At 48.2% G+C, this 142,826-nt stretch overlaps 3 protein-coding genes and 1 long non-coding RNA gene across 6 annotated transcripts; 3 read left to right on the top strand and 1 right to left on the bottom strand.

Moving 5' to 3' along the window:
• Window positions 1-73,265: 73,265 nt before the first annotated feature.
• Window positions 73,266-99,375, bottom strand: LOC105871735 (uncharacterized). The gene is made up of 2 exons (XR_012914284.1): window positions 99,277-99,375; window positions 73,266-74,628 (listed from the first exon to the last, which is right to left on the bottom strand). It is a non-coding gene; the product is annotated as an uncharacterized LOC105871735 (long non-coding RNA).
• CSF3R (colony stimulating factor 3 receptor) lies at window positions 83,218-97,579 on the top strand. 3 transcript variants are annotated; one of them, XM_012765191.3, is made up of 18 exons: window positions 83,218-83,360; window positions 84,539-84,593; window positions 86,003-86,097; window positions 86,885-86,968; window positions 89,392-89,688; window positions 90,650-90,773; window positions 90,928-91,106; window positions 92,028-92,197; window positions 92,318-92,471; window positions 92,571-92,650; window positions 93,021-93,234; window positions 94,228-94,416; window positions 94,790-94,891; window positions 95,486-95,632; window positions 95,722-95,862; window positions 95,992-96,085; window positions 96,313-96,394; window positions 96,808-97,579. In XM_012765191.3, the coding sequence occupies exons 4-18, from the start codon at window positions 86,905-86,907 to the stop codon at window positions 97,276-97,278; spliced, it is 2,508 nt and encodes an 835-aa protein (XP_012620645.2). In that variant the 5' UTR covers window positions 83,218-83,360; window positions 84,539-84,593; window positions 86,003-86,097; window positions 86,885-86,904; the 3' UTR covers window positions 97,279-97,579. The 3 variants fall into 3 exon arrangements, with proteins under 3 accessions (XP_012620645.2, XP_012620650.2, XP_012620644.2); XM_012765196.3 differs by lacking the exon at window positions 86,003-86,097 and having other exon boundaries at window positions 96,316-96,394; XM_012765190.3 differs by lacking the exon at window positions 86,003-86,097.
• Window positions 99,376-99,381: 6 nt separating the features above from the next.
• Window positions 99,382-106,976, top strand: MRPS15 (mitochondrial ribosomal protein S15). Its single transcript, XM_012765203.3, has 8 exons — window positions 99,382-99,632; window positions 99,927-99,968; window positions 101,048-101,123; window positions 101,871-101,919; window positions 102,410-102,494; window positions 104,222-104,280; window positions 105,961-106,152; window positions 106,391-106,976. Exons 1-8 carry the CDS (start codon window positions 99,503-99,505, stop codon window positions 106,523-106,525), a joined length of 768 nt encoding a protein of 255 aa, XP_012620657.2. The 5' UTR covers window positions 99,382-99,502; the 3' UTR covers window positions 106,526-106,976.
• Window positions 106,977-109,801: 2,825 nt separating this feature from the next.
• On the top strand, window positions 109,802-142,587 carry OSCP1 (organic solute carrier partner 1). The gene is made up of 10 exons (XM_012765200.3): window positions 109,802-110,022; window positions 120,530-120,684; window positions 123,790-123,957; window positions 124,478-124,558; window positions 134,008-134,111; window positions 134,526-134,654; window positions 138,085-138,154; window positions 140,357-140,496; window positions 142,086-142,149; window positions 142,374-142,587. Exons 1-10 carry the CDS (start codon window positions 109,911-109,913, stop codon window positions 142,488-142,490), a joined length of 1,140 nt encoding a protein of 379 aa, XP_012620654.2. The 5' UTR covers window positions 109,802-109,910; the 3' UTR covers window positions 142,491-142,587.
• The last annotated feature ends 239 nt before the right edge of the window (window positions 142,588-142,826 follow it).

Raw genomic sequence — 142,826 nt, 5'->3', positions numbered from 1 at the left:
TGAACAGAAGTAGAAGGTGGGCCCAAGAGAGGAGGCGGGGAAGGGGGAGAGGTAGGGGCAGAGACAGAGCTGGAGAGGCTGGGACTGCGTGGAAGAGGGGAGAGGAAGGGCTGCCCGGCTGGCCCTCTTGAGGGCCCCTGCCAGGGACACAGTGGGCTCCCGGGCCCCGTGGTCACGTGGTCACGTGCAGTTGGCAGAGGCTGGACATGACTGGTGCTGGGCACTGTTTCCAATTCTTCCCCCTCCCTGGCAGGTGGCGGGATTCACTCCCCATGCTTGGAAACGAGGCACGTAGCTAGTCTGGCCGATGACTGGGAACAGAAGTGGCGTGGACACTCCTGGGCCAGGGCGTTTACGTGCCAGTGCACCCTCCTGAGCCCTCTTTCCCTCTGCCCAGAGACTGGCAGCATCCATGACACTGGCTGCTGCCTCTGCCGGGGTCTGAGTGACTAAAACGAACAGAGCTTCTGCTGGACATGCTGCAGAGACAAGACACAAATCTTTGTTGTTTTAAGCCACTGAGACTTGGAGATGTTTGTTATGGCCACGCACAATCTGGCCCCTACTGGCTGACCACAAAATATGAGCTCTGGATAACCAGATGATGCAGGTTTAACTCCCAGAAACTTCCCTGACCCTCCGATGGCCTTGGGCAAGTTCTTTTCCCTCCCTTTCTCTGTCCCCCTTTGATAAAATGAAGGACCCAAGTGTGAGATTCCTTCCAGCTGCCAGAGTCCCAGGACTCTCCAGCCTTGCTTAAGATCTCCCCAGCCCTGGCCAGGGTCACACGGGGTCTTGAGGGTGCCAGGGGGACGCACATCTCTGGGGATCCCCAGAGAGAGGTCGTTCTATGGAAGTAGAATGTTCTCATTGGAGGTTCCCAAGGCCGGCTACTCATCAGAGTGCCTGGGGAGTTTAAAAATGCAGATTCCTTAGCCTGACTCACAGCCGTTCAGAGGCAGCAGGTCTGAGCGAGCGCCAGGATCTGATGCAGGTCCGGAAGCCCCAGATCAGAGAACCTCAGATGGTCTTCGCAGGCCTAGCAGGGGAGAGAAGCTGGGCCCAAAAGGCCAAGCCCAGCCCTGGGTCCCCACAGATCCCGTGGCCCTTCTTTTTTTCAGAAGACTCTGCCCCCACCTCCCTCCTGGCGCTCCCGAAGGGCCACCTTCTCAGGCAGACCCGGCTTCGCTTCAGATAAAAGTGGAACAGGACACTCAATAATGCAGCCGGAGAACGCAGCTCACCTGCGCCAGCCGGGCGCCAGCCAGACCAATCCAGTCCCGAGGCCTGACTCCTCCCACCGCCCCCTCGCCATCCTCCCTCCTCCTCCGTCCTCCCAATCCCCCAGTGAGCCAAGGGAGGAAAAACACCGAAGGGTGAATTTCTGATTAAAAACCAGCCTCTGCTTATTGCCTTGGCTGCTCTTGCAGGAGGAAAGGAGTTCGGCTTGCGTATGCGCGTATGCGTGTGCTCAGGCGTGTGCGAGTGACTGGCGGCAGTGCGTGCCTCTGAACAGCTGTGTGTGAGCCCGAGGACGTGAGCGTGCATGTGCCTGCGAGTCTGTGTTCAAGTACACGGTTTGGGGGAGTGTATGCCTCTGCGTGTCTATGTGCGTGTGCAGGGCAGCGTGTGTGCAGGGGTGGGTATATGAGAGTGCGTGCACACAGATATGCTTAGGAGAGCGTGTGACTGTGTGTGTACAGACATGGCCCTCAATACAGAAAACACCTTCTGGTTAAACTAATACCACCAGTCTGGGTGGTTGGTTAATCCAAAAAATTGGTTCTGGGGGAAATCATAAAAAACAATATACACCTTCACAACATCAATAATCTCTTTCAACTTAAAGCATGTGAGGTTCTTGCCTTTTTAATTTTCTTTAATGCAGGGCCCAAGTCTTTCCTTCGCCTATCGGTCACTGGTTGGAGCTGTGTCATCCTTCTTGGGTAAACTAAAGCCACATCATCCTCGATTTCCAATTTCAATTTCTCTAAAGTGGAGCAAGAACATAAAAGACTCTTTCAAAGTGATATGAGAGCCACATCTTCTAGATTTTTACAATTTTCTTCCCAGTCTCATCTTACAGTTGCTTATCCACACCTAATTCGACAGCACGTTTTATTTTTAGCAATTCACCTTTATAGAGTCTTTCTAAAAACTTCAATTTCATGTTATAGAGACAACAACTTTTTTTGTGCTCACAATATTTTGATTTACTTATTATTTAATTAAATGACAGAATTTCAATAACAAGTGCCAGTGGCACTTGTTATTGAATTTGGAAACAAATACAACTGACTCTTCGTGAGCCCATGACTCAGCCTGTGGGAGAAGAAGCTCATGGAATAATCCGTCAGGGAGCAGCCTCGTGGGTGGGTGAGGGCTGCGTGGGGTGCATGTGGGCGGTAAGTTTTACAGAGAAAGGGTGAACCTCAGGCAGGTGACCGGTCCAGGGGAGACGAATTAGAGGAGTCTCCTATCCGTGTGGGTGTGTACATACTTGTGTGTGTGCCGAGGGTGTGGGCATCTGTGCCCACGTATTTATGGGAGCACATATGACCGTCCCCATCACGTACCCCAGCAGGCAAATCTTAGCCCAGACCACGGGGAACCTTGGATTATCCTTCCAGTCATCTGCCCACAGCAGATGAAGGGGATGTCAGTGGCAGAGTCCCCTTCCTGAGTGAGATGGGCCTGGCCATTGTGACATGATCTGAGTCTCTGGCCACGAGATTAAGCTAGGGGTAGGGCAGGCGAAGCCAGCATTGCCTGAGTGTCCACTCTCTCCATTTCTTCATGCTGTCACAATGACCTATGACATGTAGACCCTTTTGTCCCCCGCCACCGATGAGGGGACTTCTCAAGCAAGACAGTGGTGGCACTGGACTGCAAACACAGGCCCACCACTGACCAGAGTACCCACCGCAGGAGGTGCAAGTGACCCCAATTGCCTGTGAGCATAGTTGAGGACCCTTCGTGGACACCAGCCTGCTCCTATGGGCCTCTGTGGAGCTGGGCATGGGGGTGGGCAGGGAGGCTCACTGGTGGGTGCCAGGAGATGGGGAAAGGGCTGGGCTGGCACCCACTGCTAACCAGACTGGGGCTCATCTTGGCATAGCTCTCTGGGTTCTTCATATGCGCCCACACCCAACTGGGCATTGCAGACTTCGCATGATCCCTTAGGTGGGAACAGGAGGGAGTCCTTCTTCCCCATTTCACAGATGAGGAAACTGAGCCTGAAGAGCCACCCTTAACTGTGAGTGCCAAAGCTTGGGCAAGACTCACAGGCATCTCTGCTCTCTTCCACCCAGCCCTCACCTCCTGACCTCCAGCACAGTACCTGGGAATTAGTAAGTGCACAGTAAAATGCATTCTCCTGATCAGGGTTGCCAAATAAAAACAAATAACTTTTTAGTATAGGTGTATCCTAAATATTGCATGGAACATAATTAAACATTTATTTGTCATTCAATATTCAAATTTCACTAGGCGTTCTAGATTTTTATTGGCTAAATCTGGAACCCTAGGATAGCTTCACTCCCACGCACCTGCTCCTGGGGAGGCATTAGGAAAGGAGTGTCAGCCCCCTGCCCCCACATGCCCAGAGAAAGAGCTGACAACCCCATGGAAAGGGCCAGGGAGGACCTAGGCCTTGACTTCAGACAGCACTGAGTCTGAGTTCTTGCTCCACTGTGCGTGACCTTGGCCAAGTTGCTCACCTCCTTTAGTCTTCATTTCTCCATGGGGGTCATGAGCATTAAGTAAGATAATCCACATGGTGCTATGTCCTATGTAAGTGTTCCACGGAAGGGAGCTGCTGCTGTTGTTGTTACTATTATTATTATTTACCAGATGGTGACATTAAGGCTGAGAGATAGTGACTTGCTGAAGGTCACCTGGAGTCAGTGGCAGAACGGACACCACACCGAGGCTTCCTATGTCCTAGCCCTGGGCAGCGCCACCGCCCAGCAGCTTTACTGCTTTGTAGCCAGGTGCTGCAGGCTGGCTGGGCAGTCAGGGCTCAGTGACGATCCTGAACATTCTCCTTCCATAAGCAGCTGCTCCCTCAGCACCCAGGGGGATGGCAGGTGGGGCAGAACCCCACAGTCTGGATTCACCCACTGCTTCCTCCCCAGAGCACCTGCAGACCAAGGATGGTCCTTAGTCCCCTCATCCCTGTGATCAGGGGTTGCCTTCATCCCACGCCCTGTGTCAAATCTACCCCTAGCCTCCTAGCCCCCAACCCTGGGAACTGCAGAGGCACACTGGGATGACAGGGGTGAGGCAGGGCACTGCCATCCAGCTAGCCCCAGGAGGCCAGGCCTGGCAAAGGACAAAGGATGCCTGCAGGCTGCTCAGCACCCCCACCTCCATCCCCTCCCCTCCAGATTACTGCCAGGTGAGAACCTACCCTGGAGAACCTGGGATTTCCTGAGCCTCTCCCTGGGGTTGGGGAGTGACCCAGAGCAGGGACTACAGTGCCCTCCCACAACAGCCCTGCAGCCCTTGCTGGGCCCTGCCTGGGGCTGCGCAGGGGCCTGGCCAAGAACTCTGCCCCCTCCAGCTCTCCTCCCCCCTCCTCCGCCCCCAGCTCCCATCTGTAACCCTAACGAGCTGCTGACAGTTCCCATCTGCTGCTCCTCAGCTTCCTGGGGAAAGGGAGCCAGAGGAGGGGATGCCGAGGGAGGCAGGGGAGAGGGAGGAGGGTGGACGCCACCGCTCAGCTCACGGCACCTCCGGCCTGCATGGCTGCCTCTCACCCTGCACCAGAGAGCCCTCCCACCCACACCCCTGGAGGCGCCACTTCTAAGGGTGTGAGGGTCTTTGAGAGAAGAAGTTGCAGCCACAGTGTCCTGGCCAGACCCCCAGCCCCAGCAGCCGGAAATCTTTAGCTCCCAGAGGAACTGTCTCAGGAAGAGAAGGGACAAGACTTCCTCCCCCATCCAGGAATTCTCAAGGTGCCTTCTGCCCACCGCCCACTCACATTCTGCTCTCAGGCCATGGGGCAAGGCAGGGGCTTGGGGACACAGGCTGATGGCTGCAGTCCTAGCCCACCTGGCCCAGCCCAGCCCCCTCCTGCCGGCTCCCACTTGGCTCCTGCTCGCCAATGCTGCCATCTAGAGGTGAGCTGGGGCACTGCAGCATGCAGGTCCAGGAGCCTCAGGGTCCCCACTGCCAGGCCCACTGTGGAAGGAGGGACCCAGGCCCGGTGCCCAGACACCTTGCCCTGGAGGTGCTGGGAGACATCATCTCATCCATCCCCCTACGTCCAGGCAGCTGTGCGGCTGTCAGCTTTTTCCTGGTCCCTGCTCCCTGGGTGACCCCCGTCAGGAAGCTCAGGGCCTATGAGGACAGAAAATTATGTGCTGGGCACTTCTTTGATGTCACCTCGTCTCAGACTCACAGCAGTTGCCATGTGGATACATTGCCCCATTTTAGAGACAAGGACACAGGCACAGGCAGGCAGAGCAATTAAAACCCCCACCCTGATGTGGGCAGTTCTCTTGGCTGTGTTTTTTAGAGGGGTTCACTTGAGTACCTCAAGGTTCACTGATGTGCGTGCCAGTCCTACGCCAGAGGAGGACCTACTGTGTGCCGGGCTCTGTGTAGAAAAGGCATAAAGGCCTGGGTAAAGGGACTGTGAGAAAGGTGGGTATCTGACAGTCCTGCAAACAGGACTTGGGATATGATTGTTATCAGCTGGCTGCACACAGCAGGCTTTGGAACGTATGGAAGCGTGACTGGTGTTGGGTTCCTGCCCTTTGCTTTATGGCCTTAAAGAACAACAAGGACATAACAAGATAATTATAAGTTTAATGTATATTACTAAATAGACTTGTTTGGAACAATATGCTTACTATTGACACCAAAGATTTTATCTATATGTTCTTTACTATAAACACATATACGTTTCCCTATAATGAATATGGAGATTTGGAGAGGTTCAAGGGCTCTTTGAAATGAAAAGAGTCTCTCCTGTTTCAGTCTGAGATTGTGGTCTGCAGCATTCTTTGTTGCATCATGACACTAGTAGTGACACTGGACAATCTCTACAGTCTGGGCAGGACATATCAGACCCAAGGGGTGCCAGGTGTGGGCAGGACTCTTGGTCACACCAGGAAGTCCCCTAACAGGCAAACTATAAAGTCCTTATGAGAAGTCACCAGCTTTGACAGCAATGACAAAGAGCCACCCACAGCAGGGCAGACCCTTTGGCACGTCATGCTTCTTAGAGGGCTCTGTCCTGGGTGTGGCTTCAGAGGCTGCCCTGTGAGGCACTAGGGTAGGCCTCCACCCACCCACCCCACAGCCCTGCTCAGCCCCCTCCTCCAGAGGAGCCAGCATCTCCCAGAGGCAACAGTGGTCACCGCCAGCCTCCCAGCCGAGCTGGAGGACCCACAGGGCCTGACACACAGTAGTTGCACGGGCTGTTTGAAGAATGAATGCATGGGCCAATGCAGGGGCTGGCCACATGGAAGCTCCCAGCGGTATAAGGTCAGGTCTAGCTCCCCCTCCACCCCTTGCTGACCTCACCCAAATGGCCAGTGAAGTCCCCGGAGTAGAGGAAACCCAGGACACCAGCATGCTAGTCTCAGTTCTGTTTCTCACTGGCTGTGTGACCCAGGGCAAGCCTCCACATGCTGGGCCTCAATTTCCCATGTGTATAAAGAGGAGTTGGACTAGACAGGTGGCCTCAAAGGCCCTGGTATAGGGGAGGGAGTCCTAAACCTACCCAGCCACCCTAACTCTCTTATCCCTGCTATACCTCTTCACTTAGGGTCAAAGGTGAGGCCACAAGCTGATACCACATGGAGACCTAGAGGGATTGCTGCCTAGCACGTTTGTGTGGCCCCCAACATACACAAAGCACAACATGTGGGCACACAAACATGCACACACGTGCATGAACCACATGCATGCACACCACAGGCACCATGTCCACACCTGTGTCTGCACGCCACACACTCAAGCACATGCCCTTTGCTCAGGGCTGCAGAGCCTCAGGAACAAGTTTAGGGACACACTGAAGTTATGAAATTGATTTCTCTGGGAACAGTTGGAATTAGTTTTAATTATCTTTATCTTTCTTCCAATTGTACTCTCAGCCTTCCCCTCAATGTTTAATCCATTGCTATTGACTTCCCCGCAGGCCTCAGGGAGGGGGGAGTCTGGGTGGGGTGGGCAATGTGTTCATTTTCGGTAAAAATAAACAACAGCAGCAACAATCAGCTCCCACCCACCTCTTCCTCTGCACCAGGGAAACCACCCTCTCCCAGGGAGCCGGCAGAGCTTCCTGTTCATACAAACACACTCACAACGTCCAAACCTCATTCTTCAAGGAAGCCCCTTCCAGGCCACCCTCCCTAACCAGCACAAAAAGGGCTGAGATGTGCTGTGTTCAGATGTCCACATCTCACAGATCTGGTTCTTAGAATGGTCCTCAGAGGAGGCTGAGCTTCATTTAAGAGGCTCTAACCCCTTACTGAAAAGCCCTTTCCATCTCATCCCCCAAGATCCCCCCTTGCCCCAAGTCCACCCCCATGCACTGGGCCCCCATGCCCCAAGTCCACCCCCATGCAGCTGTCCCCTGCTCAGCACCTACTTACCTACAGTAAGTAAGGCAGCACCTGGGTCTGATTCATCTTTGAGACCAGGCACAACAGTGGGTGGCCAATAAATATTTGTGCACTGGACAAATGAATGAATAAGTGAAAAAATCCACTTTGAAGCCTGGCTTCAGAGTCTAGCACATCCACTCATTCATTCATTCAACCAACACTGAGCGCCAGTGCTGTTCCAGGCACCGTGCCAGGCCCTGAAGGTACAGCAGTGGACACAAGCTGGTCCATTCCTTGCGGAGCACCCACCTAGGAGATCTGACAGGTGGGTAGGAGTCCTTGAGCTGAGCTGGGGTGAAGACTGTATCTGGGAGAGGGAAACAAAGGCAAAAGCTTTGATTTTCAAAACTCATGATGAAGGCAGATCATTTTCTTTCTTTTCTTTTTTAAATTTTTCTTTTTTTATTTATTTGAGACCGGGTCTCGCTCTATTGTCCAGGCGAGAGTGCAGTGCACAATCATAGCTTCCTGCAACCTCAAGGGCTCAAGGGATCCTCCCATCTCAGCTTCCCAAGTATTAATAGCTAGGACCACAGGCGTGGGCCACCATGCCTAGCTAATTTTTTTATTTTTAGTAGAGACAGGGTCTCACTATGTCACTCAATCTGGTCTCGAACTCCTGGCCTCAAGCAATCCTCTCAGTTCAGCCTCCCAAAGTGCTGGGACAACAGACACGAGCCACCATGCCCAGCCTGAAGGCAGATCATTTTCTGAGGATGAGTTGGTTTCCTCCCTCCTGCTCTGCCTCTAGAACTCAGGGGACTCATTGGTAGGGTGGCCTGTCCTCCAGGGCCTCCCACGGGTGTGCCCAGGCTTGGGCCAGTTCCACAGCAGGCACCTGGCAGGCGCTGAAGTCCTGGGCATGCGTGGAGGGGGAGATGAGCTTCTGCTCCGTGGGCGCTTCCCTTGGAGCCGCGTAGGGGAGGAGGCCATCTCTCACCAGCGAGGTGCGAGTGCTAAGTGCCCTGCGGCGCTAATATTTTATGATTAAAAACCATTAAGGTTTAGACCGTGAAAATCCGAGGGACACAAAATCAATGGCCCAATATTGCTTCCCCTGGTAAGTTGTGTAAATATTGTGTCTTTTATTGTTTGGCCGATGGCAAGAGCAGAGATACAGGTGCAGATTATACTAACGAATCCCCTCCCGTTCCAGCCCCATCACATCCGACAGAATTAGCGTCCTGGCTCGCAGAGGCCTGGAGAGGCCTGTAACTGGGCACCGGGAGGTCCTGGCTGGCTGTGGTGGCAAATCATCCCGTCCCCTCCTCCCCACTCCTCTTTGGGGCAGCCCATCGCCCGGCCCCTCCCCCTCCCGGTGCAGTGTCCCGCGCTAATCACACAGCCACACACACATCACATGGTGACGTGCTCTCCTGACAGCCCGTCCATCACTGTGCTCCGCCATCTGCTCGAATTTGCATATTTAATCAGGATCTGTCTTTTCTCCTCTGGGGGTTCAGATTAGGGTGGGGAAGATGATTCCAGGAGTTGCTCCAGTCTCTGTCGGGGAGGGGAAGATGAGGACCTGTCTCTGCTATCTGCAGTTGGGTGACTGTGGAATGCCTGGGCTCCCTCCTGCCTCTCTGGGCATGGAGGGGATGCCAGGTGCTCACCCTGGCTCCGGGAGGGGTAGGGGATGATGTCGGGGTCCCACAGAGTTGTCGGAATTTCTTCTCTCTTCTTCCATCTTGGTGCTTTCTCCCCCAGCCCTGTCCCTCACAGGGAAGAGCAGGGAGTGACTGGGGATTAGACAGCGCAAGCCTGGCCCCTGCCCCCATGCTGAGGGACGTTGGAGCGATGCTACAGGCTGCCCTGGGGAACCCCGATACAGCCCTTCCACTCCCCGAGAAGGTGCCTGGACAAAAGAATGAGTGCACTGATGTAAGGAGAGATGCACGCGTGGATAGGGAGACAGCGTGGCGGACACGACAGAAGAAAAGCTGCACAGATGTGGAGGGAGCCACAGGGCTGACCGGGGAGGATGAGCCAGGCTGGTGTTGAGGGACAACAGCTGAGCAGAGGGGTGGCGGATGCTGGGCTGATGGGAGCGGAGCCACTGGTCTAATAAGGGAGACAGCTGGCTGACACAGACATACCGCAGCTGACGTGGGGACAGGTGGGCGGAGGTGAGAGAGGGCTAAGCTCACGCTGGGAACAGCTGGGCTGGTGTGGGGAGGCCATTGTGACTGATGTTGGGGAACAGCGAGGCTTATGCTGAGAGAGTACTGGCTGAGGTGAGGGCACAGCTGGGCTGCGATGAGGGGACAGCTCGGCTGAGGGAGGACAGCTAGGCTGAGGGGAGGGGACTGCTGGGCTGAGGTGGGGACAGCTGGGCTGAGGTGGGGACAGCTCAGCTGAGGTGGGGACAGCTGGGCTGAGGTGAGAACAGTTAGGCTGAGGGAGGACAGCTGGGCTGAGGTGAGAACAGCTGGGCTGAGGTGAGAACAGTTAGGCTGAGGGGGGACAGCTGGGCTGAGGGGGGACAGCTGGGCTGAGGAAGGACAGTTGGGCTGAGGGAGGACAGCTGGGCTGAGGTGAGGACAGCTGGACTGAGGGGGAACAGCTGGGCTGAGGGGGGGACAACTGAGCTGAGGGGGGGACAGCTGGGCTGAGGGAGAACAGCTGTGCTGAGGGAGGACAGCTGTGCTGAGGTGAGGGCATAGCTGGCTGAGGTGGGGACAGCTGGACTGAGGGGCAACAGCTGGGCTGAGGGAGGACAGCTGTGCTGAGGTGAGGACAGCTGGACTGAGGGGCAACAGCTGGGCTGAGGGGGGACAGCTGGGCTGAGGGGGGACAGCTGGGCTGAGGGGGGACAGCTGGGCTGAGGTGAGGGCATAGCTGGCTGAGGTGGGGACAGCTGGGCTGAGGTGGGAACAGCTGGGCTTGGGGAGACAGCTGGGCTAAAGGGGGAGGAGGGCACCTTGGCAAATGGCAGAGAGCAGAGCCACGGGGCACTTTCAGTGAGTCCCCAAGTCTTTTGTTCTGGCCCTTATCCTACCTTCCAGAAATGCCTGGGAAGGCCTGGGCAGACTGTGACCCTGAAGCATCCAGGCCACAGGCAAGGGAGGGTCACGGGTGGGAACATTCTGGCCCCACAACCCCCACCACCAAAAAACCACAGGAAATGGGGCAGTGGGCAAGCAGCCAGGGCATTTGGGTCTCACCTTCCCCCACTCCCATCAGAAACTCGCCCAGGGGCTGTGAATGACCCCAAATACCAGGGTCACATAATGGTGTCAAAAAGGAGCAGGTCCCTGGACAGCGTCCTAGCCAGGCCCCCATTTTCCAAGTGGGAAACAAGACACAGATGTGTCTGAGCTGCAGAGCTGGCCCGCGCAGAGCTGGGCCTCAGCAGCTGCCTCAGACTCCTCCAAGCAGCCCTCCTTCTCTGTCTCAGCTCAAGCTGCCACAGTGAAACATCACTGACTGGGTGGCTTAAATGACAAACATTGATTTTCTCACAGTTCTGGAGGCTGGGAGTCTGAGATGGAGGTGCTGGCGTGGTGGGGTTCTGGTGAGGCCTCCCTTCCTGGCTGGTGAGCAGCTGCCGTCTCGCTCTGCGTTCATACAACCCCTTTGGAAGAGGGAGAACAAGCTGCCCAGTGTCTCCTCATAAGGGCCCTGACCCCACCGTGGGGGCCTCGCGCCCAGGACCTCATCCAACCCCAACCACCTCCCGCAGGCCCATCCCAATACCGTCCCATTGGGCTTAGGGCTTCAACATGCGAATTCTGGGGGTACACAATTGGGGCCATAGCAATCCCCCAGCCTGCCTGACCCCAGACCCTGACCACTGGGGTACCCCTTGATCTGAAACTCCTCCCCAGGAGAGCTGAGCCCTTCTCCAGATTTCCAATTTTATTTTTATTTAATTTTATTTAATCTTCCCAATAATTCTTTATTTTATTTAATTTTATTTAATCCTCCCAATAATTCTTTATTTTATTTAATTTTATTTAATCCTCCCAATAATCCTATGTGTGAGATGGCCTTGTTAGCACCATTTTTCATGTGGGCAGACTGAGGATTAGAGAGGTTAGATAGCCCGCCCACAGTCAGACAGAGGCCGCCAGGGGCTGAACAGCTGAACACGGTCAGTCCAGGCCCAGGCTCTTCGTCACCAAGCTTCAGCCTCCCCGTGCGTCTTCCCAGAATCTGTCCCGAGAAGCAAGGCCTCGTGGCACAGCTCACTGCTGTCTCGATTCCCACCTCACCTTCCCCCGTTCCCTGTTTGAGAAAATCGGTTTGTGGGCAGCGTCCCTGCTGCCTGAGAGATCCTAGCTACATACAGCGGCCATTCCTGGGGAGTGCAAAGGAGGCTTGGGGCACAGGCAGAGGAAGAGTCGAGGGGCAGGAGAACTACCCTGCTCAGTGGGACACCTGCTGACCCAGGCTGGCCCCCCAACTCCCCAGAAAGCACCCCCACCCCTGCTGCCCAGAACTCGCCTCCCAGGGCCTCTTCCAGCTTGAGCTGCCACTCCCCTCTGGGGCGCGCCACAGTGGAGTCCCCCAGACACCTCCCTCCCAGGAAGGGGACCGGGTGCCAGCAGGGGTGGATTCCTCTGGGTGGGTCGTTCCACATGGGCCATGCTGGCACTGTGGCCATGTCTGTGTGTGCAGGCAGGTCTAGGTCTGTGACAGTGGTGGCATGTGGAGTTTTTCAGCCAGACGCAGATGTGATGGAACAGTATTCATAGAGGTTACACATACAGACTCTGGAGCCTGATGGCCTGGGTTCAATGGCCTGGGTTCAGCTCTACCACTTCAGAGCTGTGTGACCTTGGGCAAGTCACTTTGCCTCTCTGTGCCCAGGTCTCTCATCTGCAAACTGAAGTTAATAATAGTACCTGCCTCCAAAAGTCATTGTGAAGATTTTTAAAGTTTATATGGGTAAGTGCTTAGAACAGGAAGGGGCATATGGTAAGTGCTATAGACGGAGCCATGGTAATTATTTTGTGTGCTCTATGGTCTGTTTGTGCGCCCACCTCCCCCCTAGAGGCAAAGCTGCTTGAGGGCAGAGACAGTCTTCCTCTCCCGTCCAGGCCCAGCACCGCCGAGGACATGGCAGGAAGAGCAGTCCATGATGACTAGAGACTGAACAAAGGCAACGGCCTGTGTGCGCGCATGCACACGTGCGTGCATCAGTATTGCGTGTAGGTGTGTGTGTGCGCCGTTAACTTGTGTGCCAGTAATAGATGACAAATATTCACAGATGTGCCAGGATCACTATTGTGCTTGTGTCTGTCAGTATTAGGCTACCAGCGTGGCACAGATGTGTTTCTTGCACGTGACTCCTCGTGGGTACTGGGTATGTTTATAGTGTGTGGGCCAGTGAGTGTGTGTTTATGTATGTATCAGTGTCGGGTGGTGTCAGCATGTGAGTAAGAGTGTGTCATCATTGTGGATGTGCGTGTATCAGCATTTGATGTTTTATGTGTCAGTATTGTGTGTATGTGGTATTAGTATAATGTGCGTGTGTTTGTGCCAGCGTTTGTCCGTGTGTGTGTGTGTGTGTGTGTGTGAGCATTGGACATATATGCGTGACAGCATTGAGTATATGACATATGTGGGTCCATGCTGGGGGAGTATGTGTGTCAGTGTTGTGTGTATATGTGTATAGCATTGTGTGTATATTTTTTCAGCACTGGGTGCATGTGTGTGTCAGTGCTGAGCGTTTATGTAGATGTGCATCAACAGTGAGTTTGTACGTGTGTCAGTAATGGGTATAAGTGGTGCTGTGTGTCAGTGTACTTGTGTAATCTGTGCCAGCATTGCAGGTGTGCTATGCATATATGTGCACCAGCATCGGGTGTATGTGTGTATAATGTTGTATGAGTACACATGACAGCATTGTGTGCATATATATCTGTGTCAGTGATGAGTGTGGATATGAGTTAGCATTGTGTACACGTGTGTCAATGTTGAGTGTGTACATGTGAGTGTGCCCGTGCCAATGTGTATGTGTCGTACGGTGTTGGGTGGGTGTGTGGCTGTGTGTCAGCTTTGGGTGCATATGTGTGTCAATGCTGGTGTACACATGTGTCAGTGTTGTGTGTGTGTGTGTGTGTGTCAGCACTGCGTGTAAGTGTTGCTACGTGTCAGTGTACTTGTGCATATCTGTGTCGGCATTGCCTGTGTGTGTCAGTATTGTGTGTATGTGTGCATCAGCGTTGGGTGTGCATGGGCATCGGTGTTGCAAGAATACGGGAACCAGCGTGTGTCCTACGCCTCTGCGCCCTCGTCCCCCATCTGCCTTGCGCAGGCGTAAGAGGGCTCCGTCGGGCGCGGGTCTGAGCCTGGATCCGCAGCACTGCAGGCCTGGCCTGCCAGCCCGTCCTGCCCGCCCAGCGCCGGCCCCGCCCAGCCTCTCCCTGACTGGCACCTGAGTTAATAAGTGTTGCTTTTCTCCTATTCTACTCAGGCCCGTGATGGAAAATCCTCAGGCTGGAAGTGAGCCCCGAATCGATAGTCCATTCCATTTAACAGGGTGGCTGTCACCATAACGAGATAAAAGTGGATTAGCTTCTGCACCGCTGCCGCGTCCACGGGGAGCCCATCTGTTCCCTGCACAGCCGGCCTGGCTCGGAGCGGCCGCGCAGCCCAACAAGACCCGGCCACGGGGCCTGCAACCCAGGCCTGGGGTGGGAGAAGCAGGGGTCAGAGATGGCTCAATTCTGGGACCCACATGGGGCTCGAAAGGGGCTCAGGACAGGGTAGATCAGGGTGTGCTCAGGATGGACACGGGGACAGGGAGGAGGACAGCACATCAGTCTGAGCTGACATCCTCGCGGACCTCAAGGGTGGCTAACCCACATCTGCCAGCGCACGCGTGTGCCCGGGCCTCCTCCTGGCCTGGACGCCCCGGGAGCCGCACACAGTAGGGGAAGCTCTTTCAAGGACAGGCCCTCCCACTCCCGCCCGTAAGGACCGAAAGGGAGAAGAGGCTCCCATTGCCAGGAAGACGAATGCGGGTTGGACAGCAGGAGGAACTTCCCAATGAGGTGAGGGTGAGCACTTTGACAGGCAGATGACCCATGTTTGCCTTTTCAGGATTTGTTCCAGCTTATCCTGATTTTTAAGTACACAATGCTGGGTGTCAGGAGCAAGCTAAAATGGAGATTGATTCAACTAAACCCACTAAATTTCTCTTTTTTCCTCCCCGTAGTATATACTGCCTATATATCTCTCCCACTTGGTCTGCTTTCTGACTTTGGGATTCTTTATTTTTATTTTGGCAGTTATCACAGTCTTATCAGTGCTTGGAAAAGCCCACTTCATCCTGCCATAATCACTTTTGTCTTCACAAGGTCTTGTAGGATTTGGTTTTTATATTAAAATTTGATCCACCTGGAATTTATGGGAAGTCTGTGTCTTTAAAATAGTTAACTAATTGTCCACTCTCATTTTGTGACTAACCTATCTTTTCTACACTCATTTGAAATGCCACCTTTATTATTTATTAGGGTCTTATTCTGGACATATTTGTTCATTTATTAATTCTTGTGCTAAGTAATACAAGTTTTGTTTAACATAGTTTTGTGATAAGTTCTGATATCTAGGAGTGTATTTCTCTTTATTATTTTACAGTGGTGTAAATGCCAAACTTTAGCTAATGAAGATACCAGAAAAGCTTAACCATGTGAGGCCTGTGGCAACTCCTTTTGAAATGTGAACAGCAGCCCCCAAATACTGTGCACAGTCAGGTTCCCTGCATCCAGGCCCGAGGGCCTCACTTAGACCTCCCTCTGCAGCAGCAGCCATGGAACTCGGAAGCACAGGGACCCCCACACCTGGCACAACCCTAAGAAGGGCGTGGAAGAGTGGGAGGCGCACACCCCAGGCTCACCCTGGCAGCCGCGTGCGGGACCAGCAGAGGGCAAGGCCTGTCTTCGTTTTGGTTCCCCCAAGGGCAGACTCTGAGACCAGGATTTGAGCACTAGCGGTTTGCTTGAGAGGCGATCCCAGGGGACATCAGGAGGGATGTGGGGAAGGAAGGGAGCTTGATGGGGAAGGGGGCCTTGACCAGGGCGATTACTACAATGGGGAGGAGCTTCACTCCACGGGGACCTCGGTGGTCCACAGGGCAGACTGTGGGCCTCAGAGTTCTCCTACCCAAGGGGAAAGGAGCCGGGGCCTTTATACACCAACTCCCATCAGCACTTGGTTGAGAGGGGCCCTGAGGGGCAGTCAAGGGAGCGCGGAGGAAGGCCACCAACACTGGCACTGGGAGGTGGGACAGGCAGGTGCTCTGATGAGAAGGCCCACAGGGCTGTGGCAGGGGACCTGCCGGTGAGGAGACGATGTGGTGGCCCCACAAGAGAAGATGAGACCGGGTGGGGGCAACAGTATCAGGGCTGGGAAGGAGAGGGCAGAGTCAAGAGGACGAAGAATGGACAGGGCGTAGGGGCCTGAGCCCGTGCGGGTGTGCGGGTGCGGGAGAAGAGAGCAGGGTGACCCTTCAGTTTCTGGCCTGGGAAACAGGATAGATGATGGAGTGAGGCACCCAGACGGGAAACTCCAGAGGAGCGAGGGGGTGCAGGGAGGGGAGTTGGCATGGGTTGTGTTAGGTGAGGACTGTTTGGGGCACCTGAGCTCTGTGGGGAGTTGACAGGCATATATATGAGGAGGCAGCAGAGGAGGTGGACGAAAAGTGGGGAGTCGTCACTGAGGCCACTGAGCCAGGTTTGGATGAGGGTGGCTGGCACTGAAGAAGGAGCCAGGTTAAGACCAGGCATGGGGTCTGTCCACAGGGAACGTTCCACAGATGTGCGGGAGGGATTGTGTTGACGCTCCAGACGGCTTGTCTGTCCCTGTTCCCCAGTGACTGAGGGGCCCCTCCCCCTCACAGGCTGGGGAGGGGGAAGGCGACGGAGAGGGTGGCAGGGAAGGGGGGGGCAGGGTGATGTGAATTCTAAAGGAGCCGACAGCTGTCAAATAATATAAAACCTCATATGTTAATAATTCTTACAATTTTGCCAAAGACTTAATGGCTGGCCTGTCAAGAGCGGTGACAGAAGCTATTATGGAAACAAGATGGGAATATTTTGGAGGCAGCATCGACAGCACTGCCCAGTGCCCGGCCTCCGAGGACCAGGAGGAGGACAGCCTGGCCTCCTGCCTGCCACCCCCAGGAAGGCTGCGTGCTGGCCAGAGAGGAGCTGGGCCATTGCGAATTCCAGCCACTCCCTGTGGATTGATCACCTCTGAGGACATTTTAATTAACCGTCAGATCCCAGAGCCGCCCCACCCTTCCTTTCCCCACCCCCTCCCTGGTCTGCAGCCACTGTCATCCCGAACACAGAAGCAAGAAGCGATCAGCCAACAGCGCAGTATGTCAAGAGGCACCATGGAGGCTTTGGGCGGGGAGATGGGCAGATGACAGGGTCCAGGAACCCTGGCCGTGGCCTGACCCAGCAGATCTAGATCTGTATGGGATCTTGCACTGGCCGTGGACTTAGGGTCTGAGGACTAGTCCTCATTCTGTAGCTGACTGGCTACATGGACAAACCCTTGGTTTTGAAATGCCTCAATATCTCACCTATAAAGTGGGAACAATAGCAGAAAGTGCACAGAAAAACATGTGCAAAATGCTTTGAGAGCTTCCATATCTCAGAATCACTTCCCACAACTCTCTGAAGCACCTTCTGCTTAATCTTATTTAGCTCTCAAATCAGCTCCAAGAGGTGGCATCATTATCTCCATTTTTACAGACGGGGAACAGGAGGCAGGGAGGGAGGCTGACGTAGGCACAAGACGCTAATTTGCAGAGCCAGATTGGAGCCCCCAGCCTTCTCTCCTGCGTAAGTATCAGGGATTCTCATTAGACTAATGATTGTGACAGCTACCACCTTCCTTACACCAAGAGCTGTGCTAACTCAGAGCTTCTCAAACTTGACTGTGCATAGGGAACCGTGGGCATCGTGTTGAAATGCGGGTTCAGATTCAGCAGGCCCAGGGGGAGGACTGAGAATCTGCATTCCGCATAAGCACCGAGGTGATACCACTGCTGCTGCTCCAAAGACCACGCTTTGAGTGTCAGGGTGCAATGCTTTACTTTATCCAGTTGGCACCACACACACCCCGGGAAATAGGTACCACTATTATCCTTGTTTCACAGGGGAAACTGAGGCATAAAGAGATGGGGAAAGTTCATCGAGGTCACAGCCAAGCAGAGGAACCAGGGTTTGAACTCACATCATCTGCCCACTGAGCCCTGGGGCTATACTATCTTCCCAGCGTTTGCCTGGAAAGTCAGTGACCTGGAATTGCCACCCCAAGAGTGCAGCTCTGAGGACGGAGGACTGGCAGGAAGGCTCAGATGACGCAACAGCAGCCGGTACAGGAAGGAGGACAGGTCCTCAGGAGGAACCTTGGCTTCAGCAAGGGAGGACACTGCAGTTTGGAAAGGTCACTCCAGCATCGAGAGATGCTGGTTCTAGAAAATCCTTCTGCTTTGATGGGAGAGTTCTGAGGTGGGGATGGTTTGCTTTGAAGAGAGGAATTTTTAACTGGACTGGCAAGAGGCCCTGGAGCCAGGATGAGAAGGAGCCCCACCCTCGGGGGCCAGGAGCTGGGAGGACTTGCCGTGGCCTCAGGCTCAGGGGATGACCTCGCAAGTGCCACGAGGGAAAAAACACAAACACAGAGATGCTCACATCCTTTCCTTCTGCTCACCTGCCCAAGACGGGTCTGTCTTTGCCTGCCCAATTCCTCGGCCTTTATGGTAACAGTAAGGAGGAGAAATGAGAGGTCCCAGGAGCCAGCTGGCCAAAGGGACAAGGCATAGTCACTGCTCAGAGAGAAATGAGTTGATCCAGGCTAAAGGGGGGGAGGGGAAGGGGAAGACAAGAACAAGGGACATGGGCACAGATACTGACAGGTGCCAGGTGGGGATCAGAAATGAATGAGGTGGCCCGGTGTTGCCAGAACTAATGCGTCAAGTGAAGCTAGAAATGCACGTTTTTATGTGAAATCCCCACTTTTTAAATGTTACCCACTATTTCAAAAAATATAAATGTAATATTGTGCAGACCTAATAAGTCTATGAGCGAGATAGGCTCTTGGGTCACCATTTTGTAAACTCTGGACCAGAGCCAGGACAGGTTGCATTTAGGGGAGAATTTGGAGAAGTCCTGAGAGAAGGAGGGGAGAGATTTGAGGGATAGCAGCCATGCATGCTAGATAGGTAGATGATAGCAGAAACTAGGGTTTTAAGATGCAATGCTGTTTCTTGTGAATAGAATCTTCCTTAGTGTTCTTCAAAAGACTTTAATAAACATTCAAGTGGCTTTTCCATTTTTTGGCTCCCAGACTGGTGTGTCTTTGACTGTGACAACACTCGAGGACTAAGATGCAGCTACTCATTTTTATATGGATTCCACAAAGAAAGCTAAACCATGGGAGGCTGAGGCCCAGGGAAACTGCCAGCCAGGGCCGAGGGCAGAACCAGGAAGTGGTACCCAAAGCGTTGAGCAGATACACTGGGTTGAGCAGGTGAGACCCTGTCCTGACCGTTCCAGCTGGAGTGAAGGGGTTCCCAGAATGCCAACAAGCACATCAGTACCCTGAGCCACTAACGACCCACAGACATCAAGGGGAAAGAGGCCATGGGTACAGAGTCCCCGTGGCAGCTGGAAATCCCAGGCTGAGTAGGGAGGCTCCTGTTGGCAGGCACAGGTCCCAGGCAAAGGGTCTGACAGACAGAGGGGCAGGTACAGGTAATAAACCAGCCTATGGATAGACATGCAGGAGGAGGAAGAGGAGGCAGAAGGAGGAGGAAGAAGAGAGGGAGGAAGGAGAGCTACACATTAGTAAGCACCAAGCACTGCTTGCATTGTCTCGTTTAATCCCCACAACAGCCTTTACGGCATTTGTCTTACTATCCCCACTTTCAGATGAGGAAACTAAGTCTTTACAAGATGAAATGGCCCAAGGTCACCCTGCTAGGAAGCGACAGAACAAGACTGCAATCCCAGACCTGTCTGGCTGTAGAACGCAGGCTCTTAACCACTTAAGCCACACAGGCCCTCAGCCCTCCCTAGGACAGCCACCCGCACGGCCTCTGTCAGCAAAGGGCCAGGGTTTGGGCGCCCTTTCATGGCGTGGGGGTAGAGCACTTCCCATAAAACGAGGCCTCCCGGGACCGCCTGCCCACAAAGAGACTGCAGAACTCCCAACAGGCCCCAGGGGCCTCTTCCACACGGCCAGGAAGCACTGGAGAAAAACCCTCAGTGTCCTCCTGGTCCCAGCCGGCCCTGGCCCCCGGCTCCCATGGTGGCTACTCCCAGGCCACTGGGCTGCTGAGCCCACACTGCCTGCAGCCACCCGCCCAGGAGCATTAATTGAAAATTAATCCGCTCGGTACGTGCAGACGTGCAAATCAAAGCTAAGTGTCTCAATTAGGAAGAGAAATGGAGTCAGGCGCTCTTCTCAGACGCCAGCTTATTTATAGGGATAATATCATTTTTAATGAGGGAAGCTACTAAAAGGCACAACAAATGCAACATTTAATAGAAAAATATTACTGCATTCCATCAGCAGAACACAGTCGGGAGGGTGAATTCCAGGGACGCACAGGCACCCGGGCGTCTCTGTGGTCGTGCTGGCGGCTGCGTACAAGCATCTGCGTGTGCACGTGTGTCTGTGTGAGCACACATGTCCGTGTGTACATTGTGCATGCGTGTCCGGATGTGCATGTCTGGATGTGTGAGTATATGTATTTATGTGTCTGGGAGGAGGAATGAAGCTTTCCTATGTTTTTGCTGTAAAAGATGAATTTTCTACCTGCTGCCTAAAGTAGCACCAGCTAAATAAGTATCTAAGGTATTTCCCAATACTGGGGGGGACCTGGTCCATTTGGTCCCTGGAGAAGTGCAGGTCTCTGGCACCCACCTCCATGAAAGGTCATTGAGGGGAAATCCAACCCCTGGGCCTTGTCCTCCTCTGGTCTCCCCTTGCCACACACTGGCTATGGTTGTCCCAGCCGGCCACATCGCTGACAACTGCAGGACAAGGACTCCTGGGCATCGCCCCACTGCCCCAAACTGGCACATAGGCCCAGCGAGCCCCTAATTTAGCCTCAGGCTCAAGAGCCAAGGACTTGATTTTCCAGGCCACGTCCAAGTTCCCGTCCCTATTGCCTCCTCCACCTCGTGCCGCACATCCACAGACGCAGGCTCCGCAGCCCCGGCCCAGGGTGGCGGCAGCTCTAGCATGTGTGGGGCGGAGACGTGAGTGAGCAGAGGACGCCTTTCCGCCCCCAACACGGCACGCACGCGTCAGCCTCCGCACTGCCGCCTTGCGGGACCCTCCCCAATGCAGGTCCCAAATCCCGCCTTCGCTTGCACGCCCAGAGCCCCACCCCCGCCCACACTGCCCCCAGGAAGCTTGTCTGACCGTCCCCCCTCTTCAGACGCCTCCTGAGGCCCTGGTGGCATGCGGCAGTGTCCTCGCTCATGGGAACGGTAACAGGGCCTGCCTCACAGGGAGGTCACGTGCAGGGACAGTGAACAAGATACACGGTGTGCCTGTCATGTCCACATCAGCACAGGGCATGACCCAGAGTGGCTCACGGTTAGGATCAGCTTCATCACTGCCACCAGGGGTTATGATGTCCACCTCTGCGACCGCTTCCCAAGCCATATGAACCTTGGGAGGTGCAAAGTGGGAATTTGTATCCCCGTTTCTCAAAGAACAACCTGAAGCTCAGAGAGGTTGAGACATTTGCCCAAGGCCACACAGCAGTTCTCATTTCGAATGAGGGGAAACATCCAAAGGTTTCTAGCCGTTCCAAAGGGCACCAGATCCCAAGTGTCCTGGAATTAAGACCTGGGCTCTCCCATCTCGGAGGAGCCTGGGGCTCCAAGCGAGGGGACTCAGCTATAACCTAGTTCTATCTCCCACCAGCCAGGTGACTTTGGACCTGTTACTTAACCTCTGTGTGTTGGTTTTTTCATTGATAAAATGGAGGTGATAGTAGCACCTACTTCTTGGGGTTTTGTCAGGGTGAAATGAGCTAATACCCATAAAGCACCTAGAGTCGAGCCTGGCACGTGATCAACGTCTGGTATCTATTGCGATGTTGTTACTAGCTTTAGGCCGCCCGACCTGTTCTCTCCCTGGTCCGGCAGTGAGGATCATCCATTCAGCCGTCGGTGAAAGTCCCCAAGGCAGAGCTTCCCCTGCGTCAAACGCCCAGCGTGGAGCGATGCTATGCGCAGCTCAACCCGGGAGTGCGAATTCTCACGCCCTGTCGCCGTCCCCTGGGCTGTGTGCTTACGTCTGGGCACCTTTCCATATGTGTGTTTTACTTGAATTTTTTGAGTAAAATAACAATAATAAATAAACCAAGTGGGGGCCAGGAGATCCGTGCCCAGCAGAGGGGTATTAACTGGGCAGTGGTCTTGGTGGCTACTCGTTCATGCCTGTCTCCTTCATGTGACCTTATGCCCCGTGCAGGTGTGGAGGGTGTCTGGCTCCTTCCCTGCAGTAGCCTCGGCACCTAGAACAATATCTGCACCTGGGGGGCCACCACCTGTCACTGACGGAGGGAGGGGCTGACGTGCTGACAGGCATGGCGAGGGTGCTTAGCAGACACCCGGAGTGGCCACCCTGCTGCCCCCAAGGCTGGGGACAGGTGGGCTTCACTGGGTGGAGATCTGAGCCCTTGACCCGTCAGTCTCAGGAGCAGAGACCCCCACCGCAGACTGAGAGCCTGAACCGTGGGGGGGGCGAGCCTCTCCAGCCCTCTCAGACCCCACGTACCCCCAGACGGATAACATTTGAAAGTTAACTTCCCACAAAAGTCACTCTTCAGGATTAATATTTATTTCTTATGAAATTTAAATTTTTCTGTGTAATTAAATTTTTATTCATCGTGAGTTATAGATAAAAATATTTATAACTTTCCCTTTTGCACCACTGAGGATGAAGCTTGAATAGAACCAATTACCTGGGCCTCCTCCTGGTTATGGCTCTAGGGTCTGGGCGGGGGGCGGTCAGAGGGGCTGGTGGCATCAGAGCTGGGACCCCGTCACCCCAGGCAGCCCCAGCGCCTGAGCTGCCTCCTAGGTTTAAGCAGGAGGAGTCATGGGTAAAGGGGGAGGGCCTCAGACTCACCCATGTCTTAATCCATTCGGGCTGCTATAACAAAAACACCATAAACTACATACATTTACTTCCCACAGTTCTGAAAATCAACGTATTGGCAGATTTGGCGCTGATGAGGCACATGGCTGGTCCTCCATTGATGTTACAGGATCCCAGACTGTCTGTCCACTGATGGGGAGCTCACTACCTCACAAGGATACTCAGCTTGGTTGGAAAATCCATACTCTCACTAAACCTAAACCCTGAACTCTTAAAAATGGGGCTATCTGTACCTTCTCTGATTTTACATCTGTTGCTCTGGAACACAATTCCCTCAGACTCCAGGAAATCAGAACCCACCCTCAAAGCTCCCCACCACACACACCGTCAACCTGGCCTCGAATCTCCCCGCAAACTTGCCGCCTTCCTAACAGACTACGTGGGTCCTACGTGGCCCATGACACATAAGCTATACCTGTCAGGCCACACGACAGCTCCCCAAACAATGACACATGTGGGACCCACCATCAACAGGGCTGCATTAACAAGCAAAGAGACACCTGCCACGTCCTCCTCACCCCTCCTCCCTTGTGCGAAAGAGTCCCAGGATCTGGCCTGGACAAGGGCCAAGACCCACCCCCCTAAGGCCACTGAGGCAGGGACCAAGCTCTTGCTCTTCCTCCTCTCCTTACTTGGAGCTGCAGTTCACGCTCACTAATTAGACCTGTCGCCGGCCCTGAATCATTCCCAGCCGGGCTGGGGAGGTCATTAAGGCAGAGATGGATAAGTGCTAAGCCGGCCCCACACCAGAGATTTACAAGGCTCAGGCTGGGGAGGATTTATAAGGTTTGTTAAATTTCTAATTGAGTTTAGAGTGCAGTTCCATGGGCTCAGTGACCAAGCCGCATGGATGAGAATTAAAACAAGTGCACCATCCCTCGCGCTCCAGAAAGACCGTGACTTCTGTGCCTCTCCCCCACCCCCACCAGCCCGGCTGCATGGCACAGGGTGCCAAACGGCAGTGTGGTCTGGGGGACAGCCCCGACCACCGGCTGAGCCACACAGCACACCCTGCCCCACTGAAGGCACACGGACCAGCCCAGGGCCTGTTTGTTGTTGATGGCTGCTTGCTTGTCTGGATTTGGTTTTTGTTTGATCAGGTTTTTTTGAATAGTTAGTACGCTCATATGGTTCAAAACTGTAAGAGTACAAAAAGGATACCCAGAAACAATCTCTCTCCCATCCTGTCTCCCACTTGCCTTCCCTGGGGAAAACCAGTGATGTTACCAGTTTTTGGCAAATCCTGCGAGATTTGCACGTGCAAGCAAATCGTACACACACACACATGCATGTTCTTTTGTCTGTATGTATATATGTTCTTTTTCCTTTTGATACACACTCTTATGCACCTTCCTTTTATCTCTCACACCAGATCTTAGGGATCTAGAAAGAATGCTGGCTGCTCAGCATCGACCAGGCTTGGCTTTTCCCCATCCACGAGAGCCAGCTGTGAGCATCTCTTCCCAACTCGAAGTCCAGTAATGTCATGCTGGGAACATGAAATTCTGTGGGTGCATGCGCACCACAGAAATTATCAAACACCAGGAGTCGAAGCTTTTGTTTGTGTATTTGGTGAAATGGTTGTTAAACACTTACCAGCACACCATTTGTGAGCTGTGTGACCTCAGACAAGTCATTTGCTCTCTCTGAGCTTCAGTTTGTTCGTATCTAAAATGGGGATAAAAATATTATCATAGCATGACCGTGAGGATTAAATGAGATAAGACATGCTGAGTGTTCGGTACCATGCCCGGCACGTGGTGGGTTGGCTGCTGCTGTGGCTGATGATGTCATCTCAATCTGGGCAGCCCCACTGAGGGGTAGAGGTGGCAGAGATTGCTGGAGGGGTCAGGTTGGGGTGATGGGGGTGACAAGTTTATCCTGAAGGATCCTTGAGAATAGATATCGACCCAGTCTCAGGGACCCAACCCACTCAGCATCACCTGTCCCCACGAGGGATGCAGACACAAACCATGAAACAGCCTGGCTGCAGGGGGCTCCAGTCCAGTGGGAGGGGGACAGACACCTAAACAGACAGCACCAGCATGCCACAGACACCGGCGTAACCCAGCAACCCCAGAGGACTCTCCAGGTGTGGGGTGGAGGGCAGCTTCCCAGAGGAGGTGTCCTTTATGCTGGGCATTGCACGTGACCAGGGACCAAACAGAAAAGCCGAGCCCGGATGGCAGAGCTCCAGGGTCAATTCCAGGAAAGCAAAGCCCTCATTGTTTGTTTCTTCTCACCTCAGAGAAAGGAAGTCACTAACCCAAGGTCACACGGCACGGAAGTGACTGAGCCAGAATTCAAATCCAGACCTTCCTGGGACAAAGCCTGACTTGTTCTCCTGCTGCGTCCATCCTCTGCTCTCAGCCCAGTCCCCAGGCCATCCTGCAAGTTGGCACTCCTGGCACCAGGAGGGCTCATAGGAGCACTTAGCGCTCGCACACAGCAAGGGCAGACGTTGTCTGCAGCTCCTGACAAGACCGGGCCTCTGACCGTGTCGCAAACGGCAGTCGTCACGGCCAGACGATCTACGCACACACAGCCTGAGTTCTGGAAAACAAAGGCATGAGCGTCTCTGCAGGCTTGGGTGTGGGCAGCTGTGCCCTCGGTCCTTGAACTCCACTCCCAGGGCACCAGAGGCTGATCCCCTCCCTGCTGCTCTCAGATGCTGGCTTTGGCTCTTCTTAAATCAAACACCCCCATGGCCTCCTCTGCTACCCCTGAGGAGGGTCCCCTTATGGGGGAGCAGGTGGGAGAGTAAGAAGCCCAGAGAGGAGTGGGGGCCTGGGGGAGCCTGGGGCCTCCAGGAAGGGCTCAGGAGTGACTCTGTGCTATTGGGACGCTGTCTGGGGACCTTCATGGTGACAGGCAACTCTCCTTCCCCCTCACTCCCTCAGTAGTAGCCATGGGGCTCCTCATCCTGGGTGCCGTGTGCGAGACGCGCCCGTTGGGGAGCAAGGCGGGCGAGGGCTGCCCTCGTGGAGCTTTCACTCTGACGGGAGACAGGGCGTAAACCAGAAACCAGGAAACTGGCTAACTTCGGATGGCGACGGTGCTCTAGAGGAAGTAAGACAAGCCGGTGGGATAGAGGGATGGGATGTAGTCAGGGAAGTCCTCTCTGAGGGAGTGACATCTGCTCTCTGAGTGACACGGAAGAGCCAGCACATGAAGATCTGAAGGGAAGATGTTCCAGGCAGAAGGAACAGCAAGGGCAAAGCCTCAGAGGCCGCGTTGGAGCAGGAGCGGGGAACTCTCTAGAAAGGGAATGGCCCAAGGGGCCACTGGGCACACCCCAAACAGAAGGTACAGTGGAACCAAATACACCACGTGAGGATATGTGACTTCAAACTGTCCTTTCTACTCTCTGGGCCTCAGTTTCCCCATTTGTACATGGGTCGACAGAAAAAACACTCCAACTTATGGACAGATTGAAATGAGCTTGCCTATGCGTGAGGCTCTCCACTCACAAGGCCTCTGTCACTCCCGCTGGGATCGCCCTGCGAGGGCCTCGGAAGCCTGAGGGACAACCCACACCCCGGGTGGGGTCTTCCCTGACCCGTGGAGGGGCAGCGAAGGGCTGAGAGTCTGGGCCAGGTCTGCCAGGTTTCTGGCTTCTTGGAAAGACCCCAGAGATAATAGGGTCACCCTGCTCAGCGACGCTAGAGGTTTACTTGTCTGATCCAAAGCCACAAGGAGGTTTTGGGGTCCAGGACATGTGAGCACCCCCAAACAGTTGCCATCCTAGTGGGCCCACTTTTTCCCTTCGCCAGGAAGACACAGGTGGAAAATGTCCCCAAGGTCCGTCTCTGGGTGGGGAACATGGGAGGGCGGGCGAGCGGCAGAACTGAGATACAACTCTCTGAATCCAGATCAGGACCCTAGAAATGCCTCCCCACTCCCCACACACGTCACACCTCCTACAAACAGCGTCCTAGATGACCGGCAGTCTCAGGGACACCTACCAACCCAGAGAGCGCCGGTCCATACTCTGGGCATTGAGCGACCTCTGGTGGTAACCATGGCTACACAAAGCCCCACGCCATCAAGCGCTGGATAGCGCCCATCGCGCCCAGCCCCCTCCCGCACGGTGTCCAGCGTGGCAGGGAACCGCACGTCAATGCCTCCGGCTTTTAGCCAGTGTCTGGTAGAAAGGGGCGTGCCCTGAGGTGGCACAGGACTTTGCCAGAGTCACACAGCCAGTAGATTGTGCCTAGTGGTCCAGAAGAGCACTCATTCATTCATTCATTCATTCATTCGTTCAATCTGCATCATGGAACATCTGCTTCATGTACGCCAAGCATCGTTTTAGGTACAGGGAACTGAGCGGCGACCAAGACCAAGTCCCTGCCTTCATGAGTCTACATGCCACTGAGAGAGAGGGACACACACCCGTGAGCCAATCAATGGGAAGATGCCAGGTGGAGATAAGCTCTATGATGCAAAATCAAGCAGAGTAAAGGGCTGGAAGCAACAGGGAGCTGTCTTAGGTCAGACAGCCATGGAAGGCCCGCTGGGGGGTGACTTTGAGCTGAGACGGATGAAGACTTGTGGAAATAACGTAAAGGAAGACAGGAAGGAGGGATTGGATGAGGGGAATCAGGAGTTCCATTTCAGACGCGGTGAGTTTGAGGGGCTGAGCCATGACTATTCCAAGTTGGATATGAGAACCTGAAGTTCAGGGGTGAATCTGGGACTCATTACCATATAAATGGCACTTAAAGCCATGGAGACTTCTTCTATCCAAGATGAGGTAACAGAGACCAAATTTACCCTCTCACCTGAAACAATAAAGAATAAGTCACACAAAATATATGAAACAATGATTTTTCAAGACACTGGACGGCAGAAAACAGAGGATAGTAACCCTGAAAGACAGGAAACAAGATGAGCCATAAGATCATCTCAGCTTCCTGCCTTGGGGGAGCTTCCAAGCTGCATCACAGAAAATAGGAATGGAGGTTCAGCCTAGAAAACACCCCAAACTGAGGAGATGGAGCTGAGAGTCCAGAGAGACCAAGACAACTAGAATTTGCCGGACAGAGAACTCAAGAGGAGAGACCTACACAGACAGTGAGAACCCCAAATGCCTGCAGAGGGTCCCCTCGAGCATTCATCAGAGCACTGGTCAGCACGGGGGTATAAGGCAAATACCCAAGGCTGGGCAAATAACTATCTAAAGATATTAGAGGAAACAGTATCCAGTAATCACACTGGAATAACATCTGTTCTCACCAAGACTAGAAAATCTCATGATTCATGCAGGATGGGGTAGAATACTCAGAAGACTCATGCCTCAACACTGAAGAATAATTAGCCCTAAATTAAATGCTGCTCTAGTCCCACCTAACAAAACTGAAAAACAAAACCTTAAAGGATCAAACTCTTCCTGCAAATAAATTAATTGCATTCCAGAATAAAGTGCACAATTTTTGTAGAAAGGCCAAAGATAACCAGGAATGTAAAAACCCCTAATGTATATGTGATTGAAATACACAAGAGAATGTAAAAATACTCAAAAAAGGTAAAAATCACAATGTCTGGCAGCCAATCAAAGATTATCAGGTATGTAAAGAAGCAGGAAAATATGCTCCATAATGAAAAGAAAAATCAATTAATTAAAACAGATTCAGAATTTACAGAGATGTTAGAATCGGCCAACAAAGACATTAAAACAGCTAATATAACTGCGTTCCATATATTCAAATAGTTAAAGTGAAGGCATTTAAGATATAAAAAAGATGCAAATCAAACTTACAGAGATGAAAATCACAAGCTAAAGTTGAAAAACAGACTGAATGGGATAAATGGTAGATTAGACATTGCAGAAGGAAAGATTAGTGAACCTGAAGACATAGCAGTAGAAACTACCCAAATAAAAGACAGAGAGAAAAATGGAATTCTTTTTTTAAAGAGGGCATCACCCAATTCGGCAGGAGGTAGCTTGATGACTACGTCACCCTTCCTCCCATAGACATGGAAGGGTAAAATTGACAGTGGGAATGTGTAGCAGAGAAAATGGCCTGGAAAGGGGTACAATGTTTTCTGTCTCTTTAAAAGCCCCTCACCCTTTTTGAGAACTAAAACCTGTCTCCCTGCCTCAGGCCAGTGGTCAAGAGGGGCAGGAGAGTGTCCTTTGTTCTTTGTGCCACAGGAGATGGCTCAGGGGAATTGTCCAGGCAGAGGTCACGTAGAAGATGGGATGGATCAGAATCTTTAAACCTCTGTACTTCTGCTCAGAAGCAGGACATTGGTACTTTGAGACGAGAGTCTGCCAACCTCCTCATTTGCCGGCAAATTAATAAACTCCTCTTTCCTTCTCCTTAAAAAAAATAAAAATAAATAAAAGAGGGTATCAATGATCTGTGGGACAACTTTAAACAACTGTGACTGTAGTACCCAAACAAAGTTGGGGTCAGCCTGTCATTCCAAACCCAGCACAAATATCTTTCAAAAACAAAGACAAAATGAGATTATTTCAGACATACAAAAGTTTAAAGATTCAATCACCAATGGGCTTTCACTACAAGGAGTGTTATAGGAAATCCTTTCAGGCAGAAGCAAAATGATGCCAGAGAGAAATATGGATCCAAGGGAAAAAAAGAGCCAAAAGTGATACCTACACGGGTGAATATGTTTTATTATTATTTAAACCACTTGAAAAGATAGAACTAACAATGTATATCATGGGATTTATAACATATATGTATGTAAAATGCATGACAATAATATAATAATGACTGAGAGAGGGGAAGTATACTATCGTAAGAGTCTTGTACTTACCTGAAGTGATATAATATCATTCGACTGCAATAAGTTAAAGATACATACTAAAAGCCCTAAAACAACTCCTAAAATAACAAAATTAAAAGTTATAGCTAATTAGTCAACAGTGGAGATAAATTGGAAACAAAGATACTCATTTAATCCAAAATAAGACAGAAAAAGATGAAAAGGGCAACAAATAGAAGGGAACAAATAAAAAACAAATGACAAGATGACAGACTTACACCTAACCATATCAATAATCATATTAAATGTAAATAATCCAAACACCCCAATAAAAAGGGGGAAGTTGTCATACTAGGTTAAAAAAATCAAGACCCAATTGTATGCTGTTTAAAATATATATTAAATATAAAGACACAAATACATAGTGGTGCATGCCTATAGCCCCAGCTACTCAGGAGGCTGAGCCAGGAGGATCACATGAGCCCAAGTGTTTGAAGTTGCTGTGAGCTATGATGAGGCCACTGTATTCCAGCTCAGATGACAAAGCGAGACCTTGTCTCAAAAAAAAAGAAAAGAAATATAAAGACACAAACAGATAGCCGGGCGTGGTGGCTTACGCCTATAATCCTAGCACTCTGGGAGGCCGAGGCGGGTGGATCACTCAAGGTCAGGAGTTTGAAACCAGCCTGAGCAAGAGCGAGACCCCGTCTCTACTATAAATAGAAAGAAATTAATTGGCCACCTAATATATATAGAAAAATTAGCCGGGCATGGTGGTGCATGCCTGTAGTCCCAGCTACTTGGGAGGCTGAGGCAGTAGGATTGCTTGAGCTCAGGAGTTTGAGGTTGCTGTGAGCTAGGCTGACGCCACGGCACTCACTCTAGCCTGGGCAACAAAGCGAGACTCTGTCTCAAAAAAAGAAAAGACACAAACAGATGAAAAGTAAAAAGTTACAAAGAGGTATGCCCTGCTAAAGTTAGATAAAAGAAAGCTGGAATCCATACGCTACTATCAAACACAATAGATTTCAGATCACAAAATTATTACTGGGGATAAAGTTCACTCTATAATGATCAATGGGTTAATCAATCAAGAGGACATAACAATTCAAAATGTTTACGCATCTAATTACAAAGCTTCAAATTACATCATGCAAAAATGGATACAATTGCAGGAAGAAATGGATAAATCTGCAATTACATCATGCAAAAATGGATAGAATTGCAGGAAGAAATGGACAGATCGCAATTACAGTTGGAAATTTCAATACTCATCTCTCAATACTTGACAAAACAAGCAGACAGAAAATCACTAAGGATTTGGGAGATTTGAACAATACTATAAAACAACTTGGCCTAATTGACATTTTTAGAACACTCCACCCAACAACATCAGAATACACACTATTTCCAAGTATACAGAGAATATTTTAAAAGGAAGATCATATTCTGAGCCATAAAAAGGTCTGAATAAATTTAAAATAATTCAAATCATACAAATAATGTTCTCTGACTATAATAAAATTAAGTTAGAAATCAATAACAGAGATATGTAAAAAGCACCAAATACTTAGAGACTAAATAATAATTTTAATAACTCATGGGTCAAAAAAGAAATAAAAAGGGAAATTATAAAGTATTTTGAACTGAATGAAAAAGCAAACACAAAATTAATGGGATGCTACCATAACAGTACTTAGGAGGATATTTACAGCAATAAATACCAATATTAGAAGAGAAGAACAGTTTCAAGTCAATTACTTCAGCTTCTACCTTAAGAAACTAGAAAAAAAGGAGCAAATTAAACCCAAAGTAAGCAGAAGAAAATAATAATAAAGATTAGAGCAGAAATCAATGAAACAGAAAACAGAAAAGTAATACACAAAATCAATAAAGACAAAAGCTGATTCTTTGAAGGAGTCAATAAAATTGATAAATCTCTAGTTAGACTGATCAGGGAAAAAAAGAGAAGACACATATTACCAATGTCAGGAATGAGAGAAATTATATCACTATAGATTCTGCAGATATTAAAAGGAATAAGGGAATATCTATTAAATAAGATGAATTTGTTGTTAAATCCTTCCCAGAAAGAGAACGTCAGAACCAGATGACTTCACTGGGGAATTTTTAGTAAACATTCAAGGAAGCTATGATATCGTGATATATATATTTGGTCTGTGCACCATTTCCTGTCACACAGCTCCTAAAACCCTTGGAATCTCCAGAGTGATAAGAGTGTCTTTTGTATGCTGTCTCAGTCTGCTCAGGCTGCTATGACAAAATATCTTAGAATGGGTAATTTAGAAACAAAAGAAATTTATTTCTCACAGTCCCAGACGCTGGGAAGTCCAAGGTCAAGGCACCATCAGATCTGGTGTCTGGGGAGGGCTGTTCTGTGCTCCATGGACGGTGCTTTGCTTTTGTGTCCTCACATGGTACAAGGGGCAGAAGGGACCCGGCAGCTTCCTTCTACTTCTTTAATAAGGACACTAATGCCATGCAGAAGGGTGGAGCCCTTGCACCGTAGTCACTTCCCAAAAGGCCCCATCTCTTAATACCATCATCTTGGGGGTTAGGTTTCAACGTGTGAATCTGGGGGACACCAGCATTCAGACCACAGCATAGCTAATGAGATAACTGGTGGCTGGTAGCTCCCAGGTAGCTTCAGGATGGGGGCTGGTCACCAGAAAGACCAAGGCATGAGCAAAGTGTTGGGACTCTCAGCTCCGCCCCACAACTTCTAGGGAATGGAGAGGAGCAAAAGATTGAGCTGATCACCCATCGCCAATGATTTGATCAATCATCCCGATGTAATGAAGCCTCCATAAAAAACCAAAAGGACTGGGTTTGGGGAGCTTCCTGATAGGTGAACATGTGGAGGTGCCTATAAGGGGGCACCCCCAGAGAGGGAATCATGCCCCTCCCCACATACCTTTCCCTATGCATGTCTTTGATCTAGCTGTTCATCTGCATCCTTTGTAATATCCTTTATAATAAATAAGTAAACATAAGTAAAGTGTTTCCTGGGTTCTGTGGAGCCACTCTAGCAAATTATTCAAACCAGAGGAGGGAATCCTGAGAACGCTTGGGGTGGTCAAAGGCACAGGGGCTTGCGATTGGCATCTTAGTAGTTGGGGGAGGTCTGGTGGCAGTGAGCCCTGAACCTGTGGGATCTGAAGAAGACACCTCCAGGAAGATAGAGCCAGAACTGAACTGAATTAGAGGACTCCCCGCTGTGTCCACTGGACGATGCTTGGTATGTGCAGAAACTACCCATGCACCCCAATGTCAGAAGTATTGTGTTGAGTGATGTGTGAGAGTAGGAGAAACACCTCGGTTTTAGCCACAATACCAATATAACACAACATCTTCCAGAAAACAGAGGAGAGAACACTTTCCAACTTAGTCCATGAGCCCAGCATCACTCTGATGACAGAGCCAAACAAAGACAGTAGAAGAAAAGAAAACTACAGACAAAACCCTTTGAACACAGATGTAAAATTCTAAATAAAATTTTAGCAAATTGAATCCAACAATATATAAAATGGATAATACATCATGCCCAAGAAGGTTTACTCCAGGGATGCAAAGTTTGTTTAATATTCAAAATTAGATCAATGTAATTCATCACATGAATTTCCTTTTGTTATATAACAAATTAGCACAAAGTTAGTGGCTTGAACAACATAAAGTTATCTTACAGTTCTGGAAATCAGAAGTCCAGATGGGTTTCACGGGGCTAAAATTAAGTTGATACAGGATTGCATTAATTCTGGAGGCTCCAGAGGAGAATATATTTCCTTGCCTTTTCCAACTTGTAAAGGCTGTGTGCATCCCAGGTCACAGCCATCTCCTCCATATTCCATCCTCAAACTACCAGCATAACATCTTCATCTCTCTCTCTCTCTCTCTCTCTCTCTCTCTCTCTCTCTCTCTCTCTTTCTCTCTCTCCCCCTCTGTTTCTGCCATCACATCTCCATCTCTGATATTATTGCCTTTCCCTTCCTTCTCTTAAGGAAGCCTGTGATGGCATTGGGCCCACTTGGATAATCTAGGTTACTCTCCCCATCTCAATAGCCTTAACTTAATCATATCCACAAAGTTCTTTTTGCCATGTAAGTTTCACAGATTTGAAGGATTAGGGTATGGATATTTTTGAAGGCTGTTATTGTATCTGCCACACAAACAAAAGAAAAAATATGACCATATCAATAGATGTAGAAAAAAATTTATATAATCCAATATTCTTTTATAATTTTTTAAAACCTGAGCAAACTAAGAATACAAAGGAACTTATTTAGCCTGATATAGAGCATCTACAAAAAAGCTACTTAATGGTTAAAGGCTAAACACTTTCTCCCAAAGATTGGGAACAAGATAAGTAGGTTTATTCTTACCACTTCGAATCAACACAGTACTAGAGATTCAACATAATCACAATCAAAATCACAACAGGATTTTTTTTTTTTTTTTTTTTTGAGACAGAGTCTCTCTTTGTTGCCCAGGCTAGAGTGAGTGCCGTGGCATCAGCCTAGCTCACAGCAACCTCAAACTCCTGGGCTCGAGTGATCCTTCTGCCTCAGCCTCCCGGGTAGCTGGGACTACAGGCATGCGCCACCATGCCCGGCTAATTTTTTTATATATATATCAGTTGGCCAATTAATTTCTTTCTATTTATAGTAGAGACGGGGTCTCGCTCTTGCTCAGGCTGGTTTTGAACTCCTGACCTTGAGCAATCCGCCCGCCTCGGCCTCCCAAGAGCTAGGATTACAGGCGTGAGCCACAGCGCCCGGCCCACAACAGGATTTTTTGCAGAAATTGAAAGACCAATTCTAAAATTTACTTGGAAATGCAAAGGACTTGGAACAGAAAAAACAACTTTTAAAAAGAAGAATAAAGATAAATGATGAATGCTACCTGATTCCAAGATTGATTATAAAGCCAAAGCAATTAATTAAGACAGTGTGGTATTGGAATAAATACGGACATATAGAATCATGGAACAAAATAGAGTCCAGAAATATATATATATATATTTTTTTTTTAAACAAAGTTTCAAAGTCGATTCAGTGGAGAAAGGCTACTCTTTTCAACAAATGACGCTATTAAATAGATATCTACATGTAAAATAAAACATACCTTTATCCATAGTTCACACCATACACAAAAATTAACTTAAAATGTACTATAGACCTAAAAGTAAAACCAAAAACTACAGAACTCCCAGAGGATACCATAGGAAAAAATCTCTGTGGCCTTAGTTTAGGCAAAGATTTCTTAGTTACAATACCAGAAACACAATCTATAAAAGAAAAAATTGCCAAATGAGGTTCATAAAAATTAAAAACTTCTGTTGTAATGGCACTTTTAAGAGAATTAAAAGACATGGGAGAAAATGTTTGCTAAGCATTTGTCTGATAGAGGACTCATAAAATACATAGCAAACATTAATCAAAATTAATCAAAAACTCAGGTGGGTCTCCACCGCATATGCAGTTGCCCGAAGAGCCAAGATCTTAAGAAATTTCATCTTTCACAAATGCAGATGTATAAAAAGGACACCTCTTCATTTATTGAGGAAGTGTCAACGTTTTTACATATATCACAATGCTTACACACAAAATCAACGTTGTGGAAATGCACTTTGTGGAGTCAAATTTGCAAAAGAAATGGATAAAATGAGTTAGAACTCTCTAAAAGTCTCTACACAATCTACACCTCCAGTATTGGAAATGATGTGAAGATGAAATACATAGCATAGAGAATTGTAAAAAAAATAATGCTGACAATTTAAAATAGTAAAAAGAAATTAAAAGAAAAACAAAACACTAAAAAGAAAATTCAACATATGAAAACGTGCACTACAGGGATAGATTCTGGGCAACTGCACAGAGATAGTCTATAAGAGCTGCCCGACTTCATGATCATTAACTCCATTCTGCAGTCTTGCATCATGATGAATAGCTGCTTTTGTTCTTTTAGGACCTGGCTCTCCTCCGGGAATACATTTACAGTCATTTTCTGCATGGTGCTGCTCTTTGTGAAATTCTAGGACTCCTGCAATTGTGATTTTCAGGATTATAGATGTTAGGGATGTTAGACTTTAGAGATTTAGACTTTAGGGATTTTTGATTTTTCGGGATTTCAACACTGAGAATTACAGCATAAGATACCATGACATGCTTACAGTATTTTATATAGTGGCTAAGATTTGAAAGACTGACTATAACGAGTGCTGAGAATGTGGAGCAACTGGAACTCTCATACACTGCTGGCAGAGGGTAAAACGGTGCAAGCGCTTTTGAAAACAGTTTGGCAGTATCTTATAAAGTTAAACATACACCTACCATGTAGCCCAGTCATTCCTCTCATAGATACTTACTCAAGAGAAAAGAAAACATTTGTTCATACAGTGACTCGTACACAAATACTCACAGCAGATTGATTCGTAACAGCCAAATATCCATCAGTGGACGAATAGATCAACAGATTGTGGTATATCCGTACAACAAAATACTACCCAGCAATAAAAGGAAAGGACTATGGAGACACACAATAACATGGATGAATCTCAGGATAATTATACTGAATGAAAAAAAAAAAAGCCAGACAAAAAAAGAGTACATACTGAGTGATTCTAGGAAACCCCAACTTGTCCATAATGATGAGAAGCAGACCAGTGGTTGCTTGGGCATAGGCTGGGCAGGGATGTGTGGGAAGGAGGAATCACAAAAGGGCAAGAAGAAACTTTTGGGAGCGATATCTGTGTTCAGGATCTTGACTGCAATGATGGATTCAGGGCTGTGTATATGTGTGCCAATATTCACCTAACTGTGCATTTTGCATGCAGTTTATGGTATGTCAGTTACACCTCAATTTTAAAAAATGCAGCAATAAAAATAAAGTCATGGGATAAGAAGAACCCCCTAGGGAGTGGGGACAGTGGCTGTCCAGGACATTTTAAGAATGAGCTAGTGACAATGTATCTGTAAGGATGAACTGTCACTCGGCCCAGCCCCCTGCACCCAGAAGACCATGTACACAAACCCCCTAAAGGTAAGAGTCCGAGGACCGAGTCCTGGGCCATCCGACAGTCAGCGGCTGGGGAAGGACCCACCAGAGACTGAGGAGGGGCAGCCAGTGAGGTGGAAGGACAACGGGGTGTGAGGTCTCTAGGAGCTGAGTGAAGAGTGTTTCAAGAAGACAATGATCAGCTCTCAAATGCCACCAGGGATTGAGAATTGATTACTGAGCTGGCAACGTAGAGGCCCCTGGGAACCTGGGCGGGAGCTGTTTCAGTGGACCATCGGGGGACAACATCTGACGGATGTTGTACGGATATACCATGTACGGATATACCACAATCTGTTGATCTATTCATCCACTGATGGATATTTGGCTATTATGAATCAATCTGCTGTGAGTATTTGTGTACGAGTCACTGTATTAACAAGTGTTTTCTTTTCTCTTGAGTGGTAGACTCAAGAGAGAACAGGAGGAAAGAAGTGGGTGAAGGGGAGGACCGATGGATCTGCCCAGAGGCTCTGCTGAGAAGAGGAGAAGGTACACAAGGCAGTGGCTGCTGAGAAATTTGTTTACAGCAGGATTAATCCTAACTTGTTTGTTTAATGAGAGGAATGAGCCAATAGTGATGCAGCTCTGAGGGTAAGCCGCCTGCCCCAGGAAAACCTGCAGGCAGCCCCTGATGGAAGGTCACGGACCTGCAGGGCAGGAGGACCACACGAGCAGGTTGCTGCCAGGGCTGGAGCAGCCCCTGCGGCCCAGACCACACCCAGGGACTGAACTGTGGGGAGTGGGGCCAAGGTTGCTCCCTTAAATGTTCCCCTGCTCCAGAAGTGTCCTGGACCCCCAACCACCGCTTGGGGACCGTTGTCCCTTCACTCCACCCCAGCCTCAGGTCACACTCCACCACTCCCATGAGACAGTAGCTGCTCCTTTGAGAGCGTGCCTTCCAGGGGCGGTGGGATCCCAGCAGAGGCAGCTGGCGCAAAGACAAGCATCCCAGCTTCAGAGTCAAAAGGATGAGCTCCTTCTCCCTGCAGCTCCCATCACCCACCCCCAGCCCCCATGTCCTCGTCTGTAAAATGGGAGTAATCATCCCGTCCTCCCAGCATGGTAGGGAGGATGGCAGGAGATAATATGAGTGCTGCTCCAGCATGGGGGCAGCCCAAGGGATGGGCCATCCTTTCCTTTCCATCCTGCTACCTGGGGCTCCTGGAGGACTCTCTGTCTCCCCCCAGCTGACTTCCATCTTGGGTCCCCATGTCTCCCAAGTCCCCCTCCTACTTCTGCCCTGTTGTGATGATGTTCCATGGCCGGGGACAGCTGGCCCAGGGCAACTGCAGAGGCAGCCACAGCTGCCAAGGATGTGCCCAAAAGGGGAAGTCCCCTGCCCCCCTCATGTCTCCAGCACCCCTGTGAGGGTGGATGGAAGGTGGAGGAGACATATGGGCCCCAGGGATCTTCAGCGGGGCTCAGGACCCAAGTTCGAATCTAAGCTTCCCACTTACTATCTGTGAGACCCTGGGTAAGTCACCTCACCTCCAAGAGCCTCAGTTTTGTGTTCTGCAGAATAGCATCTGCTTCACAGTGTTGCCATGAGGATGAAACGAGATACTGCATGTCTACGGCCATGCCACCCTGAACATGCCCGATCTCGTCTGATCCTGGAAGCTAAGCAGGGTCGGGCCTGGTTAGTACTTGGAAGGGAGATAATGCAGGGAGGCGCGTTACTAGCACCTGGCCACACAGTCCATACGGGCCATTGTTGCTCCCACCCAACGCCAGGTGCAGAGAGCCAGGGGAGAGGCAAGGTCCGGCCACTCCCTCCCCTAACACAGCCACACCCGCATCCCTCAGCTTGGCCTGGGGCTTCATAATGGTAGAAATTTCCCAATCACCTGCTAATCACCCCTCTAATATTCAGATTCCCTCTGAGATCTGCCCCTCCCCCAGCCAGGGCCCCTCCCTCCTTAGCCCTGCTGCTCCTGGCTTGGGAGCAAGATGGGACCCAGAAGAGGGGCAGATACCACCTCTGTCTTCCCCAGGTGGTACAGTCCAGTGGCTGAGAGTGTGGACTGCCTGGCTTTGCCTCCTCCTAGCTCTGTGACTTCAGGCAGGTCACTTGGCCCCTCTGTGCCTCGGTTTACTAATCCAAAAAAAACGGGACTAAGAATGGTACCCCCCATAGGGTTAGTGTGTAGATTAAATTAGTTGACAAGTGGAAAGTGTTTACAATGGTACCTGGCACTACTAAGTGCCATACAAGTGTTTGCTATTCTTCTTACCATTGTTATATTTATCCAGTGCGTGGCCAGCACACAGTAGGTTTCAGGACACGCTTATTGAATGGATGGATAGACGGATGAATTAATTAATGAACCAACCAGCCTCTAAGGGCCCTTAGTTCACTGATGACTGGTAACAATGGCTGTGGATTTTAAGCACGCTAGTAGGTGCCAAGTGCTCTAATTGCTCTAATGGAATCCTCACCACCACCAGTGAAGTGGCTATGATTATGCCCATTACATAGATGAGAAAATCGTGACTATTAAAGGTATACTTGTCCATGATTCCTCAGTCACTTTTTCCTCCCATTTAATTTTTAATTGATACACTTAGTACAAAATCATTGAGGAAAAAAATTAAATAGGCAAAATAAAAATAATAAATGTAAAACCACCTGAGATTCCACACCCAGAAAGGACCCTTGTTACATGTTTGCTGACTACCATCTAGACTCTCTTCATGCAAATTTTTTTTAACAAAGATGGGTTCACATTATGCATCCACTGCAATAGAGTGTGACTCTCTTTCTCTGTCAATAAATATGTAACACTGGCAGCAGCTAGGATTCCATTGTAGAGCTGAATCACAATTTATTTAACCAATTTGCTTTTGTGGTATATTTAGGCTGATCCAATTTCTCACCATTTTATGTGATGAATATCCTCCTTATCCATACAACTTTTTGAACTTGTCCAATTATTTCCTTAGGATAAATTCCTAGAAGTGAAATTTCTGAATCAAAGACAATACACTTATTTAGGGCTTTTCATGTATACATACTGCCAAATTGTCTTCCAGAGAGGTTGTACCAATTTCCATTCCCACCGGTGGCAAATGAGATATGGGCCACTAATATTGAAGATATACAAAATAGATGAGAAGGAGCATTAGTCAAGAGTGTCTAGACCAAGCTGCAGTAACAAATTAACCCCCGAACCTCGGTGGCATAACACAACAAAGATTTCCTTCCGGCCCACGTTGCCGGCTCAGCCTGCTTCAGCAGAAGGGCAGTCTCTGCCTCTCACAGTGAAATTCAGGGACCCAAGCTGACAAAGAGAGACTCTGCCATTGTAGCTGTACCATCAGGAACATGAGACCTCCAAGGCTGCCCCAGAGTTGGAAGAGTGAGCGACCAGGTTCCTAAAGGCTGTGGCTCAGAAGTGACACAAAGTGCCTCCACTCCTACTGCACTGGCAGAACTATCCCATGGCCCTGCCTAAACTGCACAGTGGCTGGAAGCGTGGTGTTCCCTGTGTCCGGGAAGGAGAGATGAAGCTACCTATCAGATGTAGCATAATGTCTGCTACAAATAACAAAGGTTAAAAGTATCAACGGAAAAGAACACAAACTCTGTAAAATAGTTTAAGGAGGTTTCTTCTGGAGCCTAATTGGAGGCCCATGACCCAGAGCCACACCCAAGAAGCCTTCAGCAAGTGCACTCACTGTGGCTGGGTGGCAGTTTGGTTTGGGGAGACAGGAACTACAGGTAAACTCGTAAATCAATACATAGAAGGCATACACTGGTTTGGCCCAGAAAGGTGGGATATTTCAAAACAGGGGCTTACAAGTCATAGGTGGGTTTAGGGATTCTTTAGTTGACAAGTGGCTGAAAGAGGCCATGTCCAAAAGACTAGGAATGCTTAAGATAAGGGTCTTCTACTTTCATGTGATGCTATACCAGAATCGGGTTGGGAAGTAAACCACATAATAAAAACATGTTGACTGAGATTTTTATCATGTGTAGGTGTGACTCAACAAGCCCCTTTAGAAAGGAATTTTGGGACAAAGAAAAAGATCGGGGTTCAGTCCTCAAAAGTCATGGAAGTCAGGCCAGGATTGGTGGCTCACGCTTGTAATCCTAGCACTCTGGGAGGCTGAGGCAGGAGGATCGCTCAAAGTCAGGGGTTTAAAACCATCCTGAGTAAGAGTGAGACCTTGTCTCTACTAAAAATAGAAAGAAATTATCTGGACAACTAAAAATATACACAGAAAAAAAAAATTAGCCGGGCATGGTGGCACATGCCTGTAGTCCCAGCTACTCGGGAGGCTGAGGCAGAAGGATTGCCTGAGCCCAGGAGTTTGAGGTTGCTGTGAGCTAGGCTGATGCCACAGCACTCACTCTAGCCTGGGAAACAAAGCAGGACTCTGTCTCAAAAAAAAAAAAAGTCATGGAAGTTTCCCTTTGACTAAAGAAACTCAAATAGAATCCTCTTGTGACTTGTACCGGCCCCAATTTCACCCACTCTGATGTGGCTTTTCTTAAGAAAGAATTCTCTTTTCTCAGTGTGAGGAAGACGAGGGGGCCAGGCTAGTGAGTCAGGCACTGAGCTGGTGACAGCCCCTCTTTCACCTGCAAGGCAGCTAGTGCTTGTCCTGGGCTCCTCACCTAGAGCCACCCTTCACCCCAGGATGGCTGGGGGGTACCCTCTTCCTGGAAGGCTGCGAGAGGCACCTGAGCAGAGCCCATGAGAAATCCTGCCGCCCCACCTGACAGCAGTGGAGAACAGCATGGGGCCAGCCCACCCCCATGCGTCAGGTGCAAACAGGAAATTGGGAGACAACAGTGGTTAAAATGAGGGCTCTGGGGAGGCCAAGGTAAGGCAGGAGGTAGGATGGCTGGAGCTCTGGAGTGTGAGACCAGCCCAAACAAGAGTGAGACCCCATCTCTACAAAAAAAAAAAAAAAAAAATAGAAAAATTAACTGGGTGTGTTGGTGCGAACCTATAGTCCCAGCTACCCAGGAAGCTGAGGCAGGAGGATCGCTTGAGTCCAGGAGTCTGAGGTTGCAGTGAGCTGTGATGACACCACTGCACTCTAGCCTGGGTGACAAAGTGAGACCTTGCCTCAAAAAATAAATAAATAAATAAATCCAGCTTTCAGCAGCAGTCCAGAACAATGATAAAAACACAGGCTCTGGCCGGGCGCCACGCTTGTAATCCTAGCACTTTGGGAGGCCGAGGTGGGTGGATTGCTCAAGGTCAGGAGTTTGAAACCAGCCTGAGCGAGACCCCGTCTCTACCAAAAATAGAAATAAATTAATTGACCAACTAAAAATATATATACAAAAAATTAGCCGGGCATGGTGGCGCATGCCTGTAGTCCCAGCTACTCGGGAGGCTGAGGCAGTAGGATCGCTGAGCCCCGGAGATTGAGGTTGCTGTGAGCCAGGCTGATGCCACGGCACTCACTCTAGCCTGGGCAACAAAGTGAGACTCTGTCTCAAAAAAAAAAAAAAAAAAAAAACAGGCTCTAACCAGACTCCCTGAATTTAAATCCTATCTCCGTCTCTCTATAGCTGAGTGATTTCAGACAACTTCTCTGTGCCTCAGTTTCCTCTCTGTATAACGGGAAGAGTAACAGCACCATGTCACAGCACTGGCAGTGAGAACCTTGCAAGTAAATTCTCAGTAAGTGTTATTTTTCCAGAAGGCCAGGGTCTCAGTCTGACTACCAAATAGTCTGTTTTCCACATGCCCTCCTGCCTTCCTCCCTTCTTTCCTTCCTCATTATCACAGATGCCAATTACTTATAATAAATTTCTTTCTATATATATGTGATTTTATATCTTCATATATAAGATATATCTCTTTTTACATACCTCTACATGTTTATATATTTTATGTGTATTATATATTTTATACATAAAATAATTGTTAGGTTTGTTCCAGGTGGGAACTGGAAACGTATGTATAGGACCAAATGTGGTTAATAGAAACTAAGGTTTGTATATACATATATAATGAGTGAGATGTGCACCATCTGGGGGATGGTCATGCTGGAGACTCAGACTTGGGGGGAGAGGGGGGAAAGGGCATTTTGAAACCTTAAAATCTGTACCCCCATAATATGCAGAAATAAAAAAAAAAAAAAAGAAAGAAAGAAAGAAAAGAAAACTAAGGTTTGTGAAACAATAGCCGTAGGAGTCTGGAGAGTCCCCGTAAAATCTAACACACGGCTGTGGCATTCCTATCCCCCCTGATAAGGACAGAACTACCCCCTTCCCTTATCTCTAGAGGATGAGACAGAAGCAGGGGTCCCAGAAATTGGTTGTCTCAAAAATATTATTGCAGCAGCTGTTCTGGCGCAGGTACTCACCCCCCTCCAAAGAAACCCTCCAGAAAACCCAAAGCTTTCCCTCCCTCAGGGTGGATGCTCTGTGGCCTCCACCCATCTGCACCCAGATACTCAAAATAAACAGCATTTTGCTGCACATGAGGCTTCATGTGTGTGTCTCTCTCAGCTCCGGACCTAACAATAATCTCTATTGAATATTACATATTATATGTCAAATAAAGAGATTTATTATTAAGTAATTGGTTATACTTATATAACCAATCAGCGTTGTTGGTTCTGGATCTCTGGAGAGTCCTAAAACATTCACCAGCGCATCCAGAGCTCAACACTGCAGAGACCTCTGACCCTAGGACCCCCACTCCCTAGAGCCCAGACCCCATCCCAAGTCCCAAGCCACATCACTAGAATTGTCCAGCTTCCCGGTGACACCCCAGGGCCCAGCTGAGGGCTTTGCATAAACCACAATCTCTCTGTCTAGCACATGGAGCCCAAAGCCACCTCCTCTCAGGACTTTCCTGAACGCTGAGGCCAGATGCCAGTTGGGGAAGTGGGCATTCTGCCCCTCGTTCATCTGGAGGGCTGTCCCAGCTGCGGCCTTGGAGATCCAAACCCGACTGCTGCTGTCTCCCCACTGCTCACCTCTGGTGGATCCCTGCCCTGATCCTGTGTGGGGCTGTGTCCAATCAGCATTGCCCCCAACCCTGTCCCCATGCCGCCACACACATGCACACCCCATTGTGGTTCGGGATCACCTGGCAGGTGAGCAGTCAGGTTCTGGCGTGAACAGACACTCATGCAAAGGGCTGCAGCCCCAGGCCCTGAGGCCTGCCCTGTGTGTGGAGGTGCCACAGAGTTAACAGCCAGCCGGGATGAAGCCTGACAGAAACCTCCGTTAGCCAGAACCAACCGGAAGCCAGAGGGGTGGGCAGGGGCTTCCTGGGTGCAGGAGGGGGGTGCCAGTGGCAGTGGGAGGGAAGGGACAAATGCCAGAAGGGTGGAGGGAACTGGTGCTTGCAGAGCCCTCCTGCGCTCGCCCTGCAGGGTGCACAGCACTTTCTGTAGGCTATTGCCTCTCCCTGAGCTTCCTGGACTGGAGACCGAGGCAAGGGGGGAACAGGGCGGGCTGGGGGGAGGGGTGCTCCCCAGGACTGAGGGTGGGGAGGCTCCTGGCCCTGATGCAGAGGAGAAGGCCCCCTGCAGCTGTGCAGCCACATCCCCACACCTCTGATGGACTCAGGGCAGAGCGCCCTCACTCTGCCGCCAGCCCCCACCCGCCCCTGGCCAGGCCCCGCCCTCCCTGCCTTAATGAAGTTCCTTGCTGACACCTCCTAATCCCCCATGATTAACTTCCAGCGGATCAGAACCAGGACAGCTATTTAATTACATGCAGGCCTGAGATTACTCAGGCCTCATTAAGACTCCATGATTGACTTGTTAATGTGCAGGAATTCGATTTCTTGCCTGGCACGGCACTCCCGGCCAGGCTGTTGGAGGAGCAGCCTCCTTACGACAGTGCCCTGCCCGGGAACCCCAGCATGAGGGAAAAGACCCCACGCGATCCCAGGGAAACCCCCGGTCTGAAGAGGAAGACACAGCCCTTGTCTCCCCAGAGCCCCAGGCTGAGGGGGGAAGATACCACCTCTATCTTTGAGCATCTCAAGTGTGGGGGAGAGATACACTTCCGACCCTCAAGAAGCTTCCTAAGGGGAAAGACCCAACTCATGTCCCTGGGGGCCCAGGCTGGGGAGGTACAACCTCTCTCTCGGATATTCTGAGAGGGACAACACAGCCCTGCAGTAGGACAGCCCAAGACGGAGGTGGCAGCCGGCACCTGTTCTGGGAAATTGGGGGTGGAGGAGAGCGGAAGATACAGACTCATCACTGAGGATCCCTGCATGAAAGGGAGGTAGAGTCAGGGCCTGGGGAGTCTAATCTGATGGAGGACACAGGGTCCCTTCCAGGGGACCCCTGATCCAAGAAGGGGCTGGGCAGAAGGCCAGTGTCTCCATGGAAATACGAGAAACCTGGAAAGACTGAGCAATGCAGGGGGGCCGGGAGGGTGCATCTGGGAACCACCCTTTTCTGAGGGGACTGGGGACCCCACTTCCTCAGGGGCTGATGGGGAAGGGACAGTGTGGCAGGATAGAGGACAGAGTGGGCCGACCCTCTCTCCAGGCCTCCAACCCCCCAGCACGGCCTGGGTCTCTGGCTGCCCTGCCCCGCCCCCACTACTAATCTGTTGATCACCCTGAACTGAGCCATCAGAGAGGAACTAATCAAGGAAACTGTAAGAGAGGAAGGCCCAGGAAGCTGAGTCTGACAGCTCAGCCTCAGTAACCATGAGGATGCATTTGCAGAACACTTCCTTGACACAGTGTTTTCCATGCATTGTCTCAGTTATTCTTCCCACTGCAGAGATGTGGAGACTAAGGTCCAGAGAGGTTAATAGCTCGTCCAAGGATGCACAGCAGTAAGAGATGGAACCTGGCTGGAATCCACGCGATCTCACTCCCGAGCCCGTACCCTTAATCATCACCCTTGACTACACTGTCCCCAATCCCTTGTAAGTCCTCCTGGCCCCATAAGTCACCTGGCTCACACCTGCTGCTGCAGGTCCTGTGAATTAAAACTCTTTCCCCAAAACTGCACTAGGGAGATTGACGTAAGAGGCATGTGGGTCACTCTGGAGCCCAGTGAAGAGGAGACCCCATCAAGAGACCTGGACCACTGTGCCAAGCAGGCCAAACAGGACAGTGGCCATGCAGAGGCAGACACTTGGTGCCAATCCCTGGCAGAAGCCTGCAACACAAAGCCAACAGACCCCAGACCTGGGCTCCAGGCATGGCTCTGCCTCCTACAAGCTGTGTGGCCTCAGGCAAGTAACCTCACCTCTCTGAGACTGTTTTGTTGCCTATAAAGTGGGGATGGTAATAGCACCTCCCTTATAAGGTTGTTTTCGGGAGTAAATAACATAACATGAAAGAGTTCAAAACCGAGCCTGGCAGGCAGAGAGCACTCACTGTGAGCCATTTTGTGGTCATGGTCATTTGTTAACATCTCAGGAAGAAAAAAGAAGTCACCAGGAGCCAACAATAGTTCGCTCTAAAAAGTTATATCCTGCTAACATCCACATCATTTCTGGGATGATGAGACCAAGAGCGATAAAGATATTTCAGGCACACGTTTGACGCTCTTCCGAGAGAGCAGTGTTGATTTCTGTTCAGTGTGGGCTGGGTAAAATATTATCATACGTCGGTTGAAGCTGTGCTGAGGGTTGATTAAATGGTTTGGAGGCTTTGTCATGAGACAGGGTCATTGCAAATTTGCATGACAAATATATCTGAAGATGACAAGATGACATAAAGCTGAATGAGCCAACAGAATGTCAAATGACTCCCAAAGTTCAGGACAATGCATTTAGACCAAGAGGACAAAGTATAACAGAAGGTGAACGGCCTGCCCTCTGGAAACTGGTAGGAGAAGAGTTCCCCGTATGCTGTTTAACCAAGAAAGCAGTAAACAGAAGTGAGGGCTAGGGAGGAAAGAGAGAGACAGAAACAGAAAGGTGGGGGAGGGAGGGAACGTAAATGTCTGTATCTTAAACCATTCTTTAAAATCTTTTAAAATAGCCTTACGGTATCTTAAAAGATCTTTTTTTTTTTTTTTTTTTTTGAGATAAGGTCTTGCTCTGTCACCCAGCCTGGAGTGCAGTGGCATTATCATAGCTCACTGCAACCTCAGACTGCTGGGCTCAAGTGATCCTCCTACCTTACCTCAGCCTGCCTGGTAGCGGAGCCTGTAGGATCGCACCACCACACCCAGCTAATTATTTTATTTTTTTGTAGAGACAGCATCCCACTGTTGCCCAGGCTGGTTTCAAACTCCTGGCTTCAAACGATCCTCCCGCTTCAGCCTCCCAAAGTGCTAGGATTACAGGCGTGAGCCACTACGCCCAGCCTTAAAAGATCTTAAAATAGCATTATGTATCTTAAAATAGCTCCAGAAATATACATGAGAAATTGATGACTTTTTTTAATATGTGGGAAGAGAAACTCAGACTAGAGAACAGAAATGTGGGAGGAAAATTTTTCACTGAATAATACCCTTTTATAATTTTTAATTTTGAATCCTGTGAATGTATTGCCTATTCAAAAATTAAATTAAAGAACGTTAACACTGGTTATCTCTGGTTGCTGGGGTGATGGGTGGTTTTACTTTCTTCTTCCTATTTTCCTGCATTGTCTGAATTCTTTTTAATGACCATGTATTACATTTTAAATCAAGAAAAATAATAGAGCCATTAACATTTTCTTTAAATGTCTGCCTCACTTGTATAGGCTAAGGACCTGGCTGGGCCACGGCTCCTGTGAAAAAAAGAACTATTGGAGGCTTGCAGGTAAAGGGAAACAGTTTAGAAATGGGAGCAGGTTTGCTGTGTGGCCACAGAGGACAGAAGGAGGAACCATGGGCAGGACGTACTGTGGCTCAGGGCAGCAGCCGGGAAAGACCATCTGGCAAAGTCGCTCTGGGAAGAAATGAGCTCCCCGTCACTGGAGGCATGCAAACAAAAGCTGGCAAATGCTTGTAGAGGGTTACAGAGAGCATTCCTGCTCAGCAAGGTGGGTAGAGAGTCTAGGAGCTATGAGTTCAAGGTCATGTCCTCCAGCACAGACGTGGGTATACTTCCCAATTCTATCCATGCTGAGCAGGAAGCCCACCTCAGAGGCTCCTGCCTCACTGCCCGTCCCTGGCTGGCTGGACCCACCATTCATTACAGGTGCCACATCAGGGATTCAGGAGAAAGCAAACATAAAACTCTTAATAATACATCATAAATTATCATAAAAAATAGCTAGTGTTTATTGAGCACTTACTATGTGCCAGACACTAACCTAAGAACCTCCCATAGATTGATTTAATTTTTAGAACAACTCCATGAGGTAGGTATGGTTACTGAGCCCATTTTACAGGTGAGGAACCTGAGGGCTGGATTAAGGTGTCCTCTACAGAGAACACTCTTCTAGAGAATTTCTCTCTCCTGGTATTATGGGATAATAGTTATGTGTTGAAGTCCTAACCCCCAGTGCCTCAGAGTGTGACTGTTTTTGGAGAGAGGGTCTTTAAGGAAATGATTAAGTTAAAATAAGGCCGTAGGGTGAGCCCTAACCCAATCTGACTGGTGTCCTTATAAGAAGAGGAAGTTTGCAGAGGGAAGACTGTGTGAAGACATGGGGAAAACACGGCCATCCACAAGCCAAGGAGAGAGGCCTCTGAAAAGCCAACCCAGCAATACCTTGATCTCGGACTTTCCGCCTTCAGAACTGTAAGGAGGTGAATTTCTGTTGTTTGAGCCACCCCGTCTGTGGCACACTGCTGTGGCAGCCCCAGCCAGCTAACACGCCTGTTGGCTAGAAAGGCCACTCAGGGAATGGCTTGCGTCAGCCTCTGTCAGTTGTAAGGGTGTGTGCCAGTGCTAGTGAGCAGGTGCTAGTGAGCCAGTGATCGGATGGAAGAGGGCTAGTGCCAGAAGGTGCGTGCACACACATGTGTGCGTATGCCCGCGTGGGGACACATCCGTGAGCGTGCACTGACTTGGGTGCACACGTGTGAGCACATGTGTGAAATGAAACCACAGGTGTGGCCACGTGAGCGGGCACACGTGGGTGCCCATGTGGGCGGGGCTGCCCATGCACAGGTGTGTGCGCATTCAGCCTGGCCTTGAACCTGGAAGACACTGTGCTGTGCACACACATGTGTGTACGTCCGCATCCCCTTCTGCGTGGCCAGGACGTCTTGGTGTGTAAAGCAGTTCTCCACCACCCTCGAGTCTAAGGCCAGCCCTGTGGGATGGCCAGAATGAGGTTTATTATCTGAGCACACAGTAAGCACTCACTGAACATTACTATGATTTTCACTATCATTTTGTCCCAATTTTACAGAGGAGAAAATAGGCAGAATGGTCTGCTCAGTGTCGTGCACATAGTAAGCATGCAGCAGAAATGGGAACCCAATCCCCTGTCAAGTGCCATTTTCCTACATTTTGCACTGTCATATACATAGCTCGACGTGCACAGGCACCGTCACGTACGTACACAGTCTTGGCTGTCCATCACATACACACCCATGCACAGTATCCATCACATGACACACGTGGGTGTCCACACGTATCACAGACTCGTACACTCAGGCATTCAACACACATACACACAGGTGTCCATTTCACACACACACACACATATTCATCACACACACACACAGGCGCCCATCACATACATACACAGTGTCCATCACAGACACACAATACACATGTGCCCATCACATGTACACACAGATGTTTATTACACACACACATGTCCATTACATATGCACACACTTGTTTATGACACACACGTACACAACTGTCAAATACACACACACTCACTCAAAGGCATCCGTCACATACACACACATGCACGCAGACACCTGAATGTAACGATGTAATACTAGCTAACATTTTGCCTGACACTGAATTTAGCACCTTATATGCATAATCTCATAATCAGGCTCACAAAAACCACAGAAAGTGCCAATTTTGTCTTACAAATGAGGAAACTGAGGCACAGAGTGGCCAAGCCACTTGCCCGAGTTCACCTGCCATGAAGTGGAAGAGCCACAGCCCGTACGTTTGGCCCCTCTGCTCCTCCCTCCCCGCGCCCCTTCAGTCTGTCCTTCCCGCGCTCTGCTGAGGTGTGTAATTATTCATCAGACAATAGTCTAACATGAAAATGAAATTACAGCGACCGAGGCGTGGGCCGACGCTTCATTCTCTTCCTGAGGGAAGCTAGAGCGGTCTGAAACAATCAGACATCTGCACAATGGCTTCCCTTTGGTGCAGCTAAATGGCCCAGAATACACACCCGGGTGACCCAGAGGCCTCCAGACCAGGCCCCGTGACCACGCCCTCGTCTGTGAGCCAGGGCACCGTGGGGACATGCCCATGCCAGTTTCCCTGTGTCTGAGATGCATAGTTTAGAATTCGGGGATTTTCTAGGTTGGATCAGGGCACTGAGGGGTCAACTGACGGCCAGTTCGGAAGATTAAAGGTTGGGCTAAGAGCCTTCAGGACAGAGAGCAGAAGTCATGGCCACACACGGTCGCCTGCTGAGGCCAGGATGTCATACTGAGAGGGAGACGAAATTGGTAGAAGATAGAAGTTATCGTGTCCTTAGGGTTCATAAAGGTTGTATGAAAACCTTTCTCTCTGAACCCAGCTGGACCTAAGACTCTGCCAACCCTCATCCTGTGGAAAACGCTACTTGTCAATAAAACCTCCAGAACATTCTGCCAGCCGCGCTACCTCCGTCTTAATTTTTGTCATGCCGTGCACAATGCTAGAAGCCACAGCCATGGAAGGATGGATCCAGGTATCGTAACACAATTCATGAAACAAACATTGATTGAGCAGATATTATGTGCCAGGAACTAGGGATGTCACCGTGAAGAAGTCACATGGTCTTTCTGGCTCTGTGCACCTCACTGTCTCAGGACAGGCCTCCTTGAGGATTGCCCCTGAAGTGCGAGACAGATGGCAAAGGCTTCCCTCTGCGCGTGCAGTGTCTACACCCAACCACACCACCTGGCACCCCTGTGCACGGAAAGAGACGCAGGGAGAGTCCCTGAAAGGGCAGCGGACAGAGGACTGGTGTCTCCGACAGGACTGAGAGGACCCAGCTTGAGGGAAGAGGAAAAGGAAGATTCCCTTCCCACCTTTCCCCATCCCTCCCGTCTACACACACACACACACACACACACACACACACACACACACACACGAGGACGGATACCTAGATCCATCCTTCCACCTATCTCTAAGGACAGGTGGCCACCCAAGACGAAACAAAGAAACCAGAGTGTCCCCCACGCAGCTGTCAGACCCGGGGAAGGCCCTGGCACTGTTAATAGCAAGCAGAAGCCCCCGCCAGAGGGGGTGTTTGGCCCCGCAGCGCTCGCCGGGGACCAGGCACTGACCAGGGCACGTGTCATCTGTCCCTGCCACACCCTCCGTGCAGGCCCCCGGCACCCAGGGAAGAACTCAACAAGGCGCCTTTGAGCTAATGGATTAGAACAAGGTGTCACCTGGGAGGACATGTGGCTTAGTGAGCAGAAGTCATCTTTGTGATTTTTTTTTAAAGGCATTCCACTGGGCCTTTGGAGCCGTAAGCAGCACCCTGACTTTGTGGACACTGTTACTGCCTCACGGAGCTCACAGCTGGTGAGCTAGCACATGTGGGATTCGAACCCAGGTCTCCAAAGCTAAGGCCCCTGCAAACTTTGCTCTCCAGCCTCCAAATCCACAAGCAGACACGCACTCACGAGCGTGCGAGGATGCTCACGCACCAAGCTGGAGGGTGCCCAGGACCTGCCTGGTCTCATGGGCAGGCATGGCCCTCCCCTGAGGGGTCCCCCAGTCTTAGGGGAACATCCCTGCCCACAGGGAGCCCCGAGAGGAAAGCAGGGGTGTGCCCTCTGAAGCTGCAGTCTGAGAGGGAGGCGTGGCCCTGTCCTCAGGGAGCCCGTCCCAGTGCCCGGACACAGCCCTGCTCCACGTTCTCCCTTCCGAAGACAGAGAGGAGACAAAAGTGCAGGGAGGGGCCCTGACCGGTCACCCCGCCTTTCCCCCTCAACAGACTGCAGAAGCGGAGCCCCACGGCCCCAGACTGTGGCCAGGCTGCGTGTCACCCGCACCGGAGCCTCGGGGGGAGAGCCGGGCAGAGGCGGGAGCCGGGAACGCTGTCACTCAGCCGAGCAGCTCCCCAGGGGACATTTTACAACTTCACCTATTCTGCGTCGCCTGCTTGACGGAGCATCCAAAGCAATTCCAGGGCTATATTTCATTGTCACATTTATTTGCAAGGGGTGTCATTCAGGCTACCCTGCCGCTCCTGGCTTCGTGTTACACACAAACACACACAGGCACATGCTCACCACACCCGCGTTCAGGAGCACCTCAAGACACACAGAGGACATGCAGGGACGCACAGTCATGCACATGTCTTGGACATGCAAACTTGGGGTCCGTGAATCGGGGTCACCACGTTGCACAACTCCAGGGCACCATGCACACATTGTCACTCACATGTATGGTCATTCGTATGCACGCAGCAAGGTACACAGTGTCCCTGGTGTACACACGCACGTACATGCGCGCGCACTCAGAAGCACAGTCACACACAGAGAGCCAGAGTCCTCACGCTCAGGGCACCACAGCAGGCCCTGCCCAGGCGGGCGGGCGGCAGGGGACTGCCACGCCCCCGGCTCCCGCAGCCCCAGAGCAGCAGTCACAGAGCGAGGGCAGAGCGGGCAGCTCTCGGAAGCCCGTTCTCCACGCCCCGTGAGTTTGTGGAGCTGAGAGGCCCCACTCCCCAGCCCCACACACCCACAAACGCACCCCCCCAGCAGGACCCTCTTCAGCTGCCGGGTTGAAGCCGAACCATGAGCTCTAAGTACCACACTTGTTGGGAGGGGATTTAATTAACTCTCCCTGGGGCTGGGAGGGGAGCCAGGGCCCAGGGCCAGCGGCTGTCCCGTCGCTGGGCCTCTTCCTCCCTCTGTGGCCTTTCAGGTGTGGGGGAAGGGTCTCCACTGAAGGAGTGGGAGGGTCACAGGCCTGGACATCCGGATGGATGCTGACGCTGGTCACACACGCTCAGATGGACGCATGCACGCACAGACACGGGAAGCGTCCCACATACACGTGAGCCCAGGCTTACAAACAGACTCTAGAGAGACGTGTGATTGGGGGGGGTGGCATGGACAAGTGCACCTGCCGTCAAGCACACGCGGGACACACAGCGCCGTGTGTCACACACGGTCCTCCACGGGACACACCTCCGCCTCGCTCACGTCCTCCCTCGTCGTGTGCACGTTCTCTGCCCCTCTCCCTGCCTTCCGCCCTTCGTCTTTCCAAGGAGGAAGGCGTCACAGAGTAGTGGGTGGGAAGGGAACTCTGGAGCTCAACTACTCGGGGTGCCACCATTTCCCAGCTGTGTGAACTTGGACGTGTTTCTTAAGCTTTCTGAGCTAAGCTTCCTCACCTACAAGATAGAGAAAATGGTACCTGGATGCAGGGTTGGAGGAGGAATAAAAGAGATGAGACGTCCTCAGGACACATGGAAAGTGCCTGCACACCACACACTCGGCACGCAGTGAGGCCTCAGTACCCCCGGCTGTCATGGCGGCAGTGGGTAATTCTCCTGCAGGGGACAATCTGGAGGCCCAGATATAGCCAGCAAAGGCCCATGTCCCCAGGGAAGGGGCTTGAGACCTCGCTTCCCCACCCCGGCACCCCTTGCCCTCCCTCGTCTGTCTCTCACACACACCCCAGTTCCTGGACGGAGCTCCGAGGTGGAGAGGGGGACCCCTGGGGACCCACGGCCGGCTGAGCCAGGCCCCCAGCAGAGAGCCAGGGACAGCCAGTCCCAGGGCCCCAGAACCCCCGGCCCCAAACAATGATATATATTTTCAATCTTCTCAAAGATTATATTTTTTTCCTCCAGACGTTGTTCATCTTGTGCTTTTTGACCAAGATAAACTGAAAAATAATAGAATCCAGATGGGAAAGAAATACTCATTCATGCTGCACAGACTGTGCGGCTGGCCCCAGCCCTGCACCCCACACCCACTCAGGGTGAGGGGGGTTAGGAACAAGGGGTCGCCCAGAGCAGGAAGTGGGGATGGGGTGGGAGGGGGCTTGCAGCCCTAGGACACAGGGGGGGTATGGGAATTGCTGGGGTCACAGCCAGGGCACCGCAATCTTGTCCCCCCGTGTGAACTTGACTGACTTGCTCCTCTTGGGGACTCATTTTCCCCACTTGCAAAATGGGAATAATAATAATAATAATAATTCCTCAGTTGTCAACCCCAAAGGTGGGATGGGAGATTTAAATGAGCTGTACATGGGGGCACTCTGGGAGATGTGACCCCCACCCACCCGAGGCAGCGCCTGTAACCTGAGCTGACTCCTCAGGCTGGGTCTAACCGATGAGCTTCTCTACCTCTTCTGCACTTTACTTTGTAATGTCTCACTGACGCCAGCACGTCCCAACCCTAGGGTCCTCAAACTCCACTGAATGGATTTCCAGAGCACAAGCACCCTGTCTAACTTAGAAAGACTGCCAGGATGGTCACTCTTATTCTCAAAGACCATCAAAGAAAGCAAAACCACAGACCCTCAGTCATCTATTTTAGAGCCCACTTCCTTGGGAAGTCCTTCTTAGTGTCTAACTCAATCCATTTTGCTGCAATATATTTGTGTATTCTTATCGTGGCCCAAGTAAGATCAAAGCCTGGTTGACCAAAGACTATCATTTTCTGGCAAACAAAATCTTCCTTTTCCAATGTCCCTTTCATGGAGAGGAAGCTTCCTAATGAATAAAAAAGACATGGGAGTTTGGAATTCAAGTACCGGCTCTGCCACTTACTGGCTGTGTGGTCTTGGGCAAGTTTCCTAACTTCTCTGAGCCCAGATCTCCATAGGGCTCAGAGTCCTGCCTCGCCTGCCTCCAGGGCTGCGGTGAGGAGACCTGGAAGCCCTGGATAATCCCTACAGACTTGAGGGATGCCTGTCCCCCGGGGGGCTACATGGCAACTCCAGACTCCCGGCCAAGGGTGAGACTTTATCTCCCAGGAGCAGCAGGGAAGTGATTTGAAGGAGAGCAGAAGAGCTGCTCACCCTGGGCCCAGAGTAATTGGTGGTAATCCCGCAGCCCGGCCTATCGCCTCGCTCCCAGCTGTGGGGACGCTGTGGCCTCATCATCCGTCATTAGGCGGCTCTTCTGGCGGCTCAATTGTAGAACATGATTTTAATAACCCTGGCAGGAGGGGATCATTTTTCTTTTGTCACTTAACTCCGATTCTGTTGGAGAGAGACAGAGACACGAAAAGAGAGAAAGACAAGCTGACAAAGCCGCAGAGACAGTAAAGGAGGAACCAGGAACAGAGAGTCAGGGAGGGAGACCCACCTAGACACCCGAGGAAGGAGAGACTCCGTTGGGAAGAAGGAGAGGGGAGAGCATGGACGTAGCAGAATGGGGAATTGCAGCTGGGTGGCCTCCGGGCCTGGGCGGGGGAGGAGGGGCAGAAGGGGTGCCGGGCTCCTCTCTCTGCCCCATGGTTCCCACGGCCACCCCCTCGTCCTGGCCCCATCCTCTGCACAGACAGCGGCTGTGCAAAGTGCCCCAATGTTGGGGTGGGAGAGGATGGAAGTGGGATTCCGGATTTGGGACTCTGCCTAAGAGCAGTAGTCCCTCCAGGACATGGCTACAGTCCAGGGCAGGGTTAAGAACACATGTGTGAGTCAGGCAGATGCAGGCTGCAGAGGGGCCTTGCTGGCCTTCCCTGACCTTAGTGTTCTCATCTGTACAATGGGTACCTACTTCACGCAGTTGCTGGAGAACATGAGCTGATGGCTGTGCCGCACCCAACACAATGCACAGCACTAGAGATAAGCAGGAACTGAAATGTCCAGACCACACACAACAGACAGCCTGGGCAGCCAAGAGGCCTCTCGGGGTAGCAAGGGGCCAGGGCGTGGCAAGGGGCGTACCATGAGCTTGTGTTCAGACTTCTCAAGGCCTGGCTCCGCCAGCTCCAGGAAGCATCCTGCCCCCATCAGACACCACCAGCACAGGCAGAAGGAGGACCACAAGTGGCCCTTGGCAGGATTCACAGGACCATCCTGGGCTGCAGCCCAGCCCCCAGCACTGGCAAAGCAGAATTGCAGAGCCAAGCCCTGAGGTCTGCAAAGCTGGGTGCATAGCGCCACCTGCTGGCCATTAGGAGGAAGAGCCAGGAGACCGGCCGGGGAGGGGACAGGCTTCTTCTCTGTTCTCAGGACCAGCTTCGGGGCCCTGCCCAAGAAGGCACCAGATTGGGTCCCTGGATCCTTCTCCCTGCCTCAGCACCCACCAAAACCTCCTGGACAGGCCCAGGGGGAGGTGGTGACCAGGCTTATGGAGCAGGTCACAGCGCTCCAAGTCTGTTTGTTTCCCTCCGAGCCCTAGGGTCTGGCCCAGCACTGGAAAAGGAACATCTTCAACTCAAGTCTGAAAGATTTTCCGTGGATTGGGAGGCTCAGGGAAGAGGGATCGCCCAGCTTCCGTCATGGGCAGCCACAGCCTGGTTGGGGTGGAAGGCTGAAGGCAGAGTGGGGGCAGGGGTGTTGTGAGGCATGAGGGCCAGGCAGTGCACAGCCAAGGCCCGGTGGTGACAAAGAGCCTGGGCCGAGGGGCAGTGCAGGGTGCAGCTGGGGTGCTGCAGGGAAGAGGAACCCCCTCACGAGTCATTAACTCAGGAAGACTCAGTTCCTCCGAGGGCCGGGCCCGTGTTGTTCCCAACACTATCTGGTGACTGTAAATGTGTTTCCCCATCTGTGAAATGGGTGTGATGGCATGAGGCGGGGGCCCAGTCTGTGTCCTGAGCCCGGGGCTCGTAGCCCATGGTGCCACCTCTGAATTCTGCTTTCTCATGTCCAGGAGGAAGCGCGCTGTGCTGAGTGAGACCTGCCGGTAATTCCTCTTTTCCAGGAACGTGGGCAGGCCCGGCGGGGAGCTCAGAACCCGGGCAGGGGACGTGGCAGGTCACAAGAGGAGCAGGTGCTGATGTCCATCAGAGCCAGGGCTTGGACAGGGTGGGGAAGAACCGACTGACATGTCGGCAGATCAGGAAGGTCTGCGAAGACCTGCAGACCAGGGCGTTCTAGTCCCTGTGACTGAGGAGTGTGGTCAGGGAGTCCCAAGGCCCTGGAGGGTGTCTAGGACCGGCCCAAAGGACAGGCATGTGGCTGGCTGAGGCCTCTGTCCGCAAGCTCAGGCCAGTGGGAAGCCTCAACCCTATCAGACTGGGCCCCAGAGCTCCATGGGCTCATCCACACCCTTCCCCACCAGCGTGGGCACCTCTGGGCTCCCCAGCCTGCCCACCGACTCCAGGGTCCGGCAGCCTGGGAGGGGGTGGGAGGCAGCCTGCACACCACCCCCTGCCCGTCCCCAGAGCCTGCTCATTCCGTCTCTCCCTAGAAGCTTCTCTGAATCAGGGCATGATTTGTGACTTGGGGACTTACCATCACACATGGGTACCAGGGATCATCATTATTTCCTCTTCCTGTTGGACACAAAGTGTGTCCCATGTCATGGGCCTCTGGCCACAATCAACATCCAAGTCCTGTTGATTCTCCCTCCTTGAAATGTCTCAAATCCATGCTTTTCTCCTATCCCTGGGGCTCTGTACAGTGGCCCCTACCTCCCTCCACATGACAAAGGTAACTCACAACTGCTGCACTCAGAGGACAGCTCCGGGAGCTCCTCTGCCACCTCTCCCAGGCCACCAGGTCCCTGTGGTCCCATTAGGGTTTGCAGTATCCTGGAGTACCACACACTCACGGTGTGCATGTGTCACACACTCATGGAGTATCACACACTCATGGAGTATCACACACTCATGGTGTGCACAGCAGGGTGATGGTCCCCTCCCAGGGAGCAGGGTGCCCCAACAACACACCCTGGACACGGTGCTGGGTTGGTCCTCTGGTCCCAGGCATTGAACAGCCCAAGAGCCATGCCCTGCCCCGTCAAAAATCTCCCAATTCAGATCAAGTCCAGCAGGGAACCCGCAATCTGAAGGGTGACTCTGTCACACCGCAGGGCCACTATGGAGGTTTTCTGTCCCCAGCAGGGACAAGCCAGGTGTTGTAGGCAAGTGAGCCGTCCCAACCCGCTGGTTTTGATTCTCACAGACGAACTTTCCAGGCTACTCTCCCGAAGGCTCCCAGCTATTTCTCATGTGGCCTTCTTCCGTGAGAAGTCAGGTTTTTCCCATTTGTATTTGACAGCCTCTGCCAGCTGGGACCAGAAAAACAGGGTTTGAACTAGCTGGAGCTCTATCCCTCTTCAGATGGTCAAAGTTATCTTATAGGACTTGTAAAGTCAAAGAACAGTATTTTGGGCAACCCCAATGTTCGTGCTGCCCTTGGCCATTTCTCATTAGTGAGTTTACCTACCTACGGCTCACAGTGACATAGCAGTGCCCTCAGGAGGGTCCAGAGCCCTCTGGCCGGGCCCCTGTCCTTCCCTTTGATCTGCACTCTCAGCCAGGGCCTGCACCTGCCTCGGGACAGAGGCAAGGGTGAGGGGCCTGGCGCCACATGAGCAGCTGCTGTCTGGCCACCCCTGAAACTCTCATCTTTCAAGAGCCCCATTTACCCTGGGGACCCTGTGAGCGGCCTGTGAACAAGGCCAGCAGGACAGAGCAGCGTCGTCCTCACTCCTGCGCCTACTCTGACACGTTTGAAAGCCCAGGAATGTGCTGGACTTAAGAACAGACCTGGGTTCCGGGCTGCCCGGCACGCGAGTGGGAGGCACCCTTCCATGTCGAGAGACCTGGCCCACCCATCCTTCCCAGTGCTCATGCTCAACATGCATCGGGGCCCTGCTGCTTAAGTGGTGCGGCCTCCCCAGAGGACAGCCCCGCAGTGCTGCCCAGGCCCCCAAACCCCAAGGGTATCAGAGGCCACTCGGCAGGCTGGCCGTGGGGGAGGTTCTCTGTATCCATCTCGGGTGCCAGGCTGTTAGCGCACCTGGGACAGGTGAGGGGGGTTGCAGGCCTGGTTACCTGGACCCGTCCAAATGACCACGCACGTGCACGTATTGCTGCAACCCCTAATCCTGCCCCTTAGCGTCTCCAGCGTAGAGCCAGCCACAGATGCTGCATCCTCCTCGCCTGCTTCAGGTGGGGCCTTGATGTCTAGAAGACCGCGACAGGGAATGGGCCTGGCGCTATTCGTGCCGGCTGGCGGTGGGAATCCACTAGTTAGTATCATGACTGGGAGACGGTGGAGACGGCTCATACTCTCAGCTAGAACCATGGGAGATGATACAGATTGTAGCAGCAGATGCAGCCACTTCACGACTCATGGGGACTTCCCGTGAGGTGGGTCAGGCTACTGTCCCCATAAACCTACCCGGGAATCTGTGTCACAGGAAGCCACGAAAACCGAACTACAAACTCTCCCTGTCGGTGCAGCATTCCTAAAACAGGTGATCTCACTTCTGGCTGATAGAGAAAGTTTTGCCATATTAATTGAGAGGTGGCCCAGTGGGGAGACCCCCGCACCGAGACCCGCCCTCGGAGAACTCACTCCTGTCTTCCCCCCTATTCATTTCCCTCTAAATTCCCTACAGATACTAACACATTCTGGGGGAAAGTTGAGGCTATTTCCTCTTTGCCCCTTCAACTCCCGGTCTGTTGCTTGTCTTTTAACTTGGTTTATGGTATCATTTGTCTTCCTGAAGACTTTTATTTTTATGAGGTCAAGCCTGAAAGTGCTTTTCTTTACAGCTTCTGAGTTTTGCGTCTTGATGTTTGTCAAGAAGCATCACTCCAGGTCCAGAGGAGGCATTTGCACCCTGTCTGGGGCAGGCAGGCTACCAAGGTAGTACAGGGGGGCTGCCCCAGGACCTTCTGGGGGCTGAAGGAACATCTCAGGCAGACAGCAATGATGATTGAGTGACTGTAGCAAAATGCCTATGCACTTTTCCTTTCAAAGAGTGTTTTATTGTGGAACATCCCAGACAGAAGGGTGGCACAGGGTTCTGAGCTCTGCTGTGATCCCTGCCCCCACAATTCTCTGGGTGAGTTCGGGGGCTGAAGTCCTCCTCAGGTACACAGCCTGCCCCACACTCCCCATCACCTTTGTGCAGTGCAATGGCTCATACTTGCCTTCCTGCTCAGATCCACTCTGACATCCAGCTCCTTTTCTTCTCCCCTTGTGTCCCATCCTGGAGCACCCAGTTTCTGCCCCAGCAAGGACCTGATTGTTTTGTTCCCCACATGTCCCCTGTTGGAAAAATTCTGCCTCCTCTGCACCACAGTTGGGTCCAAAGGGATTCCTGACCCCGTGCTTGATTTCTCAAAGTCGCCCAGAGGACTGCCGGACAGAGCAGTGCCTGCTGCTGGTTTCCCTGGACCCCCATCCGCCATCGGGCTGTGAAGAGCTCACAGCAGTGGGGAGCCATAGAAGGCTTGGGCATAGGAGCGAGCACCCCTGGCTGTCCCTGCGCTGCTGGGGCATTGGCAATGCGGTGGGGCTGAGGACTGTTGAAGCAGGAGAGAAAGATGTGGGCCCGGCGCCCTCTGCCCTCAGCCCCTCACCCAATGCCGGCCATCCTTCTCAACGAGCCCGCTGCCGGTTCACAGTCCTCCAGCTCAGTGCTCGGCCAGGTTTGCAGGGGACCTGCACTGGGCCACATGCCTTGTGGAGAAAGGGACTGCACTGCGGCCACACCCCAAACTGCCCTGGCAACAAATCAGCCCTCCCTGTCACAACAGCTTTGCTGTTCCCTCAGAGCTCGGCAAGGACCACTCCCCTCTGCTCTACTCCCCACGTCCTCTCCCACCTCTGAAATCACCTCCACCGGAAGCCTCCCTGCAGAAAGCCGGCCCTGCTTGGCTGTCTCCACTCCTCCAAATCCCCTGGACAGCACTCTTCCATGTCGGAAGAGTGCCATCCCACTGGCGTGCTGGGCGGCCTGGAACCCAGGTCTGTTCTTAAGTCCTGAAAGTGCGTAAAGAAAAGCACTTTCAGGCTTGGCCTATGGCATCTGCTGCTTGGTTCCCCCTGAAACTGAGGGCCTGGGTGGCCCAGTGAGAGAGGCTGCCCTCAAGGGCAGTGGCTGCCTTGTGCCTTTCTGCGGACCTGCTTCCCCGAGTCCATCCCCTCCCCCATCACCCCTGAGTATCTTGGCCACATGGAACAAGGCATTGGTGCAGCCACAGGAAAACCAGAAACCAAATCCAAGACAAGATGAGTGACTATGAGTGCGGCTTCCATCAGCAGGACCCCCCTCCCTAGAGAGAGTGGCCCACAGGAGGGCTGACAGGCATGGGCAGGGAGGGGCAGCTCATGCCAAGTGCGCACCTCCCCTGCCCCCTGTCTGGTGGGAGCCCCGACTCCTCCCTCTCTCTCCTCCCCTCCTCCCGAGAGATCAGCACCTGTGGCCTCAGATTCCTCCCTCTAATGGGCCCAGAAATAGCCCCTGCCTAGGTCACCTGCTCCTGACCAAAGCCTTTCTCTTTGTCTGTATCCTTCTTGGCATCTCTTCAGAATTCTATAAACTTGCTTACAAATGTTCTAACTCAGCCCCAGAGGAAGAGGCTGCAACTAGTCACTGGTCCTCTGGTACATCAGCTGAAGAGATGGGGCTCCGCTAGCCACGTGCATGAGAGCCCCAAGTGACTGATAAGTAGAGCAAGGATTTGCATAAAGCAGTCTGGCTCCAGAGCCCCGCCATCCAACATGGCCTCCATCAACCATGCTGTTGTCAGTTTAGAAAGCCATGTGTGCTTCATCTTCTTCCCAAAAAGACATGAGATCACTTTACAACAGGGAAGATTCATTCCTTCAACAGATTCTTACTGCTCAAGAGAAAAAAAATAGCAATGTGTAGGGTTTCCATAGATGCTATGACTGATCCTGAAATTTGAGCTTCCTGGCAGCTAGGGTAAAAAATGAAACACTACGTTCCGACACCTTACTATCAGAAAAGAGGAAGCAGATCAGTTCCAGCACAGGGAAGGGACAGATATTTCCAGGAAACAATTCTGAAATAGGCTTCTCATATGAAGCCTCATGTCAGGACATGGTATGACATAAAAAAATCTTCTAAACAATTTGACAGCAAGAGCAGACAGAGGACTTTCAGTATAAACAGAGAGCAGGCACTGTGTCAGGCAATCTTGGAGACAACAGTCCTGTCAGGGGCCCCAGCATGTGGATTGCCTGTTGGCTAGAGTTCAGAAAAGCTAGAATTTTCCCCACATGTCTCAGCTGTTGGATGCATTTTGTCTTTTGAGACCAGGCAACTATAGTTGGTCCTCTGACAAGTTTCAAAGTACTGCAGGGTAGGGGTGGGACAGAGGCTACGGTGGACACCAGGCTACGGAAACTAGAGATGGGTAGTTCTGTTCAAGGGTAGTTCTGTTCTGAAAGTGGATATTTCATGTACACATTCACTTAGCAAATATCTATTAAGTGTCCTTTTTATACCAGGTCTTGAACTAGGTGGAGTGCAGACCAATGAGATAAATAACACAGGGTTGCTAACCTCAATCATTAACAGGGTTGGGGGGGGAACATTTTTTGAGCACCTACTGTGTGTCAAGCATTGAGCTGAGTGCTTTGCATCTAGTATTTCATTTAATATTTCTAGCTAACCTATACAGTATTATTATTGCTAACCACAGCACAGGACCAGACAGCAAACAAACTCTAGAGGACAGCATCTTCAACTTAGGCACCCAGGATTCCCAAAGAATATACAATCATCCCTTGGTATCTGAGGGGGGTTCATTCCAGGACCCCCTGAGGACAGCAAATCTGCAGATGCTCAAGACCCTGATATAAAATGGCAGTATTGGGGGCGGGGGGGGGCGAAAAAAAATAAATAAATAAAATAAAATAAAATGGCAGTATTTGATATAACCTACGTGCTTCGTCCTGCACACTTTAAATAATCTCTAGATTACTCGTAACACCTAATTCACTGTCTACACATCATTGTATTTGCATGGATTCAAAACAGTACTTGGCACGCAGCAAATGCAAATTTTCAATTTTGGAACTTGGTGGAATTATTTTTTCCTGAATATTTTCCACCCACAGTTGGTTGAATCCATGAATGCAGAACCCACAGATGCAGAGGGCCAATTGTACACATAAATCCACAATAAAAAAAAGAAACAGCCAGGCATAGTGGCATGCACCTGTAGTCCTAGCTACTCGGAAGGCTGAGGCAGGATTGCTCGAGCCAAGGAATTCAGGGTTACAGTGAGCTATGGTCATGCCTCTGCACTCTAGCCTGGGCAACAGAGTGAGACCCCACCTCTAAAAATAAATAAATAAACCATCAAATCAAACACACCAGGAGGCAATTGCTAGCAGAAACAACAAACAATAGATTTAGATCCCTAAGGATGATAGAAATTATAATTATTATAATTACAATGTGTGAAATAACCATATTTGCACTTTTTAAAGAAATAAAAAATGAAATCACAAAAGTAATCAACTAACAAGAGATCAAAAAAAAAAAGACTAGTCAGATCTGGAAAAGAACAACAAACACCTTTTGGAAATGAAAATGATCACAGTTGAAACTGAAAATTCAACAAATGGGTTAAATAGCACATGAGACACAATTGATGAAACAGACTGAGCTGGAAGATCGATCCGAAAAAATTACGTAGATTTCAGCACAGAGACGAGCAAACAGGAAATATGAAAGACAGGTTAAAAGCTATCGTGGGTAAAATCAAAGCCCCAGAAAGAAGACAGAGAGAGGAAGAGGAGAGGCGATGTTTGAAAAGATAATGGCTGAGAATTTTCCGGAATTGATGAAAGGCATGACTTCACAGACACTGGGAGCATAATATATATTTGACAAGGTAAACAAAAGGAAATCCACAATTAGGCACAGAGTAGTGAAACCGCATAACACCAAAGACGAGATCTTAAAAGCAGCCACATAGAAAGACACGCCACCCACACAGGCAGGATAATTAGATGACAGCACACCTCTCAAAAGCAACAGTGAAAGGCAGAAAACAGGGAGTATCTTCAAAGTCCTGAGAGAAAATAACTGTCAACCCTGAACCGTGAACTTAGCGAAACTATCTTCCAAGGCTGACGGTGGAAATACCTAGATTTTTTTCGGATCAAGAAAAACAAAAAGTATTTGCCGACTACAAATCTTTACTAAAGGAACACCTGAGGGATGTGCTACAAGAAAAAGGTAAATTATCCTAGAAAGAAGGACTGGTACGCAAGAAAAAAATGGTAAGGGAAGAAATTGATAAACGTGTGAATAAATCTATAAAGACACTGTATAAAATAATGACAACATGGGGGGACAGAAAGGAAAGGACTCAAATACTGTACCAAGAAGAAAGTATGTAGATGTGTAGAAGATCAAAGTCAAGGGTTCAAAGGTCCTTGTATTATTTGGGAAGGAGTTTGAGACACTAATAACCTGAGACTTCTTTAGGTATACAGGATAGGATTTCAAAAGCAACCATCAGAAATATAGAAGTAAGGTCTATAAATTCCAAATCAATAAAGGAGGGAGGAAAGGATAGAGTAAGAAAATAAACTCAATAAATCCAAAGGGAGCAGGAGTAAGAAAGTATAAGAATAGGGGGAAACTAGGATAAGAAAGATAATAAAAATAAGATATATCAATAATCACAATAAACTTAAAAAGTCTAAATGTGCCATTTAAAAGATATATTGTTAGGTTGGATTCTTTTTTTTTGAGACAGAGTCTCACTTTGTTGCCCAGGCTAGAGTGAGTGCCATGGCATCAGCCTAGCTCACAGCAACCTCAAACTCCTGGGCTCAAACGATCCTCCTGCCTCAGCCTCCCGAGTAGCTGGGACTACAGGCACACACCACCATGCCCGACTAATTTATATATATATATTAGTTGGCCAATTAATTTCTTTCTATTTTTATAGTAGAGACGAGGTCTCACTCAGGCTGGTTTTGAACTCCTGACCTTAAGCAATCCGCCCGCCTCAGCCTCCCAGAGTGCTAGGATTACAAGCGTGAGCCACCGCGCCTGGCCAGGTTGGATTCCTTTTAAATCCAACTCTTCACTGTGTACAGGGGCACATTTAAAACGTAAGGAGATAAGTTAAAAGACCATACCATACAAACCCTAATCAAAAGCAAGCTGGGGGCAAGAGCAGGTGGCTCACGCCTGTAATCCTAGCACTCTGGGAGGCCAAGGCAGGCAGATTGTTTGAGCCCAAGAGTTTGAGACCAGCCTGAGCAAGAGCGAGACCCCATCTCTACCAAAAATAAAAAAATTAGCCGGATGTCCTGGCACATGCCGGTAGTCCCAGCTCCTCAGGAGGCTGAGGCAGAAGGTTCACTTGAGCCCAGGAGTTTTGCAGTGAGCTCCGATGATGCCACTGTACTCTAGCCTGGGAGACAAAGCAAGACCCTGTCTCAAAAAAGAGAAAGAAAGAAAAGAAAGCTTGGACAGCTACACTAAATCAGAAAAACAGACTGTAAGATGCAAGGCATCTTAAAAGGGATAGGAAAGTTCAGTACATAAAGATTAAAAGTTTACTTTTTCTGAAGGACATAACCATTCTAAATCTGCATGTACATAATAAAAAGCCTCAAAAATTAGAAATCAACAATTAATAAGACTGCAGGGGAAAAGAGAAAAACCCACTCTCATGTGAGTAGATCTCCTCTTGGTGACTAGCAGTTCAAGCAGACAGAAAATTAGTTATAGAGGAGTTGAACAATATATTAATATAACAACCAATATTTAAATGGAAGTTTATGAACTCTGCATGCAATAACTAGAGACTAAACTTCTCAAGCACACATTTTTAAAAAGTATTTTAATTTTTTAATTTAAATTATAAAACAAGTCTCAATTTCAAAGAATCGTCATCCTACGCATGATGTTCTCGGCAACACATTTAAATCAGAACTCAGTAAGAAACAGATAAATTTAAAATTCACATACACTTGGAAATTTTAAAGCTTTCTTCTAAGTAATTTGTAAGTCAAAGAAGAAATCATACTGGAAATTTTAAAACAGAACGGTAATGAAAATAGTGCTTAACAAAACTGTGAGATAGAGCCAAAGTAGCACTTCTAAGTAAACGTATATCCTTGAAAGTTTAGCCAAAAAATTAATAGCTAAGCCTTAGTGTAAGAAGTTATAAAAAGTACTATAGAGGCTGAGCATGGTGGCTCACACCTGTAATCCCAGCACTCTGGGAGGCCAAGGCAGGAGGATCACTAGAGCCCAGGAGATTGAGACTGGCTTGGACAATATAGTGAGAGCTTGTCTCTATAAAAAAAATTAGAAAATTAGCTAGGAATAGTGGCGAGCACCTCTAGTCCCAGCTATTCCAAGACTGAGGATCACTTGAGTCCAGGAGTTCGAGACTGCAGTGAGCTATGATTATGCCACTGGACTCCAGCCTGGGCGACAGAACGAGACCTGTCTCAAAAAAAAAAAAAAAAGAAGAAGAAGAAGAAGAAGAAAAGGAACCATAGAATAAACCCAAAGGAAGTAATAATAAAGCTAAGAAGAGAAATTAATTAAATCACAGCAAAGAGGTGGTTAAAAAAAACACATATAACAAAATCAAAAATTGGTTTCTTGAAAAGATTAATAAAGACAAACCTCTGGCAAGATTGATAAAAAATAAAATAAGAGGAGTCACCAAAAACTTATTAAAAATGTTTTAAGGAAAAAATTTATAGATCCAGAAGATATTAGAACGATAGAAAGTATCCTTGCTCGTGGTTGGCCTGAAAAAGAAAAAAATAAATAAATAAACAGAAAGAAAGCAAATACTGTGAACAACTCTATGTCAAGAAACAGATCGTTCCAACTTATAAGAAACTCTGACAGAGAACAGAAGAAGGCAGACTACTTCCCAGCCCACGCCACGAGGACAGCATAACCTTGATTCCACAATCTAACAAGGAGAGTATGAGAAGGGAAAATTATAGGCCAATTTTACCCAGGGGCATAGACTCCAAAGTCCTAAACAAGATAATAACAACCTGAATTCAGCAGCACATAAAAATGATAATATAGTGTGGCCTAGTTGGGCGTATCCTAAAACTGCAAAGAAGTTTCCTTTTGTTGTTTCTTTTTTAATTTATAACTCAGGACATGTCATGCAAAGAGGTTTTAGTATTATAAATCTATAAATACATTCATCATATGAACAAACGAATGGAGGAAAACATTATTATTTTCTTTTTTAAAATTTTTTCTATTTTATTATAAATTGACAATTCATAATTGTTTGTGTTGATGAGGTACAAACTGATGTTAAGACTTATAAATACAATGTGAAATAATTAAATCAAGCTAAGTAACATATCCATTGCCTCAAATGTATGATTTGTATCATTTCTTGTGGTGAAAACATTTGATATTTACACTGAGCAATTTTGAAATGGATAATACACTATTATTAACTGTCTTTTCAATAGACACAGGAGTATTTGATATAATTTAATACTTATGCATGATTTAAAAAAAAAAAAACTCTGGACAAACTAAGAATAGAAGGGAAATTTCTTAAATAATAAAAGTTATTGGCCGGGCGCGGTGGCTCACACCTGTAATCCTAGCACTCTGGGAGGGCGAGGTGGGCAGATTGCTCGAGGTCAGGGGTTCGAAACCAGCCTGAGCAAGAGCGAGACCCCCATCTCTACTATAAATAGAAAGAAATTAATTGGCCAACTAACATATATAGAGAAAAAATTAGCCAGGCATGGTGGCGCATGCCTGTAGTCCCAGATACTTGGGAGGCTGAGGCAGCAGAATTGCTTGAGCCCAGGAGTTTGAGGTTGCTGTGAGCTAGGCTGACGCCACGGCACTCACTCTAGCCTGGGCAACAAAGCGAGACTCTGTCTCAAAAAAAAAAAAAGTTATTTACCCAAATATTATTTACTCAAAGTTATTTACCCAAAGCCTATAGAAAACTTTATTCTTTTTTTTTTTTTTTTTTTTGAGACAGAGTCTCACTTTGTTGCCCAGGCTAGAGTGAGTGCCATGGTGTCAGCCTGGCTCACAGCAACCTCAATCTCCGGGGCTGAGCGATCCTCCTGCCTCAGCCTCCCGAGTAGCTGGGACTACAGGCATGCGCCACCATGCCCGGCTAATTTTTTGTATATATATTTTTAGTTGGTCAATTAATTTATTTCTATTTTTGGTAGAGACGGGGTCTCACTCAGGCTGGTTTCGAACTCCTGACCTTGAGCAATCCGCCCGCCTCGGCCTCCCAAAGTGCTAGGATTACAGGCGTGAGCCACCACGCCCGGCCTAAAACTTTATTCTTCATGGAAAAGATTAGTGTTCCCTTTAAAATAATTAAAGACAAAGATGCTCTCTGCTACTGCTTCTCTTCAGAGCCAAAGCGGTAATCCCAGCCAGTGCAGTTAGATAAGAAAATGAAATAAAACGTATAAAGATTGAAAGGGGAGAAATGTGCATCGTTCATGGATTATATGTTTATTTACCTAGAAAACCCCTAAATATACAAATATTTAATAAAATGTTAGAAGAGATTTAACAAAGTTACCAGATTTTAAAAACAATATCTAAGAGGGGCCAGACACGGTGGCTCATGTCTGTAATCCTAGCATTCTGGGAGGTCAAGGTGGGTGGATGGCTCAAGGTCAGAGTTCAAAACCAGACTGAGCAAGGGCGAGACCCCATCTCTACTAAAAATAGAAAGAAATTAATTGGCCAACTAAAAATATATAGAAAAATTAACCAGGTATGGTAGTGCATGCCTGTAGTCCCAGCTACTCAGGAGGCTGAGGCAGGAGAATCCCTTGAGCCCAGGAGTTTGAGGTTTCTGTGAGGTAGGCTGACACCACCACACTCTAGCCCGGGGAAACAGAATGAGACTCTATCTCAAAAAAAAAAAAACAATATCCAAGAGGGAAGGAGAAAGATATCTTTTCCTGTAGAAGAAAAAATTAATTAAATTTAGGAGACATTTTAAAATACATATCATCTACAATTACATCTACACTCACCACTATACAATTCATCCATGTAACAAAAACCATGTGTACCCCTAAATCTATCAAAATTTAAAAAAAATAAAATTTGGAAATACTGTAAAGCTTCTCGGAGCATGTAATTTTCAATCTGATGAGTGAAACTTTCCCTGGAGTTAATGTGGCCAAAAGAATACTTCAGTAAAAAGGAAAAGCCTGTGCATGGGGTGGAGCTGGGGTGGAATTAAGGTGTGAGACATTGTACAACATTGAAGGCCTGAAAGTGGGTTTTCACTCCACATACCAAGGGAAAAAGTTATCATGAGAAACACATTAGCTATTAGAGCAGGTGTCCTCAAACTACGGCCCGTGGGCCACATGCAGCCACCTAGCACATTTATCCAGCCCTCCAGGTGTTTTTGCTGCCCGCTGCCTGTCCTGCTTAGCAGCCGACTTGTCCCGGGCCCACAGTGCACACTCTCCAACGGTCTGAGGGACAGTGAACTGGCTCCCTGTTTAAAAAGCTTGAGGACCTCTGTATTAGAGAATATTAGCATATATAAATGTATTTTCAGGCAAAATCAACAGAATAAATTGGGTAGGGACACATGAAAATATTTCAGGAAGTTTTTTAAGGAATTTGAGAGAGAGCTGGGAAATATTCAGTGAAAAGGCAACTTAGGGAATGGGAGGCAATATTTTAAATCATATATCTGATAAAGCGTTAATATCCAAAATATATAAGGAACTCATAAGCAAATATATTAATAATAATAAATACCCTATTTAAAAAAAATAACAAGATACCCAGGAGTAAATCTAACAAAAGATTTGTAAGATCAGAAGTTCTTAACCTTAAGAATCATAAACTTAAGGACAATAATTACTATCTTTAAAAACAGGGCCAGGTGTGGTGGCTCACACCTGTAATCCTAGCACTCTGGGAGGCCGAGGCGGGTGGATCACTCAAGGTCAGGAGTTCAAAACCAGCCTGAGCAAGAGGGAGACCCCACCTCTACTAAAAATAGAAAAAAATTAATTAGCCAACTAAAAACATACATAGAAAAAATTAGCTGGGCATGGTGGCACATGTCTGTCATCCCAGCTACTGGGAGGCTGAGGTAGAAGGATCACTTGAGCCCAGGAGTTTGAGGTTGCTGTGAGCTAAGCTAATGCCACAGCACTCTAGCCCAGGCAACAGAGTGAGACTCTGTCTCAAAAATAAACAAATAAATAAAAATAAAATCCTTTCAAGACCAGCCTGAGCAAGAGCAAGGCCCTGTCTCTTCTAAAAATAGAAAAATTAGGGGTGACAGAGCAAGATGCTGTCTCAAAAAAAAAAAAAAATCCTCACAGGTAGGGAGACTCAGTATTTAAAGATATCAATTCCCTCTAAATTGATCTATGAAATCAATGCAACTCCAATCAAAATCATAACACAATTTTTGTGGATCTAGATTCTAAAATACCTTAGGAAAGCAAGGGCACAGGAATAGACACTACTGAAACAAATAAACAAATAAGTTGAGGGAACTTGCCCTACCAAATAACAAGATTTATAAAAGTCAGCGGGGCATAGTGGCTCACGCCTGTAATCCTAGCACTCTGGGAGGCCGAGGTGGGTGGATCGCTCAAGGTCAGGAGTTCAAAACCAGCCTGAGCAAGAGCAAGACCCCATCTCTACTATAAATAGAAAGAAACTAATTGGCCAACTAAAAATATACAGAAAAAAATTAGCCGGGCATGGTGGCGCATGCCTGTAGTCCCAGCTACTCGGGAGGCTGAGGCAGGAGGATTGCTTGAGCCCAGGAGTTGGAGGTTCCTGTAAGCTAGGCTGACACCACAGCAATCTAGCCCCAGCAACAGAGTGAAACTGTCTCAAAAAAAAAAAAAAAAGGATTTACAAAGGTAATAACATAACTGAGATAGTATGGTCTTAACAATAGTATGGTCATAACTGAGATAATATGGTCTTAATTATCTTAACCGAGATAGTATGGTAATAACATAACTGAGATAGTATTGTGATAATCAAATAGACCAACAAAACAGAATGGAGAGCCTCAAAACTAGATACCCACATAGAAAAAAAAAATTGATTCTTTCCCCAAACCATAAATGATATCTGTTCCAGATGGATTAAAGACTTAAATATAAACCACATATGTAAGTTGAGGCCTGAAAAAAAATAAATAAAAATTAAAAATTAAAATAAAAAGACTTAAATATGTCCTTGGTGGGCTGGTCTGCTAAAAATAAATAAAGACTTAAATATGAATGACAAATTTTAAATTCATAGAAGAAAATATAGAGGAATAAATATCTTTATGACCTCAAAACAGGAAAGAACTTTCTTCAACAAGATTAAAAAGCACCAACCATAAAGAAAATATTTTATTAATTCAATTACATGAAAATTAAGAACCTTTTTCCATCAAAACATCATAATGAAAATGAAAAGATAAGCCACTAACTAACTGGGCAAAGTTACCTGCAAGATACACAACTGGCAGCCCAGCTGAGAACATGAGCCAAAGACATCAACAGGTATTTCTCAGAAGTGGAACATGAAAGACCAATCAACATATGAAAAGAAGATTAACTTGATTAATAATCAGGAAAATGGAAATTAAGACAACGAGAGATACAATTTTACACTCACTAGGTTGACAAAATTGAAGAAGGCTGACCCCACCAAGAGTTGGTAAGGATCTGAATCAATCGTAACTTTTACACTAGGCTGGCGGGAATGTAATGTACAAGCATTTTGGAAAAACAAAAGGGTACCAATTGTAAGTTTGAATATTTGCATATTCTACTTGCCCAGCAATTCTTCCTCTAAAGAAAACTCATGAACATATATATCAGGAAAGATGTACAAGAATGTCTCTAGTAGCAAAAAAAAGGAAACCATCCCAACAGCCATTAATAAGAAATGGATAAAACCAATTTTTGATATAGCTACACAATGAACTATAAAGATAATAAAAAGGGAAAAAAGGGAATAAGCTTCAACCACCCATCACAAGATGACAGAAATATACTGTGGAATCAGCAAGTTGCAAAAGACTACTTATAGAATGGTAGCATTTTCATAAAGTTAAAAAACAAATGTGATAACTATATTTTGAAATGGAAAGAATGATCAACACAAAACTCAAGGTACTTGTTACCTCTGGGAGCTGAGGAGACAGGGAAGTAGACTAGGAAGGGGTTTACAAGTGAATGAAAAGATCTGGGTGATTTTCTAGAAGTGTGATTTCAAATATGGTAGCCGTGAGCCAATACGTGGAAATTTTTATTTAAATCTAAATTAACTAAAATTAAATAAAATTTAAAATTTAGTTCCTCAGTCACATTACCAACATTTCAAGTGCCAAATAGTCACATGTGTCCAGTGGCTACTGTATTGGATAGCACAGATTCATAGAACATTTCCATTCTCACGAAAAGTTCTACTGGACACGTCTGCTCTAGACCAGAGGTTGGCTAACATTTTTGTAAAGGGCCAGGTGGTAAATTTTGGGGCTTTGTGAAACATAAGGTCTCTGGCACAACTACTCAGCTCTGCTGTTGCACCTCCAAAGCAGCTATAGACAAGGTGTAAATGAATACATGTGACTGTTCCAATTAACAGACCATGGGCTGCATTGGCCTACGAGCCATAGTGTGTTGACTTTCTTTTAGATCTTAAGTTGGGTGATTGGTTGAAAGATGGTCATTTTACTATTATATTTCATAATTTTCAAGCATTCTTATATATCAAATATTATATAATACATTTTTAAATAAAATTTTAAATATATATCTAGAACAATCTGAATAAGATCTGAAATATAAATAAAATCTATAAGCTAGATAATAATATTGTAGCAATGTTAATCTCCTAATTTTTTTCATTGTACTGTGGTCATATGTAAGATAAAGTCCTTGTGTCTTTTTAGGAAATACACAATGGAAGTATAATACTTAGAGTAAAGGAAGAAAAGGAAGATCACATGTATAACTTATTCTCAAACAGTTCAGAAAAAATATATACATGAATGTATGTACATACACACACAACAAAGGGAGAGAAAGAAAGCAAATTTGGCAAATTGTTGGTGACATTTTAAAGATTTGGGTCAAGGGGATACAGAAGTTTTTTGTGCTATTCTTACAACTTTTCTAGAAGTTTCCAATTATGTCAAAATTAAGAGCTTAAAAACATATATATATGAAGTCTTAGAGTCCACATTAAAAATTAAAAAAATAAAAATAAACATATATATATATACATATATATATATATATATATAGTTACATATACTTATAGTAAGGTTAGGAATTGCAATTAAAAGTTTCCAGTGGTATATACATGTTATTCTTCAATAAAAGGTTTACCTCAGCTGAGCACAGTGGCTCCTACCTGCAATCCTAAAGCTTTGGAAGGCCAAGGTGGGAGGATGGCTTGAGGTCAGGAGTCCAAGACCAGCCTGAGCAGGAATGAGACCCCGTTTCTACAAAAAACAGCCAGGTGTGGTGACAGGCACCTTGTAGTCCCAGCTATTCAGGAGGCTGAGGCAGGAGGATTGCTTGACCCCAGGAATTTGAGGATGCTATGAGCTATGATCATGCCCCTGCACTCCAGCCTGGGAGACAGAGCAAGAGAGACTCTGTATTTAAAAAAAAACAGTTTATCTCAAGAATCCAATCCATGAAGCTCTGCTGGGCAGGGAAATGGAAGGACAGGACTATTAGGTTGGTGCAAAAGTAATTGCGGTTTTAGACCATGAATTTTAAATCATTATAACTAGGTTCAAACACATCTTTATTAGTCAAAATAGGAACCATTACAATCAACACATTCTTGTCAATGAGAAATAAGTTTATTTATTCCTGTGGCATAAAAATCCATACTTCAGCATTCAGGAAACTCATAGGAAGCATTTTCTGCATCCTGCTGGTTGTGGAAGCGTTCTCCCTGCAAAAAGTTGTCGAGATGCTTGAAGAAGTGGTAGTTGGGTGGCGAGAGGTCAGGTGAATATGGCGGATGAGGCAAAACTTCACAGCACAATTCCTCCAACTTTTTTTTTTTTTTTTTTTTTTTTTTGAGACAGAGTCTCGCTTTGTTGCCCAGGCTAGAGTGAGTGCCGTGGCGTCAGCCTAGCTCACAGCAACCTCAAACTCCTGGGCTCGAGTGATCCTTCTGCCTCAGCCTCCCTGGTAGCTGGGACTACAGGCATGTGCCACCATGCCTGGCTCATTTTTTATATATATATCAGTTGGCCAATTGATTTCTTTCTATTTATAGTAGAGACGGGGTCTCGCTCTTGCTCAGGCTGGTTTTGAACTCCTGACCTTGAGCAATCCGCCCGCCTTGGCCTCCCAAGAGCTAGGATTACAGGCGTGAGCCACAGCGCCCGGCCCCTCCAACTTTTGAAATGTTGGTTGTGCGACATGCAGTCAGGTGTTGTCATAGAGAAGAACTGGGCCCTTTCTGTTGACCAATGCCAGCTGCAGGCGTAGCAGTTTTCCGTTATCGCATCGATTTGCTGAGCAGACTTCTCAGATGGAATGGTTTCACTGGGATTCAGAAAGCTGTAGTGGATCAGACCGGCAGCAGACCATCAAACAGTGACCTTTTTGGGAGGCCAGTTTGGCCTTGTGAAGTGCTTTGGAGCTTCTTCTCAGTCCAACCATTGAGCCAGCCACCAGTTGTCATAGAAAATCCACATTTTGTCACACATCACAATCAGATTGAGAAATGGTTCATTGTGGTTAAGTACAAGAAGAGAAGACTACACTTGAAAACAACCATTTTTTTATTTTTGGGCAGCTCATGAGCCACCCACTTATCAAACTTTTTCACCTTTCCAATCTGCTTCAAATGCCGAAGGACCGCAGAATTGTCCACCTTGAGTTCTTTGGCAGCTTCTCGTGCAGTTGTGAGAGGATGGGTTTCAACGATTGCTCTCAATTGGTTGCTGTCAACTTCCGATGTCGGCCACTGCGCTCCTCGTCTTCAAGGCTCTCGTCTCCTTTGCAAAACTTCTTGAAGCACCAGTGCACTGTGCGTTCGTTGGCAGTTCCTGGGCCAAATGCATTGTCAATGTTGCGATGTGTCTCCGCTGCAATCACTTGAATTTGCTTTTTGTCTAACGTCATTTCAATAGTCTAAAATAAATACAAAATAAATAGCATAAGTTGTTAGCAAAAAGCATAATGGCATTAAAATGATGTATAACATAACCGCATTTATTTAAGAATGTATTCCAATATCAAACGGCAAATGTCACCAATGCTAAAACCACAATTACTTTTGCACCAACCTAATAAAAAATTTCTTGGGGGCACAGTAAGAAAATTCTCGGTGACTTAATGTTGGGCTCTGCAGGGGAGAAGAAAAGAAGAGAGGTGAGGAGGAGGTGACAGATGAAGAAATAGAGGGAGCAGGGCCTGGAGGCCTCTCTGAGCTCAGACAGCCAGAGGAGGTAAGAGCTAGAAGGGGAGGGCTGTGTCAAAGAGGGGTGTTGGAGCGGGAGATTCCAAAGGGGGAGCAGATCCAGGCCGTGAAAAGGGCCATGGCGTGACCAGGGTAGCAGGTGGCTACAGTGGAAAAGTCCCTGCAGCTAAGCCAGTCAAGGAACTGAAAACCAGAGTATGGGAACAGCAGCACCCTTGTGGCCATAAGGCCCCCAAACAGAATACAAGAATAGAAGTAGAGAGGAAGACTATGTGAAGCAGGCGTCCACATCAAGAGAATGAGGCCAACTGACTGGAGGCCAGCAAAGGAGGGTGGCCGGGCAGGGTAGAAATTGGCGCAGCTCCACAGAGCAAGGGCATTAAATGAGGGCACTGGAGCCACATCTGCACACAACACATCTAGGTCAAGAGGAAATCCAACCACGTTTCTGGCCCCTGCCATACCTGGAGCTTGGGAAAAGGAGCTGCTTCCACTCATGAGAGCTGCAGGGAGGTGGTGTGGTGTCCTTAGGGATGGGAGGCACTCAGAGGTCCTGTGAAGAGGTTGGGACTATGGAAAGTTTGCTTGTCACAGATCACAACATCCTGGGGTATTCAAACACACTACCCTCAGGTCCACGTGCAGGGCCTGGTTGGTAGTAGGTGCTCAAAAATATTTGCTGGATCAATAAGTGGGTGGGTGGATGGGTGAGTGCATGGATAGTGGATAGATGAATGACTTGATGGGTTTGAAGGATAGATGGGTGGATGAGTGGGTAGCTGGATGGATGGGTAAGTGGTGGGTGGGTGGGTGGATGGATAGAGGGGTGCATGGATGGTGGATGGATGAATGATTGGATGAGTATGGTGGATAGATGGGTGGATGGATGGATGAGTGGGTGGATAGATGGATGAGTAGGTGGATAGATGGGTGAATGGGTGGCTAAATGCATAGATGGTTGGATGAATGAGTGAGAGGGTGAGTAGAAAGAAGAGTGAGAAGATGGGGCATGGGAGTGAGTAAATAAATGAACGAATTGAATAAAATGGGCATTCCAGGAAACAGGAGAACCACTTGGGAGGCCAGAAAGGTGATAGAGGTAACACACGTGGCCTTGTCCCAGCAATCTAGACCCCTCGTGAGAACAGCTCTAACCACAAGGAGGTTGCAAAAGACACCATCCCTCTGCTCCCTGTGCCCCAGCCCAAAAGCTTGTGTGTGGGCAGGAGCCCCCATCTGGGTCCAGGCTGCAGCAGCAGAGGACATGGGACCAAGGCAGTAGACTGGCTACTTCTGGGAGCCCCTCTTCCCTCTCAGGATCAAGGTCAGACTCCCCGGGAAGCAGAGGAGAGTGCAGACCCAAGGTTCTGATCCCAGGAGCTCCACACTTGCATTCGCCTCTCTCTAACCTTAGCCAGTCATTTGACGTCTCCTGGCCGCTCTTCCTGGCAAGATTTTAGGGAAAATGCCCCTGTCTTCTCCCTTCTACCTGCCCACCCCTGTGCTGAGGGGACATAAACCAGCTGCCTGGTGGGAAGGGGGCCTCCGTCCCCTGCCAGATGGGTCCAGCTCTCTCGCCCAAGGAAGCCCGTGATCAGGGCAGAAGCTGGCCTGGCCTAGGGACTCCTCCTTCTGCCTGGCTTTTCCCAATCCTGCCGCCAGCCAGATAAGGCCCTCCTGGCCAGCAGACCACAAGCAGGGATAAGAGGGAGGGGAAGTCTTCCCTCCTGCCCACTCAGAGCTAGAATTCTGCTTCCTTCCCTGGAGGCAGCCCCCAGACAGCATCTGGGCAGCCGTCCCAGCCTCCTCACAGCCCGGAGCCCGTGTTTTGCTCCCCGGCATTCAGGATCAATGATGTCCTAATTAATTCATTTCTCATTTTTGGGAAACCAATCAAAAGCAGAAAATCCTGCCAATCTGAGCACCAGGGAAGCAGAACACAGTGCTGGCTGCCACCTGGTGGAAGACACTCCTCCAGTCCCCTGGGCTGGTAACTAAATAGCCACTGGGGGACCTTCAGGCCTGAAGACCCAGCTCCAACATCCAACAGCCTTTCACAAACACCTTCTCCATGTCAGGCCCCATGCTGGGTCCTGGGGTCACAGATCCATCCCTGCCTTCACCAAGTACCCTGGAGCCCAGGTGGGCAACACCTAACCCAGCCTGGGAAATCTGGGAAGGCTTCCCAGGGGAGGTGACATGCCAGTTGGGTTTTGAGGGATGAAAGGGATTTCTTCAGACATGTATATAAGGGGAAGGGCATCCCAATCAAAGGAAACAGTAAGGGAAAGGCATGGAGCCATGACAAAAGCAGCATCGGACATGATTGATGGCAAACTGAAGTGTCAGGCTCGTGAAAAAGAAGGGCAGATTGGGAGACGGAGTATCACAAGGAGGCTGGGGGAGTAGGGGAGGATTAGAGGCTTGGTTTCGAAGGCCCTCAAAAGCCATGGGGAAAAAAAAAAAAAAAGCCCTGGGGAAGACTCAGAACTGTATCTGATGGCCAGAAAGGAACCAATGGAGGGTTCTCAGCTGGGCAGTGACATGCTGGCATTCCTGATTTGGAAGAAGCCCTCCAACTGAGTAGAGCAAGGCCAGGATCCCAGGAATGAAGGCAGGGGGAACAGGAGGACACCGCTATGGTCCTCAGATAAGTGACAATGGTGGCCTGGATTCCCACAGGGGCATAAGGTGGGAGAGAAGGGGCAGAACCTACAGGAAGGAGTGACAGGCCGGATGTTGGGGTGAGGGGCAGGGAGGAGGCCAGGGGTCTAGATTTCTTTCACCAGGACAGAAGAGCAGGTTTTCAGGACAGAATGTGGGGAACTCAGCTGGTGGCATGATTAGTTTGGGGTGTGTGTGGAGTATTGAGGGGAGCTGGAGGTCTGCGGGGCAAGACTATGTGGTGCTGCTCAAGGTCATATCCAAAGTCAATGTCATCTCTGGGTCTAGAATGCCACCCTCCCCCACCACCACCATTCCCAGGCCATACCCTCCCCTCTTCCTTCTGTTATGGCTCCCACCCACTCTTCCCATTCCAGCCTTCGTTCTTGCTGTTCCCCTGCCCAGCACACCCTTCCCTGCTCTGTGTAAATTCCACCCTTGCCTCAAGTTCCAGCGGGAGTCCCGCCTCAACCCAGGGTTAGAGCCAGGTCAGAGGTGGATGGGGTCTGAGAGAGAGGGCCTGAGTGTGGCAGAAAGTGCAGAGGCCTGATTTAGAGCCCAGCCTTGCCTCAAACTGGCTGTGTGACATAGGCAGGTCACTTTCCCTCTCTGGGCCTCGCTTTCCCAACCTTTCAGAAGTGACTAAGGAAAGATCCTTGAACTCAGGGAGCTCAGTCTTAAGAGCCATCAGGCAAAACATGACCAGGACATTAACAATGCAGCAAATGCCTTGATTATGCAAATGAGGGAAAGATTTATGAAGAAAGACTTAGTGGCATTTTTCATGAACCTTGAAAAATGGGTAAAATTAAACAAGTTGAAGCGGGGGCAAGGGACAGCATCCAGGCAGAGGGACGACCTGTGCAAAGGCTGGAAGGCAGGAAGCTCAGGGCGCACGCAGGGAAGAATGAGTGCCCAGGTTTTGGTTCCTAAGTCAACAGCTCGGGTGTTTTTTTGTAAGCAGCCTCCAGTAAACACCTGTTTGCACAATCGAGGTCACACACAGGGGTGTGTTTGCACAACGAGCTGTTTGCACAATCTCGGCCGACTGCTGTATTCCAGCCAGCCCAGGCCCGGGCGGATGAGCACGGCCTCCACTTCCGGACACTGGCCCTGGCTGGCCCATCGGCCCCCGCCCGGCCCCCCTGGAATGAGCTGTTCCTTGACCCCCCCACACACACACATCACAGGCACTAACAGAAACAGAAACAGCCTGGCCTTCAGTAGCTGGGCTGCCAAGAACGGGGTTCCCTCCCCAGGGCTCCCTTACGGGGTTTCCAACCCACAGAAAGTTGCCCGATGGAGGAGGGGCAGGCGGCAGGACAGCTGGAGGAGGAAGTTTCCATCCTCAGAGCAGATACCGGGTGCAGGTGGAGGGGACGACGCCCCATCTGTGTTGTGCTTTTCAGCATTTCTTAAGCATTTACTATGTGCGTGGCTCTGTTCCACTTAGATTCACTGATTTCTCCCAAGAATCCCATGAAGCAGATACTATCCCCATTTTAAAGATGACAAAACCGAGGCTCAGAGAGGTTAAACACTTGTCCAGGCTCGCACAGGTAGTAAGTGGCGACACCAAGCAGTCTGCCTCCTCAACGCATGGTCTTAACCTCTGTACACTCTAAGGCTTTTTTCCTAAGAAAAGTTCTTCCTTAAATCTAACTTTCATTTCCTTAAAGCTAACTTTTACTTCAGCTGCTGCGCTCCATTTCATGGTGCAGGTCCTCAACGGAGAATGGAACACAAACGAGGTCAGTAAACTCTTACTTACTCGAAAATATTGAATTGTGCAGAGGGGAAAAAGGAAAGCAAATTTATTGAACACCTACTATGTGCTGGTTACCATGCTAGGTGCTATGCTTCTGACAGCTCATTTCATTCCCACAAAACTCCTAGGAGGAGTTGTTTTCTATGTGACAGATAAGGAAACAGCGGCTCCCCAGCCTGGACAACACAGTGAGACCCCATCTCTAAAAAACATTTTTGGCCAGGCACAGAGGCTCATGGTGGTAATCCTAGCACTTTAGGAGGCTGAGGTGGGAGGTTCACTTGAAGCCAGGAGTTTGACACCAGCCTGAGCAAAAGTGAAAAACCATCTCCTCCAAAAAAAAAAGAAGAAAAGAAAAGAAAAGAAAAATTTAGCCAGGTATGGTGGTGTGCAACTGTAATTCAAACTACTAGGGAGGCTGAGGCAAGAGGATCACTTGAGCCTAGGAGTTTGAGGTTGCTGTGTGCTAGGCTGATGCCACGGCACTCTAGCCTGGACAACAGAATGAGATCTGCCCCCCCCCCAAAAAAAAGAAATTTTTAAATAAGCTGAGCATGTTGGTGCATTCCTATGGTCCCAACTACTCAGGAGGCTGAGGCAGGAGTATCACTTGAGTCCAGGAGTTCACTTGAGTCCAAGAGTTCGAGGTTACAGTGAGCTATGATCATGCCACTGGGCTCCAGCTTGGGTGACAAAGCAAGACCCCATCTCTTAAAAAAAAATAAAAACATAAAAAAATTATTTAATTAACAAAAAAAGAGGCTTGGAAAGGGTAAACAACTTCTCCAAGATTTTACAGCCCAACAGACAAGCACTGAGTATCCCCTCGTGCCCGGCCCTGTGCGAGGCTGGGAGGCAGAGGAGAGAATGCAGTTTCTGCCCTCAAAGAGTTCAGTGGAGTGCAGGCGGCAGCCAGCCCCACTGCAGCCTTACAGGATCCGCAGGAGGGAGGGCACCTGACCCAGCGTGGCTAAGGGGCAGAAGGTGGTGGTGGTGGTGGGGTGTGCTCAGCACAGGCTGGAGGCCTGGGCTGGCTCAGGAACAGGACTGGGGCAGGCAGAGGTGGCAGGGGACCGGGAAGAGCAAAGGCACAGAGGCATTGCAGAGCCCCCGGCAGGCAGGGAAATACAAGCACATTCAGCATTACTTTCTGGAAGCGGAGCCCAGCGAGGCAGGAGAGGGAGGCGGGGGTAACTTGATGGTCCAGTTAAGGAGTTAGGATGCGATGCGGAGCCTCTGGAAAACTCGGGGAGAGGAAACGGATCACAGGCCTGTTGACAAGACTGAGAAGGGAGCTCCACGAAGGCAAGAACCAAAGCCTCTGCTCACCGTGTTCCCACACCTAGTCCAAGCGCTTTGCTGAATGATGAGCAGAAGGCACATTCTCCCTCCCAAAGACCTAACTGGGAGTGTGGGGAGTGGGTGTAATGATGGCTCCTGAGTCCCTGGGCTGCATGACTGGGGGGGGGAGGGTTAATTCACCAAAAGGAGGCACTCAAGGATTGAAGACAGATTTGATGACGTAAGGGAAAGATCCAGCCATTCAATTATTCATTCAACAAACATGGATGGAGGTCTCACTATGTGACAGGCAGTGTTGTAGACGCCGAATATAGAGTTTTAAACAAAACAGACCAAAAGCATTGCCCTCGTGGACCTTCCACTCTAGTGGGAGATGGAGACAGCCAATATCAGGTGGTGAAAAGGGATCCGGGGAGTCGGGGGCTTGCAATTTTTTAGAAGGGTGGTCAGAGAAGGCCTCAATGAGAAGGTGACATTTGAGCAAAGGCCTGAAGAAGGGGAGGGAGGAGCGATCCATGTAGCTATTTGGGGGGAAAGAGTCCAGGTAAAAAAAAAAAACAACAACAACAGCAAGTGCAAAGGCCCTCAGGCAGGAAACAACAAGTTCAAGAACAAGGAAAACAGGCCGGGCGCTGTGGCTCACGCCTGTAATCCTAGCTCTTGGGAGGCCGAGGCGGGCGGATTGCTCAAGGTCAGGAGTTCAAAACCAGCCTGAGCGAGACCCCGTCTCTACTATAAATAGAAACAAATTAATTGGCCAACTGATATATATATATAAAAAAAATTAGCCGGGCATGGTGGCGCATGCCTGTAGTCCCAGCTACCTGGGAGGCTGAGGCAGAAGGATCACTTGAGCCCAGGAGTTTGAGGTTGCTGTGAGCTAGGCTGACGCCACGGCACTCACTCTAGCCCGGGCAACAAAGCGAGACTCTGTCTCAAAAAAAAAAAAAAAAAAAAAAGAACAAGGAAAACAGTGGAGCAAAGCAGCAGGAGAGAGAATAATAGGAGAGGGGTCGGGGAGGAATGGGGGCGCCAGGCTGTGTAGGACCTTGTAGACCACTGAAAGGGCTTTGGCTTTGACTCTGAGTGAGATGGGAGCATTGTAGAGTTGGGGGCAGAGGATGACATGATCTGACTTCTCTTTGATCAATATCATACTGGCTGCTGAAGGAATAACAGGCAGGTGGGGAACAAGGATGAATGGAAACAGGAGACCAGGAAGGGGGTTGTTGCCATGATGTAGGCAAGAGATAAGAGTGGCTTAGACCTGGCTGGTATTGCTTTAAGTGATATTTATATTTTCCAACATGTTATTGTGAAAATATTCAAACAGCAAGCTGAATTTTACAGTGAATGCCTGCATACTCTGGAATCTGGTTATATTTTGAAAGAAGAGTCAATGGGATTTGCTGAGTGTGCAGAGCCTGTGGGACATTTTGTGGGTGGTTCCAGCAGGGGGTTCCAGCAGGCAGTGGGGTAATTCTATCTGGAACCAGAACTGCAGCCCTGGTCTGCCACATCACACCAGAGCCAGAAGCCCACTTTTCCTAAGAAGGATCACATTTAAGGACATTCTGCTAGTCTGTTGGCACCTAACTTTTATTGGGTCATGAATCCAATAAACTATGAGCAGGCTGAATCTTTCTCAGAAAATCATTTGTAAACAATTGCAGGGAAACATGCATCCAGACAATAAAAGACATAAAATGCAGTCACTCAGTATAAGGCATGGTGGCTCATACATATAATTCCAGCACTCTGGGAAGCCGAGGCAGGAGGATCACTTGAGACTAGAAGTTTGAGACCAGCCTGGGTAACATAGCAAGGCCCCATTTCTACTAAAGATTAAAAAAAATTAGCTGATCCTGGTGGGGCACACCTGTAGTCCCAGCTACTCAGGAGGCTGAGGCAGGAGGATCACTTGAGGCCAGGAGTTTGAGGTTGCTGTGAGCTGTGATAACACCACTGCACTCCAGCCTGGGCAACAGAGCAAGACCCTATCTCACACACACACAAAAAAAAACTCTCAGTGTAACAGATCCATTGTGAGTAAATGTTACTATTAACGATTTTGAGTGAACACATGAAGACCCTGTGCCTTACAAGGACACCCCCCCATCTTGTACCCAGAGTCCCCATTTCTCCATCGGCCTGGATGGTAGGGAATATGTAGCAAAGAGGGGGACACTGGGTGTCACTTATAACATTCTCAGGAGCCTGGAGGACACCCTCCTCAGTACTGCGAGGATGAGGGCCCAGGGCTGGTGCCGACAGGAGCTCGGAGCTGGGGCAGCCTTCGCACCGGGGGCTGTCTCCAAGTGGTGCTGCCCAGGGCAGGGGGCACGGGCATGGCACCCTGCCCAGCCTCAAAGCTTTGAGCTCAGGAAATCCGGAGGCCGGGGAGGGGGACTTCGTTGCCAGTCCCCAGCCCTTTAAGACCCCCGAGGCAGGAAGGTCGCTGGGCCTCACCAGTTTCCCTCGCAGCTCCTTCCTGGGAGGAAGGGGCTGCCTGTGCCCACGAAGGCGCAAGGGAGGGCACAAGGGAGGCTGGGAAGGTGTTGCAATCCCTAGCCCTGGGGCCTGCCGGAGGCTGAGCCATTAACGACAGGGCTGGGGACAGACACCAGACTGCAGCCTGTTTCAGGAACTTGCCTTGAAGAGGAGAGGAGAGAACGGGAGGCCAGGCAGGTGCCTGCCCAGAGCTCCAGTGTGAGTAAGGGATCCCTGGGGTGGGGCTGAGCCTTGGGTTTGAGGGAGACCTGGTGTCCCAGGTCATTCCCCCCAGTGCCCGTGTCCGGGGTCCCAGGCCTGGGGCTGAGAATGCATCCCTTGGAACCAGGAGTCCTGGTCACTGGGTCTCTTTTCCTAGGATGGCCCCCATTTTGGGGGGGGGCGGTTGCATCAAAGAAGTCACAAACAGCCAAAAAACCCCCTTGGGGACATCAAGCTGGGCTTAGAGACAGGCACAATGGTTCCCCCTCTCCACGTCTCTGTCTCTCAGAACCTGTGTCTGGGTGTTCCAGCCTCACAACCTCTCCCCGTCTCCGACTTGGTCTCCCCCCGCCAGCCCCTCTGGCTTGCTCTCTCTTTGGGTTTCTGTCTCAGCGTCTCTCTGTGCCTCTCTCTGCCTCCCATGTATCTCCTGTCTCTTGAATGTTAAACTCCGTATCAAGTCCCTCTGTCTCTCTGGGTCAGTAGACGTGTCTCTTGGACTCTCTTTCTCTGTCTATCTCTCAACATCTCCTCTCCCTCCATCTCTGTCTCTGCGAGTCTCTGTCATTTCAGTCTGTGTACATATCTCTGCCTCGCTCTGTTACCCCTTTGCCTCTGTCTCTCTGAACCACATCTGGAAAGGCCTCTCCCTGTGTACCTCCAGCCCCCGCCTGCCCCCACCTGCAGAAAGAATCTCGAGTGGGAGGGGGAGGAACAGGGGAGAGGGGCGCGGACCGGAGAGGGGAGCGTGTGGGGAGAAGGCTGGGTGCCCCGAGAGGGGAAGCAGAAAGGGGGTGTGAGGGCAGCGAGCCCGAGCCCAGGAGGCATGAGCCAGGGGAGACAGCCAGGGTGTGGGAGGGACAGGGGCCCAGGAGCTAGAAGGAGGGGTCCAGAAAGGGGGCTTTGAAACTGTGCAGGGTGACATAGACGAAAACAAAGTTGCAGTCCCAGCAGGCTGTGACCACGCAGCCTGCACGGGAGGCAGGGAGCGGGGAGGACTAAACCATGCTGGAGTCTGTGAGACAGTCTGTCCTGCTCTGCGGTTCGTGAACACCACCCGTGTTCTGAGCGCTCACTCCACACGGCACGGTGCTAAGCGCTATCATCACGATCATCTCATCTCATCCTCACAATAACCCTGAGAAGTGAGTGATATTGCTGTCCCTTTTTCACAGATGGGGAAACCGAGGCCTGGAAAGGTGAAGTAGCTTGTCCAAAGTCACGAAGCTGGTAAGTGGTGGAGCCGGAGTTCAGTCCGGTGATCTGGATCCAGGCTGGGCTCTAAACCTCTCTGCATACAGGGCCCCAGCGGGTGAGACCATGCTCCAGCAGCCCTGGTCCCACTCAGCCAGGTGCGGCATGCCCAGGGCTGCTGAGGGAAACCAGGGACTGATGCCAAGCATGCCAACACCCAGCAACCCGGGGGGAGGATGCCAGGGCCTCTCGGGTTTGGTTGCCCACTCTGGATGGGAGCCAGAGGAGAGGAATAAAGTGGCACCTCACTGGGCATAGGCTGGGCCTGAAGCTGACCCTTGCTAGGGCAACAGGGCTGGGGTCGGATCAAAACTGCATGCAGATGGGAACCAGTGTCCCGAAATCTGGGCCTGGGAGGCTAAATCTTCCCCAACGAGTGTGTGTGTGTGTGGGGGGGGGAGTTATAATCAAACTGGTGTGCTGTCGTAAGAAGGTTAGCAACCACTGATTGGTAGACAGGGGTGCTCTGGACAGTTGTATAGGTTTCTCACTGCACAAAGCTGCCCAACTGACCCACAAATGGAGGCTGAAATCCAGCCTGCTGTCTAGTTGCCCGGACCTACTGTGGGGCTGCATCTGTCCAAACGAAGAGGAACTTTGCTCCAATTCACACAAGGTGACTTACAGGCTAGCAGTCACCAGGTGTCCTGATACTGCAGTGTATGTGGATAGACTGGGGGTTTGGGTAGAGCCCCTGCAAGCAGGAGCAGCCTCGGGTGTCCAGGCAGCTCTCATTCACACCTCTGCCTGGGAGGGAGAGAAAAAGATTCTCCTAGCTCTCTCCCCGCTGAGCACAGGGGATGTCGGGGCAGCCTCTGCATGTATGTATCCATATATGGACATGCAGCCTGGTCAGCAATTCCCACTGATCTGCCACCAAGAGCACCAACTAGTGCTGGAGCCCCAAGACCTGGACGGCAGCAGGGTGGAGGATTAGGCTGGACAACCACGCCAGCGGTGGAAACTTTTGTATACTTCTGAGACTGGAGCCAACGCTCCCTCCGTCCAGGCTACCACCATGACCACATGATGCCTGACCCAGAAGGCCTCTACGAGTCTGTGCCCAGAACTGGGGTATACTGGACCCTTTGGGCACCCCAACTGATACCCTCTCAGCCCACTTTTTTCTCTAGCCATCGCGGAGGCACCAGCTTCCTGCGTGAGTCCCCTGCCAGCCCTTTGCCTCGGCTGCTCTGCGGAGCTCTCCCTGTCCTCCAAGGAGTGTCTCTGACATTCTCGGCATGGCCTGCCCAGGAGAGCCTGCCTGGCACTCATTCACGTACAGCCTGGACGTGCCAGGGAGTGAGTTAGCACCCAAGGGCCATCCCTTGACCAATGGGGGCAGGCACCAGTGGATAAATGTTCCCATCCTCCCTCCCATCCAGGAGATCTATTTTCCCTTGGGTGGACAGTTCTGAGGAATGTTCTACATGACTCACTGGAAGGCTCCAGCAGGATAGAGCCCAAGTCATTCATCGAGGTGATCAGCTTGATGACACAGCTTGTGTTGGCTTTCCCTCCTTCCCAGATTCATCCTCCCCACTCCCTCACCTGCTCCTGGGATCTTCCCAAAATAAACTGCCTGCATGTCAGCCCTTGTCTCAGGCTCTGCTTTCTGTGGGGAGCCCAGCTTAGACAGGAGGGAAGGGGAAGAATGCTGTTCCTCGCTGCTCCTTTCCCTGCTCTTTCCTGGAAGGCAAGTATAATAACAGTAGCCGACCAGGTGCGGTGGCTCACCCAGTAATCACTTTGTGGGGCTGAGGCGGGAGGATGGCTTGAGGCCAGGAGTCTAGGACGAGCCTTAGCAAGAACAAGACCCCGTCGCTACAAAAAATAGAAAAATTAGCCAGGCATGGTGGCACACGCTTGTAGTTCCAGCTACTCGGGAGGCTGAGGCATAAAGATCACTTGAGCCCAGGAGTTGGAGGTTTTAGTGAGCTATGATGATGCCACTACCCTCTAGCCAGGGTGACAGAGTGAGACTCTGCCTCAAAAAGAAAAAGAAAAGAAAAGAAAAGAAAAAGAAACCAGTAGCTGTCACTTATAGAGTCATTTCCTATGTGCCAGACACTGTTCAAAGTCTTTGACTTGCATCTTTGAGTCTTTCTCCCAAAGCCCTATGCAGTATAGGCTGCTATTACCTCCATTTTGCAAAGAAATTAAGGCTGAGAGAGGTCAAGTAATCTGGCCAAAGCTGCACTGTAGCAGAGCAAGGACGAAGGTCAGCCCCAAAGCCCATGACCTTAACCAAGCCTTTCTGCCTGCAGGTGAGCATCAAGTTGGCACTATGGCAAGGCTGGGCGGCTGCAGCCTGATTAGAGCTGCCCTGATCACCCTGCTGCTCCCCAGAAGTGAGTGTGGACAGTGGTGGGGCTGTGAAGGGGAGAGGGGAGTTACAGGGAGAGATATTGGGGGCGGGTGGGAATCGCTTCGCTAAACTGCCACATAGCTCCTGGGGTTCCCAGAGAATCCCGAGAGACTCAAGACTGAGCCACAGAGGTGGGCTAGCTGGGCTCCCACCCACAGCCCTCCACGGGCAAACCGCCACCCAGGAGGAACAGTGAGAGGACCAGGCTGGTCAGCCTGGAAAAGGCCAGTGGGTCCTAGATCTTGTCTGCAAATCTCTGCCGAGCTGTCAGAAGGAACTTCGGAGTGGGCAGTAAAAGGATCAAGGCGGAAGCTACAAGGAGACAGGTTTCATCCTGAACTAAGGAAGCCCAAGCAGAGCTCTCTGACTGTAGAAACTCTGCCTTGAGAGCTAGAGAGCTTCTCACCTCCAGTGGTATGCAAGCTGAGGCCAGGACTGACGGGGACGCTGCACAGCAGTGTGGGCAAACTTGGACAGTAATATTTAGGCTTTGCAGGCCACGTACAGTCTGTATCGCATATTCTTTTTTTTTTGAGACAGAGTCTCGCTTTGTTGCCCAGGCTAGAGTGCCGTGGCATCAGCCTAGCTCACAGCAACCTCAAACTCCTGGGCTCAAGCAATCCTTCTGCCTCAGCCTCCCGGGTAGCTGGGACTACAGGCATGCGTCACCATGCCTGGCTAATTTTTTTTTATATATATATATCAGTTGGCCAATTAATTTCTTTCTATTTATAGTAGAGACGGGGTCTCGCTCTTGCTCAGGCTGGTTTTGAACTCCTGACCTTGAGCAATCCGCCCGCCTCGGCCTCCCAAGAGCTAGGATTACAGGCGTGAGCCACAGCCCCCGGCCTTGTATCGCATATTCTTATTTGGTTTTTGTTTTCTTTGCTTTTAACCCTTTAAAAATGTAAAAACCATTCTTAGCCGGCAGACCACACCAAAACAGGTCACCTAAGCCTTGAAATTCTGAGTCCGCTAAGCAGCAGGAGGCGCATGCTGAGAACTACAAACTTGCTCTGTGGCCCTGGGAAAACTGTTCCCCTCTTAGGACCTCAGATCCCCATCAGCAAAACAAGCCTCAGCACACCTGAGACAGGAGAGAAGGCATCACGGGCAAAGCGCCTGGCTTACTTGTTTATTTATCCAAAAAACAGGCACCAAAATCCCACTTCGTGCCTGGGAATATAGCAATGAGCAGGACAGCCAAGGTCTCCGGCCTCACGGAACTTACAGTCCAGCCAAGGAGACAGACAAGCAAATACTCATAAAGCTCTATAAGGATGAAGGGTGGTAAGGGCTTTGGAGAAGCACTGGGGGCTTAGCCTGGTCTGGTTCCCTCCTGATGCCCAAGTGTCGCCCAGGTGAAAGAGAGGTGGGAGACTGGAAGAGCGCTTCAAAAAGGAGCAACAACGCAAAGATCCAGGGATGGGAGGGATCATGGAGTTTTCAAAGAACAGCAGGGATAGGCCAGCATGGCTGGAGCTGACAGTGTAGTCTGAGCTGGAACTGCAGGTTGGGCAGGGCCAGGCCAGAAGGGCTGTGTGAAGGACGTGGGTCTTCACCCTAATGACGGCAGCAAACATCTACTCGCCAGGCACTGTTTAAGTGCCTCACATACGTTATCCCATCTAATCCTTCCAGCAACACTAAGGTCAGGACTATTTTTATTCCCATTTTACAGATGCAAAAACTGAAGCATAGTAAGTCTCGGTAACATACCAGGGGCACAGAATTTATAAGCAATAGAGGATTTGGGGAGCATATACTCAACTTGAATCCATACTCCTGGGTTGTAGTCTTCAAACTTAGCCCAAATAAACTCTCTACTTACATTTAAGAAAAAACACAAAAAAAGAAAAGCACCAGGATTTAAACCTAGGCAGTGCAGTTCCAATGTCCATGCTCTTCGCCACCACACCACACTTTCAGGGCAGCGATGCGCATGACTTGCTGTAATCGAGGTGGGGTAACACCATCAGATTTGAGCTGTGAAAAGATTGCTGTGGCTGCAGCGTTCTTATCAGTCTCATCGCTGCTTTCACCATCCTCGGGGAGAGTGCTCCGTGGGCTCTATCTGGCTCGCAAAAGCTGACGGTGCACATCCCTTCCCACCCCTACAGTCAATGATGTCACTTTAGTAGCTACGGTGGTGGTATTTGCACCACGGAAAGCAGCACGTACTACAAATCGGGGTCTGTTTTTCTCTAGAGAGCCAGTTGATAAACATTTGCAGCACGTCACTATCTCTGTCTCACCCCTTCGTCCTCTCACCATCTCTGCACACACCCTTCCCATTCCAGCCCCCAAGACCTTGACTCTGGGGCTTCAGAGGTCTAGATTATAGCCCAGCTCTGCCAGGCCAACGAGTCACCTATTGGCCATTCTCTCCCCCCCCCCACCCCCCAGGCCTGGAGGAGTGCGGGCACATCAGCCTCTCCACCCCGATCGTCCGCCTGGGGGATTCCGTCACTGCCTCCTGTGTCATCAACCAGAATTGCAGCCGCCTGGGCCTGGATGCACAGATTCTGTGGAAACTGGGACCAGAGCTTCAACCTGGGGGGAGGCAGCAGCGCCTGCCTGATGGGACCCAGGAATCTACCATCACCCTGCCCCACTTCAACCATACTCAGGCCTTTCTCTCCTGCTGCCTGAACTGGAGCAACAGCCTGCAGATCCTGGACCAGGTTGAGCTGCGAGCAGGGTGTAAGTCCCTCCACACATCTAACCACTCTGCCTCCATGCCCTTCTGCCAATAAATAGTAAGAGCTATATCCTTGGAGCTCTTGCTCAATAAGCACTTTATGAGCAGGATATCAGGTAATAGGAGTACCAGTGGGTCCTATTATTTAGCCCCATTTTGCAGATGAGGAAACTGAGGTTCGGGAAGGGAAGGTCACACTCTAATAAGGACGGAGCCCAGATTCATAGCAGGCAGCGTGGCTCTCAAGCCAGCGAGGTAGCCACTACTCTATATGGCTGCCAAGCAAGTCCAACTCCTCGTCATAGGAGGGTGCCTCCAGCAAGGACATCCTCTACCAGGCGGGCTTGCTCCCAGCTTCTCCTCCAACCCAGTTTCAGCCTTTTTTTCAAACTGAGCAGGGGGAGTCTGTGCCAAGTTGAGGCATAAGAAAAAGACAAAGACCAGGTTTCTTGTTTGAGAAGCAATAATCGTAGCAGCTTACACTGACATAACACTTCATACATGCCAGGCACTGTCCGGAGCACTTTGTGTGCAGTGAGTCATTTAGCCCTCACAACAACCCTGGGGGGCAGATATGTTATCATTTCCCCCATTTTCCAGATGAGGGTACTGAGGCACAGAGCAGTTAAGTAACTTCTGGAGCACGTGGCCAGTGAATGGCAGGACCAGGATGCAAACCCAGACGCTACGCTGTCACTGACAACAGGGCCTGGGGATAGGAGGGCTGGAGGGCGAGGACCACCGGGCTACTGGTGGTCCATGTTGCTTACCCCTGTACATGCCAGTAACTTGGCTTGACCCAGGGCTGCCCTTCCAGGGTCATTCTGTGTGGACACAGGGGGATGGGCGAGGTAACCCCAAAGGGACCCACGCAGGGCAAGGAAACAAAGCCAACTGGTCCTAGTGGGAGCTTTCTGAACGGTCCCACCCAAAGCACTCACATTATTGCCATCCCACGTGCAGACCCCCCCGCCATACCCCACAACCTGTCCTGCCTCATGAACCTCACAACATACAGCCTCACCTGCCAGTGGGAGCCAGGACCAGAGACCCACCTGCCCACCAGCTTCACCCTAAAGAGCTTCCAGTGAGTAGGGGCCCCCACCCCAGCCCCCTTCCTTTGGGTCCTTGGGTGGGGCATGGGTAGGACCACGGGGATGGGGAGCCAGAGGCAAAGATGGGAGGGTCAGGGAGCCTCGCCTTCTTCCTCTGCTTGGCACCCAAGCCTGGCCCCTTGACAGGAGCTGTCAGAACCAGAAGGACCCCATCCCGGACTGTGTGGCTGAAGACGGACAGAGCCACTGCTCCATCCTACGCAAACACCTGATCTTGTACCAGAACATGGGCATCTGGGTGCAGGCAGAGAATGCACTGGGGACCAGCACGTCCCCGCAGCTATGCCTCGATCCCATGGATGTTGGTTGGTGATGCTGGGTGTGGGGGAGGGGAGAGACCCCCAAAATGGGCAGACCCAGAGAGAGACAGAGAGGGAAACACAGGCCCAGCAACAACAAGGAGACACTGAAAGACCTAGAGAAGGGAGCAGAGACATGGAGGGATGCAGCTGGAGACAGAGAAAGGGAGACACAGACGCAGGGAAGAGACACAGAGGCAAGGAGACACATCCGTTCCTTCTTTGAGTCAATTGCTTGAAGGGGCAACTATGTACTAGGCACTGTCCTAGGTACTGGGGATGCAGCAGTCCATCAAAAATCATGCCTTCAGCAAGAGCGAGACCCCGTTTCTACTAAAAATAGAAAGAAATTAATTAGCCAACTAAAAATATATGGAAAAAATTAGCCTGGCAAGGTGGCACATGCCTGTAGTCCCAGCTACTCGGGAGGCTGAGGCAGTAGGATCGCTTGAGCCCAGAAGTTAGAGGTTGCTGTGAGCTAGGCTGACACCACAGCACTCACGCTAGCCCGGGCAATAAAGTGAGACTCTGTCTCAAAAAAAAAAAAAATCCTGCCCTCAGAATGTCAAATAAGGATAAGTGGAATGGAGAAATTAAAGGAGAAGGACATGTTGGGGTGGACAGTTGTTATTGCAATAGGTTGGTCAGGAAAGGCCTCCCTAAGGTGACCATTGGGAAGCTCTCTGGGGGATGAGGAGCAAATCCCACATACACAGAAACGTGTCCATGGCAGCATGGACAGAGATGAAAAGACGGAGAGAGGGAAGAGGGAAGGAGGGGGAGACGATGCAGAGAGAGAGACAGAGAGAGAGCACGCAGATAGAGGCCTGGGAGGAAAACAGAAGCACTAGAACCACAGACAGGGAGACTCAGGCAGAGCTCTACAGGGTGGGGCAGGGAGAGGTTCTGACAATCCCCTCCTTGCAGTAAAACTGGAGCCCCCCATGCTGTGGACCGTGGGCCCCAGCCATGCGGCGGCCCCGGCCCAGCCAGGCTGCCTGCTGCTGCACTGGGAGCCCTGGAAGCCCAGCCTGCACATGAGCCAGAAGTGTGAGCTGCGCCACCAGCCGCAGCTGGGAGGCGCCAACTGGACGCTGGTGAGGTGAAGGGCAGGCGCAAGAGCCTGAGGGGGCAGTGGCCGAGGGGAGGGTAAGTCGGGCTTGAGCTGGCCTGGAAGGGCTCATAGATGCAGGCTCAGAGGCACACGTACCCACCAGGAGGGCCCCCTGCCCACCAAGACCCTTCAGTACGAGCTCTGCGGGCTCCTCCCGGCCACAGCCTACACCCTGCAGATGCGCTGCATTCGCTGGCCCCTGCCTGGCCACTGGAGCAACTGGAGCCCCAGCCTGAAGCTGAGAACCGCTGAACAGGGTGAGTGGGTGACGAGGGGCTGGGAGCAGCCATCAGCGCCCAGTCCAGGCCCCAGGCCCTCCCTGACTGGGACCCTCTCTCCCCTCGCTCCGTCCACAGTCCCCATTGTCAGACTGCGCACGTGGTCACGGCAGAGGCCACTGGACAACAGGACAGTGGACGTGCAGCTGTTCTGGAAGGTGACTCCCTCTGAAGGCCATCCCTCCAACCCTGAGACCTCCTCCAAAACTCACAGAGCCCTGCAAGCTGGGGCTCAGAACCCCAACAGGTCTGAGAGGCTTAGACGCACTTAGGTGTGATTTGCATGCACTTTGCACGTGCCCGGGAAGCTGAGTAGTGACCTTCTAGAGAGATTACAACACAGCTTGGTTCAGTGAAAAGTAACTTGCTTCTTCCTGCCCTCCCTCCTGGAACCAGCACAGGGACAGAGGGAAAGAGGGAGGGAGGTGAGAGCTCCATTCCTATGCTCCATCCACCCCACCTAGAGGACCTCCCCACTCAAGACGAGCTGTACATCCTCTTCTCTTTTTCCTCCTGTGCCTGCCACAGCCAATGCCCCTGGAGGAAAACAGCGGCCAGATCCAAGGGTACCTGGTCTCCTGGAGACCCTCGGGCCAGGCTGGGGCAGTCCTGCCCCTCTGCAACACCACGGCGCTAAGCTGCACCTTCCGCCTGCCTTCGGGAGCCCAGGAGGTGGCCCTTGTGGCCTATAACTCAGCCGGGACCTCTCATCCCAGCCCAGTGGTCTTCTTGGACAGCACAGGTGAGAGGGCAGCCAGAAGAGCACAGTGGTTAAGCATGGAAATGCAGATGCTAGACTGCCTTTGTTCCGATCTAGTCCCCTGACTTGCTAACAGTGTGTCCTGGGCAAGTTACGCCTGCTTCCCGGCCTCTGTTTACTCATCTAGTAGATGGGGATGATAACAGCGCCCACTGAGGGTCGTTGTGAGGGTCACAGGAGTAAATGCAAGAGCCTGGCGTGAAGTATCTGCTCAGTATGGGTTAGCTACTATTAGTATCATCAGCCAGGACCAGGTTGAGCTGGTGGTGGTGTCTACACACACACACACACACACACAAACACACACACACACGCACACACCAGTCCATTCTGCTAAGAAAGCTGAGAGAGGAAAGCCCTAAGCTTTTCCAGCTGGAACATAGTCATCATTGTTCATTCTCAGGGGATCACCCACCACCACCAGAACCCCCAGCTTTCCCTAAACATGGACCCTCACAAGGTGAGACTAATAATCACAATAACAATCACAATAGCTAATATTCCCACTTACTAGCTGTGTGACCTTAGGTAAGTTACTTAACCTCTCTGTGTCTCTCAGTTTTCTCGCTGATAAATTAGTAATACCAAGAGGTACTACTATTGAGAGTCACACACCTCTTGGGTGTGACTGTTAGAGGACTTGATGAATTGCCATATGTCAAGGACTATGCCTGGCACAGACTGAGAACTGCACAGCGTCAGCTGTGGTCATTATCAAGGACGATTCCATGCTAGGCACTGCACCAGGCTTGGTTCTTTGCATCAACTCATTTAATCTGCACCAAGACCCTACGAGGTAGAACTTGTATCATCATTGCCACTTTACAGAGGAGGAAACCAAGGCTCGGATGTTGACCTACCCAAGGTCACCCAGCCTGTAGGTAGCAAAGCCAGGATTTATTTGAACCCAGGCTTCTGGCTCCAGGGCCTGCACTCTTTTCACCTTCATTGCACCATTTCCCACTCTGTCTCCAGGCCCACCCCTAACCAGACTCTACACCATGGCCCAAGACCCTCACGGCCTCTGGGTGGGCTGGGAGTGCCCCAACCCCCAGCCTGAAGGCTATGTGATTGAGTGGGACCTGAGTCCCCCCAGCCCCAGGGACGGCAACAAAACCTGGAGGATGGAGTATAATGGAAGCATCACAGGGACTCTGCTGAGAGGTGAGGCCAGCCTGGAGGGCCAGGCAGGTGGGCAGGGCTGGGGAGAGAGGGAGGCAGGGGTGCCTGACAGTAGGCAAAGGCAACCTGAACCACCCTAGAGAAGCAGAGGACCCGGCCTTTCCTGATCCTTCACTGCTCTCATCTCACATCCTAACATTCAGGAAGTTCTTCCTGCAGTCTAACCTGACCCTCTCTATAGCCCTAACCCTGCCACCTTTCTAGCTCTCTCTTCCATTTTTCTTCCCTAACCCCTATCAAATGATCTAAAGAAGAGGTTGCAGAGGTTAGCCCTGACTAGAGGGCTGAGGTTGGCTCCTAATCATCAGTAGAGGTTAGCCCCTAATCGAGTGCCTCCCCCATTTCCTCCCTACAGAGAACATCAGGCCCTTTCAGCTCTACAAGATCTCTGTGACTCCCCTATACAAGGACGCCATGGGACCCACTGGGCACATCTATGCCTACTCCCAAGAGATGGGTTTGTTAGACATCAGGCCTCTTTCTAGAGGCCTCTCCTTCTCCTCCCAGGCCTGCCTGAGCCCCAACAATCAGGAATATGGGGGAACATGTCCTTTCTCCTGTACTTCTGGCTCTGGAGGGGGTCTTTCCAAATCCTAAGATTACCCTTGCTTACACTGGACACCTACAGCCGAATAGAAATAGGCAGTGTGGGATAGACACCGGGCAGTGAGTTTGGCCAAATTCACAGAACAAATCTGGCAAAAATCAATCAATTGCCCTGAAAAAAAATAAGGTGTCATGTGTGACAGAAAGTGGACAGAAGACCTGGCATAAATTCAGAGGGTGAGTGGCAGAAATCAGGTAGTGAATCAGACAAAATCAGACCTGGTAGAAATCAGGGAGTGAGGCTTTAGCGTCAAACAGAACCAGGTTCCAATCCTGGCTCAGCCACTTATTAGCAGGAGGCGGCATTCCGATTAGCTCCCTGGGAAACTGAGGCTTGGACATGGTCCTCTTGGTCTCTTTCCTCGCCCACCTGCAGTGTGTCTGGGGAGCCACAAGGAGTCTAGTCAGGCTCCCTTGCAGCCCCTGTACCCCTCTCTTCCTGCAGCCCCGTCCCGAGCCCCAGAGCTGCATCTAAAGCACGTCGGCAAGACCTGGGCACAGCTGGAGTGGGTGCCCGAGCCCCCTGAGCTGGGGAAGAGCCCCCTTACCCACTATACCATCTTCTGGACCAACGCTCAGAACCAGTCCTTCTGTGAGTCTATCCTCAGCTCCCATAACCCCAGGGCCTGGGGAGGGTGCTCAGCAGCCGTACAGAGGCTGACCATATGTTCCCGCTCCCAGCCACCATCCTGAACGCCTCCTCCCGTGGCTTTGTCCTCCATGGCCTGGAGCCCGGCAGTTTGTATCACGTCCACCTCATGGCCACCAGCCAGGCCTGGGCCACCAACAGTACAGGCCTCACCCTGATGACCTTGCCCTTAGGTAAGGGGAGATGGGGGTCAGCAGAGATGGCTGTTGGGAGGGTACCCTGCCCATGGATCCCCGGCTGAGGGAGGGACCCCGCCTTCCTTACACGCACTCTAACCTCTTCTGGCTCTGCCCTCACCCCAGAGGGGTCTGAGCTACCCATCCTCCTGGGCCTGTTCGCTCTCCTGTTCACGGTCATCTGCTTCTGTGGGACTGCCTGGCTCTGCTGCAAACCCAGGTGAGTCCTTTGAGAGAACCAACCCCCAGCTACCCCTACCCACGGGAACTATGTCCCTTCCAGCCTTCCCAGACCTTGGGGCCCGTGCCTGAAGGTTCCAGCCCTCCACCTTCTTCTCTCTGTACCAAGGGGCAGCTGCGGCTCTTCAGCCACTGGGGTGGGTGGGACAAAGGATGGGAAGACAGGAGGGTATGCCTGACCCAGCCTCCACCTGCCCCCTTCTCTAGCAGAAAGAATTCCCTCTGGCCAAGTGTCCCAGACCCAGCCCACAGCAGCCTGGGCTCCTGGGCACCCACCACCATGGAGGAGGTGAGCGACGTGGAGAGAGAGGGAAATGGGGCTGGGGATGTTGGCCCGGGCTCAAAGTGGAGGGACCCCCTTCTGAGGATGAGCACACAGGCCTTCCCATCACTTCCAGCAAGTTCCCCACCCCCCCACCCCTTCAGAATGAAGCAGACTCAAGCTTGAATCCTGGCACTGCCCTCTCAAAGCCTCAGTCACCTCCCTGTGAAATGGAAAGATTCACCAGGCTGAGTCTGAATGGCATGTGGCACATGTCAGACATGTGTCAGGAACACACTGGTGCTTTGCAAATGGAACCCTTTGTGTTCCAGCAGACAGCAGCAGGGATGTCCCCACTACTGCCCCAACTCAGGAAGGGACAGTGGCTGGGGTAGATATCTGAAATGAACCATGCCCTCCCCCAATGTCCTTGTGTCCAGGAGACCTTCCAGCTGCCCAGCCTTCGGGACCCTGGCATGCCACCCATCACCAAGATCACAGTGCTAGAGGAGGAAGAGAAGAAGCTGGGGCCCTGGGAGTCCAGTGACAGCTCAGAGACCTGCCTCCCCACCCTGGTCCAGACCTATGTGCTCCAAGGGGACCCAAAAGCAGCTTCTACCCAGCCACAGGCCGAATCTGGCACCAGCGACCCGGTCCTTTACGGGCAGGTGCTGGGCAGCCCCACAGGCCCAGGGCACTACCTCCGCTATGACTCTACTCAGCCCCTTTTGGGGGGCCTCACTCCCAGCCCCAAGTGTTATGAGAACCTCTGGTTCCAGACCAGCCCCTTGAGGTCCCCTGTACCCTCAGACCCAAGCCAGGAGGATGACTGTGTCTTTGGGCCACTGCTAGACTTCCCCCTCCTGCAGGGGCTCCAGGTCCATGGGGTAGAGGGACTAGGGGGCTTCTAGGACTTCCTGGGACTCCCCACCTGGGCCTGCCTCTTGAAAGGCCTGAGCTATCCAGAGGAGAGGAGAGGGTCAGTAAGCCCATCACTGAAAACTACCCCAGCTACAGGAAAGGCAGAGGTTCCCTGTCTCTCCCAATCTCCAGTCCCCAGTATCCCTCCCTGTCCCACCACTCTCCATAGGATGGGCCTCCCAGGCAACCTGCATACTTTGAGACTCAGACAATGTTCTGTCCAGCACCACCCACTGGCCTTTTGTGCTTGTTTCCAATAATTTCAGTCTCTTAAACTGGTTTTTGGTTTGTGGTTTTTGTTGTCTCTGTTCTTTTTCTTTCCAGGGCCCTAGCAGTCAGGGGGAGACTTCTCAGAATCATTCCTTTGTTTATTCATTCAACCAGCTCTCACTTAGCATCTAGGCCCTGTGCTGGCAGCAGAGATTTTTAAATGACACAGTTCAGTCCACGCTTGGAGAGCTCCCATTCTTGGTGGTAAGGACTCGGAACCTGATAATTAGGGCACAGTGGGCAAGGTTTACACAGAGGGAGTTACAGAGTGTGGTGGGACACAGTAAGGAGACCTCAGAAAAGACCCTATTAGGAAAATATGATTTAAAAAAAAAATCTCCTGCCAATCCAGAAAACCTCTCCACAAGGGTAGAAAAGAAAGAAAAGGTTTATTTTTGAATAAGCACTAAACCAGAATGTGATATGCATCACAAACAATCCACTAGAGATTACAAAGACAGAAAGAAATCTTATTCTTTTATATAGCCAAGTGGATACAATTTATTGCATGCATTTTCAATAACTCATCCTCAAGTAAGAGGATTTGACAGCACCATTTGTCACACACAGTTCATCCTAAATTCACCTATGTCTGCTAACTGCCTTTATCCAAAGAAAAAATACATTTCTCATATCTTTAGAACAGGAGGTAGGTTTGCAACTTGGAGCTAGGTAACAGCTGAAGTTAGGCTCCTCTGTCCCACAGAAAATGAGAGATAGGGTACTATCATCCTTAATTATTATATTTCAGGACAAGCACGGTGGCTTACGCCTGTAATCCCAACACTCTGGCAGGCTGAGGCAGGAGGATTGTTTGAGGTCAGGAGTTCAAGACCAGCCTGAGCAAGAGCGAGACCCTGTCTCTACTAAAAATAAAAAAAATTAGCCGGTGTGGTGGCATGTGCCTGTAATACCAGCTACTCAAGAGGCTGAGGCAAGATCACTTGAACCCAGGAGTTTGAGGTTGCAATGAGCTATGATGACACCACTGCACTCTACCCAGGGCACCAAAGCAAGATTCTATCTCAAAAAAATAAATAAAATAAATAAAAAGATTTACACTCATCTCAAACAAGTAGACAATTCACAACTACAAGTTTTCTAAAGTACACGCTCTAAGAAAAGTGAAGGGGAGGAGTCTTTTCCCTTTTTGCACCAGGGAGAATTAAAATTTATTTTTCCTACTTTTAATATGTATTCACCCATACACATCCTTCATTCACAAATAATATCGCAGCTACTATTTACTGAATGCTTACATATACTAAGTGCTTTACATACAACTGCTTCAGTTAATCCACTCAACAACCTAAAAGTCAGATACTGTTAATACCACCCTCATTTGATAGATGAGTACGCTGGGCCCAGAAAGATTAAGTGACTTGCCTACAAGATCACACGTTGAGTAAATGGCTGAGTTAGGATTCCAGCCCAAGGTTGTCTGTTTCCAAAATCATCGACCTTAGTTAGCCACCAAGCTACAAAGCTGCCAGAGACACGGCTGAAACACAGTAGGTCTTAGAGGGCCCCATCCTTGACTTCGCGGCGGGAAATGGGGTTGAGAGGAGACTACTACTTTGGAAGGCTACCGCAGGCCCTACGAAAGCCCCAAAATAACCGCGCCCCCAGGCCAGGAACATACAGAGGGGTCAAGGATGGGATGCATGCCCAAGAAAAAGTGGCATTTTAGAATTTATACAGCACCGCACACCACTAACCACGCTCCGATCTTGCTCAGCTGCTAACCAGACTTCCAGTTCAACTCAAATCTCCGCGTCTTCAGAGTTCTGCCCGCCAATCCATGCTCTCGGTCCTCGTCTGCTCCGGTATCGCAACTCCTTCGATTGGTCGAGCCTGAGCCAGCATGGCGGCGCCCGTATAAGGCCGTCCGTACCGCGAAAGGGACAGCGGTCGAGGCGCGGGTCCCGGGGGGTTAGAGTCACCATGCTGAGGACCGCGTGGCGGGCGCTGAGTTCGATTCGGACCCAGAGAGCGATCCAGGCCCCAGTCCTTGGGCTGCTGGGCAGAGGGAGCGCCAGGCTTCCTTCCAGCCAGTGGGGCCTGCAGCCTCTAAGTGAGGGGCTGGGAAATGGGACGGCGGGCATAGGGAAATGGGGTTCGTCAGAGATAGAGAATACTGAGGGGCTGGGGCCAGGGCCGGGGAGGAGTACAGCAGCAGGATAATGGGAAAGCGTGGTGGCTGGGGAAGAAGTGAGACACAAGGGACTGGGGGGTAAGGAAGAAATGGTGCAGCGGTTAGGCGCAGAAGCGCATGGACCCTGGAGGAAGGGTAACACAGGGAACAAAGAAAAGAACTGAGGCTGGGCTATTTAAGGAAATGGTCCTCAGCCCTCTCTTTTCTGTGTAGGTCTCCTCCAGGCCGCCCGCGGACATGCCATCCGGAAACCAGGTAGGAGTTCCTAAGGTGGGACTTGGGGCGGAAGGGAGGTCGCCTGAAGGCTTAGGATGGCTAAGGGGATGGAGGTGGCAAGTTAGAGCCACTGGAAGGAGTGAGCAAAGGAGTGGGCCTGAGCTCCTTAGCAGCAAATCCCCACCGTCCACCTCACGCAAAGCCCTAGCCTGAAGCCTGCATAGGGGGAGTAGTGTGGAGGGCGGGAGGGAGCCGGAGCTTTCCCGGTGAATGAAAATAAACTATCCAGAGAGAATGCATGGCTGGCACCACCCAGGCCTTACTGGAGTATAGCGCTTTGTGTCTGCCATTCTGAGATCGAGGATTGTAGTCTCCCATGCCAAGTCAGTATGCGTAGCAGTTAAGATCCCTTACTAGGTAAATGATGCAGGGCAAGTTACTTCCTCTCTATAAGCCCTATTTCTAAAATGAGTGTAAAAATATCCATTTGAGAGGATTGTTAGGATTCAGTGATAACACATGAAAAGCGTCCTTAGCATTGTGCTGTTAGATGTAGCATATAGTAGTATTTATTGCTATTAATATTATTCACATAGTGGCAGAGCAGGGTCTGGAGAAAATAAGTTGATCTGTCCCATGCCTTTCCCTCACCTCCAAGGGACAGTAGGGATGTGCACACCAAGGCTGAGGTTTTCCTGTGGTTCCTACTTGGTACTTACATTTCAGGCATCCTAAAGCTAGCTACTCCTCCTCAACTCCTTTATTGCATTCATGCAGACAGCCAATAGATGTTTGTTGAGTGCCTGTTCTAGGCTGGGCCATGGACCAGACTGAGAGGACCAGTCCTAGTGTGGGATCTGATAACTGTAGAGCCAGACAGGTATGTGAGAGGGGCAGGCACAGTACAAGGTCTTGGGAAAAGCCATCTACTCCCAGAGTGAAGTATCAATGCAGGTACCCACAGGGTTTGCACAGGATGAACTGAGCCCAGAGATATTGTTCCTTGCTTGAGACCCTAGATGTCTCTTACAGAGTTGGAGAGGGGTGAGAAGATCCAAGTCTGGAAGGATGGGCCCTGAGAATTGACTCTGGGTATTTTCTATCCCTATACCTGACAGTCCAGCCCAGCCAAGATGATGACCCACCCCCTTCCACGCTGCTCAAAGGCTACCAGAACATCCCTGGAATTAAGAAGTAAGCAGGAAGAAACCTACCTGAGGAGGCTGGGGACCCTGGGAGGATTGGCAGGGAGCAGGGAAAGTGACTTTGAGGCTTGGTTGGCTGTACCTAAAATTCGATTATAGAATGAGGCACAGAGGTGTAGAGACCCAAGCATGGGGAGGGTGAGTGGGCAGCAAGGACAGATGGCATTCTTGGAGTCAACTACTTATTTGTTTTATTGACTCTGGGTTTTTGTAGAAATCTCTAATCTCTTGATCCTTGAAAAAGCCCTATACGGGAAGAAATAGCGTCCCCATTCTATAGATTATTAAGCTGCTCGGTGTCATACAAGAGCAGTCCAGCCCTGCTAGGGGCAGAGCTAGGGTTTGAATCCAGGGCTAACCAAAGCCAGGGTCCTTCTGCTCAGTCCCTTATCCTGTGTAGTGGGAGCTGGGCAGTCCCTCCCACTGCGCAGTTTGACTTGAAATATCTCAAGGCAGATTAAACCATGTCTTAGCTAAAATGGAAATCCTCCCTGTGATGAGACCGGAACACTTGAGTTGACAGCCCCAATTTTCTGTACTTTTCAGTACAACAAGCCAGATCCATGCTGACTTTTAATCACTGGGAAATGGCTCCCCACCTCCAGAGAGACTTATTTGCTAGAGATGGAATTTTCAATCAATCATCTTTGCTTTTCAAACCAAAATGAAAAGAGCATTGCTTCCCCTTTTCCCTCCCCGCCAACACCCGTCTTTCATTGCTGTGGTTTTTCCACAGAGTCGATGATGTCGTGAAAAGACTCTTATCTTTGGAAATGGCCAATAAGGTGAGCGGCCTGTGCCAAATCTTGGCCACAGCCTCCCTCGGTCCTCTCCTCTGGGATTTCTACCTACACTGGTTAGCTCCTTTATCCCAAGCTTCTCCCGTCACAGCATTTAGCCCACTGTCACTCTGTGTCCACTTATCAATACCCCCATAATGAGCATCTTGAGGGCAGAAACACTGCTGTTCCCCCGTTGTATCCTAGCACCTGACAAACAGTAGATGCTCAATAAAGATCTGATGCATGAATGAATGAGCACGCTTTGGGGACATTCATCCAACAAGCCATTTTTCCTGTCAGTGCCTTTGGCCTTGGGCTCACCTAAATGTAAGTAGCTGTGTGGTTGGCAAAGGCCACGGTGAGCAGAGTGAAGTCAGGCTCTGAGCCATATGGCCTAGTTGCTGTAACTGCAGCCATGGCCTCAGGGGCAGGAGGGCTAGTTCTTAGGGAATGGCAGACTGTACAGATTTTTCTCTATCTCTGTCTTCAACAGAAGGAGAAGCTAATAATCAAAGAAGAACAGTTGATGAAAAAGGTCGTGGCAAACCCTGAGGACACCAGATCCCTGGAGGCTCGAAGTTGGTTGGCAGCCCTTGGGAAGTGGGGGTGCAGGGGAGTCTGCTAGCTGGGACCTGAGCTAGGGCTCTCCTCTACAGGCATACTCATATGTGGCTTGGGAAAGGGAGACACATGCAGGACCTAAGGCAATGATGCTGAGCTCTGATGCTGGGGTCAGCGCCCAGGTCCTGCCTTGTGGCTTGTGTGTGAGCCTGAGCAAGTCACCAGTCCTCTCTTGGAGCCTCTGCTTCCAAGACTGGAAAAGGGGGGCTTGGGCAGGGCAGGGCACTACCTACCTTGTGGCAGGATTGTGAGAAGCCAAGAAGATGTAAACACACCTTGGAAACTAAAGCTCATGCTCTGTTATAATAATAGTAAGACTGACATTTACTGAACCTTCATGTGTTAGACACTGTGGAGCATTCCCAAGGGAAAAAATAATGTTCTTACTTTGGTTTCAAGCTGGAACTGGCAGTAGCCCTCATTAGATGTGAATGAAAAGCCCTATCACTTCCCCCTTGCTCTGGGGGGAATTTATCTTCATGGACCACTGAGAGCAAGTGAGGAAGATTAGTGGACCTGCATGGGGTCTGCACATTTTTTTCCCCTTTGCCACTGGCCCATACTACTGCCTCCTCCTCCTCTTCCACCACCATCCTGCCTTCATTCTTTTCTTCCCCTCTGCCAGGGATTAAAGTCTCGTGAGTTCATCTCAGACACTAAACCCCCATGGAGAAGGTATGGAGGCCCAGCAATGGGCCTCCATACCCCATTTGAGAAGATGAGTTTAGCTTCCTTTGGCCCCACTAAAACCCTGGCTTGGGGACCATCTGTAACCACAGAAGGTCTGCTTGTCTCACCTCACCTGTTTCTGCATTATCCCTGCTAAAATCTCCCAGGTTGGCAGGAACAGATGGCGTATTTGCCAAGACACCAGAAAGGCGATAACCAGAGGAGTCTTTAACCACAAGTATTGGTTCTGCTTTTCGTTAATACTGAGTTTCTGAAAGTCAGTTGCTTTTAGCATACTGTCTGCCCTAGAGAACCCCTCAGAAACCAAAGCCCCTCTTTCACTGTGTTTTTACACTCTGCAGCAAGGTGGTGTGAAGGGGCCACATGGTCAGGGGCACTCTCTGCAGTGCTCCGGAATTCAGTATGTGCTAGCAAGGGCTTGCTGTCATAACAGCCTCCTTCAGGCCAGCTTCTGCTTTTGTCCCTGTCTTTGTAATACAGGTGGGAATCATATGAGAGGATGCCTGCAGGAAGGAAGTTCCAGGGCCTTGGGAGACAAATGGGAGCTGATAATTCTGAAAACTCATTAGTGAAAGCATGGCTATGGATGGCAGCTAGAAGGGGAGAAGCAAGGAGTAGACCCTTGACAGTTCGGGAATCTTACTGCATTGGCTTGACCCCTAGTGCAATGTTGAATTGTTAACCATGATAGCGTGCATCCTCATCTGATTCCTGAATTTAATGGGAATGCTCTAAAGCTTTCCCATTTAGAATGCTATATGATTTTTGGATGATACCTGTATAAGATTAAGGAATTTCCCTTCCTCGTCTTTGCTTTCTAAAGGAAAGGTAATCCAAAGTCTTTTGAGATCTCAAAATTCAGAGTGCATTGGGATTTATAGAGAGCTGTACAGAGCATTAGTGGTTGTTATTCCTTGAGTTCTTAAAACAACCCAGACCCAGGCCCTTCCTTCCTCTGTGCCCAACTCTCATCCTCTGTGGTTTGTGGTTTCAGTTGTTTCCTTGACCATCAAGATACGCAATTATGAAGAACACATGCAGAAACATCGAAAGGTAAACCCTAGGCATCATTCAGAATTAAACAATAGGCTGGGCACGGTGGCTCATGCCTATAATCCTAGCACTCTGGGAGGCCGAGGCAGGAGGATCACTTAAAGCCAGGAGTTTGAGACTAACCTGAGCAAGTGCAAGACCCCATTTCTACAAAAAATAGAAAAATTAGCTGGGCATGGTGGCTAAGGTAATGCTAGCTACTCGGGAGGCTGGGGCAGGAAGATCGCTTGAGCCCAGGAATTTGAGGTTGCAGTGAGGTATGATGATACCACTGCACTCTAGCCTGGGTGATAAAGTGAGACCCTTTCTAAAAAAAAAAAAAAAAGAATTAAACAACAGCAGCCCAGGGGAAAGAAGTCTGGGAGGTGAAGGGTTCTGGGTCCGGAGAAGCAGCTTGAGAAGCCCGGTGGCTACACACCAGATCGCCCACCCCTCAGCCTTGCAAGGCTATGCCGAGTGCCATCAGTGGTTAAGAACACAAACTTTAGAGTATGGTCACTGTCTGGCTCTTGCTGGATGCTCAGTAAATATTTGTTAAATGCATGAATGGAGTCAGATTGCCCTGAGTTCAAATCCCAGCTCAGCCACTTCCACTTAACTAGCTGTGTGACTTTAGGGAAGTTATAGGTCTGAGTTTCAGTTCTCTTACCTATAAGATAGGGATCATAAGAGTACCTGCTCATAGGATTGCAAGGATTAGGTGAAATAATCATAGTAGCCAACATGATGCATATAAAGTCTTTAGGCCCTGTGCTAAATACTTTATATGTATCATCTCATTTAACCCTTAGAGCCATCTTTCTTTCCCATTTTACAGAGGAATAATCTAGTCATGGAGTGATTAAATTATTCCATAAGGCACCCACTGGGATATGATGTGCTGAGACTTGAAACAAGGTGATCTCGCTCCAGGGCCCATGTTCTTAACCATGATGCCCATCTCAGCACAGTGTCCAGTACAGAGCTGCTGTAATTAGGCAGTTGCTGTGATTTTTAATAAACACATCATTCTGGGCTGGGCACAGTGGCTCATGCCTGTAATCCCAGCATTTTGGGAGGCCAAGGCAGGATGATTTCTTGAGCCCAGGAATTTGAGACCAGCCTAGGCAACATAGCAAGACCTCTTCTCTACAAAAAATATAATAATAATAACAATAATAAAAATAATAATAAACAAACACATGGTTGTGAATACTGACTACTCCAGCACCATGCCTGGCACCTTAGTGTTCCCTGGAGCTATCACAGTTTAGTTCATTTGTGGTATAGAACACCCACCCACTGCAGAGGTTCCTCACAGGGCAGCACCTGGCTATGGATGGCAGGTCTCCAGGAAGAGTGCAAGGCCTTTCCTCCTCTCTACCTCAACTGACAGTTTGCTAAACTGTGGAAAGGCTGAGGGGGTAGAGATTTGGAATCAGAACAGTAGACCCAGATTCAAGACCCAATCTCACAACCCACACTTCTAAGGATCTTTTTTGAGTCGAATAACATCTTTCACCATTTATTTTCCCATCTGTAAAATGGGAATAACACTAACAGTACCCCTCTCAGAATTGTACTAATATTTGCATAAGATTGTTGGGAAATTTCAATGAAGTGATAAAATGACCATCCTTAGTTGCCGTGAACGATAGTAACACTTATATAATACTAAAAGTAACACAGATTCTCTCACAGGACAAAGCCCACAAACGTTATCTGCTAATGAGTATTGACCAGAGGAAGAAGATGCTCAAAAACCTCCGTAAGACCAACTATGATGTCTTTGAGAAGATATGCAGAGAGCTGGGGATTGAGTACACCTTTCCCCCTCTGTATTATCGACCAGCCCACCGCCGATTTGTGACCAAGAAGGCTCTCTGCATTCGGGTACGAGTCAGAATTGCTGCTTTGGTTGGCCCCACGATGGCACTGGGATGGAGGGAACAGATGGGAAGCATGGAACTGGCCCTAGGGCCTGCAGTGGACCCAGGGAGGTCACAGACCACCAACCCCATGGAAGGAGGCTGGGGTTACCATCAGGGAAGATAGTTGCCAGCCCATCTGCTCCAAATCTGAGGTTTTGCATGGTATTACCAGGTCTTTTCCTGTCCCCTATCTCCCCCAGGTTTTCCAGGAGGCTCAAAAGCTGAAGAAGCAAAAAAAGGCTTTAAAAGCTGCAGAAGCAGCAGCTCGAAAACAAGGAAGGAAGAACCCGGAGGTTCAGAACCAGGTTCAAGAACCAGGCTCTTCCAAAGCCTGACCAGAGATACTGAAAGAAAACCAATAAATTCTGGGGCTGGGCACAATGGCTCATTCCTGTGAGCCTAGCATTTGGGGAGGCTGAGGCAGGAGGATCACTTGAGACCAAGAGTTTGAGACCAGCCTGGGCAACAGCAAGATCCCATCTCTACAAAAAAAATTTTTTTTTCTAAATTAACCAGGCATAGTGGTACATGCCGTTTGTCTCAGTGAAAGCATGGCTATGGATGGCAGCTAGAAGGGGAGAGGCAAGGAGTAGACCCTTGACAGTTCGGGAATCTTACTGCATTGGCTTGACCCCTAGTGCAATGGGGTCAAGGCTGAGCCAGGAGGATCACTTGAATCCAGGAGTTCAAGGCTGCAGTAAGCAATGATCACACCATTGTACTCTAGCCTAAGTGACAGAGTGAGACCCTGTCTCAAAAAAAACCCAATAAATTCTATTAAAATTCTTTCTGCCTTGCAGAATGATATGAGGGAAGATGGGGCTCTTTTTGGCCTGGGGAAGAAAATGAATTTATTCTTTCATTCAGCTCTGGGAAGGCAGATTCCCTGCCCTCACCCACCAAGGGACACTCTCATGATAAGCCTCACACATTCATATAAACGATTACCTGTCATCCAGGTGGCATGTGTTTCATTGTAGGTGATACAGAGTACATGGCAGCACTGGAAGGGTGGCTGGCTGGGTAAGCCAGCTATAGGAACTGCCTTCTGGACTGGACCCTAAAGAATGAGTAGGCATTCACTGGGCAGAAATAAGTAGAGAAGGCAACCCAAGCAGAAAGAATTGCAAGTATAAAAGCGAAGAAGTCTAGACATGCATGCTATATTCAGAGAGCAGTGAGAATCAGAAGTAAAGCTTGAAAGATAAGCTGCAGCTGGAGTATGAGAGGCTTTATATGCTTGGTAGGCTAAAAGGTTGCACACTGTCCTGTAGGGAATAGGGACACGGGTAAAGATTTAAAACTGAAGGAGTGAGCAACAGTTCTGTTTTAGATGGTTAAGCAACAGCTGTGTGGAGAGTAGATGGGAAAGGAAAAGATCAGGACAGGTTTATTTTGGGGACAGGGGTATTGGTGTTCCTACTGAGAATCTGATAAAACCTACAAGTCCTATCCCCAGGAAACTACATGCATAAAGCATAAAGCCCAACCATCTACATCAAGTTAAGTGCCAAGACCTTGAAGCCTGAGTATGCTTGGTATGTTTGTAGAACCCAAGGACAATGTGTCTAAAACTGAGTAAGTACAGTAGGAAGAGACGAGGTAAAAGGGATAGGCAGATACCAGGTGATAAAAAGCTTTCTGGATATATTTTGCTCAGGTTGCCACAACAAAATACCATAGACTCGGTGGCTTAAACAGAAATTTATTTTCTCACAGTTCTAGAGGCTGGGAAGTCCAAGATCAAAGTACCACCCAATCAGTGGTGAGGGCTCTCTTCCTGGCTTGGAAAGGCCGACTTCTCAGTATGTCTTCGTGTGGCCTTGCCTTGGTGCATGTACTAAGAGGAGATCTCTCTCTCTTCTCCTAAGGCCATTAATCCCATCTTGAGGACCCCACCCCCATGGCCTTACCTACTCCCTATTATCTCTGAAAAGCCCCATCTCCAGATACCATAACATTGCAGTTAAGGCTTCAACATATGAGTTTGGGGGAACACAAACATTCAGTCCATTCACTGGAGAAAAGACTAGGCTTCATTCCGAGAAGGGAAGCCACTGAGGAAAGCCAAAAAGGGAGAAAGATGTGTTAAAGTGCTGTGCAAAGAAAAACTAGATCTGGGACTCAGTAAAGAGGTCTGGGAGTTGTTAGGGTGATTAAAGCCATGGGTGTGAGTGAAATTGCCCAGGGAGGGAGTGTAGAAGAAAAAAGGGCCAGGTCAGAATGGAAAGGATGATCCCTGAGAAGCAACTGAGGTGGAAGGGAAGGTGCAGTGAGGGTAGAACAGAGAGCCTGAGAATCTGCTGAAACAAGTGAGACAGAGAATCAGAAGTAAAGATTAACCTAACATGTTTCCTCCATGGGCAGGACTACTTGGAGGTGTTTTGCTAGAGGGCCAGGTGCCAACATTTAGGGGGCTAGCAGAAGGAAAGGAGAAAAAGGAACACACTAATGGATCAGGCCCTACAGGAAAGGCATTATTTTAAGTGCTGCCTTAGGCACATTATCTTACCTAATATTCAAAGCCACCTTTATTCCCCACGTCAGCTAATTATTCTCATTTTACCATGAGAAGTCAAAGAGCTGGTTAGAGACAGGTCTAGGATTCAAACCCGGCTCTGTCTTGACTCCAAAGCCCATGTTCTATACCCTATACTACACTGTCTAGGGACCAAAAAAAAAGGTCTGAGAAGCCAAGGGAAGAATCTAAGCAAACTCAAATGCTTTTAGCAGCCAGGCAGGTAACAAATGTTTGAAAGCCTGGCATAAGGTAATGATGCAAAATTGTATCCTAGTTATATTCCCTTTTAAAATGGTGCACAGACTAGGCAAAATAACCAAAGAAAGCCTTGGGCTGCCAGCATTCAACTATTGTATAGTTATGGTGCTGAGATGTCAGTTAAGAGAATCAAAAAATATTCATGGCAAAGCAGTTTCAGTTGGGTGGAAGGAGCTCAATTCCAGTTATAGTGAGGTGGGGAGTGAAGCTGTTAAACTCAGGTTGTGAGTGTAGTACTCTTTCAAAAACAACTTGGCTGGAGAGGAAGGAAAACAGACAAGGAAGGGTGTGGGATGGAGGAAAGGACTTTCTTGTGCTGTGGGCAAGTTGCCCACAGAGGGGGTGTTTTACATGATGTCATTGATTCCTCTCAGTCCTATGAATGGGGTGTCACATCTATTTTACATAAGAGAAAGCCAAGGCTCAAAAACCCTGCCCGCAGTCACACAGCTAGGAAATACCGAACCGTGATTCTAGCCCAGGTCCGTCTGACCGAGCCTGCTCTAAAGGCGTTTTGCTTGGGCTCTCCTCTTCCATGGGTACCCAAGGCCCCGGGGCCCCTTCCTCCACGCTCGAGTTCCGAACTACGGGTTGGCTGTGCCGAGGCCGAGCGCCAAGGCCGGTCCCCAGACCGCCGGGCCCCAGCCCTTCGGAGAGAGGTTTTAAAAACTCAAAATCAGCGCGCCCTAGTAGGGACCAACGTCACGCCTGCTTCCGCGCCCGCGCCCGGCTCAAACTAATCCTCGCGAGGCAGTCCGCCAGTCAGCCCAATGAGCGCCCTCTCTCAGGGCACCTCCCACCAAACCGCCTTCTAATTGGCTCCCTTTTCCCATCGCGGTGTTGCCCTAGCAACCAGGCTGGTGGGACGCGGCGGCGGGGCCTCCAGGCCTCTGGCTGCCTAACCTTGGAACCTTTCACCAGCCCTGCTTGCCTCTAGCACCATGTCGATGCGAACGCTACCGCTGCTCTTCTTGAACTTGGGCGGGGAGATGCTTTACATCCTGGACCAGAGGCTGCGGGCCCAGAACATCCCGGTAGACAAGGCCCAAAAAGGTGAGAAGCTCCCGGCCCCCACAACCAGACTCGCACCCCGCAGCCCAGCCTCTTTGCCACCACCCTAACACCCACAGTCAGACCCGCACCCCTGCACACTTCACTCTTGTAGCCAGAGACCCTTCTCCCAAGCCACAGCCCCTACCCAGTTGGAGCCCCTCAGGAGTCCTATTCTCCAACAGATCCTTTCACGGCAGAGGAACTTAATACCCCCATCGGATATAATTAGGGTACCTGATCCCCGCTAGCTTCCCCGTCTCTTCAAATGGGAGAGGTTATTTCTCAGTCTCTTTTGACAACCAGTCCCTTCCAAATGTAGGAGTCCCAGCTGCCTACCACCTGGTAACATACCCTTTGCTAGTCCAAGCATCCTCTTTACCCCCAAGGTACAGGTTCTGAGTCTCCATTCCTCTGTGTAGTATCCTCCCACATAAGCTGAGACTGGTCTTGCTCATTTCAGAAGCTATTTCTAGAAATGTGGGGTTCTAAAATAATATAAATAAATTTTAAAACATAAGAAAGTCTTTCCCTTCACAAGTTTTAGAAGGGAATGCAATTGTGAAAATAATTATACGAGAGCTTCTAAAATGCGAAGTCTGGCTCCCATATACACCACATCTAATCCCCAAAGAATAGCCACTTAGAATGCTCTGTCACTCTTTTCCTCCCTATTCAGCAAGTAACTGCTTTCACCAAATTTCTAGGATTCAGTATAAAGGAAATATTATATTTCAAAGTAGAGGAGAAAAAGTTGATATAAAGACAGTTGACATGGCCACTGATTAAAGTCATTCTCTCCAACAGTCTCTGTATGCTCAATTGATGTTCAGATGTTAAGAATACATATTCAGACATTAACTATTGTTTGTGTGATTAAGTCCAAGTCTGTGCATAGAGAGATTATCCCTGTAGCATACCCACTCCATTCATTCTACGCACTCCTGCTATCTAAAATGCAGCTCTGTCCATACTTTCCCCTGCTTAAACCCTTTTTCAGCTTTCCACTGCTGTGTGGATTAAGGCCAAGTCCTTGTGAAGGACATTTCAGGACCCTTCCTGATCTGATCTCTGTCCATCTCTGCAGTCCCATCTCCCACCACTGCCTGCCTTCTATTTTGTATCCCAGTAATACCAAACTGCTTGTAGATCTCCACTTAAACCTGTTTGTTCATGTTTCCATGCTAGTAATTCCCATCCCTCCATTCTTCCTCTTCCACCCTACCCTATTCAGCTTCAGAATCAATCATCTCCTTTAGGAGGCCTCCCAACATGGGACAAGGGCCTGCCCATACTCTCATATCACCCTGTGTTCCCATGGTACTCCATTTGTGTCTCTCTCTGCCTTATCACTGGCCATTATACTGAAATGATCTGTATATGTGTCTGTCTCCCCCACTTGATTGTCTTATTCATCTTTGTACTCCAGCACCTAGCATAATTCCTAGACCAGGGTAAATCAGTGTTCAGCAAATGTTTGTTGAACTGATGATCAAAATTGGCAGTTTTATATGGCATTGTCATTTCTTCTAGAGAGAGTTCTGCTTTCCTTGGTGCCTATGTGGTCTGATTTCATTCAAGCTAATGGCCCTAGTGAGGTGACAGGCCAGCGTTCTCAGACTGATAGTCTGCATCTTGGAACATAGTGTAAATTAGTAATTAAGAGCATACTCTGTGGAGTCATATACAGACCTGGATCCCAATTCCAGCTTTGCCATTTAACTACTTGCATGACCTTGGAGTAACCTCCATAAATAAGCCTGTTTCTTTCTCCATAAAACAAAATTATAAGGATTGAGTGAGATCATGTATTTAACATGTTTTGCACAATAATAGGTATTATCTTTCAAGAGGAGATCTGGGCAAGACCCTGTGAATATTAGGGGATGGCTTTGTCTTTAAGAGCTATAGTTCTTCTGGTTTTGCTAGATTCAGCTTTTGGGAGTTTCAACCATCTTTAATAATTCACATTCATACACTCATTGATTCCACAATTTTTGAGTGAATGTCAAACACCGTGTGAGATTCTGGATGGAACTTGAGCCAGCCCTTCTGTGCATTCAATAGGGCTATTGATCCACTCCAGTGACTGATTCTAAAACTGAGGGACATATGTTCCTGATGACAACAACAATAAAACAATGAAAAATTAAACACCATGTACTAAAAACTCTCTAACACCTTAATCCTCACAACCATCCTATCACATAGGTGATATTACTATTCCCGATTTATAGATGGGAAAACTAAAACTAATTTGCCCAGAACTATACAGATGCTAAGAGAAAGAGTAAAAGATTTCAACCAATGGCATAAGGCTCTAAAGCTCATACTCTTAACCAACTTATTCCCTCAAACACTGCATTTTGCTGCTACCTGGAGGAATTATATCAGGATTTTTGTGGGGGTTGGTAGGTCAGGAAAGAGGGAGGAGTTTGAAAAAAATACCCAGTATACCCACTGATTTTATAAAAGAAATGTTGGCTAATGGGGTTTTGTAGAAGATAAAATGAAAGAGCAGGGTAGGGAGCATAGGATTCAAAAAGCTAAAAAACACTGATCTCTTCCATTCTACTGTTTAGAGTTGGTGTAGCTGCAGGAATGGGAGACACCGTAACAGATGCCTGTACACATAGGCCTGTAAAATGCCAGACATGGTAAACTAGTCCTTGCTGAAGCTTTGAATGGAAATCATATTTCTTCTAGATGTTTTCATTATCTTACACAACTAATTGGTCTCCTGGAGGCTGTCCCTGTTCCCACAAGGCCAGTGCAGATGTTGCAGTTTCCCCCCACAATGCAGCCTCTAGTTTAGCATTCAACAGAAAGGAAGTTGCTCTCTCTATGGGGCAACTTTTAAGTGTTGCATAGTGAATGTTGTCCGATGTTTTAAGCAATAGTGAGAATAATAACAGCTACCTTTGCCTCACTCCCATCTTCTTAAAAATATTCATAAATAAAACCCTATTACATTTTGCTTACATTCCTTATTTTACAAGAGAGGAACCTGAGGCATAGGGCCATTAAGTGATTTTTCCAAGACATGCAGATCACAGTGTAGTACTGAGCAACCAAATGGCAGTTAGGTTCTGTTTCTATTTCTCTAGTTCCAATTTAACAACCAGCTCTGGATAGCCTTGGGCCTATCTCCTATTCAAAATATAACTGAAGTGGAATTGTCATAAATAAGTCGTCTGCAGAAAGAATAGAAAAACAGGGTGTTTTCCTTCCCTGGATCCTCAGGAAGAAAGGGGTGGAGAGCACACAGCACTACAGAGCCCCCTGCTGGTGCTGAGCCTGGGTGCCTTTGGGAGTACCTCAGTACTCCTGGGTATGCGTTTGCCAGTTTCATTTTATCAACAACAGGCAGTCACTGTTCCTCAGAGGAGAGGAACCCCTTGCAGTGCCACTGTTCCCAAACATACCCTCTAGAGGATCAAAACTCCACTTCTCTGAATTCCCACAAGCATATCATACTAGATCACCAGTTAAATAAATACTGCAGAAAGACAGAAGATGTGGACATTATACCAAAGAAAACGATGTCTGCTTTAAGAAGTCTAGACTCCTGGGGCTATTCTCCTAATATTTTCTCTCCAAAAGCCCATGACTCTTGGGAGAGAAAGATGGTGAATTTTCCCAGAGGAGTCTGACCTTGCAGTGGTAATCCCTTGCTGTCAGTTCAGGCATGGCACAAGGCATGCTTTCAAACTGGTCTCTTGAGAGCTGTTGGTAGTGTATATTAAAGCCATGTGCCAGTTGTTTATTGAAGGCACATATATACTTTAATGATAACTTCAGAAATCACCCCTTCAGAAGCAATCTAGTGGCAAATGTTTCCAGAGGAGACCATTAATTATAAAATGTTTTTTAAAATGTGGATGTGTCCAGAACTCTTTATCTGGGAGTGGTTTTTCTAGATTGAAATCTCCCCAAAAAATTAAGGAAAGAAAAAAAGTTATCTTTCATCCTTTATTGGTGGTATCCAGTGTCCTTCAGTAGAAAAAGCAGAACTAGAAGAAAAGCCAGGTAGTGTTTGACATGTATTATCCATTTATCGCTACAACAACCCTATGAGGTAGGTACTATTATGAGTCCCATTTCATAGATGAAAAAACAAATTAACCGAATTGCTTGAAATTTAAATGGCTAGTAAGTGGTAGAGCCAGGGCTCAACCCACAAAGGGTCTTGATTCTCACAGATTTCTCTAGCCAACTGCATTTTTCCTTTTTTTAATCTCCTTTTGAGATCTTCCTGACTACCTTTGTCCTTGGGAGCTTTCTTTTTTTTTTTTTTTTTTTTTTTGAGACAGAGTCTCACTTTGTTGCCCAGGCTAGAGTGAGTGCCGTGGCGTTAGCCTGGCTCACAGCAACCTCAATCTCCGAGGCTCAGCAATCCTTCTGCCTCAGCCTCCCGAGTAGCTGGGACTACAGGCATGCGCCACCATGCCCGGCTAATTTTTTTTTGTATATATATTTTTAGTTGGTCAATTAATTTCTTTCTATTTTTGGTAGAGATGGGGTCTCTCTCAGGCTGGTTTCGAACTCCTGACCTTGAGCAATCCGCCCGCCTCGGCTTCCCAAAGTTTGGGAGCTTTCTTTACACTGGTCCCATCACTACTTCCTTCTTTTTACATGGAATTTACACATCTATACATAAAAAGTAATACACAAATATTGACATTTTTTCATATTAATTTGCATTTCAAGTTTTCTAATTTGAGCAGTTTCATCTGTACTTTAGAAAGGGAAATCTTACAGTAATAGGAAATTAGACTGTACACAAAGAAACTCCTTTCTCTACCTGTTCTTGGAATTATTCTTCCTTGTGGAAGCTAGTGGGGTTTTTTTGTTTTGTTTTGTTTTTAAGACAGGTTCTCACTATGTTGCCAGGCTGGTCTTGAACTATGAATTCAAGGGATCTTCTTGCCTCCCACTTCAGCCTCCCAAGTAGCTGGGACTGACTACGGGCCACTGTGCCCAGCTTGAGGCTAGTATCTTTAAAAGCCTTTTGAATAATGTGCATTCTTGCAGCATTACAGAGAATAGCTTCTTTAGCCTTTCAAGATGAACCCCAAGGTAGCTAATCCTCCTGAGTTTCTTGTCTCCCTAAGCCACTCTCTCATAGCCTTTCATGGGCTTTTTCCCCCCACACCCCTTTCTTGAGCTTTTTTTGGAACTTGTTATTTATCCATCATCCTTTTAAAAGTTTCAAATGGAAGGTAGAGTATTCACATTAGACATTAAATGCAAACATGAAACGTAGAGTTGCATAGACCAGATCATTGGAATTGGTATTTGTAAAGACTAACATTATTAAAATAATGTTCTTGCTTCATGAACTGGTGTTTTCTTTTTATATGCTTCATGTAGATGAATGGACAGAGGTGGACAGAAAACGAGGTACGCTATATCTGGGCTGCATGTATTCAGTCTGTATCCACAGGTTCATTCAGGCCTTTATCAGTGGGGCTTAAAGTGGGACCACTCTAACTATTTCAAAGTAAGAAAATAGGCATGAGTTTCTCTTCAGCTGAGATATTGGTTATACATTTGAATTTTTACTTAAAAGGAATAAACACAGATGAAAACTAAGCAAATTTTGACAAAGGGCTACACTATACCTGAGAGATGTCTCCTTTTTTCATTGCCTAGCTTTGCAGGGACAGCTGGGGCAGTAGCTACACTTTGGGAGTACGTATCCTATTTGGTAGTCCTTAAAACAACTTTGTTAAAATATCTTGTAACCAAAGCATTGTGTTTCAACATGAGTGACCCTCCCTGAGCTATTCTCCCTAGCACACAGAGGTATCTGTTGAGCAACCAAGAAAAATGGAAGCATGTAACTGCATGGCTGCCAAGACTGTGGGCAAAAGGCATGATATCATGCATGTAGTGTGGCCTCATCATCCAAAATCTTCAGTTTCTTTAGGGACAAACCTGAAAAGCTCAACTCCTCAGAATAATGCCTTAGGTTTTCTAAGCCTTCAAATATCACAGGTACCTTCTATCATTTGACATTTGGGTGCAGTTTATGCCTGTCATCAGCTTTCCTCAATATTTTATTTTGGGGGGTACATGATAGTTGTATATATTTATAAGGTACATGTGATGTTTTGATATAGGCATACAATTTGAATTAATCAAATCAGGGTAACTGGGGTATCCATCACCTCAAGCATTTATCATTTCTTTGTGCTAAGAACATTCCAATTCCACTCTTTTAAAGTATGCCATAGCTTATTATTGACTATAGTCACTTTGTTGTGCTGTCACATATTGTTCATTCTATCTAACTATATTTTTGCACCTATTAACCATCCCCACTTTATCCACCCCACCCCCTCTACTACCCTTCCTAGTTTCTGGTAACTGTCATTCTACTTTCTGTCTCCCTGAGATCAATTATTTTAATATTTATCTCCCACATATGAATGGGAACACGTGAGATTTGTCTTTCTGTTCCTGGCTGTCCTCAATATTTTAAATGTTCTCACCACATCAAGTATACCGGGCAGGTAACATGTAATATTTAAGAGCACAAACATTAGAATCAAACAGATCCCATTATAATTTAAATTCTACCACCAGTTGTGTGACTCTGGACTTTAAACTCTCTAAGATTCTATTTTCATCCTTAATAGAATGAGAATAATAATTCAAAATTGGGCCGGGCAAGGTGGCTCACGCCTGTAATCCTAGCACTCTGGGAGGCCAAGGCGGGTGGGTTGCTCAAGGTCAGGAGTTCGAAACCAGCCTGAGCAAGAGTGAGACCCCATCTCTACTATAAATAGAAAGAAATTAATTGGCCAACTAATATATATATAGAAAAAATTAGCCGGGCATGGTGGCGCATGCCTGTAGTCCCAGCTACTTGGGAGGCTGAGGCAGCAGGATTGCTTGAGCCCAGGAGTTTGAGGTTGCTGTGAGCTAAGCTGACGCCAGGGCACTCACTCTAGCCTGGGCAACAAAGTGAGACTTTGTCTCAAAAAATAATAATAATAATAATTCAAAATTGTCTTGGAGTTTAAATGAGATAATGCATATAAAGCTCTAAACCCAGTGCCTGGAATATAGTAAGGATTCAAAACACTCAGGAGGGTAACCACTCAGGAGGGTCTCCTCACTTCTCTCCAAAATTCTTGGATCCAAATTGCATGTTCCCATAAACAAGTGAATTTAGAGCAGAGATAATTGGTAAAAACTCAATTGCTGTCATCAAGACAATTATTTCAATAAATCAGTCTCAAAGAATAGCCCAATTGAAGTGCTTGATATACTTTTATGTTATTTCATAACCATCTTTTGACACTTCTCTTGAGCAATTTTTGGCCCACCCTTTGATGTATGGCAGAATTTCAGGCATGAAATGTGGCTTTTGAGGGCTTTTCATATAAGTTACTGAATCACTGGAATTTATTTTAACTTAGGTGTTCAGAAATGATAAGCAGAAAGCCAGGTGTGATGGTGCATGCCTGTAGCCCTAGCTATTCAAGAGGCTGAGGGAGGGAGGGTGGCTTGAGCCCAGGAGTTCAGGGCTACAGCGCACTATGATTACACCTGTGAATAGCCACTGCACTCCAGCCTGGGCAAGGCAACAAGACCCTGTCTCTGAAAAGTAATAATAATTAAAATAATAATAATCATGAGCAGAAACTAACTTCATAACCTGAACCCAAGACTTGAAGCCTGATATATTGAAAACCCAGTTACCAACCTTCTGATGCATCTGTAAAAAAATCCCTTTCCTTCCCTGCCTTAGCCTCTTCGCGATGAAATCTGGCCCCTAGTACATTCCTGCCTCATAAAAAATATGCTAAACTCATTTGAGTCCCCAAAACTAAGACAGACAGACAGACAAAACTAAGTCTAACAGGTTTGATTAACACTATTTCTAAGGTATAATTTAAATATTATGTGGGCTGCTTTTCTAGAATAAGGATAACATCTCCTTCCTCTTTGTGCCCAGTGTTCATCTCAGCATCTGATGCATAATAGGCCTGCCTCAACCAAGTGCTAGGTGAAGCACATTGTGAGAAGAAAACATGTTACCGTGTGCCTCCATATTCTTCCCAAAGAACGAAATAAGAGGTGGCAGCCCTAGGTGCCAGGGCCCAACCATTAAACTGCCGTTTCCTCTTTGGAGGCATTTGTGTACTCACTGCTCTGCCCACAAGGACAGATTCTGCTGTCTTCTCTTCCCAGAGGTGAACTTTTGGCACGTTGTTGTGCCAGGAGCCTTGGTGGTATAGAGCTTTTTCACTTCCCATGGGGAAAGGCTTCATTTTGCTTTTTACTTTGCCGGAGTAGCTAACAATCATCTTAGGGTTTTCTTTCTTTTAGAACTGATTTATTTGGGTCTCAGCTGTAGAGGATTCTGAAAATCCTGATAAGGGCTCAAAGACCCCAGAGAAATAACTCAGCATCTAGATGAATAGTAGCTCTTTGTAAGCATTAACCTAATCAGAGTGGATATGGTACTTTAACTTGAATTATTCCTCCTTGGCACTCCTTCCTGGCCTACATAAATCTGTGGAAAATTCTCCCTATTCTCTCTTTTGAGGATTTACAAGTATCTTTTCATTTGTACCTGTTTCCTTGCAAATTCTGCTTTTGTATAGGCTGTGGTAAGAAAAAAGTTAGAAAACCCACTTTATTGTTGGTCCTTTGTTGTTTTGGTTGAAGGAAAAAGGCCAGGCATGATACAAATCCAGAAGAGTTCGTATGTCTTCAAGCTGTCCACAGTGGGGAAATGTTAGTGCACATTAAGGACAAGCTTGATGGGTTGAAATTGTTAGATATGAGGGATACCCTGTGTTGGTAAGGGATTTGGTTCTTCTTCACAGAGCAGTAGCATGCAGTGTAGAGTAAAATCCAAAGGTCAAGTGTGAGTTCAGCATTTCTGTAAGGAGTCACAGTCAGTTGGTTCATTTGTGTCAGTGTGGAGAAAAACATTTTTCCCCTCTCCCATCTCTCTGTAGCCCTACCATTTAAGATGTAAGTATAACCAGCTGTCAGCTCCTTCTTGCCCCATAAAATGCACTGAGATACTTTTAAATGCTGCCTTGCGCCTTCAGGGTACTTATGTCAATTACTTACAGGTAGAGAATGCCTGAAATAATGACTCACTGCTCTACCTTGCCTCTCTAAAGATACATGGTCACCACCAATCACCTGGCATGTCCTTAGTGTTCAGCAGAAGAAGGGAGAATTTATATATTTCAGTAATAAGCACCCATGTTTAATAATTGATTTTGTATAATCATTTTAAGTTACCAATTTTCTTTCAATTTTTAATTTCTATGAATACTCTCGGTATCCACATACTCTCCCATTTAGGCCAGAATAATGGGCTTAATTAAGAATAATCTCTGTTCAACCATATCTGTTCCTGTTTCTCATACCAGAGATTTTTCCTAGCCCTTAACTAGTGATATTTTATTGAATAGTACAAAATATCTAAATGAATGAAGACTTCGAATTATAGATACTTCATTTGCACACTTCTTTTATTCTCACCACATGGAAACTTTACATCTGAACGACAGTATGAGATATATCACTACAGTATGATATCAATATTACAGATCAAATAGAGAAATTAAGGAACTCTAACATGGTACTATTCAAAGTACATGTCTTTTTTTTTTTTTTTTTTTTTTTTTTTTTTTTGAGACAGAGTCTCGCTTTGTTGCCCAGGCTAGAGTGAGTGCCGTGGCGTCCTAGCTCACAGCAACCTCAAACTCCTGGGCTCAAGTGATCCTTCTGCCTCAGCCTCCCGGGTAGCTGGGACTACAGGCATGTGCCACCATGCCCGGCTAATTTTTTATATATATATCAGTTGGCCAATTAATTTCTTTCTATTTATAGTAGAGACGGGGTCTCGCTCTTGCTCAGGCTGGTTTTGAACTCCTGACCTTGAGCAATCCGCTCGCCTCGGCCTCCCAAGAGCTAGGATTACAGGCGTGAGCCACAGCGCCCGGCCAAAGTACATGTCTTATAGAAACATTAGAAGTGTTTTAATCTCTAACCAGTGGGTAGATATGTCTATTTTCATAAAAAGTTTTTCAAAAAAGAGTCATTTACCATTAAGGCCCAATTTTAAAAACTTTAAGTAAAAATGTTCAGATTTGCTTCTTAAAAAAATGTTGCTATTTCTCATTTTAAGGAAGAGATCTAAGATGCTTATAAGAATCTTTTTTAAAGAAAGAAGAAACATTTCCCTATCAAGTGAGATAATGTATATAAAAGTGATATAATCTTGAAGCACAACACTTTTGTACATTGTCATCATTTATATTTGCCCTGAAATGTGTGATAAAGCCGTCTCGGAGCCCTGCTTTCTGTGGGGCCATCTGTGTGGTTCCCCCAGGGAGCTGATCTCAACAGGTACGCAGGATCCCCACTCTGTACTGAACATGCCCAACTCCTCCCTCAGTACACAAAAAGTGTTTCTGAATAAAGCTTCTTCCAGTACCTTGCTCAGCTATATTCTCTCTTGTCTCTACAGTTCTGAATGACATCATCTCTACCATGTTCAGTCGAAAGTTTATGGAGGAATTATTCAAACCCCAAGAGCTCTACTCCAAGAAGGCCCTGAGGACTGTCTACGACCGCCTGGCTCATGCCTCCATTATGAGACTGAACCAGGCCAGCATGGATAAGGTGAGCAGACTGCTGCCTCTGTCATCTTGGATGCATTTCTGTACCCTTTGTGAATGATCATAGACTAGGATCAAATGACATGTCCTATACAATGATGTCTTGAGAGAAATAGGCATGTGTAAATACCAGCAGTTGTTGAGTTTTAGAGTTGGGAAAGACCTTGGAAGGCATCCACACCAACCCCTCTGTTGTTTGTATCATTCCATCTGCCCAAAGAGAGTGCTGGCTTTCATGCCCATATTTATGAACCCCAGAAACACATCCCTTAATCAAATATAAGCACTCAACCCTAAAACCTAATTCTGCCTCATTCATTTAACAAATCTCATGCTGCAATGAGGAAATCAGGCATTTTTTAAAGCAAATTTTAAAATGCTCACTCTTTACTTATAATATGACCATATCTACTTCTTTGAGAAACAAATTATTGGGGCACTCTTTAAAATATCTTTAAAATAATAATTGCACACAAATAAATGGCAGAAGATAGGCAAATCTGTTTAGAAGAAGTCCAAATGACTTATGTAGATACTTGTTCTCAGAAGGGACAACTTCACTCCCCACTCCTTAAGTGTATGCTAACTTCCTTTCAAAGAGTACAGTATGGAAAGGAGGGGAAATAGTTAGCTTTACAGTGGAGAAACTAACAAACTACCTCAAGTTGGAATCAAATAACCTGAGTTCAAGTCTTAGCTCTACTAGTTACTAGTTATGAGACTCAATTTATTAAATAACTCTGAACTTTCATTTCTTCATTTTATACCTGTTTTTATCCTTTATTTCTAGCATGGTTTCTATATATAACAGTATATAGAACTTAATGTTTATAGCACTTAATGTTTAATAATGATGACAAAGAGTCTTAAATTTATATCCCTAGTATTATACACCCCTTCCCCCATACACACACACACACACACACACACACACACACACACCTGGCTCTTCCTGTTGTATATCACCTTCTTAATGGAAATGTTTAGCTGCATGTTGGAGAAATGGGGTCATGTAGAGGATTCAAGCAAGTGCCTTAGAATCCAATAGTCCTGAGTTAAAATCTTACTCTGCCACTTTCCAGCTATGTAGAATTAAGCAAGTTTTCTTTATTTTTAAGCTAGGATAATACCTACCTCATAGAATTCTTGTAAAGATTAAATGGGATCATATGAGGTAATGTATATCAATATGCTTGGCACAACACTCAGATGGCAGTCGTTTATATCTTATTTTATCTTTTTTTTTTTTTTTTTTTTTTTTTTTTTTAGCAACAGGGTCTCACCATGTTGCCTGGGCTGGTTTCAAACTCCTGGGCTCAACCAATCCTCCCGCCTCAGCCTCCCAAGTAGCTGGGATTACAGGAGTGGGCCATATGCCCAACTGTAGTTTATATTTTCAATCCTGCCCCAGACATGTCTGTAACTAGACTGCTTATCTTCTCTCCTGCACCTCGTGTCCCATATCCCTCAGACTTCCTTGCCTCCATCAGTGGCATCATCCTTCTCCTAGGCCCTAAGCTGAAAATGCTATAGTCCTTCTGGACCACCCTTACCTTCATCCCCAAGTCTAGGCAGGCAGTTACCATGTACTGACAGCTTTTCCTTCTGAATACCACATGGTCTTCCTGCCCCCATCTTTTCCATTCCCATCATCATTACTCCAGGCCATAAGTCCGGATTACTCCAGCAATACTTCTTTCACTCATACAATCAGTAGATATTTATTACAAACCTGCTAGGAGCCAGGGACTGATCTGAACTCCAGTCTCTCCCTTCCCTCACATCTCATCACTGCCAGAGGGACTAATCTCATTTAGTCACCACTTTTATCATGTCAGTACAGAGCACTTCAGTAGCCCCCTAATTCATACCACATCTGGTCTAAATTATTTTGCCTGTCTTCCTAAAACCTTTAATAGTCTAACCTTGCCATACTCACCCACCTTTATTTCCTACCATTCCCCACACAAACTGTCATCAGGCAGTTTTCCTCTTTCTCCCCAGGAAAATAACATCCCCACTGCTGCCTCTGTGGCCCTCACAGTTGCTGTTTCCCTCATTAGAATGCCTTGCCTCTCTCTTTCACTGTTTGAACCCTGTGACTGCCTCCTGGTCCATATCAAACCACTTCTGCCATAAAGTCTGTCTTGACCGCTTTGGTCCTCACCAGTTTCTCCCTTCTGATCCTTCATGGATGGTCATACCACACATATGTTGCTAAGCTTGTTGGCATCGTAGTAAGCATCATTCATCATTTAAAATTGTTCTTGGCTGGGCGCAGTGGCTCATGCCTGTAATCCTAGCACTCTGGGAGGCCAAGGTGGGTGGATTGCTCGAGGTCAGGAGTTCGAAACCAGCCTGAGCAAGAGTGAGACCCCATCTCTACTATCAAAAGAAAGAAATTAATTGGCCAACTAATATATATAGGAAAAAAATTAGCCGGGCATGGTGGCGCATGCCTGTAGTCCCATCTACTCGGGAGGCTGAGGCAGCAGGATCGCTTGAGCCTAGGAATTTGAGGTTGCTGTGAGCTAGGCTGACGCCACGGCACTCACTCTAGCCTGGGCAACAGAGTGAGACTCTGTCTCAAAAAAAAAAATTATTCTTATATAGTTGTGGGACTTCATCCTTGCCACTTTCACATATCATCTCATTTACTTCTCTCAGCAGCTCTGCAACATTGGGAATTGGAGTATTTTTTACAAATGAGAAAACTCAAGTCCAGAAAGGTTAAGAAAGTTGGCCAGGGTCATGCAGTAAGTCAGCAGCAAAGGAGTACTTGAATTTGGGTTTTCTTTCTCCAAGTTCAGTTCCTGATTCCAGATGCCACAGCTGCCAATATTGTTTCATATGTGTCCCATCAGCAGTATCCGTAAGGTGATCAGAAATCCTAGTTTGCCCAGGAATGTCCCAGTTAACTCCTCTTGCCCTGGTTAAATTATTAATATTACCCCTTTTACTCTCAAAAGTGTCTTGGTTTGGGTGGTAACTGATAAAGTCACCTGAGCTGTATGGTAAGCCCAGAGTTGGTTTTAGTAAATGCTTGACTTGGAAATTCTTATGTTTGCTTTTATAATCCTATTTATCTTGTTTGTGTGTGGGTTGGCAGCTCTATGACCTGATGACAATGGCTTTCAAATATCAAGTATTGCTGTGTCCCCGTCCCAAGGATGTACTGCTGGTCACTTTCAATCATTTAGATGCCATCAAGGAATTCATCCAAGACTCCCCAACCATCAAGCATCAAGTAGATGAGACTTTCCGGCAGCTGACAGAAGTAAGAGTATCATCAGTTTATCACCTCTCAGCCCCCGTACTTGTTCTCATCCCTTTGTTAAAAACAGGCAGATTCTAGGTCAAAGGGAACAGGATGAGGAATAGCAAAGCTTGCCATTCTCCCAGAAGATTCTATAAATCTACAAGTATCCATTTTGTTATTGTAATAGGCCCTATCATCTTATGCCCTCTCACTGTTGCCTTTAAAACTAGAAAAGCCATTTTCTCCTCACTTTTCTGAAAGGGAGTTGGTGACAAATGTTCTGCTAAATCTTGGAGAGTAGCCTCTCCAGGTCTGTGGAGAATGGGAGAGATGAGGTGTATACCTGTGCAGGTGTGGCGTAACAGGGTTTGTCCCCAGTGAGGGAGCGGTGCTGACTCCCACGTGGCCCTCCTGCCCTAGCAGCTGAGTCCTTTCCTTGCCTACCTGGTTCACATCCCTGAGCACCCACCTTCCCCTTCCTGTCCACACTGCTCATCTCACTTCTGAAAGTGAAGGATTTCTGCTTTGCCTTTGGCAGACATATGGCGGTCTCTCTGCTGGGGAGTTCCAGCTGATCCGGCAGACGCTCCTCATCTTCTTCCAAGACCTGCACATCCGAGTAAGTGAATGGGCAGCCTCAGGAACCCCCTGCATCTGCTGTGCTAGAGGAACGGGGTACCAGCCATCAGGGCAGATGAGGGCAGAGATTTTGCCCAGTTAGTGATGCCCTAAGGGTTTCATTCTCTAACAATAAACACTCTGATAATAAATCTTGGCAGTTTTTAATTTTTTTTTTACTTTTTTTTTTATTTTTTAGAGATGTGATCTCACTCTGTTGTCCAGGCTAGAGTACAGTAGTGTGATCATAGCTGACTATAACTTGAACTCCTGGGCTCAAGCAATCCTCCCACCTCAGCATCCTGAGTAGCTGGGACTACAGGTGTGTACCACCATGCCCAGCTAATTTTTAAAAAAATTTTTTGTAGATACAGGATCTTGCTATGTTACATAGGCTGGTCCCAGACTCCTTGCCTCGAGCGATCCTCCCACCTCGGCCTCCCAAAGTGCTGGGATTACAGTTGTGAGCCACTGTGCCTGGCCTCAGCAGTTTTTAAATGGACCAAGGAAGACTGTGATACCATCATTCTTTCCCAGTTACCTGATGAGTTTCTTTGAAATATGGTTCCTTCCCTTGCTTCTCCTGAGGAAATATGCTCTCAAGTTACCAGCCTGATCCCAATTCTAAAACCTTTTCTAATGCCTTATCCTCCTTGACACCTCACCAGTATCTGACACTGTCACTCTCACCTTTTCTGGCCTTTCATGGCTCCATCCCATCCTGGGCTTCCCTTACCTGTTCCATCTCAGTGCCTTTCACTCCTTCCTCTCCCTCCACCTGTATCCCAATCTTCCTCCTGTTTCCACATATTTCCTCCTGCTCTTCTCCCCTTTGGCTACCAACTCCCTTGCCTATGACTCTTAAGTCTAACCTCTACTCTACCCTTGCCCACCCTTGCCTTTGAGGCCTACATCTCACCACCTTGCTGAAACTCTCCAAAGGATGCTCACTGGTACCCACAAGCCTACAACTTAATAACCCTGACTAAACTGATCTCCACAATTCAATTCAAATTCTAGTGCTGCTACCCTGAATTTCTTTCTTTCTTTCTTTCTTTCTTTCTTTCTTTCTTTCTTTCTTTCTTTCTTTCTTTCTTTCTTTCTTTCTTTCTTTCTTTTTGGAGACAGAGGCTCTTTCTGTCATCCAGGCTACAGTGCAATGACATCATCATAGCTGACTGCAACCTCGAAATCTTGGGTTCAAGCAATCCTCCTGCCTCAGCCTCCCAAGTAGCTGAGCCTACACCGCACCCGACTAATTTTTCTTATTTTGGGTAGAGACAGGGTCTCGCTCTTGCTCAGGCTGGTCTCAAATTTCTGAGCTCAAGCAATCCATCCACATTGGCCTCCCAGAGGGCTAGGATTACAGAAATGAGCCACCATGCCTGACCTGCCCTTTCTTATTTCTTTTGAGGGTACCATCATTGTCCCACTCATTTGGCTCAGAACCAGAGTGTTACCTTTGATTCCCCTTTCCTGATCTTTATCCAGATGCTTCTAAGGCCCATGGAGTCTGCCTTTTCAGCATCCATGCCTCCTTTCCATTCCTGTTGTCAACATCCTGGCTTAGGCCCTCATACTTCTTGCTGGCTACTGCCTCCCACCTAGCCTTCTCTCCTCCCACCATGCCTTACTCCAAACAATTCTATACCCTGTCTTTTGAAAACACATTTGTGAGCTTCTGAGTTTTGGGCCCATCTCTCTTGGACAGGACTTTGTTCCTTCCTATAATTGAACAAATTGGTATGGGAAAGATTGTATGATATGGCAAAACAAGCCCAGGCTCTAATCAGACACTCCTGTGTTTGAATCCCAACTCCAGCATTAGCTCCGTGATCTAGACAAATTACTTCTCTTGAGCCTTAGCTTCTTCAACTGAAAAATGGAAATTATAATACCTAATTTAGGGTTTGTTGAGAGGATTAACTGAAGCAATATATGTAATATATATGTATTTGCTTGTACATGTATAGTATAGAGTGCTTTTGGAAGGATATATAAGAAAGTTGTAACAGTGGTTGCCTCCTGAAAGTGGAGAACTATATGGAGGACATGGGCAGGAGAGAGAGTTCTTATCCATTATATATGCCATTTCAAACCTTTTGGATTTTGTACCTGTGCGTGTGTAGCATAGTCACAAAATAAAATTGAAAGATAAAGGACGAAACAGAATGTTTAGTGCCTGATTGCATTTCCCTTCCATGAACTAGGGAAGACAAACAGATTTCAACTAGTATGCCAGTTTTATTTTTAACTCTCATGAATTATTTTATTTGCTGTGGATAGAGCATAGAGATAATATCAGTATAATTTAAGATATCTAATAGTCATCAATTAAAATCAAATATATGATGTTATAGCAGCAATGGGGAACTAAAATAAATAAACAAATAATGTGAAAGTACAAATTTCAAATATCAGTTTTGAAATTTTGAAAATTTTCCATCATACAGTTTTCAAGACTGTGCATATTTGGGCATTATTTTATGGACTGTAGTAATACAAACAGCCATATTGGTTTCTCAATTCTGACAAGATAAATAAAATTCATTATAATGAAAAGCCTTTCCTAATAATAAGTTTGTAGCAAAATCATTGAAGTGTACTAAGCCACAAAATATATTAAGCTTTAATTGCTAAGTGGGCAGGCAATGAAACATCAGAATGTTTACCAAGAGAACTAGAATCACATATCCTGGCAATATTCTGCCACTGATCTGTAACATTGGAGCTGGTTTTCCAAGTCTGGTCTTTAATTCTGCTCAGCTGTAATTCGTGATTGTCTATACAGATTTCCTCTATTTTCAAAATAGTCTTAATAGTATTTAGATTTGTTAGCAAAACTGGCAACACTTATTCTATTTTATGGAATAAAGTGTTGCCCAATTAAAAAAAAATTGTTAGCAAAACCAACTAAATAAAAAACACACAGCTCTGCTCTAATAACCCCTTGCTCATCATTTAACCAAAGCAAATACAAAACTGCTCAACCAATATCCAAGCTCTCTGTGATATCACGAAACAATGTGAAATTCTCTTAATGTGGCTAAGGCTCTGACCTGTGTGCCTGGGCCTGAGAGATCTACACTGAGACTAATTCCATTCGAAGTCCTGAGCACTCACAACCATCTAAATTCCCGACCTTCTTCAGCCCTCTAGAACTCCTCCAGAATTGCCTCCTAAAGGCCAGGCTCCTCAGGCTACCCACTCTCTCCCATACTCCCATTCTCATTCATGCATCCTTCCACATCCTTCCATCGTGGATATTCCTCCTGTTCTTTCCATCATTTCCATTGTTGGAAAACATCATTCTATCTTAGCCTCTTCATAGAGTTTTCCTTATACCTCAACTTCATTAGCTGTTCTACCTGGAAACATTTCATCCCTGGAAAACTAGTCAGTCTGGCAAATGTTTATTGAGTTCTGACTATATGCCAGGCACTGTTTAAGTGTTTGAGATACATAAATGAACAATCAGAGTCTCTGCCTTGAAGTGGTTCTGTGCTAGTGGGAAGAGACAAGTCAGTTATGTTCTCATACTGACATAATACCATCTTCCTAAAGGTAAGTTATAGAGGGCAACTGGGATGGGATGTTGCATCAGACCAGCAAGAGAACTTTCTGTGATGATGGAAATGTTCTATATCTGTGCTCTCCCATATGGTAACCGCTAGCCACATGCGGCTCTTGAGCACTTCGAATATGGGACTGGCTAAGAAATTAAGTTTTTCATTTTATTTAATTTAAATTTAAATAGCCACCCTTAATTAGTAGCTACTGTATTGGACAGCACAGCTTTAGATGATAGCACTAGAGTCAAGGACAGCCTTCCTGAAGAGAGACACATTTAGTTGAGAATGTAACTAACAGAGCTCTGAGGGAAGAGCATCTAAGCTGAAGGGACAGTGAGGTCAAAGCCCCTTAGATGGGAAAAAGTACGATGTGTTCCTTGGGCAAAGAAAAAGCCAATGTGAGTAGAGCACATCTCCTAGGCAGGAGTGATGTGCAAAATAAATGTAGCGACCTATAGCATGGGCACTGACTAATCAGAACAGATGCCAATCATAAATAAACTGGACCCTACCAATTGACTTAGCTTTAGGCCCTAGGAAGGGATTTATTCTAAAAGTAAACAAATGATACTGAGCATTTTAAGGTGAGAGGTAACATGATGTGATTTATGTTCTGGAAGGTGAACTATTTGGGGCAAGGGTAGAGGTAGGACAGCAGTTGGGAGAGTTTTATAGAACTCTAGGCAATGCAGCGCATTTAGTGGTCCTGTGGATCTGTCACTTGCTTCAACAGTGTTTGGATAGAACAGACCCGGGGACTCCCTTTCTTTAAATCTACTAATAAAAAAAATAAGAAGAAAAAAAAATCTAGGCAAAAAATGGGAATGCTTGGATTAGGTGCCAGCAGTGGAGTTAGTGAGAAGTATTCACATTTGGGATATACCTTCAGGGCAAGACCAATAAGACTTACTAAGAGATGGGACATGGGGAATGAGGGAAAGAAGAATGAAGAGCAATTACTAAGTTTTTGGCCTGAGCAACTGATGGTGTCAATTACTGAGATGGGGAAGGACTAAAGGAAGTATATACTAGGGTAGAAAAATTAATAGTTCAATTGCCTACTAGACATCCAAGTAGCAATGTCAAATACACAAATCCAGAGCTCAGAGGAGAGATCCAGGCAGGAATCATCAGCATACAGCATAGAGATGGTATTTGAAGACCCGCTGGCCATTTGGCAGAGGCTGATCATTCTCCCTCAGCTGCAGACAGGATGTGAGAAGCAGGGTCAGGGTTCTGCCGGCTTCCCCCTCACTTTCAGATCATTATTCTCACACTGTCACAAACTCCGCCCTCTCTTGTAAGGTCACACCATCAACCATGACACTGTCCAAAGCCCGGCATCCATTACTCACTGCTGAACTGACTGCCAAGTCACTCGCCCATATTCACTGAGCAGTTAGATCCCTGGCTCCCCTCTTCTTAGCCTCCAGAGTCGGGCATTATCCTAGGGAAGATGAGTGATCATGGAGCCATCTTGCCACAGCTCAGTGACCTGCACTTCTGCTTCCCATAGGACATGTGGTTCCTGCCCTCAAGGAACTCATTAGAAAAGAGAAAAAAGAGGTCAGGTGTGGTGGCTCACACCTGTAATCCTAGCACTTTGGGAGGCCAAGGCAAGAGGATCATTTGAGACCAGCCTGAGCAACATAGCATGACCTCTGTCTCTACAAAAAATTAACAAATTAGCCAGGCGTAGTGCCACACACCTGTAATCCCAGCTACTCGGGAAGCTGAAGCAGGAGGATCACTTGAGTCCAGGAGTTGGAGGTTGCAGTGAACTATGATGATGCCACTGCACTCTAGCCCAGGTGACAGAGCAAGACCTTATCTCAATAAATAAATAACTGCACTCTAGCCCGGGTGACAGAGCAAGACCTTATCTCAATCAATCAATCAATAAGAGAGAGAGAGAGAGAGAGAAGGAAAAAAGACAGTAAATGCCTCACAAATGTTTAGTTTTGAGATAGAAGAATGTAAAAAGAAAAGACATAGCCCAGGTGCAAGCCTGTAATCCTAGCTCTCTAGGAGGCCGAGGTGGGCGGATCCTTTGAGTTAAGGAGCTCGAAACCAACCTGAGCAAGAGCGAGACCCCATCTCTACTATAAATAGAAAGAAACTAATTGGCCAACTAATATATAGAGAAAAAATTAGCCGGGCATGGTGGTGCATGCCTGTAGTCCCAGCTACTCAGGAGGCTGAGGCAGAAGGATCGCTTGAGCCCAGGAGTTTGAGGTTGCTGTGAGCTAGGCTAATGCAACGGCACTCACTCCTGCCTGGGCAACAAAGTGAGACTCTGTCTCAAAAAAAAAGAAAAGAAAAGACACAAAGGTAAGCGTGGTCAGTTCTACTTAAGAGGATCAGGAAAATCTTCACAGAAGAGCTGGTAGCTTTTATTTAATAAAATAGGTTTTTACCAAGCCCAAAAGAGAGCAAGGGAAGGGATTAAGAAGGCATCCTAAGCAGAAGGTGCCATTTCAGTAAGGCATGTGGCATGTAACTGCTTGGTGGGGGTGAGGAGTTCCATCAAGCAATTGAGTGTGGCTAGAACAGAAAGGAACAAGAGCTAGGTGGGCATTATCTGGTAGGCGGCAGAAAGCCAATGAAAGATTTTAAGCAGGAGAGGGACATGACCAGATATGAGTTTAGAAGAGCGTCTTTAGCAGTATAATGATGGATGAATTAAAAGCAGGCAGTCATGGCCGGGCGCGGTGGCTCACGCCTGTAATCCTAGCTCTTGGGAGGCCGAGGCAGGCGGATTGCTCGAGGTCAGGAGTTCAAAACCAGCCTGAGCAAGAGCGAGACCCCGTCTCTACTATAAATAGAAAGAAATTAATTGGCCAACTGATATATATATATAAATTAGCCGGGCATGGTGGCGCATGCCTGTAGTCCCAGCTACTCGGGAGGCTGAGGCAGAAGGATCGCTCGAGCCCAGGAGTTTGAGGTTGCTGTGAGCTAGACTGACGCCACGGCACTCACTCTAGCCTGGGCAACAAAGCGAGACTCTGTCTCAAAAAAAAAAAAAAAAAAAAAAAGCAGGCAGTCAGGAAGGCGGAGCGACCAGTCAGGAGGCTCCTTCAGTGGGCCAGGCAGGAAATGATGAAGGTCTACAGTGGGGAGCGATAGTTGGGGTAGAGAGGAAGGGCCAGACACAAGGCGTAATCGTGAGATCGAGGCTTGGTGACTGAATAGATGCAGGCAGGTGATGGGAGAGGGACTCAGATTGCTACCTTGGTGGCCTGGTGGAGTCATTCACTGAGATTGGGAACTCCAGAGGAGGAGCAGTTTGGGCAAGCAAAGATGAGCCCTGTGTGAGCAGGATGAATTGGAGGAGCATCCTGTGGAACCTACAGGTGGGCATGTCTAACAGGCAATGGGATAGACAGATCAGGTGCCCAGGGAAGGGGGCTAAGTGGGTGCTCGAGGTCTGGGAGCCATCAGCATAGAGGTGAGCACTGTAGTATGGAAGTGGATGAGATCACCTGGGAAGAGAAAGTGTGGAGTGGGAGGAAAAGAGCACATGAGAGCCACAGCCACAGCTTCAATTGAGAGCCACCAGAGGGGCTGGGCAGGCAGATGGCCTCAACAGTCATGGCGAGCCAAGGACAGAGACTCAGGCCAAACGCAGAGACACACGTGACCTAAATTTATATGTTCCAGATCTACCATGCCATAGTTGACTTTATTAAAATTAGGCTCACAGAGAGTCCTGCACATATATATATGTTAATATATATTCCCACTTTTCTCTCCAAATTTTCTTTCTCCATTGCTATACACACCTCCCTCAGTCACAGAATCTCAAAGTTAAAGAGGTCATCCAGCAAACCCTCTAACCAAACCAGTTTATACATTCACCCCAAAACATAACTTGTGCCTGCTCATCTCTATTTCTGAGGTGTCTCCACACCTCTCTTCTTCCTCTGGGCCCAGCTACCACCCCCATGCCTGTAGTCATTCTCAGCAAGCTACTATGCACCTGCTAGTTAGCATCTCCTTTTTTTTTTTTTTTTTTTTTTTTTTTTTTTTTGAGACAGAGTCTCGCTTTGTTGCCCAGGCTAGAGTGAGTGCCGTGGCGTCAGCCTAGCTCACAGCAACCTCAAACTCCTGGGCTCGAGTGATCCTTCTGCCTCAGCCTCCCGGGTAGCTGGGACTACAGGCATGTGCCACCATGCCCGGCTAATTTTTTATATATATATCAGTTGGCCAATTAATTTCTTTCTATTTATAGTAGAGACGGGGTCTCGCTCTTGCTCAGGCTGGTTTCGAACTCCTGACCTTGAGCAATCCGCCCGCCTCGGCCTCCCAAGAGCTAGGATTACAGGCGTGAGCCACAGCGCCCGGCCAGCATCTCCTTTTTATAGTGAATGTTTTTTTCCATTTTATGCTTGTGTCCTGTGTCCAGTTAGACTTTTCATACTAAGAATATTAACTACCATTCATTGAGCACTTATGATGTATCAGGCTCTGCTTTATATACATCATCTGGTTTAGCTGTCACACTAACCTCCTGAGTAGGTACTATTGTTACCCTCAGTTTACCAAAGAGAAAATTGATGCACAGAAAGTTTGTGTAACTTACCCAAAACCCAGAGCTCAGTTGTGGCCCAGCTGATGCTTAAGCTTAGACAGTCTAACATCAGTATACAGAAATGCTAGCTTACACATTCTCATCACTTTGCGTTTTCACTGCCTTGCACACAACAGATGATTATTCTTTGTTGTTGTTGTTGTTGTTAGACAGAGTCTTGCTCTGTTGTCCTAGCTAGAGTGCCATGGCCTCAGCCTAGCTCACAGCAACCTCAAACTCCTGGGCTCAAGCGATCCTGCTGCCTCAGCCTCCCGAGTAGCTGGGACTACAGGCATGTGCCACCATGCCCAGCTAGTTTTTTCTATATATTTTTAGTTGTCCAGCTAATTTCTTTCTATTTTTAGTAGAGACTGGGTCTAGCTCTTGCCCAGGCTGGTCTCAAACTCCTGAGCTCAAATGAACCTCGCTCCTCAGCCTCCCAGAGTGCTAGAATTACAGGCATGAGCCACCACGCCCGGCCTGATTATTCTTTTTGGGTTATTTTGGCCTGATTATTCTTGATAATATTACTAATATAAACATGTAGAATTTTAGAGCTGAAGATACCTTGAAGTTTATCTCTCATTTTATAGATGAGAAAGATAAGACCCAAACTGATTAACTGCCACAATCTTAATGGGATTTAATCTGTGAATGACCAAAACCTCAACATAGAGTATACAAACAGGGAGTAGAAATAAGCATAATATGTTTTCAGTCACATAAAGACCTTCAAACTCAAGTGCCAACTTGGTCCACCTGCCCCAGCTGCACCCTTCTCTCCAGTCCAACATGTGGGTGCTGAGGCTTCTGAGGCAGAAACACAAGGGTTTGAATCCTCAGCTCTGCCCTTCCCAGCTGGCTGATCTTGAGGAAGTGTCTTAACCTCTGAGCTGGTGATTCCTCATCTATAAAATGGGGATAATGGAGTTCTTAAAACTCAAGGCTCACAGCTACATGGAAAGTCAGCAGGGAACCAAGGAATGGGTGTGGAATTTGGAGTCAACCTTGGTTTTGAATCCTGTCCCTGCCAGGATTGTTCTCTTTGGAGAAGTCACTTCACTCTCAACTTCAGCTTCCTCATCTTTAAAATGGGGGGCATGGGACTTATCTGGAAGGTTTGCTGTTCAGCTCAAAAGTAGTTATGCTTGTAAAAACACTAAACTCTGCTGCAGGTATTAGTTATAATGAGTTATAAACTCACTAGGTAACATTCTCAAACCACGACACACCATCCATCCTCAGAATGTTTATGTCTATGAAAACATACCAAGAAAAATGACAATAAGTGTATTTTTTTTCTAGGTCTCCATATTTCTAAAGGAGAGAGTTCAGAATTCTAATGGCCACTTTGTGTTGCCAGTGTCTGGGCCTGTTCCCTGGGGAACTGAAGTTCCTGGAGTCATCAGGTAAATTCTCAGCAGTGATTATCAGAGTTATGTTTGGGGTGCCAGGAACCAGTACTGGACCACCACAGAGAAGGCAGCACTGATGAGCCCCTTGGCTTCTAATCCTGGCTTTGCCACTTAGCAGAGGGACTTGAGACCAGTCACCCAGTTCTCCAGGCCTCATTTCTTCATGTGTTAAATGTTTACTGTGAGGATGAATGAGATAATAGTGCTCTAAACTGCTTACGTAGCACTTGACACATAACATATGCTCAATAAATATTATTGTTAATTGTATTACTATTATTATCACAACCAACATCTTTATCTTGAAGAGGTGCATAAATTCCTTTTTGTTCTGTAGTACAAAGAAACCTGCAGGACTACCTAAGCTTGGAGAACATTCCATCATGTCATACTTTGTGTTGTGTGTAGAATGTTCAACAAGAAAGGCGAAGAAATAAGGAAGACAGAATTCAAACATGGTGGAAACTATGTCACTGCACTCAGAGAAGGTTCTTTTGAACTTCATGGAGACCGAGTCCTCAAACTGGGAACTAACATGTAAGCAGTTCTCCTTCCCTGGATGAGTTCAAGTGCAAAGGAGGTCATTTCATTTAAAAAAAAAACAGCCTGTCTTCTGCTATGAAAAAATCCCTGCTGATGATTGGAGTAATTGCCCTGAGATACAATGCATGCAAGGTTTGCATGCAGATACAATGCATGCTGACATTTTCAAAGGGCACCCAAGAACTCCAAACACAAGACGACTCAACAGGTTGAAAAGATACCTAATTTTATTTTATTTACTTATTTATTTTTTCTTTTAGCGTATTATGGGGGTACAAGTGTTAAGGTTGCATATATTGCCCATGCCCCACCTCCCCACTTGAGTAAGAGCTTCAAGTGTGTCCATCACCTAAACGTTGCACATCTCACTCATTGTGTTTGTATATACCCATCCCCTCCTCCCCCCCCCTCCTGACACCTGATAAATGTTACTCCTATATGTCCACTTAGGTATTGATCCGTTAATACCAATTTGCTGGTGAGTACATGTGGTGCTGGTTTTTCTTTTTTTTTTTTTTTTTTTTTGAGACAGAGTCTCGCTTTCTTGCCCAGGCTAGAGTGAGTGCCGTGGCGTCAGCCTCGCTCACAGCAACCTCAGACTCCTGGGCTCAAGCGATCCTCCTGCCTCAGCCCCCCGAGTAGCTGGGACTACAGGCACGAGCCACCATGCCCGGCTGATTTTTATATTATATATATTAGTTGGCCAATTAATTTCTTTCTATTTTTATGGTAGAGACGGGGTCTCGCTCAGGCTGGTTTTGAACTCCTGACCTTGAGCAATCCGCCCGCCTCGGCCTCCCAGAGTGCTAGGATTACAGGCGTGAGCCACCGCGCCCGGCCTGGTTTTTCAATTCTTGAGATACTTCACTTAGTAGAATGGGTTCCAGCTCTATCCAGGAATATACAAGAGGTGCTATATCACCGTTGTTTCTTAAAGCTGGGTAGTACTCCATGGTATACATATACCACATTTTATTAATCCACTTATGAATTGATGGGCACTTGGGTTGTTTCCACAGCTTTGCAATTGTGAATTGTGCTGCTATAAACATTTGAGTGCAGGTGTCTTTTTCATAAAGTGACTTTTGATCTTTTGGGTAGTGGAATTGCTGGATCAAATGGTAGCTCTACTTGTTTCGCTTTGAGTTATCTCCATATTGCTTTCCACAGAGGTTGAACTAGTTTGCAGTCCCACCAGCAGTGTAAGAGTGTTCCTCTCTCTCCGCATCCATGCCAGCATTTGTTGTTTGGGGACTTTTTGATAAAGGCCATTCTCACTGGAGTTAAGTGATATCTCATGGTGGTTTTGATTTGCATTTCCCTGATGATTAGAGATGTTGAATATTTTTTCATGTTTGTTGGCCATTATTCTGTCTTCTTTTGAGAAGTTTCTGTTCATGTCCTTTGCCCATTTTTTGATAGGGTTGTTTGATTTTTTCTTGCTGATTTTCCTGAGTTCTAAATAGATTCTGTTATCAGCCCTCTATCAGATGTGTAGCTTGCAAAAATTTTTTCCCATTCTGTGGGTTGTCTGTTTGCTCTCTTGACAGTCTCTTTGGCTGTGCAGAAGCTTTTTAATTTGATCAGGTCCCATTTGTTTATTTTTATTGCTATTGTGATTGCCTTTGGGGTCTTCTTCATAAAGTCTTTGCCTAGGCAAATGTCTAGAAGGTTATTTCCAACATTTTCCTCTAGAATTCTAATACTCTCACACCTAAGGTTCAAGTCTATTACCCAAAGTGAGTTGATTTTTGTGAGAGGTGAGAGGTGTGGGTCTTGTTTCAGTTCTACATGTGGCTATCCAGTTTTCCCAGCACCATTTATTGAATAAGGATTCTTTTCCCCAGTGTATGTTTTTGTCTGCTTTGTCAAAGATTAGTTGGCTATATGAGGATGGTTTTATATCTGGGTTCTCTGTTCTGTTCCACTGGTCAATGTCCCTGTTCTTGTGCCAGTAAAAAGCTGTTTTAAGTATTATAGCCTTATAGTATAGTTTGAAGTCTGATAAATTGATACCTCCTATTTTGTTTTTATTGCCTATGATTGATTTTGCTGTATGGGGTCTTCTCTGGTTCCATACAAAGTGTAAAATTATTTTTTCTATATCTGTGAAAAATGATGATGGTATTTTGATAGGGTTTGCATTGACTCTGTAGGTCACTTTGGGTAGTATAGACATTTTAACAATGTTGATTCTGCTGACCCATGAGCATGGTATATTCTTCCATCTGTTTACGTCCTCTGCTATTTCCTTCTTCAGTGTTTTATAGTTCTCCCTGTAGAGGTCTTTTACCTCCTTAGTTAAATATATTCCAAGGTACTTTATTTTCTTTGTTGCTATTTTAAAGGGAATTGATCTTTGATTTGGTTCTCACTTTTACTGTTGTTGGCATATATGAATGCCTCTGATTTCTGTGTATTGATTTTGTATCCTGAGACTTTACCAAATTCATTTATCAATTCAAGGAGTCTCTTGATTGAATCCTTGGGGTTTTCTAGGTATAATATCATGTCATCAGCAAAGAGTGAGAGTTTGATCTCTTCTGGTCCCATTTGGATGCCTTAATTCCTTTCTCTTTTCTGATTGCTGTAGCAAGGACTTCCAGCACTATGTTGAACAGAAGTGGAGATAGTGGGCAACCTTGTGTTGTTCCAGTTCTAAGTGGAAATGCTTTCAACTTTTCCCCATTCAGTATGATATTGGCTGTGGGTTTGTCATATATGGCTTGTATCATTTTTAGGTAAGCCCCGTCTATGCCTATTTTGTTGAGCGTTCTTATCATAAAAGGGTGTTGAATTTTGTCAAATGCTTTTTCTGCATCTATTGAGAGGATCATATGATCTTTGTTTTTGCTTTTGCTCATATGGTGAATTACATTTATAGATTTGCGTATGTTGAACCATCCCTGCATCCCTGGGATGAAGCCCACTTGGTTGTGATGAATTATTTTCTTGACAAGCACCTGGATTCGATTGGCTAGGATTTTGTTGAGAATTTTTGCATCTATATTCATAAGTAATATTGGTCTGTAGTTTTCTTTTTTTGTTGCATCCTTTCCTGGTTTTGGTATCAGAAGATACCTAATTTTAAATAGTTATGGAAGAGAATTAGCCAAAACCTTTGTTATAATGAAAATCCAGAAATACTTAGCCTTCAAGTACTGCTCGTGTCTTTTCAGTGATCCGTGTTGCCCTTTAAGAGAGGGAGCATTTCCACACAGCTTCCCCGGGTATTTTTCTTTGGGAAGAAGTGAAACACCCATTTGGTTGTATTCTGTACTCACAGCACCTTTCTGGATACAATTTAACATCTCAAAAACTGTGAACTATATAAAAAAACTATATTAAAAAAACTATATTTACGAGTTAGATGGAAGTCAATGGAAAGAGGCTGGGTAACGTCACCATTTTCTGTTGACATTAGGTACAGCGTGAATCGGTCTGTGGAAACCCATATGTCTGGAGCATCGAAGAACTTAGCCTCACGGACACAGGTGAGCTGCTGTCTCCCTCGCCCATCCTCAGAGCTTCTTTCTAGATACAGAAATCTGCCTGGATAGAAGGGTGGGGATTCTGTAGATTTCAAAGCTAGCCAATATTTCTTTCATTGTTTGCAGTCTTCTCCATTCAGCCTTACAAGTATACAGGTTTTTAATTGTAGCTGTTCATAGAGACTTCCACTGATCTCACTAATTAGGTAATTTTAGGCTTGGCTCAACCACCATAATTAAGCAGGAACCACACACCAGGACATGTGAAATAGCACTGTACTAGTGCCATTAGGTCCGTGGTTGCTGACTCCAGCACTTGTGTGATTCTGATCATTAAAACATCTCTTTTTTTGGCCGGGCGCGGTGGTTCACGCCTGTAATCCTAGCACTCTGGGAGGCCGAGGCGGGCGGATTGCTCGAGGTCAGGAGTTCAGAACCAGCCTGAGCAAGAGCGAGACCCCATCTCTACTATAAATAGAAAGAAATTAATTGGCCAACTAATATATAGAGAAAAAATTAGCCGGGCATAGTGGCGCATGCCTGTAGTCCCAGCTACTCAGGAGGCTGAGGCAGCAGGATTGCTTGAGCCCAGGAGTTTGAGGTTGCTGTGAGCTAGGCTGACACCATGGCACTCACTCTAGCCTGGGCAACAAAGTGAGACTCTGTCTCAAAAAAAAAAAAAAAAATCTCTTTTTAATGCTTCCCTACATAGTCATGTGGTAGCTAAGTTCAAGTAGGGTTTTATTTCCTCTGAATTTCATCTTCACAAATTTTCGCTGAACTAGCCCCAAGCTAGCTATAGGACAAATCATGTAATATTCAGTTATTCGGCAAACATCTATTAAACTGCTTATATGGGCTGGGTACCCAGGGACACAAAGCTGACAGATATGGTCCCATCCTGAAGGGGCTTATAGACCCTGGGAAAGATAGCAATAGAAGCAAATAACTATAACAAGGTAGAAGAAGGGCTAGCTGGGTATTCTGAACAAAATGCTGTTCCAGAAGAACATGTCCTGTCCAGTGGGGTAGGTGGCAGGGGACAAGATCAAGAAGACTTTTCAGAGAAAGGGACATCAAAGTGGGCCTCCAAAGTGGGTAAAATAGGGCCAGGTACAGTGGCTTACACCTGTAATCCCAGCACTTTGGGCAGCCGAGGTGAGAGGATCACTTGAGCCCAGGAGTTCAAGACCAGCCTGAACAACATAGCAAGACCCCATCTCTACAAAAACTTTAAAAATTACCCAGGCAATCTGGCATGTTCCTATAATCCCAGCTACTTGGGAGACTGAGGTGCAAAGCTCAAGGCTACAGTGAGCTATGATGATGCCACTGCACTCTAGCCTGGGCAACAGAGTGAGACCCAGGCTCAACAAAAACAAACAAATAAAGTGGGTAAAATGCTAAATAGCAGAGAAGGAGAAATGGGCATGCAGGCCCAGGTAACAGGATGAGTAAGGACACAGAGGGGTAAAGCACATAGTGCTCAGGGGAGCGGGGAGGTGATACCTCTTCCACGCGGCTAGATCATAGCTAATTGAGGACGCTTAGCAGAGGCCTGACTGGACAGGGACACTGAGGCCTGATTAGAAAGGGGCTTAAACAATTTGGACTTTGTTCTTTAGACCGGAGACAAAGGGGTTTGTTTCCAGCCAGGGAGAAATGAGCTAAGAACTGTGTTTTAGATAACTGGTGGTAGAGTGAGGAAAGAAAGAGCCAAGGAAGGAAGGCTGGGTTAGAAGAAAGGGCCAAGGGTGAAGTGGGGCGAGCACCGTGAGAGGAGGGAATGGACACGAGGGCGTGTTCCCTACCGTCACCGCCTGAGGGCACTGTGGCAGCGCCTCGGAGTGAGTGCGCCTGAAGACTCCCCTGAGGCTCTTTAAATGCTGAGGGAACTGGGTGAGTGAGGAGGAAGCAATGTTCTTCCCCTCCGAGGAGGAAGATTTTGAGGGGAAGTGTGGCTCCCTGGGGCCCTCCACTCATCCCGAAAGTACGAAAATCTTTGGCTTGCTGCATTGCTGGATTCCTTCTCCTTCTGATGTGCATTTTTCTTTTGGTCAAGCCTGCTTTCTGTGCTTTATTTGGACTCAAAAATAATTGAAGTTATTGTTTTGCCTTATTTTATAATACCTCCCTGGGTCTTGGGTCTTAGCAGGAACTGTGATCACCTTTATGTGGCTAAAAATCATGCAATTGTTTCTGCAGGAAAGCATTCCTCCCAATCCTCTTGCTAAAGAAGAGCTGAATCTCTTGGCCAGGCTGATGGGAGGGATGGAGATTAAGAAACCCAGTGGCCCAGAGCCAGGATTCCGGTTGAATCTCTTTACCACCGATGAAGAAGAAGAGTATGTTTTAAACCTGTTTCTTTAAAGACATATATAAAAATCCTAAGTGTGATAAGAACCCAAAATGACAATTACAAAGCAGTGACACTTATAAATACAAATGTGGAAATCACAAATGAAATACCAAGAAATTCAATAACCTAGTTAAAGGATCCACCAGGATTAGATGCCTTGAACATTCTGGAGTCATTCAAAAACAGAGTTCTAATGTTTTACTAACAGAGCACAGCTGAACAAGCAGTATTACAAACCAAGATGACCATATTAAGAAAAGTCCGGAGCTTGATTTCTTTGGGACTAGACAGCCTCACCCAGAACTGATATCAACAGTAATTCACCGAGATTTATACAGTTATTTACAGTTTACAGAGTATTTTTGCACGCATAATTAGTCAGCGATCCCAAACCTTTTTGGCAACAGAGACCAGTTTCATGGAAGACAATTTTTCCATGGACCCAAGGGTCAGGGGGATGGTTTGGGATGATTCAAGCGCATTACATTTATTGTGCAGTCAAACCTCTCTGCTAAGGCCGGGTGCGGTGGTTCACGCCTGTAATCCTAGCTCTCTGGGAGGCCGAGGCGGGTGGATTGCTCGAGGTCAGGAGTTTGAAACCAGCCTGAGCAAGAGCGAGACCCCGTCTCTACTATAAATAGAAAGAAATTAATTGGCCAACTAATATATAAAATAAATTAGCCAGGCATGGTGGCGCATGCCTGTAGTCCCAGCTACTTGGGAGGCTGAGGCAGGAGGATTGCTTGAGCCTAGGAGTTTGAGGTTGCTGTGAGCTAGGCTGACGCCATGGCACTCACTCTAGCCTGGGCAACAAAGCAAGACTCTGTCTCAAAAAATAAATAAATAAATAAACAAACCTCTCTGCTAATGATAATCTGTGTTTGCAGCCGCTCCCCAGTGCCAGCATCACCAACTCAGCTCCACCCCAGATCATCAGGCACTAGATTCTCATAAGAAGCCACAACCTAGATACCTCACATGCAGTTTACAGTAGGGATTCATTACGGGCCCATGGCCTGGGGGTTGGGGAGCACAGCATTATCTCATGTGATCCTCCTCACGACCAAATATTTGGGGTGAGAGTGGCCTTCTATTTCCCCATTCATTGAACTAACTTCTTTTGTTTACTTCTGTGTGGCAGGTACTATGTTAAGTGCTGAGGACACAAAAATGGAGTGTAAGACCTAGAGCCTGTCCTCAGGAAGCTCCCAGCTTAGTGGGAGAATGAACATGTACTTAAGTGATTTCAGCGTCATGTCATGAATGCTCTAAGTGAGGACATGGTGACTGCACTGGCAAATTGAAGGAGTGACATTTGAGCTGGGTCTTAGAGTTTGCCAAGCAGATAGGGGAAAAGCATTCTTGGCAGGGTTTAGTATGTGCAAAGGCACATAGACTTAAAAGAACTTGACTTCCTGGAGTGTAGGGTGAATTTGCTGGAGATGGGGTAGAAAGTTGAAGGGCAGTGGTAGAAGATGAGGCAGAAAAAACAGGTTGCCAAATTACCAAGGGCCAATTTGCCGTGCTAGCAGGGAGCGCCCTAACGTGGACCCATTGCTTTACCTTCTCATCCAGACAAGCAGCGCTAACCAGACCAGAAGAATTGTCCTATGAAGTTATCAACATACAAGCTACCCAGGTACGTACTGAGGATTACACAGCATCAAATCGTATTCTCCTCCTCATCTTATAATAACGTTGAGCTTCAAAGACCTTTGTTTTCTCTAATCAGCCTGTAACAAACAGGTGAGCAATTGAAATGCATCACCGTGGCTGGCTGAAAAATTAAATACCTACTGCACAAAGAGACAACCGTGCTGAAACATCCTCCTCATTCACTTTCCCCTCTCATTTCTCTGACAGGACCAGCAACGGAATGAAGAGTTGGCTCGAATCATGGGGGAGTTTGAGATCACAGAGCAGCCAAGGTCGAGCGCCAGCAAGGGGGATGATTTGCTGGCCATGATGGATGAGTTATAGATCTGCTCACCAGGCACACCCCCTGCCCCTACAAAAGGTCTACTGGGAAGGAAAAGCATATCATACTATAAAACACTTCTTGCAGCAGGCGTACAAAGTGCCTTCTATTTCAGTCCCTTTTAGGCAATTTGGCCATTTAGGAGGCCTGACTGGGTAATAGATGAAGGGGAAGGTTCTGTCCTGTTTTGAGTCTGGCTCCCACCTCACTGTTATGAATCGGAACTTCACTGTCTGCTCCGAGCATGTCCTAGGGCCTTGGGGGTGGGCCATGGGCTGCCAGGAAGCAGTAGCAGCCTCCTCCCTGACCCATCCCAGAGCAATGCTGAGGGTTTCAAA

The sequence above is a fragment of the Microcebus murinus genome, chromosome 2 (genome assembly GCF_040939455.1).
Source record: "Microcebus murinus isolate Inina chromosome 2, M.murinus_Inina_mat1.0, whole genome shotgun sequence".
Taxonomy (NCBI): Eukaryota; Metazoa; Chordata; class Mammalia; order Primates; family Cheirogaleidae; genus Microcebus; species Microcebus murinus.
The sequence above is the reverse complement of the archived record's forward strand: the minus strand, read 5'-3'. Positions and strand labels throughout refer to the sequence as shown.

Bases quoted from the DNA above. Each gene is read 5' to 3' on its own strand.
- CSF3R (XM_012765190.3), top strand. From the start codon at position 86,905: ATGGCAAGGCTGGGCGGCTGCAGCCTGATTAGAGCTGCCCTGATCACC. The intron at 91,107-92,027 runs GTTGGTGATGCT...CCCTCCTTGCAG, and splicing joins CCTCGATCCCATGGATGTTG to TAAAACTGGAGCCCCCCATG. The intron at 95,863-95,991 runs GTAAGGGGAGAT...CCCTCACCCCAG, and splicing joins CCTGATGACCTTGCCCTTAG to AGGGGTCTGAGCTACCCATC.
- MRPS15 (XM_012765203.3), top strand. From the start codon at position 99,503: ATGCTGAGGACCGCGTGGCGGGCGCTGAGTTCGATTCGGACCCAGAGA. The intron at 99,969-101,047 runs GTAGGAGTTCCT...TATACCTGACAG, and splicing joins ACATGCCATCCGGAAACCAG to TCCAGCCCAGCCAAGATGAT. The intron at 104,281-105,960 runs GTAAACCCTAGG...ATTCTCTCACAG, and splicing joins ACATGCAGAAACATCGAAAG to GACAAAGCCCACAAACGTTA.
- OSCP1 (XM_012765200.3), top strand. From the start codon at position 109,911: ATGTCGATGCGAACGCTACCGCTGCTCTTCTTGAACTTGGGCGGGGAG. The intron at 124,559-134,007 runs GTAAGTGAATGG...TTTTTTTTCTAG, and splicing joins TCCAAGACCTGCACATCCGA to GTCTCCATATTTCTAAAGGA. The intron at 140,497-142,085 runs GTATGTTTTAAA...CTTCTCATCCAG, and splicing joins ACCACCGATGAAGAAGAAGA to ACAAGCAGCGCTAACCAGAC.